At 35.9% G+C, this 138,653-nt stretch overlaps 18 protein-coding genes, 2 long non-coding RNA genes and 1 pseudogene across 67 annotated transcripts in view; 11 read left to right on the forward strand and 10 right to left on the reverse strand.

Moving 5' to 3' along the window:
• The first annotated feature begins 33,716 nt into the window (after positions 1–33,716).
• On the forward strand, positions 33,717–36,292 carry LOC111794482 (proteasome subunit beta type-4). Of its 2 annotated transcripts, none has more exons than XM_087123676.1 (7): positions 33,717–33,880; positions 33,986–34,032; positions 34,243–34,319; positions 34,571–34,700; positions 34,827–34,986; positions 35,072–35,257; positions 35,961–36,292. In XM_087123676.1, exons 1-7 carry the CDS (start codon positions 33,875–33,877, stop codon positions 36,072–36,074), a joined length of 720 nt encoding a protein of 239 aa, XP_086979802.1. In that variant the 5' UTR covers positions 33,717–33,874; the 3' UTR covers positions 36,075–36,292. The 2 variants fall into 2 exon arrangements, with proteins under 2 accessions (XP_086979802.1, XP_023532284.1); XM_023676516.2 differs by having other exon boundaries at positions 33,718–33,880; positions 33,968–34,032.
• A 2,387-nt stretch (positions 36,293–38,679) lies between these two features.
• LOC111794529 (uncharacterized) lies at positions 38,680–39,465 on the forward strand. The gene is made up of 2 exons (XR_002815100.2): positions 38,680–39,032; positions 39,113–39,465. It is a non-coding gene; the product is annotated as an uncharacterized LOC111794529 (long non-coding RNA).
• A 328-nt stretch (positions 39,466–39,793) lies between these two features.
• On the reverse strand, positions 39,794–42,288 carry LOC111794446 (elongation factor 1-alpha). The gene is made up of 3 exons (XM_023676470.2): positions 42,149–42,288; positions 41,100–41,575; positions 39,794–41,007 (listed from the first exon to the last, which is right to left on the reverse strand). The coding sequence occupies exons 2-3, from the start codon at positions 41,559–41,561 to the stop codon at positions 40,120–40,122; spliced, it is 1,350 nt and encodes a 449-aa protein (XP_023532238.1). The 5' UTR covers positions 41,562–41,575; positions 42,149–42,288; the 3' UTR covers positions 39,794–40,119.
• Positions 42,289–43,376: 1,088 nt separating this feature from the next.
• PDIL5-1 (PDI-like 5-1) lies at positions 43,377–45,825 on the reverse strand. Its single transcript, XM_023676551.2, has 4 exons — positions 45,544–45,825; positions 44,400–44,458; positions 44,123–44,298; positions 43,377–43,715 (listed from the first exon to the last, which is right to left on the reverse strand). Exons 1-4 carry the CDS (start codon positions 45,664–45,666, stop codon positions 43,621–43,623), a joined length of 453 nt encoding a protein of 150 aa, XP_023532319.1. The 5' UTR covers positions 45,667–45,825; the 3' UTR covers positions 43,377–43,620.
• A 224-nt stretch (positions 45,826–46,049) lies between these two features.
• On the forward strand, positions 46,050–47,154 carry LOC111794501 (adenylate kinase isoenzyme 6 homolog). The gene is made up of 3 exons (XM_023676542.2): positions 46,050–46,334; positions 46,452–46,597; positions 46,702–47,154. The coding sequence occupies exons 1-3, from the start codon at positions 46,137–46,139 to the stop codon at positions 46,886–46,888; spliced, it is 531 nt and encodes a 176-aa protein (XP_023532310.2). The 5' UTR covers positions 46,050–46,136; the 3' UTR covers positions 46,889–47,154.
• Positions 47,155–47,271: 117 nt separating this feature from the next.
• On the forward strand, positions 47,272–48,643 carry LOC147792676 (3-hydroxyacyl-[acyl-carrier-protein] dehydratase, mitochondrial-like; annotated as a pseudogene). The gene is made up of 3 exons (XR_015421111.1): positions 47,272–47,544; positions 47,716–47,830; positions 47,922–48,643. The product of XR_015421111.1 is annotated as a 3-hydroxyacyl-[acyl-carrier-protein] dehydratase, mitochondrial-like (transcript).
• LOC111794432 (uncharacterized) lies at positions 48,421–51,769 on the reverse strand. Of its 2 annotated transcripts, none has more exons than XM_087123974.1 (6): positions 51,099–51,769; positions 50,703–50,897; positions 50,344–50,583; positions 49,787–50,058; positions 49,242–49,493; positions 48,421–49,003 (listed from the first exon to the last, which is right to left on the reverse strand). In XM_087123974.1, the coding sequence occupies exons 1-6, from the start codon at positions 51,448–51,450 to the stop codon at positions 48,713–48,715; spliced, it is 1,602 nt and encodes a 533-aa protein (XP_086980100.1). In that variant the 5' UTR covers positions 51,451–51,769; the 3' UTR covers positions 48,421–48,712. The 2 variants fall into 2 exon arrangements, with proteins under 2 accessions (XP_086980100.1, XP_023532213.2); XM_023676445.2 differs by having other exon boundaries at positions 49,841–50,058; positions 51,099–51,768.
• A 1,849-nt stretch (positions 51,770–53,618) lies between these two features.
• Positions 53,619–56,293, reverse strand: LOC111794438 (E3 ubiquitin-protein ligase RSL1). The gene is made up of 3 exons (XM_023676453.2): positions 55,520–56,293; positions 54,049–54,815; positions 53,619–53,972 (listed from the first exon to the last, which is right to left on the reverse strand). The coding sequence occupies exons 1-3, from the start codon at positions 56,075–56,077 to the stop codon at positions 53,864–53,866; spliced, it is 1,434 nt and encodes a 477-aa protein (XP_023532221.2). The 5' UTR covers positions 56,078–56,293; the 3' UTR covers positions 53,619–53,863.
• Positions 56,294–57,110: 817 nt separating this feature from the next.
• Positions 57,111–60,780, reverse strand: LOC111794431 (E3 ubiquitin-protein ligase RSL1-like). Its single transcript, XM_023676444.2, has 3 exons — positions 60,022–60,780; positions 58,039–58,805; positions 57,111–57,799 (listed from the first exon to the last, which is right to left on the reverse strand). The coding sequence occupies exons 1-3, from the start codon at positions 60,682–60,684 to the stop codon at positions 57,580–57,582; spliced, it is 1,650 nt and encodes a 549-aa protein (XP_023532212.2). The 5' UTR covers positions 60,685–60,780; the 3' UTR covers positions 57,111–57,579.
• A 3,823-nt stretch (positions 60,781–64,603) lies between these two features.
• LOC111794499 (LOB domain-containing protein 1-like) lies at positions 64,604–66,327 on the reverse strand. Its single transcript, XM_023676539.2, has 3 exons — positions 66,245–66,327; positions 65,841–66,062; positions 64,604–65,195 (listed from the first exon to the last, which is right to left on the reverse strand). The coding sequence occupies exons 1-3, from the start codon at positions 66,260–66,262 to the stop codon at positions 64,851–64,853; spliced, it is 585 nt and encodes a 194-aa protein (XP_023532307.2). The 5' UTR covers positions 66,263–66,327; the 3' UTR covers positions 64,604–64,850.
• A 3,657-nt stretch (positions 66,328–69,984) lies between these two features.
• On the reverse strand, positions 69,985–72,929 carry LOC111794473 (tetraspanin-3). Its single transcript, XM_023676507.2, has 2 exons — positions 72,161–72,929; positions 69,985–70,516 (listed from the first exon to the last, which is right to left on the reverse strand). Exons 1-2 carry the CDS (start codon positions 72,671–72,673, stop codon positions 70,172–70,174), a joined length of 858 nt encoding a protein of 285 aa, XP_023532275.2. The 5' UTR covers positions 72,674–72,929; the 3' UTR covers positions 69,985–70,171.
• Positions 72,930–78,322: 5,393 nt separating this feature from the next.
• LOC111794427 (interactor of constitutive active ROPs 3) lies at positions 78,323–82,521 on the forward strand. 6 transcript variants are annotated; one of them, XM_087124151.1, is made up of 4 exons: positions 78,323–78,516; positions 79,027–79,118; positions 80,421–80,583; positions 80,915–82,521. In XM_087124151.1, exons 2-4 carry the CDS (start codon positions 79,099–79,101, stop codon positions 82,409–82,411), a joined length of 1,680 nt encoding a protein of 559 aa, XP_086980277.1. In that variant the 5' UTR covers positions 78,323–78,516; positions 79,027–79,098; the 3' UTR covers positions 82,412–82,521. The 6 variants fall into 6 exon arrangements, with proteins under 6 accessions (XP_086980277.1, XP_023532207.2, XP_086980276.1 ...); XM_023676439.2 differs by having other exon boundaries at positions 78,327–78,516; positions 80,418–80,583; XM_087124150.1 differs by lacking the exon at positions 78,323–78,516 and adding an exon at positions 78,534–78,578 and having other exon boundaries at positions 80,418–80,583.
• A 485-nt stretch (positions 82,522–83,006) lies between these two features.
• Positions 83,007–87,181, forward strand: LOC111794483 (tRNA-splicing endonuclease subunit Sen2-1). 2 transcript variants are annotated; one of them, XM_087124154.1, is made up of 2 exons: positions 83,007–83,949; positions 85,727–87,181. In XM_087124154.1, exon 1 carries the CDS (start codon positions 83,226–83,228, stop codon positions 83,946–83,948), a length of 723 nt encoding a protein of 240 aa, XP_086980280.1. In that variant the 5' UTR covers positions 83,007–83,225; the 3' UTR covers position 83,949; positions 85,727–87,181. The 2 variants fall into 2 exon arrangements, with proteins under 2 accessions (XP_086980280.1, XP_023532286.1); XM_023676518.2 differs by having other exon boundaries at positions 83,008–83,942.
• Positions 87,182–87,472: 291 nt separating this feature from the next.
• Positions 87,473–91,392, forward strand: LOC111794536 (uncharacterized). The gene is made up of 2 exons (XR_002815109.2): positions 87,473–87,740; positions 90,972–91,392. It is a non-coding gene; the product is annotated as an uncharacterized LOC111794536 (long non-coding RNA).
• LOC111794488 (dof zinc finger protein DOF3.2) lies at positions 89,103–90,247 on the reverse strand. 2 transcript variants are annotated; one of them, XM_087123655.1, is made up of 3 exons: positions 90,035–90,247; positions 89,775–89,950; positions 89,103–89,696 (listed from the first exon to the last, which is right to left on the reverse strand). In XM_087123655.1, the coding sequence occupies exons 1-3, from the start codon at positions 90,056–90,058 to the stop codon at positions 89,285–89,287; spliced, it is 612 nt and encodes a 203-aa protein (XP_086979781.1). In that variant the 5' UTR covers positions 90,059–90,247; the 3' UTR covers positions 89,103–89,284. The 2 variants fall into 2 exon arrangements, with proteins under 2 accessions (XP_086979781.1, XP_023532294.2); XM_023676526.2 differs by having other exon boundaries at positions 89,103–89,950; positions 90,035–90,237.
• A 2,666-nt stretch (positions 91,393–94,058) lies between the features above and the next one.
• LOC111794485 (Cysteine proteinases superfamily protein) lies at positions 94,059–96,371 on the reverse strand. The gene is made up of 2 exons (XM_023676520.2): positions 96,170–96,371; positions 94,059–94,950 (listed from the first exon to the last, which is right to left on the reverse strand). Exon 2 carries the CDS (start codon positions 94,927–94,929, stop codon positions 94,213–94,215), a length of 717 nt encoding a protein of 238 aa, XP_023532288.1. The 5' UTR covers positions 94,930–94,950; positions 96,170–96,371; the 3' UTR covers positions 94,059–94,212.
• A 1,545-nt stretch (positions 96,372–97,916) lies between these two features.
• Positions 97,917–106,957, forward strand: LOC111794406 (V-type proton ATPase subunit a1). Of its 2 annotated transcripts, XM_023676390.2 has the most exons (19): positions 97,917–98,027; positions 98,119–98,417; positions 99,089–99,133; positions 99,552–99,674; positions 100,106–100,213; positions 100,400–100,510; positions 100,580–100,753; positions 101,193–101,330; positions 101,661–101,768; positions 101,877–101,984; positions 102,131–102,279; positions 103,207–103,360; positions 104,223–104,383; positions 104,504–104,710; positions 104,809–104,992; positions 105,072–105,155; positions 105,313–105,506; positions 105,654–105,713; positions 106,252–106,957. In XM_023676390.2, the coding sequence occupies exons 2-19, from the start codon at positions 98,274–98,276 to the stop codon at positions 106,451–106,453; spliced, it is 2,454 nt and encodes an 817-aa protein (XP_023532158.1). In that variant the 5' UTR covers positions 97,917–98,027; positions 98,119–98,273; the 3' UTR covers positions 106,454–106,957. The 2 variants fall into 2 exon arrangements, with proteins under 2 accessions (XP_023532158.1, XP_023532159.2); XM_023676391.2 differs by lacking the exons at positions 97,917–98,027; positions 98,119–98,417 and adding an exon at positions 98,583–98,819.
• Positions 106,958–109,460: 2,503 nt separating this feature from the next.
• On the forward strand, positions 109,461–113,230 carry LOC111794466 (antitermination NusB domain-containing protein). The gene is made up of 8 exons (XM_023676499.2): positions 109,461–109,644; positions 110,173–110,427; positions 110,620–110,696; positions 110,835–110,969; positions 111,549–111,603; positions 111,739–111,826; positions 112,594–112,692; positions 112,805–113,230. The coding sequence occupies exons 1-8, from the start codon at positions 109,583–109,585 to the stop codon at positions 112,937–112,939; spliced, it is 906 nt and encodes a 301-aa protein (XP_023532267.2). The 5' UTR covers positions 109,461–109,582; the 3' UTR covers positions 112,940–113,230.
• A 144-nt stretch (positions 113,231–113,374) lies between these two features.
• On the reverse strand, positions 113,375–117,799 carry UNE17 (Subtilisin-like serine endopeptidase family protein). Its single transcript, XM_087123923.1, has 10 exons — positions 117,794–117,799; positions 117,255–117,346; positions 117,079–117,176; positions 116,789–116,965; positions 116,006–116,682; positions 115,849–115,919; positions 115,434–115,682; positions 115,232–115,346; positions 114,216–114,444; positions 113,375–114,132 (listed from the first exon to the last, which is right to left on the reverse strand). The coding sequence occupies exons 1-10, from the start codon at positions 117,797–117,799 to the stop codon at positions 113,564–113,566; spliced, it is 2,283 nt and encodes a 760-aa protein (XP_086980049.1). The 3' UTR covers positions 113,375–113,563.
• Positions 117,800–121,105: 3,306 nt separating this feature from the next.
• Positions 121,106–128,243, forward strand: LOC111794524 (DNA repair protein RAD51 homolog 2). 36 transcript variants are annotated; one of them, XR_015421239.1, is made up of 7 exons: positions 121,106–121,302; positions 121,659–121,771; positions 121,976–122,082; positions 122,407–124,138; positions 124,285–125,032; positions 125,112–125,234; positions 126,405–128,243. XR_015421239.1 is itself a non-coding variant. In XM_087124307.1 (5 exons), exons 1-5 carry the CDS (start codon positions 121,183–121,185, stop codon positions 124,072–124,074), a joined length of 393 nt encoding a protein of 130 aa, XP_086980433.1. In that variant the 5' UTR covers positions 121,106–121,182; the 3' UTR covers positions 124,075–124,559. The 36 variants fall into 36 exon arrangements, 5 of the variants coding, with proteins under 5 accessions (XP_086980433.1, XP_086980432.1, XP_086980430.1 ...); XR_015421219.1 differs by lacking the exons at positions 125,112–125,234; positions 126,405–128,243 and having other exon boundaries at positions 121,880–122,082; positions 122,407–122,470; positions 122,553–122,608; positions 124,035–124,138; positions 124,285–124,559; XR_015421228.1 differs by lacking the exons at positions 125,112–125,234; positions 126,405–128,243 and having other exon boundaries at positions 121,880–122,058; positions 122,407–122,470; positions 122,553–122,608; positions 124,035–124,138; positions 124,285–124,559.
• Positions 128,244–136,638: 8,395 nt separating this feature from the next.
• The window catches only part of LOC111794434 (ethylene-responsive transcription factor RAP2-7), a 3,840-nt gene continuing 1,825 nt past the window's right edge, over positions 136,639–138,653 (forward strand). For both annotated transcript variants that reach the window (XM_023676448.2, XM_023676449.2), the window contains exons 1-5: positions 136,639–137,695; positions 137,923–137,948; positions 138,113–138,143; positions 138,239–138,326; positions 138,452–138,597. In XM_023676448.2, the coding sequence (XP_023532216.2) occupies positions 137,172–137,695; positions 137,923–137,948; positions 138,113–138,143; positions 138,239–138,326; positions 138,452–138,597 (815 nt within the window). In that variant the 5' untranslated portion in view covers positions 136,639–137,171. The remainder of the gene's footprint in view (positions 137,696–137,922; positions 137,949–138,112; positions 138,144–138,238; positions 138,327–138,451; positions 138,598–138,653) is intronic.

Here is a 138,653-nt window from a genome sequence, read left to right on the forward strand (position 1 = left end):
GTTATTTTTAATTATTAATATAATAATTTAGTTAATTGCTTGCTTTAAAATGCCAAAACCAACCCACTTTAGTGTTTTAATTAATTATGCATTATGAATGTATGTTTTAATTAAATAGAAAATGTATATGCATAAAGTATGTCATATAGATTTAAAATCCCACCATAGGCTAAGCATGTTTCATGCATTCCAAGTATGTTATAAGTGTTATAATGTATAGTATGCATGTTTAGAGTTCCATGAGTGATAGATATAAATTGTTATATTATTGCATGGAATGGATGATTATATAATTATTATATAAAGCATGTTATAGGTTATTTTCAACGTCATAAAACGAGATAGACGTTAAAATCTATAATAAAGATAAGTGCATGCTCACTTAGGGTTAAGAACCGAGCACGATCAATTTTAATAGTTAAAATAGGTCGATGTCTTACAAAATTGCAGTTACGAGAAAGCTCACCTGGCACGATCTTGTCTAAGGCTGGAGGTACTTAAGTTGACGGTTTACGGAACACCTACTACCTGGAGATCGGACCAGTACTTGAGATTAGTTAGCCCAGTTTTATGAGCATGCTTAAGTGATTTAAGTTATATTTAATTAGCCGGAATATACTTAAGTAATGAGTATACCCAACCATCTAAATTACTTAGTGGGAGGAAAAAGGTGTATAAGATACATCGTTTTCTTTTCACGCTCTTTGTAAAATTCACACAGTGAGATTCATGCTCGGCCTCGTGTCGCCCTGGGAGCGTCCTCCATTCGGAAGGTATTTGCTTGAGTCAATAACAAGGTGAATAGAGAAAGTATTTATAGTAAGTGGGAGAAGGAAGTATATCAAATACGTCCTATGGTCTCCACCACTAGGTTGCACCGTGAGATTCCCATGTTCCACCTGCATGTTGCCCTAGAGCAACTACCCATTCGGAGGGTCGTAACATGGGAGTCGAAACAACGCAAACTCCAGCAATGGATAGGATTTCTTAGGTCCGTTCCCAACTTTGGCTTTTTTTCATTCGATGGCATTGTTGGGACCGATCTATGAGGTCTGAAAATGGCGGGTCACACTTACGAAGAAATACTAAGAGTTGGTATATTCTTGACCAAAATAGCGATAACAAAGAACACTATAGGAACAAGAGTTATTCTGGGATTAGTGTTTAAGTCAAGAATGTCTTGGTTTAGTGAATGAGTGATTGTCTGCCCCTCGGTAGCAGTTGCTCTAACTCACTAAAGTATCGTTGCAAATTAATAATGATTTGGATACATTATTACATTTGCTAAAACTGATTGGATTAAACACGATTAAGTCAAATCACTAATAGAATTTTCTTTATATCACAACATAACAAACTCAATAGTACAATTACTCGCTTCTGAGAAATTAAACGACGACAATTACACAACTTGGAAATCAAACCTAAACACAATACTAGTCATTGATGATTTAAAGTTTGTTTTAACTGAGGAGTGTCCTCCAAACCCCAGCTCAAATGCAAACCGAACAGTTCGGAATGTGTATGACAGATGGATAAAGGCAAATGACAAAGCCCGAGTGTACACTCTAGCCAGCATATCTGATGTTTTGGCTAAGAAACACGATGTTATGGGTACTGCTAAAGAGATTATGGAATCTCTAAAAGGGATGTTTGGACAACCGTCCTTCTCCCTTAGACATGAAGCCATAAAATACATTTACAACTTCCGTATGAAAGAAGGGACCTCAATTAGAGAACATGTCCTGGACATGATGGTCCATTTCAATGTGGCAGAAGAAAATGAAGCTGTCATTGATGAGAAGAGTCAAGTCAGTTTTATCATCATGTCTCTTCCGAAGAGCTTCTTCCAGTTCCGCACCAATGTTGATAAGCGCCAACAATGCTGGATTTTGCAAAGCTAGAGGTCCTTCTAGAATCCTTGTCAAAACGTTCACAGAGAAAGCTAACTTAACGGATTGATTCCAACCAAGAGCTGGTTAGAAGATGAATGACTCTTAGATCGAACTTGGAATCTATGATGGTCACTCTTAGATACCAAGACAATTCACTCCAGAATTAGCTTGATCAAAACTAATTCAATGAATCGGTTTAAACATCAAACCTAAAGCAAGGTTTGAAAAAGAATAACACCAAAAGGGTATCAAGAAAACACAAAGGTTTTTTCTGTATTCAACAAAATCCCCAAACATGAATATTACATGCCTTTAAATAGGCCCAAAAGATAACCCGAACATAATAAGGTTCAGCCACCAACTACAAATCACTAATAAATGCTATTAAATACAAATTGAAGCAAATAAGGCATTAATAAATTTCCTTAATTGGTAATTCAACTACCAAAGGCAAGTCTTCTAATTACTTTCCATAAATTTCCTTAATTTGTAATTCAACTACCAAAGGCAAGTCTTCTAATTACTTTCCAATAGCAGCCACTCCATTATTTTCTTGATTTGATTCTTGAATCTTCTTTGTATTGCTTCTTGTAATTGCTCGTTCGGGTACATGGAAGTGATCAGTTGTTGGATTCATATCAAATGTGGTAATGAACAAAATAGAATATAACTTGACTGTTCTTCTCAATGAGCTACAGACTTATCAGTCCCTCTTAACGAACAAGGGACAAACAGGAGAAGCAAATGTTGCTATCTCCAAGAAATTACTACGAGGATCGTCCTCCAAAAATAAGTCTGGACCTTCAACTTCTAAAAGTGTTTTGATGAAGAAGAAGGGTAAAGGGAAAAATAAGATTCCTACTGACCGCAAACACAAGGTTCAAAAAGCAGATAAAGGAAAATGTTTCCATTGCAACGAAAACGGGCGAAACTGCCCAAAATACCTTGCAGAGAAGAAAGCCGAAAAGACACAACAAGGTAAATATGATTTACTCATTGTAGAAATATGTTTAGTAGAGTATGACAACTCAACTTGGATACTAGATTCAGGGGCAACTAATCATATTTGTTCTTTTTACCAGGAAACTAGCTCCTGGAGAATGCTTGCGGACGGCGAAATAACACTCAGGGTTGGAACAGGAGAGGTTGTCTCAGCAAGATCAGTAGGAAATTTAAAGTTGTTTTTTTGGAGATAGATTCATTATATTAGATAATGTACTTTTTGTTCCTGAAATGAAAAGAAATCTAATATCTATCTCTTGTTTATTAGAACAATTGTATAAAGTATCTTTTGAAATCAATTAAGTGTTCATTTGCAAAAGAGGTATTCATATTTGTTCTGCAAAACTAGAAAACAACTTATATATGTTAAAACTGAGTGAAACAAAAGCTATTTTAAATACCAAGATGTTTAAAACAGTTGAAACTCAAAATAAACGACAAAAGATTTCTCCTAATACCTATCTTTGGCACTTAAGACTAGACCACATTTATATCAATAGGATTGAGAGATTGGTTAAAAGAGGACTTCTAAATGAGTTAGAAGACAACTCTTTACCTCCATGTGAGTCTTGTCTTGAGGGTAAAATGACTAAACGATCATTTTCCGAAAAAGGTTATAGAGCCAAAGAAACCTTAGAACTCGTGCATACAGATCTCTGTGGTCCAATGAATGTCAAAGCACGAGGAGGGTATGAATATTTCATCAGTTTCATTGATGATTATTCAAGGTATGGCTATCTTTACCTAATGCGTCACAAGTTCGAAGCTCTTGAAAAATTTAGAGAGTATAAGACTAAGGTTGAGAATCTATTAGGTAAAACTATTAAAACACTTCGATCAGATCGAGGAGGAGAGTACATGGACTTAAGATTTCAGGACTATATGATAGAACATGGAATAAGGTCTCAACTCTCAGCCCCTGGTATGCCTCAACAAAATGGTGTATCAGAAATGAGAAATAGAACTCTATTAGACATGGTTCAGTCTATGATGAGTTTCGCTCAATTACCCAATCCATTTTGGGGATATGCAGTGGAGACTACTACATACATTTTGAACATGATTCCTACTAAGAGTGTTTCAGAAACACCTTATGAGTTATGGAAAGGGCGTAAAGGTAGTTTACGTCACTTCAAAATTTGGGGATGTCCAGCACATGTGTGGTTGCAAAACCCCAAGAGATTAGAACGTCGTTCAAAATTATGTCTATTCGTAAGATACCCCAAAGAGACGAAAGGTGGTTTGTTTTGACCCTCAAGAAAATAGAGTGTTTGTATCAACAAATGCTACATTCTTAGAGGAAGACCACGTAAGAAATCATCAACCTCGTAGCAAACTAGTATTAAGTGAGATTTCTAAAGAAGCTACTGATAAAACAACAAGAGTTGTTGATCAAGCTGGTCCTTCAATCAGAGTTGTTGATGGAGCTGACACTTTTGGTCAATCACATTCTTCTCAAGAGTTGAGAATGCCTCGACGTAGTGGGAGGGTTATAACTCAACCCGATCGTTACTTGGGTTTGGCAGAAACTCAAGTCATCATACCTGATGATAGCGTTGAGGATCCATTGACTTATAAACAGGCAATGAATGATGAAGATAGAGATCAGTGGATTAAAGCCATGAATCTTGAAATGGAGTCAATGTACTTCAATTCAGTCTGGGAACTTGTAGATCAACCAAATGGGGTAAAACCTATTGGTTGCAAATGGATCTATAAGAGGAAACGAGACCAAATCGGTAAGGTACAGACCTTGAAAGCTCGACTAGTAGCAAAGGGTTATACCTAAAGAGAGGGGGTGGACTATGAAAAAACCTTCTCTCCTGTTGCTATGCTTAAATCAATTAGAATACTCTTGTCTATTGCTACATTTTATGATTATGAAATTTGGCAAATGGATGTTAAGACAGCCTTTCTAAACGGCAATCTTGAAGAGAGTATCTATATGGCTCAACCAGAGGGGTTCATTGAACAGGATCACGAGCAAAGGGTTTGCAAGCTTAAAAGATCCATTTATGGGTTGAAGCAAGCATCTCGATCCTGGAATATAAAGTTTGTGATAAGATAAGGAAATCACTACAAGGGGAGTAAGATTCGGATTACCTTGTTGATCGAATATCTCAAGACAAGAACATTGTTTGAGATTCGAATCACTCCACAAGCAGGATCGATCATATCTAGCTTGAATGCTTCTTGTTGATCAAATATCTCAAGGCAAGAACACTTGACTGAGATTCGAATCACTCCACAAGCAAAATTGATCATGTCGAGCTTGAATGATTCTACATGCAATCTAAACTACATAGAATTGCAAAGAAACTTAGCCATTGGCTAAAGAAAAGCACAAATGCTTCTTTTACTATATTTTCCAAGTCTGCCTTACAAATACAACATACATGGCTTTATATAGCCCCAAAATGAAACTATTAAAGGCATTCCAATAGTTGTAACATTCATACTTAATGACCATAATTAACCATTATGTAAATGTAACCTAAAGTAAATAAAATGACTTAAAATACAATAACTCTAAATTACTCTAAATTGTAACCCACCCAAAATTTATAACAATCAAACTTTATTCTTCTTCAAAGTGGCGTGAATTGAAACATCTTTTGATAATTTTGACAACCTTTTCTTCACATCTTCATTGAAGTATATTGTATGATTGATGTCTTTTGGTTCATATCAGTTTGATACTACGATCAAATCTTATGGCTTTAAACAGAATGTTGACGAACCTTGTGTTTATAAAAGGATAGTCAACTCTACAGTAGCTTTCCTGGTGTTGTACGTTGACGATATCCTACTCATTGGAAATGATGTGGGATTTCTGACTGACATTAATCATTGGCTAGTGACACAATTCCAAATGAAAGATTTGGGAGAGGCTCAGTTTGTTCTTGGAATCCAAATTGTTCGGAATCGCAAGAACAAAACACTAGCATTATCTCAGGCATCGTACATCGAGAAAATGTTGATTCGATATAAGATGCAGGACTCCAAGAAAGGATTATTACCTTTCAGGCATGGAGTTCATTTGTAGAAGGAACAAAGTCCTAAGACACCTTAAGAAGTTGAGGATATGAGACACATTCCCTATGCATCAGCGGTCGGTAGTCTGATGTATGCCATGCTATGTACCCGACCCGACATATGCTATGCTATGGGAATTGTCAGCAGATATCAGTCCAATCCGGGACGTGCTCATTGGACTGCCGTTAAGAATATCCTCAAGTATCTTAGGAGAATGATGGACTATATGCTAATGTACGGTGCTAAGGATCTGATCCTTACAGGGTACACTGACTCAGATTTTCAGACCGATGTAGATTCGAGGAAATCGACATCAGGATCTGTCTTCACTCTAAACGGAGGAGCAATAATATGGAGAAGCATAAAGCAAGGTTGCATTGCTGATTCCACCATGGAGGCTGAGTATGTTGCTACTTGTGAAGCAGCGAAAGAATCTGTATGGCTTAGGAAGTTCTTAACTGATTTGGAAGTCGTTCCAAATATGCATCTTCCCGTCACTCTTTATTGTGATAACAGTGGAGCAGTTGCAAATTCAAAAGAACCAAGAAGCCATAAGTGAAGAAAACATATTGAGCGCAAATATCATCTCATAAGGGAGATTGTGCAATGAGGAAATGTGATCGTTACACAGATAGCTTCAAAGCACAACATTGCTGATCCATTTACAAAGCCCCTCAAGGCTAAAGTGTTTGAAGGGCACCTAGTGAGTCTAGGACTACGAGTTATGTAATCTAGGGCAAGTGGGAGAAAAGGCATGAGTATGTGATGCCCTAGTTCATTGTATTTCTCTCTACTCAACGTTAAAAAACCCCACTAGAGTTCTAGTCCAAGTGGGAGTTTGATGGGTTTTATGTCCTAAAACTCATAGTTTGTAAATAAAAACATATTCTATTTTCAATAAAGTTATTATTGTTGTTTATTCAGTAAAGATTGTTATTGAATAAAGTGAACTTTACGATCATTAATCTAAATCCAATAAATTAAGAACACTCTGGCTATAGTATGATTACTTGAACTATATGTAGAGACATAAGAGTGGATCAAGTTCAAGTATATATAGTCAAAATGATCTATAGTATAAGGATAAGGCTGAGTACCTTATTCTGGGGACACTATGGATGCGACCCACTTTCTTATATGATATAAACAATGTGATCACTAAATTGTACATGTGGAGACATGTGACTGGGGGCGTCCTATGCAATGAGTATTGCATAAGATCAGACCATGAAGAAAACCACTCTCACTTTATAATGTCGTTTACTGTTGAGACTGATTTTCTTTTCATTCGATAACCTAGGTAACTCGGTTTTAATCTTGAGCTAACCATGAACTCTTGTTTATTCGGAATTATCCTTAGATTTACATGGGTGAGAGTGGCTCTAGTTCGCCGACTCAATAGACCTCCCATTTTAGGGGTAAGACTGGGTGAATGGCTGGGGACGTGGGGTGCAAGATGGAACTCACTCCTACCCACTTTTAGGAATAGAAGAGAGGTAGTTCCCTTAAGCACTGACTCTAGGTCTTGAACAAGGGGCCCCACCCTCTCATTAGCCTGAGAGGGATTCGGTTTACTGGTTGGACCGCAAACCAATTGTTCATTAGAGGATCAGTGAGATATAAGGAACAAGAAGTAACTTTAGGGATAAAACGGTAAATTGACCCAGCTCTAGTTACGACAACCTGTGAAGGATCGACTTACTAATCATGGTTATATCAAACGGACAGAAATATTTCTATAGTGAGGGGAGTGCAACTACTAGGCTACAGTGGAGTGTTCTAGTAGTTACCGAAAGTTGGTTAACAAGGTTAATGAGTTTAACCGGTTAATCCTGGATCGTTGGAGCCCATGATCTATAGGTCCATTAGGTCCCTCTGCTAGCTCATATCGAACTAAACCATAGAACAGTGTGACGAGTGAGTTCGAAGTGTTCGAATTCAAATTAGGGAATATGCGCTACATATATACGATATATTTAAGCGCATTTTTGTATTATTTACGAATTAAACAAAAAGAGAGAATCTGAGATATTCAAATAAGATTTAAATATCTTAATAAATTATGTGTCGGAATTCATTGGGAATTGCATTTGAATTAATATTAAATATTAATTAAATAGTTTAATTAATCATTAAATGTTACTTTAATTTGAAATTAATTATTCAAATTAATTGTTGAATTAAAATGAAGAAAGTCAAAATGTTGACTTCATTTAATGGAAAATTCCATGTTAGTGGAATTTTGAGGTGTCAAAATTTGGTTTAACCAAACTTGCATGCTTGCCAAATAAACCCCACAAGTTTGAGTGGAATTTTGAGTGTCAAAATTTGGTTAACTCAAACATGCATGCTTGCCACATAATCCCAAACATTTGAGTGAAATTTTAAGTGTCAAAATTTGGTGATCTCAAATTTGCATGAACATGCAAACATGACTCTTTAAATAGAGTGATCATGGTACATAGAAGGTCTTCTTCTCCTTGGTAAAAAACCTTGAGAAAAATCTCTCACAAACACTATCTTCACATATACAAAATCCCTCCCAAGTTTAGTCACTCACCGGATTTCACAATCCTGTTCTAAGGCCGGAGGATAGTGGAGAAGACACTAGTGGTGGTTCGAAACCAGTTCGTGAGGAAAAAGGAGTTTGAACTACAAAAGGTTAGTATCTAAACTCATTAAGTTTTAATACCTATGAACATGCTACTATAATTGATGTTCTAAAAGTGCCTAAGATCCTAATTGCTTCCGCATGTGTTATATTAACACCATCACATGCCTGGGACAACTCTTCCAAATATGGCTACCTATAGGACCAATCCCACCGAGACTAAGGAGATTCAGAGACAAGTGGAAGAAGTCATGGATATAGGCTATGTTAGAGAAAGCATGAGTCCTTGAAAGATAAAGGCTGTGATTTTGGTACCCAAGAAAGATGGCACATGGAGGATGTGTGTTGATTGTCGAGCTATCAACAAGATAACAGTAAAGTATCGACATCCTATTCCTAGATTGAATGACATGTTAGATGAATTATATGGTGCTAATCTGTTTTCAAAAATAGATCTGAAAAGTGGTTATCATCAAATTCGAATGAATGTGGGAGATGAGTGGAAAATGGCTTTCAAAACAAAGTTTGGGCTTTATGAGTGGCTCATTATGCCGTTTGGCTTTACAAATGCACCAAGTACTTTATGAGACTAATGAATCATGTTTTGAGAGATTATATTGGAAAATTTGTTGTGTTAAACTTTGATGATATTCTTGTTTACTCAACAAGCTTGAATGATCATATTTTGCACGTTAAGAAAATTTTGTTTAAACTTAGATAAGATAAGCTTTATGCCAACTTCAAAAAATGCAGTTTTTATCTAGACCAAGTGATAAGGCAACCCTAATCCTCAGCCCAACGATCCAAGCTTATGTTGAAGCAAGAACCCTTGAATCAAAGTAATTAACACCTCCTTATACGAAATTTGGATCAACCAAGAGATAAGGCTAGAATTAGATTACCTCTTACGATCAAAAATCTAGAAGCAAGATTTGGAAACCTTGTTCTAAATTGAGTCACTCCACAATCTAACTTGATCAAGGCTTGATTGAATGGCTCGGGTGCAATTCTACCACAAAAATTGCTTGAAACTTAGAAATGGAAAATATGATGCTCGAATTTCTAAGGGAAACGTCTCAATTTGAGATCTGAATTACATTCATCCACGAATCTGAATTTTACATAACATATTATGGGTATTTAAGACGTTTATGGACGGGATTTATTTGAGATGTTTGTGGACGAAATTTATTCCCGATCCCCTTTAATCTCCACAAAGAATAAGTCAAATTGACCATTTGACTTTTACATAATTTATGAAATTAAACATAGTTTTTTTTAACAAATGTTGATGTGCTTGAGTGGCTAATGCATTAGGTTTGAAATCAATTGAGCTCTCCGTGCGTAGGTTCGAATTCTGGCAATAGGTCCATTTGTAACACCGTGATTCTTATCATCTTCCCCCCCCCCCCCTTCAAAAGGATTCGTCCTCGAATCGTAGGTTCGGTCCATTTGTAACACCGTGATTCTTATCATCTTCCCCCCCCCCCCCTTCAGAAGGATTCGTCCTCGAATCAGCAAAATCATCACCTTCTTTCTGTCACCAATGAAGTGTATTAACTACTTTCTTAAAGAATAAGTCAGCAGTATGCTTTGCATCATCCATAAATCTATATGCCACATGCTTCATCTTCGGCCAACAAAAGTTTATACAACATCTTATAAACTTTATTAATCCTAAGATGTCCCATTAAGGCACCACCATATGCTTCTCTCAAAAACAAATCTTTTATAGAGAGCATTTAGGAATACAAAGCATACTCCTAGTACTTAAAAATTTATGAAACACTTTATAATCATCCACCACTTTTTTTGCAAGACAAGATGCATAAATTGTTCTAAAGTCTTGCTCATCTCTATATAATTTAATAAAATGCACAACTCCAAGAATTTTTGCAATAAGAGAGGTAAAGAGATCATACCTTTTAGATAACACATGAGCTACTGTATTATCCTTACCTTGCTTATACTTGATGACATACGAAAATGTTTCAATAAATTCCACCCACTTTGCATGTCTACGATTCAGTTTCTTTTGACCCTTCACATACTTCAAGCTTTCATGATCAAAATAGATCACAAATTCTCTAGGCCATAAGTAGTGTGGCCACACATGCAATATATGAACTAAAACAAATAATACTTTATCATAGGTAATATATTTCAATGTTGGCCATTTAGTTTTTTACTAAAATATATTAAGTGCTTTCTATCTTGAATTAAAACAATACTTATGCCCAAATCACATACATCACATTCAATTTCAATAGTTTTATCAAAGCTAGCCAAAACAAATAATGGTTTGCTTAATTTCTTCCTAAGAAAATTGGATGCATTCTCTTGCATTTCTCCCCATTTAAAAACAACATTATTTTTCATTAAGTTATTCAATAGTGCAGCTATGGTACTAAAATCGTTTATAAATCTTTTATAGAAGCTAGGTAACCCATACAAACTTCTGATTTTACGTGCACTTTTTGGTGTTAGCAAATCTCTAATGACTTTAACTCTCTTTTTATCTCTTTCTACTCTATTTTTACCAACTATAAAGCCAAAAACTTTTTTCATGCAAAAGCTACACTTATTAAATTTAAATTTCTCTTTTCTATGTGTAATCAAAACTAACTTAACATGTTCCACATGTTCGAACAAAATCTTCAAATAAATTATAATATCATCAATATAAACAACATGCCTTTTCAGATATTTTCCCAAAACAATATATATTAAGCGCATAGGTGTACTAGGAGCATTAGTTAACCTAGAAAGCATAACAAGTCATTCATACAATCCAAACTTAATATTGAAAGTTGTTTTCCATCCATCTCCTACGTGCATTCTAATTTGATGATATCCAGATTTCAAAATAATTTTTATAAATAGATACGAATTGATAAGATAAGGAATCACTACAAGGTGAGTAAGATTCGGATTATCTTGTTGATCGAATATCTCAAGACAAGAACATTGTTTGAGATTCAAATCACTCCACAAGCAAGATCGATCATGTCTAGCTTGAATGATTCTTGTTGATCAAATATCTCAACGCAAGAACACTTATTTGTGATTCGAATCACTCCACAAGCAAGATTGATCATGTCGAGCTTGAATGATTCTACATGCAACCTAAACTACATAGAATTGCAAAGAAACTTAGTCATTGGCTAAAGAAAGCACAAATGCTCCTTTTACTATATTTTTTAAGCCTGCTTACAAACACAACATACATGGCTTTATATAGCCTCAAAATGAAACTATTAAAGGCATACCAAAAGTTGTAACATTCATACTTAATGACCATAATTAGCTATTATGTAAATATAACCTGAAGTAAATAAAAAGTCTTAAAATACAATAACTCTAAATTATTCTAAATTGTAACCCACCAAAAATTTACAACAATCAAACTTCATTCTTCTTCAATGTAGCATGAATTGAAACATCTTTTGATAATTTTGACAACCTTTTCTTCACATCTTCATTGAGGTATATTGTATGATTGATGTCTCTTGGTTCATATCATTCTCCACTTCTTCAAGAGGATTTGTCCTCGAATCTATTTGTGAAACTTTGCTGCAAAAAAATAAGTTATGGAAATACGAAGGACCTCACAACACTCTCTCACGAGTATACACTCAAGGAATTTTAGGACACTCAGTTACACAGATGAAGCTCTCATTCTCACCTCTCAAAATTTTAAATAGAGCAAATATTGAATTTTGAACTCTGGGTTGATTAAAAACTAAAAAGATGAAAATAAATAAAAATCAAATTGAGAAGAAACGCAAAGGAAATATATATCCGATCTTGAGCCTGAAGCTCTGATACCAAATGATAAGATAAGGAATCACTACAAGGGGAGTAAGATTCGGATTACCTTGTTGATCGAATATCTCAAGACAAGAACATTGTTTGAGATTCGAATCACTCCACAAGCAAGATCGATCATGTCTAGCTTGAATGATTCTTGTTGATCAAATATCTCAAGGCAAGAACACTTGTTTGAGATTCGAATCACTCCACAAGCAAGATTGATCATGTCGAGCTTGAATGATTCTACATGCAACCTAAACTACATAGAATTGCAAAGAAACTTAGCCATTGGCTAAAGAAGAGCACAAATGCTTCTCTTACTATATATTTTCCAAGTCTGCATACAAATACAACATACAAGGCTTTATATAGCCTAAAAAATGAAACTATTAAAGGCATTCCAAGAGTTGTAACATTCATACTTTATGGCCATAATTAGCCATTATGTAAATATAACCAAAATTAAATAAAAAATCTTAAAATACAATAACTCTAAATTACTCTGAATTGTAATCCACCCAAAATTTATAACAATCAAACTTCATTCTTCTTCAATGTGGCATGACTTGAAACATCTTTTGAAAATTTTGACAACCTTTTCTTCACATCTTCATTGAAGTATATTGTATGATTGATGTCTTTTGGTTCATATCACAGTGGGGGAGGCACCACCACCGCTTAATCCACTAAGCAGATAGGAATCAAGTATCATATCAAAATCCAGTCGTTTATCCAAAGAACAATTGGAGGATTTTTTCTTATTCACCGAGGGAAAGCAGCAGTTCCACCAACAGCGCCAGTCGCAGTTGACCCATCATTATCTCATGTCGCGTCCCTCTTGAATCAAGAGGTTGAAACATACCTTATATGAGCCCCAGAACAAATAATGGAATGGTAATCCAATGATGACTATACTAGAAAAAATTGGCTGCTTAAGACCGAAATTTCTCTAATGCTTAACAGGGCACCATAAAAAAAATACTAAATAAAATGGCCGTACAGAGCCTGAGCCTATTCTCATCAACCTAAGAAGAATCGATCGAATCGATCTAATATTTCAAAAATTTGTTTATCGCCAATGCTTGCTAAATGAATTTTATACTGAATTTATATTATTTATTAATCTTACCTTTAACCTCAGACCTCACATCTGATTTCCTCTCCTTATCAGTCTCACAATTCCATTGCCTCTTCCCGATCCCCCGAAAAAAGGCAGATGCTCCTATAGGTAAGAACAACTTCACTTTGAATGTTCGACGCTCCCTTCGAACTGATATCCAAAGATTCCCTATAATAGGATGGTTTGAAATGATGGTTTATTACAAGTTCTGGTGGCATGAATAGGATGCGCATTTGAATGAGCTGGAACATGGATAACGTAGTCGTTCGAGCCGGTCGAGAGTACGAGATTACTGACTGAAGACTGATCAATTGAGATGGGTGGAAGCCCTGCTATTGAAGTAATGCATCCAACAGTGTTCTATCTCATGGGTCCTCTCATGCTAGAATGGGCTCAACAATCCACTTTGTTCTCCCGTGAATCACTGAAATTAGAATACATGACTGATGTTACTTCGATCTGATACCTCTCGATTCAGAGAGGAAATGCGCATTTGTCTTATTTTGAGTCTCCCCATCTTGATCTCTACTAATTGATATGGGGCTGGGTGAAGAGAAGTGTTATGGGAGAAAGGAGAAAAAGGTCGATACAGCTAGTAACTAAAGGCTTGACTCAAACATATGGTCTCGATTACGAGGAAGCCCTTATTTAGCCCACCCTGGTAGCCAAGATTCAGTCTGTTTTTCTCTTGCTCTCTGTTGCAGCGAATCGAGATTGGCATCTGTTCCAATTAGATGTTCCAAATGCCTTCCTGAACGGGGACCTACAGGAAGAAGTTTACATGAGTTCTCCCCCGATTGTGTAAGGGGGAGGAGAACAAGAGAGGTCAACTGTAGTAGAAGCCAAACGACGGGGCCGAGAATTTGTGATCGATCCAAAGAACTACTGCCAGATATGATTTTGCTTCCCCTTCGTACTACCAATATTCTTGCCTGGCTTTCTTTCGGCTTAAGAAGGCGGCGGTGAGAATGAGGATCACTTTGAAACTTGTTGAGAATGGGCGTTTTAGGGTCTAAAAGCTGTCCAACGTGTTGCGGATCCTTCGGCCCTGAGAGGGTCTTTTGGCCGCCGTGTGAAGCTTAGCTTGCTTTAGTAGCCACGTGATGATTTGACGTTTGTGGTAGGTGTAGGAGCTGGGTAAAGTAGTAGCCAAGCTCTGGTGGTGATGCAAGTGCACGGTGAGCATAGTAGCCCCCTCGGGCATGCTCTTTGTACAACAATGCGAAGAGCTAGTAAGGGGCGGAATTGAATATCACATGTAGTGTAGAATAGGATCTGAGGCTCTTTACTAGGATTGGAACAAGCGAGGAACGAGTGACCACAAGCTCCGCTTAAGCGCTCGATATGCAGTTAGCTCAAAACATGTTCATCATGTGGTCGAGCGAAGCGCACTTGCACCAGTCTTTATGAAGGGTGAAGGTGAAGCAACCTAGCACCACTTTAGATAGGAGCAGAATAGATGACTTGCAACTGAAAGTCAGTTCTTCAGATCGATAGATATATCGTACCACGTAATGGAGATCAGATCTTGGTCTGGATTCGGTGGTTGGCAAAATTCAGGACCTAACGATGGTTGTTCGGTTAGTCACATAAACGGGAGTAGACGATTCCCTCCTCTCTCCCTTTTCAGGGAATGGCTGCAAACACAAGCAAGTCATTGAATGAGTGGGGGCTCCGAAAGCACATGTGGGATAAGCAGGTGTTTCAGGAGACGGTCTAGAAAGGGTCTGGTCTAGAAAGAAAAGAGAACTCTCAACAAGCTGAAACTAATCAAGATCAATTGGAAGTCCCGAAATTTCTTGAGAAAGTTCATGCCACAACGATCCATATGGAAGGGAAATTTTGTTGATGCATTCTCCAACTCCGGATGAGTTTGAGGCCTTCGGTGCCTTTTTTTGAAGACTTTTTGTTGCGCCCCTCTCTCTATCGGTCTCGCTGCTTCTCCCCTATCTCTAAAGAGCGAGGGTGGCAGCCTTGATTGGGTGCCCCTCTAAGATCCCTAGAAAACTTGGGCTCGGGGGGGCCTTTGCCTGAATTTCTTGAAGAGCACGAGGTCACCTCTTATCAATAAAAAGGAACGCTAGAAAAAACATTGTTCACTCCCACCAAGAAAAAATAGCGGTCAGTGATGAGGGGGCTGATTGTGGTAGTCATTGCGAACTCATTCCATTTTTGGAGGATTTGTTCCCTGTTCTTGCAGCTAAGAAACCTCAAGCTCCGCCCCCACTTACTCAACCTCTAAAAAAAAAAAAAAAAAAAAAAAAAAAAAAAAAAGTCTTCCCCTTTCTCTAATAATCGGTCAGCTCCAGAATCGGCGGAATTGCCCAATCCTATCTTTCCAAGAAGTCAGTTCGGAGCGGGAGCAACTAATAGAGCAAATTCTGACTAAACTCGATCACTTGGCAAGGGGGGTGTAGGAGGTCTTTTTGAGCGCATCTTTTTCATATCGATCAAGTGGGCTTCGTTTCATTTTTCGAAAAGTCTGTCATACTATTCCACTTTAGCTAAGCTAATGATGAAAGAGGATCTAGATTTTTCTGCCGATGATGATGATGTCCACTCCTAGCTTGATGCACTTAACGAAAGGGAACTCTCACGATGAAGAACGAATTTCCTTTGTTGTAATTAAGCAGCATCCTTTAAGTAGGTGCACTGGACTGCCGATGAATAATAGGTACCCCCACTCCAGGCAGAGTTAGTGAGTCGTATAATAGGCGACCAGTTCACGCAGTTCGGGGGGTACTTGAGTCAGCCACCGACGACCGGCTGCGTCTTGATCCCTATCCAATTTTTGGGCCAATTCCCCCTTCGTACTACCAAAAAATGAGATTCTTGTTGAATCCAAGTTTGCTGCTCCAACCATTACCAAACTAATACCTATTATGTTTAATACTTCAGGTGCTTCTGTTGCGTATAATGTAAATCTCGTAGCGGATTAATTCCAACGAGCCTTTCAAACTAGTACTTTTTGTAATCAACTCTATAGCTTCTTCAATAAACGCTCGTTCTTCGATCAAGTTTTGAGTGACTTTCTAATCAGATCGTTCCTGCGTTTTGGATATTCATTCTCATTCAAAGCTTTAAACAAAGGTGCTATTAAGATACTGGGCCCCTATCGTATCTCGTACACATTCTGACGATTGGCCGAGCAAATCAGTCAACATCAAAGTGGATTTGTTGTGTGAAGGGTGCGTTATAACCCGTGGCCGCTTACCTGGTGGGGGCGTGATAAGATAAGGAATCAACTACAAGGGGAATAAGATTCGGATTACCTTGTTGATCAAATATCTCAAGGCAAGAGTATTGTTTGAGATTCGAATCACTCCACAAGCAAGATCGATCATGTCTAGCTTGAATGATTCTTGTTGATCAAACATCTCAACGCAAGAATATTGTTTGAGATTCGAATCACTCTACAAGCAAGATTGATCATATCAAGCTTGAATGATTCTACATGCAACCTAAACTACATAGAATTGCAAAGAAACTTAGCCATTGGCTAAAGAAAAGCACAAATGCTTCTTTTACTACATTTTCCAAGTCTACTCACAAATACAACATACATGGCTTTATATAACCTCAAAATGAAACTATTAAAGGCATTCCAAGAGTTGTAACATTCATACTTAATGGCCATAATTAACCATTATGTAATTGTAACCTAAAGTAAATAAAAACTCTTAAACTACATTAATGAAATACAATAACTCTAAATTCTAATCCACCCAAAATTTATCACATGAAACTTCATTCTGCTTCAATGTGGCATGAATTGAAATATCTTTTGATAATTTCAACAATATTTTTTTCACATCTTCATTGAAGCATATTGCATGATTGATGTCTCTTGGTCCATATCAGGGCGGCTCCTCCGTTGTGGGTAAATGGGAAACCCGACCCTACACACCCGAGGAAAGGTTGCACGGCAGTAGTCAGGGCGTTAAGACCGGAGCTTTTTGTAGTGCTAGCAGTAATGCAAGTGAATGAATCTCATCCCCTATCAAGTTCAGTGCTTACGCCCCTTTAGAGATAGGGAGAGGGGCGAGCAAAAGAGCTCGTTCTTCCATTTTGAGATCTTTAGATTTGTAAGATCATGATAGAGTCCCCTTTACTTGATATTAAATTCTTAAAGCTCCCGCCGCCCTACAACTAGTATAGTATAGCAGAGCTGTCAACTTCAAAGCTGACCTAATTATTAGAGAAAGGGACGCGCTAGCCTAGTGCTAGAATAATATACAATACAAGGTTAGGGGGCTGAAAAGCTTATGTTTGTTGTCTACTTCGTGAGCCTTCACAACCCCGTTCTATACTTTCCTTCTTCCGTTCATCCACGAGGCTGTAAAAAGAGAGAGGGGTGGCTATCTAGTGGGAGTCGTTTCGGTTGTATGCCACGAGGTCCTTATGGACAAGGGGACAAAGTGAATCATCGCATGGGCACAAGCAGCCCTCTACCATCCATCCCATTGCATTCCATCGTCTCGTATTGCTTAACTAAGTCGTATCAGACCAGATACATCTATTGAGTGAGAGAAAGGGAGGAAACTCTAACTATTCTTTATTTTGATATTGATAGGGATCCCCATTCATTCCTAGATTCCCGTCACTACGGATTGATTGTCCCTACTTTACATGGTTGTGGTCTAAGGCACGCAATTGCTAGAGCACGGGGGAATTCAGAGTAATGATTTCAGCAAGAGCAGCCGGACGGACTACTAGAGTCGAGTTGAGTCAAAAGGTATGGTATAACAGCCTTTCTGAGCGAGCCTCTGGGATCTCTTATAAACCCCCATGATGTGGTAAAGGGAGGATATTAAGGGAAGCAGTGAGTGGAGATTCCCCTGCAGAGAGCTGGATGAGGGGAGACCTTCACGTCCAGTTCGGAGGGCGGGGATATCCCCACCCTACTATCATTATGCCTTTGCAATCTTACTTGGTTTAATTCTAATTGTGACTTTTTCTCGTATGTGGGACTCTCTAATATGAACCAAACGACATCAATCATACAATATATTTCAATGAAGATAAGAACAAAATGCTATTGAAATTGTCAAAAAGATATTTCAATTCATACCACATCGAATAAGAATGAAGTTTCATTGTTATAAATTTTGGGTGGATAACAATTTAGAGTAATTTAGAGTTATTGTATTTCATTAATGTATTTTAAGACATTTTATTTACTTTAGGTTACATTTACATCATGGTTAATTATGACCATAAATGATATGAACCACGACCAAGGAATTTTCATATCTCAAGGTTCAATTACAAGGACGATAACCAAGAAGCTACAACAAACCTTGTACACTTATATTCAAGCTATGGTGAGCTCATCAAAGGAAATTCTAGAAGACGTTGGAGACCTTCTTTATACGTTGTGCAAAGTTGAGACTGATTTTCTTTTCATTCGATAACTTAGGTAGCTCGGTTTTAATCTTGAGCTAACCAACTCCTGTTTATTCGGAATTATCCTTAGATTTGCATGAGTGAGAGTGGCTCTAGTACGCCAGCTCAATAGGCCTCCCATTTCAGGGGTAAGACTGGGTGAATGGCTGGGGACGTGGGGTGCAAGATGGAATTCACTCCTACCCACTTTTAGGGATAGAAGAGAGGTGGTTCCCCTAAGCACTGACTCCAGGTCTTGAACAAGGGGCCCCACCTTCTCATTGCCCTAAGAGGGATTCGATTTACTGGTTGGACAACAAACTAATTGTTCATTAGAGGATCAGTGAGACATAAGAAACAAGAAGTAACTTCAGGGGTAAACGGTAAATTGACCCAACTCTAGTTATGAACAACCTGTGAAGGATCGACTTACTAATCATGGTTATATCAAATGGACAGAGATATATCTATAGTGAGGGGAGTGCAACTACTAGGCTATAGTGGAGTGTCCTAGTAGTTGACGAATGTTGGTTAACCAGGTTAATGAGTTTAACCGGTTAATCTTGGATCGTTAGAGCCCATGATCTATAGGTCCATTAGGTCCCTCTGCTAGCTCATATCGGACTAAACCATAGAATGGTGTGACGAGTGAGTTCGAAATGTTCGAATTCAGATTAGGGAATATGCGCTACATATATACGACATATTAAACCGCATTTTTGTTTTATTTACAAATTAAACAAAAAGAGAGAATCTGAGATATTTAAATAAGATTTAAATATCTTAATCAATTATGTGTCGGAATTGATTGGGATTGACATTTGAATTAATATTAAATAGTTTAATTAATCATTTAATGTTACTTTAATTTGAAATTAATTATTCAAATTAATTGTTGAATTAAAATGAAGAAAGAATCCATGTTAGTGAAATTTTGAGGTGTCAAAATTTGGTTAACTCAAACATGCATGCTTGCCACATAATCCCAAACATTTAAGTGGAATTTTGAGTGTCAAAATTTGGTGATCTCAAATTTGCATGAACATGCAAACTTGACTCTTTAAATAGAGTGATCATGGTACATGGAAGGTCTTCTTCTTCTTGGTGAAAAACCTTGAGAAAAACCTCTCACAAACACTCTCTTCATATATACAAAATTTCTCCCAAGTTTAGTCACTCACCGGATTCCACAATCCCATTCTAAGGCCGGAGGATAGTGGAGAAGACACTAGTAGTGGTTCGAAACTGGTTCGTGAGGAAAAAGGAGTTTGAACTACAAAAGGTTAGTATTCAAACTCATTAAGTTTTGATACTTATGAACATGCTAGTTATTTACTATAATTGATGTTCTAAAAGTGCCTAAGATCCAAATTGCTTCCGCATGTGTTATATTAACACCATCATTGATGCGAGGGAGAGACCCTAGAAGAAGGTATCATAATTTACAAAAACGAGTTCCTTATGATGATAGAATTGATCGTAACGTGGGGAGCATCAAATTAAAACTTCCCAAGTTTTATGGCAAAACCGATCTAGAGGAGTACCTTGAATGGGAGAAAACGGTGGAGTCGGTGTTCAACTTTCATAATTTTAGTGATGAAAAGAAGGTATTGTTATGCATTGCTCAATTCACACAATATGCTCAAATTTGGTGGGATAAATTGATGTCAAGTAGGAGAAGAAATCTTGAAGCACCAATTGATTCATGGTACAAGTTCAAAGAGTCCATGCAGAAGCATTTTGTTACACAATATTTTAAAACGAGACATGGCGCAAAAGCTTCAAGCATTGAAACAAGGACGCAAGTCTGTGGAAGATTATTACAAGGAGATGGATACATTGATGGATCGACTTGATCTCGATGAGGACATGGAGGCTCTCATGGCGCGGTTTCTTAATGGTTTAAACACAGAGATTGTAGACAAGACTGATTTACAGCCTTATTCTAATATTGAGGAGTTGTTGCACATTGCAATTAAGATCGAGAGGCAAATCCAAAGAAGGTCTCAACGGTATTCTTCTAAAACTTTTTCCAATTCTACTTCTACATGGAAAAAGGATAGTAAGAACATTGATTATAAGCATAGAAATCTAGATATTACTGAGAAGCCTCAAGCTAAATTTGAGAAAGGGGAGAGTTCTAGAACAGGGAAAGAAAAAGTAGAAAAGTCTAATGTTCGAAATAGAGATTTAAAGTGTTGGAGATGTCAAGGGGTAGGACACTATAGTAGAGATTGCCCAAATGCATGAATTATGACCATCAAGGAGAAAAATTGTTACAAATGAAGAGGCACATGACGACATAAATGAGGAAAATGATGAGAGTGAGGAGTTTAGTGAAGAGGACCCTACACATATATCTATGGTTACTCGACGAGCTCTAAACACCCACATTAAGGAGGACAGCCTAGACCAACGAGAGAACTTAATTCAAACTCGGTGTCTTGTTCAATCTATACCTTGTAGTGTTGTTATTGATAGCGGTAGTGGCACCAATGTTGTGAGTTTCATTTTGGTCAAAAGACTTAATTTAAAGACACAACCACATCCAAGACCCTACAAGCTTCAATGGTTGAGTGATCATGGGAAAGTACAGGTAACTCAACAAGCTCTTGTTTCTTTTACTATTAGAAAATATGTTGATGATGTTTTATGTGATGTTGTATCCATGCATGTTGGAGATTTACAACTGGGGGGCCCTTGGCAATTTGATCGTCGGGTAATGTATGATGGGTATGCAAATCGATACTCTTTTACTCACAATGGTAGAAAAACTACTCTTGTTCCATTGTCTCCAAAAGATATATTTATTGATCATTGCAAACTTGAAAAGAAAAGGCAAGAGGCTGATGCAAAAGCAGAGATTGAAAAAGAATCAAGTGAAAAAAAGCTTGAGTGAAAAGCAAGAGAGTAGCACTTAGCCTAGAGAAAAAAAAAGAGAGAAAAGCCAAATCAGTAAGCTTGTATGTTAGATCAAGTGAGGCGAGGAATGTTTTGCTCTCTAACCAGACTATTCTTGTATTTATGTGCAAGGGGTCTTGTTACTTTACTAACATGCTTAACCCTTCTTTGCCTAGTGATTTTGTTGTGCTTTTGCAAGAGTTTGAAGATTTATTTTCAGAGGAGATGCCTAGTAGTTTGCCACCACTTAGAGGGATTGAACACAAGATTGACTTCATTCCTGGCGCGCCCATTCCAAACCGACCAGCATATAGGACTAATCCAAAGGAGGCCAAAGAGATATAAGGGCAAGTAAGTGAACTCTTTGCTAAAGGGTATGTACGTGAAAGTTTGAGTCTTTGTTCTGTTCTAGTTATTCTAGTACCTAAGAAAGATGGTGCTTGTCGTATGTGTGTTGATTGTAGGGCCATAAACAAGATAACTATAAAGTATAGGCATCCAATAACTAGATTATATAATATGCTTGATGAGTTGCATGCATGTAGTCTTTTTACTAAGATTGATTTAAAATCGAGTTATCATCAAATTCGCATGCATATTGGGGATGAGTGGAAAACAGCTTTTAAAACCAAGTATGGTCTTTATGAATGGTTGGTTATGCCTTTTGGATTAACTAATGCATCCAGTACATTCATGAGACTAATGAACCATATCTTACGAGAATACTTAGGTAAGTTTGTAGTTGTTTATTTTGATAACATCCTTGTTTACTCTAAATCTTTAGACGATCATATTACTCATGTATGCAATATGATATAAACCAAGAGACATCAATTATACAATATACTTCAATGAAGATTTGAAGAAAATATTGTTGAAATTATCAAAAGATGTTTCAATTCATGCCACATTGAAGAAGAATGAAGTTTGATTGTTACAAATTTTGGGTGGGTTACCGTTTAGAGTAATTTAGAGTTATTGTATTTTAAGACATTTTATTTACTTTAGGTTACATTTACATAATGGCTAATTATGGTCATTAAGTATGAATGTTACAACTTTTGGAATGCCTTTAATAGTTTCATTTTGAGGTTATATAAAGTCATGTATGTTGTATTTGTAAGGTAGACTTGGAAAATGTAGTAAAAGAAGCATTTGTGCTCTTCTTTAGCCAATGGCTTTATATTCGATCTTGAGCCTGAAGCTCTGATACTAAAATGATATGGAAATCAACCCAAGGGAAAGTATGGAACGGATTACCTTGATGATCAAGATCAAGAGTAAAGAAAACTCGTTTCTAAACTAGTGATTCGAATCACTCCACAAGAGATTTGATCAATACCACTTGAATGACTCTACATGCAAGTTCTAAACACAAGAATTTGCAAAAAAAGTTCAGCTCTCAACAAAGCTAAAATAGAAATTTTATTCTTAATTCCAAAATCTGATGTCTAATCAAAGAAAAGAAGCTTTATATAGCGTTTACAAACCTTAACCTATGTGATACATAACTCCAAAATTAGATGGGCTATTAAATGAGAAATACCCATAACCTCCATATTAAATTGGCTAGTTAAGGGTGGAATATAGTAACCTATGTGGGTTACAATATAACCTTAACTCCTATATTTAAAACTAGCTTAAATATGAAAACAAATAGTTAAACTATAATTAAATAATGCAAATAATAAAATGTGCTTATTAGTCATCCTTGGACTATTTGATAAATTCAGCGGAGTTCATTAAATGCAACTTAAAGTGCATTTAATTCATCTCTGTCTTGAAGCTCAACTTTGCATAACATATAATGAAGGTCTCCAACGTCTTCTAGAATTTTCTTTGATGAGCTCACCATAGCTTGAATATAACTGTATAAGGTTTGTTGTAGCTTCTTGGCTCTCGTCCTTGTAATTGGACCTTGAGGTATGGAAATTCCTTGGTCGTTGTTCATATCATTCTCCCCCTCTTGAGAAGGATTCGTCCTCGAATCCATGCCATCACCTACATCAAAAGGACTCAAATCAACAACATTAAAAGTTGCACTAACACCGTACTTACCTGGTAAATCAATTTTATAAGCATTATCGTTGATGTGCTCAAGAACTTGAAAAGGTCCATCTCCTCGTGGTAAAAGCTTAGATTTTCTTTGAGTAGGAAATCTTTCTTTTCGGAAATGCACCCAAACCCAATCTCCTGGCTTGAAGATGACAATCTTACGTCCTTTATTAATTCGGGTGGCAACCTTGGAATTTTGTTTCTCAATTTGTTCTTTTACTTGCTTGTGCAGTTTATGAACAAACTCAACCTTGGCATTTGCATCAAAATTCACAAATTCTTTTGACGGTATAGGTAACAAGTCAATGGGGGTTAAAGGATTAAAGCCACAAACAATTTCAAAAAGTGTGCATTTAGTAGTGCTATGAACAACCCTATTATATGCAAATTCTATAAATGGCAAACAATCCTCCCAAGTCTTAAGATTCTTATCAATAATAGCCCTAAGCATAGTAGTCATGGTTCTGTCAACAACTTCAGTTTGTCCATCCGTTTGAGGATGACAAGTAGTTGAATATACGAGCTTAGTTCCTAACTTACCCCATAAAACACGCCAAAAGTGACTTAAAAATTTGACATCACGATCACTAACGATGCTTTTAGGAATGTCATGCAATCGTACAACTTCCCTAAAGAATAGGTCTGCAATATGTTTTGCATCATCAGTTTTGTGACAAGGAATAAAATGAGTCATTTTACTAAATCGATCAACCACAACAAAGATGCTATCATAACCTTTCCTAGTCCTAGGTAAACCTAAAACAAAATCCATTGATATATCAATCCAATACCATTAGGAACTGGTAATAGGGAGTATAAACCATGTGGTTGAAGCCTAGACTTAGCTTGTTTACATGCTATGCAACGAGCACAAACTTTATGAACATCATGTCACATTTTAGGCCAAAAAAAATGTTCAGAGAGCATATCATAAGTTTTAGAAACTCATGAGCTTCCCTCACAAGTAGCTCACGTATGGAACAAGATGGTATGCAAAGTTTGCCTTTTTGGAACAAAAATCCATCTAACAACAAGTAATTATCCACAATGAGTCCTTCTTCACAAGATTCAACAAAAGAAGCAAAGAGCATGGCATGTTGATACAAATCCTTTATGTGTTCAAAACCCAACAACCTAGCATTCAAAGTATTGAGGACGACATACCTTCGTGATAAAGCATCGGCAACAATGTTCTCCTTACCTTGTTTATATCTTATGACATAAGGGAATGTTTCAATAAATTCTAACCACTTAGCATGTGTCTGTTGAGTTTATTTTGTACTCTCAAATGCTTTAAACTTTCATGATCCGTATGAATAATGAACTCCTTAGGCCAAAGATAATGTTGCCAGGTTTGCAATGCACGAACCAAAGCATAAAGCTCTTTGTCATAAGTTGGATACCTCAAAGATGCACCAGTCAACTTCTCACTAAAGAACATTAAAGGTCTTTGATTTTGCATTAATACAGCACTTATCCCTACTCCACTAGCATCACATTCAATTTCAAAAATAGACTCAAAATTAGGTAATGCAAGCAAAGGAGCAGAACTCAATTTTTCTTTAAAAGTATTAAAAGCAAGTTCTTGATCTTTTTCCCATATAAAGGATACATTTTTCTTAACAACTTCATTCAAGGGTGAAGCAATTGTACTAAAATTCTTAATGAACCTATGGTAGAAACTTGCAAGACCATGAAAACTTCTTACCTCACTTACATTTTTAGGTGTAGGCCACTCTTATATAGCCTTCACTTTCTCCTCATCAACCTCAACACCATTAGATGAAACTACAAACCCAAGAAAGTTAACTTTTTCCATGCAAAAGCTACATTTCTTTAAATTTACATACAAACATTCATTTCTTAAAGTAGTCAAAACATTGCGTACATGGGTAATATGATCATCTAAAGATTTAGAGTAAACAAGGATGTCATCAAAATAAACAACCACAAACTTACCTAAGTATTCTCGTAAGACATGGTTCATTAGTCTCATGAATGTACTAGGTGCATTAGTTAATCCAAAAGGCATAACCAACCATTCATAAAGACCATACTTGGTTTTAAAAGCTGTTTTCCACTCATCCCCAATATGCATGCGAATTTGATGATAACCCGATTTTAAATCAATCTTAGTAAAAAGACTACATCCATGCAATTCATCAAGCATATCATCTAATCTAGGAATTGGATGCCTATACTTTATAGTTATCTTGTTTATAGCCCTACAATCAACACACATACGCCAAGAACCATCTTTCTTAGGTACAAGAATAACTGGAACAGAACAAGGACTCAAACTTTCGCGTACATACCCTTTAGCAAGAAGTTCACTTACTTGCCTTTGTATCTCTTCAGCCTCCTTTGGATTAGTCCTATATGCTGGTCGGTTTGGAATGGGCGCACCAGGAATGAAGTCAATCTTGTGTTCAATCCCTCTAAGTGGTGGCAAACTACTAGGCATCTCCTCTGAAAATAAATCTTCAAACTCTTGCAAAAGCACAACAAAATCACTAGGCAAAGAAGGGTTAAGCATGTTAGTAAAGTAACAAGACCCCTTGAACATAAGTACAAGAATAGTCTGGTTAGAGAGCAAAACATTCCTAGCCTCACTTGATCTAACATACAAGCTTACCGATTTGGCTTTTCTCTCTTTTTTTTTCTCTAGGCTGAGTGTTACTCTCTTGCTTTTCACTCAAGCTCATTTTTTCACTTGATTCTTTTTCAATCTCTGCTTTTGCATGAGCCTCTTGCCTTTTCTTTTCAAGTTTGCAATGATCAATAAATACATCTTTTGGAGACAATGGAACAAGAGTAGATTTTCTACCATTGTGAGTAAAAGAGTATCGATTTGCATACCCATCATACATTACCCGACGATCAAATTGCCAAGGCCTCCCCAGTTGTAAATCTCCAACATGCATGGATACAACATCACATAAAACATCATCAACATATTTTCTAATAGTAAAAGAAACAAGAGCTTGTTGAGTTACGTGTACTTTCCCATGATCACTCAACCATTGAAGCTTGTAGGGTCTTGGATGTGATTGTGTCTTTAAATTAAGTCTTTTGACCAAAATGAAACTCACAATATTGGTGCAACTACCGCTATCAATAACAACACTACAAGGTATAGATTGAACAAGACACCGAGTTTGAATTAAGTTCTCTCGTTGGTCTAGGCTGTCCTCCTTAATGTGGGTGTTTAGAGCTCGTCGAGTAACCATAGATATATGTGTAGGGTCCTCTTCCCTAAACTCCTCACTCTCATCATTTTCCTCATTTATGTCGTCATGTGCCTCTTCATTTGTAACAATTTTTCTCCTTGATGGTCATAATTCTTGCATTTGGGCAATCTCTACTATAGTGTCCTACCCCTTAACATCTCCAACACTTTAAATCCCTATTTCGAACATTAGACTTTTCTACTTTTTCTTTCCCTGTTCTAGAACTCTCCCCTTTCTCAAATTTAGCTTGAGGCTTCTCAGTAATCTCTGGATTTCTATGCTTATAATCAATGTTCTTACTATCCTTTTTCCATGTAGAAGTAGAATTGGGAAAAGTTTTAGAAGAATACCGTTGAGACCTTCTTTGGATTTGCCTCTCGATCTTAATTGCAATGTGCAACAACTCCTCAATATTAGAATAAGGCTGTAAATCAGTCTTGTCTGCAATCTCTGTGTTTAACCCATTAAGAAACTGCGCCATGAGAGCCTCCATGTCCTCATCGAGATCAAGTCGATCCATCAATGTATCCATCTCCTTGTAATAATCTTCCACAGACTTGCGTCCTTGTTTCAATGCTTGAAGCTTTTGCGCCATGTCCCGTTGAAAATATTGTGGAACAAAACGCTTCCTCATGGACTCTTTGAACTCGTACCATAAATCAATTGGTGCTTCAAGGTTTCTTCTCCTACTTGACATCAATTTATCCCACCAAATTTGAGCAAATTGTTTGAATTGAGCAATGCATAACAGTACCTTCTTTTTATCACTAAAATTATGACAGTTGAACACCGACTCCACCGTTTTCTCCCATTGAAGGTACTCCTCTGGATCGGTTTTGCCATAAAACTTGGGAAGTTTTAATTTGATGCTCTCCACGTTACGATCAATTCTATCATCATAAGGAACTCGTTGTTGTAAATTATGATACCTTCTTCCATGGTCTCTCCCTCGCATCAAGCCATGACCAACCGCATGTGGATTATCCTCGTGGTGATCAGAATTGTCGCCCTCATATGTATCGGTTGAGGGCGTAGGTTGTGGAATCCTCTGTCGTGCTTGATTTTGAATCTCCAATCTTCCTATTCAATCAGTCAACTCTTCTATTCCTCGAATTAGTCTTTCCATGGTTCGTTGTTGTGCTTCTCTCAATCGTGCATCAGTAATGTTAGTATTGTCGTCTGGATTTTCTATGCTACAAAAGAAAGGTAAAAGAAAAAAAAAAGGATCTCACAAGCGCTCCCTCACGTGTATTCACTCGTAAATGAGTTCACCCGTGTTTAGCACTCAACACTCGAATCAATGTGTCACTCCCTTACAAACTCACCCTCACAATTGAGCACACACAAATCACACTCCAAAAAAAACAAATTGGGATGTGAGACAAGCTATGTTATAGAGCTAAGTGCAATTCAAAGTGAATAGACACCACACTCAACACATAAACAAGGATATTAAAGGAGCAATCCTGATATGAATCCAACAACTGATCACGTGCATGTACCCGAAGGACCGATTACAAGAAGCAAGGTTAACAAGATTCAAGAGGCCTATACATTGCATCTTCAAAAGCTAGCTAGTGTACAGGTTGAAACAAAGACTTTTGAGCCCAAAAATCTTTATAGCATTAGCATATCAAATCAAGAAGATAATGGAGTGGCTGATATTGGAAAGTAATTAGAAGACTTGCCTTTGGTAGTTGAATTACCAAGTAAGGAAATTTATGGAAAGTAATTAGAAGACTTGTCTTTGGTAGTTGAATTACCAATTAAGGAAATTTATTAATGCCTTATTTGCTTCAATTTGTATTTAATAGCATTTGTAGTTGGTGGCTGAACTTTATTATGTTAGGGTTATCTTTTAGACCTATTTAAAGGCATGTAATACTCATGTTTCGGGGATAATGGTTGAATACAGAAAAAACCTTTGTGTTTTCTTGATACCCTTTTGGTGTTATTCTTTTTCAAACCTTGCTTTAGGTTTGATGTTTAAACCGATCATTGAATTAGTTTTGATCAAGCTAATTCTGGAGTGAATTGTCTTGGTATTTAAGAGTGACCATCATAGATTCCAAGTTCGATCTAAGAGTCATTCATCTTCTAACCAGCTCTTGGTTGGAATCAATCCGTTAAGTTAGCTTTCTCTGTGAACGTTTTGCAAGGATTCTAGAAGAACCTCTAGCTTTGCAAATTCCAGCAGGGTAGGCGCTTATCAAATCCGAATAACGACAAAGAAACGAATTAAAGAAAGAAAATGATTAAGGACTAATTTAGACGTAGTAACATATGAGAGTTACATATAATAATCAAGAGGAAAAAAAAAAGACATTTAACATCAATATGCTTTCTTTCTTTCAATGGTTTTTTTTTTTTTTTTTTTTTTTTCCTTATTGGCAAAATCTAATCAATTTACCAACAAGAAAATTGATTTAGAAGATCTTAAAGAAGAGTAAAGTGTTGATAAGATCCAGATCTAACCCTTTAAAGAACATAAAAAATGTATTTTTTTTTTTTTTTTTTTTGTTATATATTTTTGTGATAGAATATGAACATTCTACACAAACTGAGAAAAAAAAAATAAGAGAATTAATAGAGATAAGCGCAATGAAACATATATCCGATCTTGAGCCTGAAGCTCTGATACCAAAATGATATGGAAATCAACCCAAGGGAAAGTATGGAACGGATTACCTTGATGATCAAGATCAAGAGTAAAGAAAACTCGTTTCTAAACTCGTGATTCGAATCACTCCACAAGAGGTTTGATCAATACCACTTGAATGACTCTACATGCAAGTTCTAAACACAAGAATTTGCAAAGAAAGTTTAGCTCTCAACAAAGCTAAAATAGAAATTCTATTCTTAATTCCAAAATCTGATGTCTAATCAAAGAAAAGAAGCTTTATATAGCATTTACAAACCTTAACCTATGTGATACATAACTCCAAAATTAAATGGGCTAGTAAATGAGAAATACCCATAACCTCCATATTAAAATGGCTAGTTAAGGGTGGACTATAGTAACCTATGTGGGTTACAATATAACCTTAACTCCTATATTTAAAACTGCTTAAATATGAAAACAAATAGTTAAACTATAATTAAATAATGCAAATAATAAAATGTGCTTATTAGTCATCCTTGGACTATTTGATAAATTCAGCGGAGTTCATTAAATGCAACTTAAAGTGCATTTAATTCATCTTTGTCTTGAAGCTCAACTTTGCATAACATATAAGGGAGTCCAACGTCTTCTAGAATTTTCTTTGATGAGCTCACCATAGCTTGAATATAACTGTATAAGGTTTGTTGTAGCTTCTTGGCTCTCGTCCTTGTAATTGGACCTTGAGGTATGGAAATTCCTTGGTCGTTGTTCATATCACATTCCTAAAAGCATCGTTAGTGATCGTGATGTAAAATTTTTAAGCCACTTTTGGCGTGTTTTATGGGGTAAGTTAGGAACTAAGCTAGTATATTCAACTACTTGTCATCCTCAAACGGATGGACAAATTACCGTTGTTAACAGAACCATGACTACAATGCTTAGGGCTATTATTGATAAGAATCTTAAGACCTGGGAGGATTGTTTGCCATTTATAGAATTTGCATATAATAGGGTTGTTCATAGCACTACTAAATACACCTTATGCCTTGCGTCTTCAAGCCAGGAGATTGGGTTTGGGTGCATTTCCGAAAAAGAAAGATTTCCTACTCCAAGAAAATCTAAGCTTTTACAATGAGATGGACCTTTTCAAGTTCTTGAGTGTATCAACGACAATGCTTATAAAATTGATTTACCTGGTAAGTATGGTGTTAGTGCAACTTTTAATGTTGTTGATCAGGTGATGGCTGGAATTCGAGGACGAATCCTTCTCAAGAAGGGGAGAATGATATGAACCACGACTAAGGAATTTCCATACCTCAAGGTCCAATTACAAGAACGAGAGCCAAGATGCTACAACAAACCTTCAAGCTATGGTGAGCTCATCAAAGGAAATTTTAGAAGACGTTGGAGACCTCCCTTATATGTTATGCAAAGTTGAGCTTCAAGAAAAAGGTGCATTAATGAACTCACTGAATTTATGGAAAGTCCACTAATAAGCACATTTCATTCAATGCACTATTTAATTATAATTTAAATATTTGTTTGTCATATTTAAGCCAGTTTTTAATATAGAAGTTATGATTATATTGTAACCCACCTAGGTTACCATATTCCACCCTTAACTAGCCATTTTAATGTGGATGTTATGGGTATTTTCATTTACTAGCCAATTTAATTTGGGAGTTATGTGTCACATAGGTTAAGGTTGTAAAGGCTATATAAAACCTTCTTTTCTTTGATTAGGGACATCACATTTTGGAATTAAGTATAGAATTTCTATTTTATCTTTGTTGAGAGCTAAGTTTTTTCTTTGCAAATTCTTGTGTTTAGAACTTGCATGCTAGAGTCATTCAAGTGGTATTGATCAAATCTCTTGTGGAGTAATTCGAACACGAGTTTAGAAACGAGTTTTCTTTACTCTTGATCTTGATCATCAAGGTAATCCGTTACATACTTTCCCTTGAGTTGATTTCCATATCAATAAAGTATGAATGTTACAACTCTTGGAATCATTTAATGGTTACATTTTGAGGCTATATAAAGTCATGTATGTTGTATTTGTAAGTAGACTTGGAAAATGCAGTAAAAAAAAACATTTGTGCTTTCTTTAGCCAATGGCTAAGTTTCTTTGCAATTCAATGTAGTTTAGGTTGCATGTAGAATCATTCAATTTTGACATGATCTATCCTGCTTATGGAGTGATTCAAATCTCAAACAAGTGTTCTTGTGTTGAGATATTTGATCAACAAGAATCATTCAAGCTAGACATGATCGATCTTGCTTGTGGAGTGATTCGAATCTCAAACAATGTTCTTGCCTTGAGATATTCGATCAACAAGGTAATCTGAATCTTACTCCTCTTGTAGTGATTTCCACATATCATTTGGTATTAGAGCCTTAGGCTCAAGATCGGATATATGTTTCCTTTGTGTTTCTTCTCAATTTAATTTTTATTTATTTTTATCTTTTTAGTTTTTAATCGACTTAGAGTTTAAAATTCAATCTCTGCTCTATTTAAATATTTTGAGAGGTGAGAATGAGAGCTTCATTTGTGTAAATGAGTGCAAACAAAGTGACCTAAAATCCCTTGAGGGTATACACGTCAGAGAGTGTTGTGAGGTTCTTTGTATTTCCATAAGTTATTTTTGTAGCAAAGTTTAGCAAATAAGATTCGAGGACGAATCCTCTCGAAGAAGTGGAGAATGATATGAACCAAGAGACATCAATCATACAATATATTTCAATGAAGATGTCACCGACACTGGTAAGGATACTTTATTTGTCCTCGAATAAAGTAAGTTATCCCCTGGTTCTGGAAGGCACATGAGTCCAAACGCTATGTTGAATGTGCCACCGACACTACACTATGTAGGTACCTATGCAGGTGAGGCGTCGATCGGTCCTAGAAACAACGGTAGCAGCGCGAGGAGTTAACGACCAAACGTGCTGCAACTTAGGGATCACCAGGCCACTCCTGCCCCCGCAAGCAAAGAGGTTTCATTCAAGATACCAAGCGACCAAATGAAAGTGAACAACCTCGAGAAACTCTTCTAGAGAGCGTACCCTTTGTTTCGACTCTTTCTCTCTTCTAAAAAAAGGCAAAAGAAATAATATCTAATTTTTCTTCTATGGACCTCTTGGACCTCGGACCAATGAGGTGATGATGCATGTGTGCACATTCACTTCTCAAAAGTGGGTTCCAAACCTGGGTGGCACTATGTAACTCAATCCATGAGAGGTCGTTTGGTGGCTTTTTTTTTTTTTTTTTTTTTTCTCTAAAAATTCACGAGGTTCTGCCAGGAAGAGTTTGTCCATCAATAAATGGGGTATACCTTTTTCGGGGGGCAGCGGTCAACCATCCACATGCATTAAACTATACGTCTCACTAAGACTTTCTGACTCAGCCATCTCGTACTCACAGGAAGAAACTTTTGAAAAAGGTGGTTTCCGTTTTCTCGTCCCGAAGACGACGTTTTTCTTCCCTTAAAGAGTCGACAGCGCGCGATAGATTGCGATTCTTCGTCTGATCTTCAGGGTAAGAGTGAGTCTTTGACAGATTTCGAGCAACCCCTAATCTTTGAACAGGATCTACTACTGCGGGTAGATAAAGGGATTTCCCTTTTGCAAGCAGTGTGATTTGGGAGCGACTTTCTAGTAGGGCGAGTGTCTAAAGCCCAAGATATTCATATACATAAAATTAATCATTTGAAGTTTTCTCCCTATCAAAACTTGTTAAATAGTAATAATAATAACTCATATACCATAATAAAATTTTCTTACGAATTTATACATAGAAAACTATTTTTTTTTTTTTTTCTTCTAAATTTATAAGAATAAATTAGCATATAAATTAATTTAAATATTTTTTTAAGTATAAAACTAAAATCTAGCATTTAAAATTATAGAAATTAAAATAAAATAAAACTTAAATGTTATATTATTTAAATAAAAAGGTTAAATAATCTAATTATATTAGCAATTTAAAGTATTAAATTATAAATTTCATCTTATCCAGCTATAAAAACTTTATAAAATAAAATAAAAACTCAAAACGGTGCGTTTAGGGCAGAGCTGGGGAAAGAGGGAGGGATATGAAAATCATTTCTTGAGCGAAGGGAAAAGAAGATCTCTACTAAAGCAGTGGAAAGACTCAAACCTCATTGCGACGTTCGACATCGATTCTGTTCTTAATCCGTTTGGCTGAAACTTAATCCAAATCCGATAATGAGTGTAAGTTCATCGGCTCAAATCGATGTTCCCTATTCTTCTTTACATTCCGATTCTAACATTTATCGATCTCCCGATTTTTTATTGCAGCCCGTTGATTCCAACCAGGCGAACCATGGTATTCTCTGCCCCGAAGCTCCAATTCAACGAACACAGTACGTTTTCTTTCTCTCTGTTTGCGTTCGTGGATACTTTTTGGTTAGACATTAAGTTTTATGTTCTAGAATTGGGAGTTTTGGGGTTTTAATGACCTAAGATTTTCCAATTGGGAGTTGAGCGGTGAATGAATGGCGAAGTCTTGGTTTTGGAATCAGCTTAGCATTTGAACTCCTGGTTGTTTGTTTATAACTTCTGTTGTTGAATAGGTATCCCTATGTGACTGGGACATCCGTGGTTGCCATCAAATACAAAGATGGGATTTTAATGGTTTCCGATTTGGGAGGTCAGTGGAAAATCTTACCCATTCTTTTTCTTCAATATCCAATTAATTGTCTATTATATTGTATCTATGTCTTTCTACAATGGTTCAAAAGAAAGTTGTTGATGATTGTCAGCTTGTTTATCACTTTTTACTTGTTGATAGCAAAACACTTCTGGAAGTGATGTTTCTTTCTTTAAGTGATTCTGAATCTCGGATGTATGCGTTGGCAAATTATAATGGAATTGTGTTTGTATATGATATTTTAACTACAGGCTCCTATGGTTCCACATTGCGGTATAAGAGTGTGGAGCGAATCAAAGCTATTGGAAAACATTCTCTACTTGGTGCAAGTGGAGAAATTAGTGATTTTCAGGAGTTGTTGCGAAATCTCGATGAGCTCATGTAAGCCTAAGATGGTTTGCTTTACTCTCACGGTTCTTTATATATGTTCATTGGGAATGCATGGTGTTCTGGATTGGAAATCACAGAGGTTGAGCGAAATCTCCTATTGTATTGTGAATGGTGCAGCTTGTATGACAACATGTGGGATGATGGTAATGCTCTCGGGCCCAAGGAGATCCATAGCTACTTGACTCGAGTGATGTATAACAGGCGGAACAAGTTCAACCCACTTTGGAACTCACTTGTTCTTGGTGGAGTAAAAAATGGGCAAAAGTATCTCGGCACGGTAGATCTTTTGTTCTCTTACCTCTCATTCAATTAATTTTAAGTTTAGATGCTTCATCAGCTAACAATTTACCATTTGCATGCAGGTTAATATGATAGGTGTAACTTTTGAAGATGACCATGTTACTACTGGTTTTGGCAACCACCTTGCACGGCCAATTCTTCGTGATGAGTGGCATGAGAACCTGACTTATGAAGAAGGTGTGAAATTGCTGGAGAAATGTATGAGGGTACTCTTATACCGTGATAGGTCGGCTGTCAACAAGCTCCAGGTTTGAATCATTTTAGAGCTACATTTATCACTTTCATTTTTATGTATATTTGTGAGTGTCCAGCCGGCTTATATGCATATCCACTAGTCTCACTGGATAACCATCCAACATTTGGTTGTGAAACCCATAAGATTTCAATATCATAGGGAGTTTGCAACTATGGCATTTGAACCTATCCTTGTTCCTAATGATCACTTAACCAACCCAGTGGTATGCTTGTTTTTTTTTTTTTTTTTTTTTTTTTTTTGCTGCTTCATGGGGTATTTGGCCAGAGAGGAATAATAGGTTTTTTTTAGAAGGGTGGAGAGATCATTGGAGGAGGTTTCCTTATGGGTGTCCATCCATCATGCTTTTGTTTTTTTTTAAATCATTGGCCTGGTTTGATTCTTTTGGATTGGAATCCGTTCTTGTAGTTAGTTCTTGAACTCCTTTTGTGGTCTTTTTGTGTACCTTTGTACGAAATTTTTTTCAAATAGGAATGCCTTAAGAATGAAGCTCAGCAAGATTATGCGCATGCCCAAAAACTCTAGCTTGGTTTCTTAAATATGTATATATTAATGAACCCAGCCTAGCCCATGTTGATTCACTGATTATAGCTACATCCACCACGATCTCTCTAGTTTCTGGAACCTGTGTTTTGATCACTGGTTATAGTCTTCAATGGCTGGCGTTATTCTCTCATCATCTAATTTGGCATTTGCAGATAGCAAAAATAACTGAAGAAGGCGTGACAATCTCCCAACCTTACTCCTTAAAAACATTCTGGAACTACGCTGCTTTTGAGAATCCCACTTCTGGCGCTGAAGGATCATGGTAGATTGAAGCTACCTCGTTTATTTCAGGTTCCATTTTCATGAATCGCTGTTCGGATCAAGAGTTGTGAAACAATTGACATATCAAAAGTTAGATGCGTCTTAGATACTTATTATTGGATTGTATGGAATGTCTACTTGGAACTATCTGTTTATATCCAACTCAGTGCATGTTGACTTCATTTTCTTGACTTTTTTATAATCACAATCAGTTGCTTTTTCATTATTAGTCTCAGCCTACTTTATTGCTTGACATGCTTTGATTTGAATGAAGTAAAGTCGATCATTCGACCAAGACAGTTAGAATTAACAGATTTAGATATTAATGATTTAGTACACAAACTAATTTTCAACGGGTAAACTGGGAGATCCCGCATCTGTTGGAAACATTCTTTACAAGGGTGTGGAAACTTCTTCCTAGCGTTTTAAAAACCTGAGGGGTAGCCCTAAAGTGAAAGTCCAAAGAGGACAATATCTGCTAGCGGTGGACTTGGATTGTTACAAATGATATCAAAGCCAAACACCGGGCGGTGTGCCAGCGAGAACCTTGAACCTCTAAGAGGGGTGGACACCAAACAGTGTGTTAGCAAGAGCGCTGGGCTCTGTAGGGGGTGGATTGTGAGATCCCACATCGATCGGAGAAAGGAACGAGTGCCAGCGAGGACCCTGGACTCTGAAGGGAAGTAGATTAGGACCCTGGACTCTAAAGGGAAGTAGATTAGGACCCTGGACTCTGAAGGGAAGTAGATTAGGACCCTGGACTCTGAAGGGAAGTAGATTAGGACCCTGGACTCTGAAGGGAAGTAGATTGTGAATCTCATATCGGTTGGAGAGGGAAATGAAACATGGGTGTGGAAACCTCTCCCTAGTTAAAAACCTTGATGGAAAGTTCGAAAGGAAAAACGACAATATTCAAAAACAATATTCGCTAGCGGTGGGCGTGGGTTGTTACATAAACTATCCACCCTTGTAACGGAACATTTTAACTGACAGCAATCTTTGATATTTTGAATTTGTTAGTATCCTCACCCTGCAAGAAAGAAACAAAGAACAAAGACACCCATGCATTCATCAGCGATACTATACTTCACTGCTTCCTCATCATTCAAGTTGCCTTCACATTTGGAAATCAACCATTTACAAACTATCTGTATCAGCAAGTGATCTAAAGTTTCTAAAGCACAAAAACATTCCATGAACAGTCTCAAATTACCATAAACAAGAGAATGACACAAACCAAAACGTTACCTTCAATCTCTTTTCTTCTCATTCGATATTCAAATGGTCGGTTTGCTTAGCAGAAGATATGATGCCGACACCAGAACCCCACTAAGAACGGGTGACGGCGCCATCTCCCCTGCGAAGTAAACCTTCCATTGCTTTTGTTGCAGAACTTTTTTGCTTCTAATTTGTATAGGGAAAAGCTTCCCATTCCATCCAGATTAGATCCAACTGCTTCTTGTGATGTTTGATGCATATTTATAGTTGAAATACATTATTGATGCTAGAAAAGTCAGCTTAAAATTCATTGTTATTGTAAAATCTGTTTCTTTTTTGTGGTTGGAGATTTGACATCACTTTAAATGCCAGCTGCTTGGTTATGATAATATTTTCATTATCATGTCCGAGGCCCGTCCTCGTATGACAGCAAAAGGACAACTTCAAGACAACATTTTATTATCTTCTTAACTTACACGTTTGAATTGTACATTTGTTGTTGGTGGTGTTTATGTTTTCTTGTTCTTTAGTGGTAAAAAAAGTTCACAAAAACTGTATCTATTTTCAGGTCTTTGCTTTGTTTTGTTTTCTGTTTTTGTTTTTGTTTTGATTGAAAGATATTTTTCTCTCTTGTTTAGTCATTTTCTACCTCGAAAATGGATGGTTCGTAGCATTTTTTAATAGGGTTCATTTTTGGTAAGTATGTTACATTCCAAAATATTATTAATGGTATACACGTATGTGATTTAATAGAAAATATAAATCAATGTATCGAAAAGAAAAAAAAAACTATGACATTGCGATGTATAATTAGTTGAGTTATAATGAAACGAACACGTTCAAATAAGGGGTATATAAATGAATCGATATCATATCTTTGATCTTGAGGATAGAATGGTTAAAGAAACACTCAAAAGAATAAATAGTTAATATCTATACTAATTAGGTGCACTTTATTATTTTTTTTATTTTTATTTTTTTTTTTCTCAATCACAAAAACTTAAAAGAAAATATTTTAGCTTATAACAATTTTTTTTTTATTATTATTATTAGAAATATGAAAATGATAACAAAAACATGCTAAAATTAGTCGTCTCTCGTATAGGAAATGAAAGATAATAAAAGAAAAAAAAAATTAGTATAAAAAAATAAACTTAAGACATAAATTGGGTTGTTTTATTTAAAAAAGAAATTGGGTGCACGAAGATCGGTGCTACTTCAATAAATTCCACGTCATCGGCCATTTAATTACAGCGACAGGCGGTTGGTTTTGGCGAAACATTCAGCTTTAAATGTCCTTTTTTTTAACCCTTTCTTTGTTTTTAATAGATTAATAATAGCTAAATTTGTTTTTTTTTTTTTAAAAAATTAATTTATGTAATGATTAAATAATTAAATGTTAATTAGTATATATATATTTAATTATATTTATTAAAAGTAGAAAATAAAAAATGATTATTAATTGGAAATAAAGCTTTGTTGGTATTCTTTTCAGACGGAGGGGGGGAAGTCTGAAAAAGCCCAAAAAAAAAAACCGTAAAGAAAGAAAATAAAAACCCATTCCTCAGTTTTGCGTTCTTTCTAATCTCTCCTTTTCCCTCCCGAGAATTACAGATCTTCTTCGTCTTCTTCTTCTTCTTCGTCGCCGTCGTACTGTGGAGAGAAATGCCGTCCAAGCTCCTCTCTCCAGGTCTTCCTCTCTGTCTTTCCGGCTTCTCTCTCTCTCATCGTTCTCTCTCTACAGAGTATGTTTCTTTAACCTCTCTTTTCTCTCTCTCTCTCTCTCTGTTTTGTGCGAGTAAACTCTGTTTTGTTTTTGTGGTAGGATGGAAGATCATGATCGAAGGAGGGAAGCCATGAGAAGGCGAAGAAGATCATCGAGTGCCGCCGATACAGGAGGAATCGGCTTCACCAGATACATCATCCAAGCTATTGGAGATGGAGATCTTCATGATTTGTGTGAAAAAACCAAATTAACTTCGGCTGCAAAAGCCGCTTAAGATTACGAAAACACTGTCCATGATTCCACAATCTCAACTTTTTTGTGTTTGGTTTCGGATCTGTATTTTCATATTTTGTCAAAATCCTGATTTGGAGCTTCATGTATTGTTCTTCTCCTATGTTTCCAACTTTACTGGATGATGGTTCAATGTAATCCTCTTCTAATTTTACTTTCCATCTTTTTTGGAGTTTGGAGTTTGGAGTTGGTTTTGGCTCTAAATTGTCGAAATGTTCATAGGTTCATGGTTCGAATCCTTGCAAAAAAATCAAGAACATGTTTGTCATCTAGTAACAAAGCAAAGTAAAATCATTTAGGAAGAGAGGGAAAAGGAGAAAAGGACGTGAGAGAGGATAGGCCGGATATGACACTCTAAAATGTCTGTACTAAATGAGACCACGTTTCACATGCCTTTCAGTTTAAACAAGGTTACGTCCCCGTTGATATCAACATTAATCTGTTGTAATAAACCAAGATCTTCCAAGTAGAATCAAGACGAAAATCCACTGTAAAAATATGCAACGATATTAGCTATAATGATAATAGTATGCAGGGGTATGTCCAAAATGCTTTGGACGAACCAAACCATGTCGAACTCGGGCAGGACGGACCAGGAAAGTAGAGGACCAAACAAACGACACAAAAAAGAGACACTATAAGAGGACATAGCTGCGCCACCGTCTATCAAGCACCCAATTCTGAGATTGGGTACCTGATAACCAATGCCAACAACTATGATCACCATACAAAACAGCACCAACAGAAACCGGGTCTTTATTATTCGGACATTTGAAAACCTCAGACGAGAAGGTCTGAGGTTTCATAAGCACGGTTCACTTTCCAGCCTTCTTGGCTGCAGATTTGGTAACCTTGGCACCACTTGGATCCTTCTTCTCGACCGACTTGATGACACCGACAGCAACCGTCTGTCTCATGTCCCTCACGGCAAATCGTCCAAGAGGAGGGTATGAAGAGAATGTTTCCACCACCATCGGCTTGGTGGGAACCATCTTTATCATACCAGCATCACCGTTCTTCAAGAACTTAGGCTCCTTCTCAAGTTCCTTACCAGATCGCCTGTCAATCTTGGTTAGAATCTCAGAAAACTTCACGGCAATGTGAGAGGTGTGGCAATCAAGCACTGGAGCATAGCCATTGCCAATCTGTCCTGGATGGTTCATGATGATGACTTGAGAAGTGAAGTTGGCAGCCTCCCTGGCAGGGTCATCCTTGGAATTGGAGGCAACGAAACCACGCTTAAGATCCTTGACAGCAACATTCTTCACGTTGAATCCAACATTGTCACCTGGAACGGCCTCTGGGAGAGCTTCATGGTGCATCTCAACAGACTTAACTTCAGTTGTCAATCCAGTAGGGCCAAAACAGACGACCATTCCTGGCTTGAGTACACCGGTCTCAACTCGTCCAACTGGGACAGTTCCAATACCACCAATCTTGTAAACGTCCTGAAGTGGAAGACGGAGTGGCTTGTCTGAAGGCCTCTTGGGCTCCTGGATCAAATCAAGAGCCTCAAGGAGGGTTGGGCCCTTGTACCAATCGAGGTTGGTTGACCTCTCAATCATGTTGTCTCCTTCAAAACCAGAGATGGGGACGAATGGGATTTTATCAGGGTTGTAGCCCACCTTCTTGAGGTAAGAAGAAACTTCCTTGACAATTTCATCATATCTTGCCTTCGAGTACTTGGGAGTGGTGGCATCCATCTACAAAGGGTAAAAGCAAACTGAGTTTAAAACGAAACCAAAATACATTAACATGATCAAATTTAACCATATATGTGAAACAGTAACCTTACCTTGTTGCAGCAGCAGATCATCTGCTTAACACCAAGGGTAAACGCAAGCAAAGCATGCTCACGGGTTTGACCATCCTTGGAAATACCCGCTTCAAAACCACCAGTGGTGGAGTCAATAATGAGAACAGCACAATCGGCCTGTGAGGTACCAGTAATCATGTTCTTAATGAAATCACGATGTCCAGGAGCATCAATAACGGTGCAGTAGTATTTGGTGGTCTCAAACTTCCACAAGGCAATATCGATGGTGATACCACGCTCACGCTCAGCCTTGAGCTTGTCCAAGACCCAGGCATACTTGAAGGACCTCTTGTTCATCTCGGCAGCCTCCTTCTCGAATCTTTCAATCACACGCTTGTCAATACCACCAAGCTTGTAGATCAAGTGTCCGGTGGTGGTGGACTTCCCGGAATCGACGTGGCCAATGACCACAATGTTAATGTGAACCTTCTCTTTCCCCATTTTAAATTTGTGAACTGAAAAAGTTAATAATGATAAACCAAACGATAAGCTTATCGAACAATATCCTTTATACAGGCAAATCAAACGATATATCATCGATAATTTACCATTAAATCCATTGATAGATAAACTTAATCTAGTTCGTAGATCTTCAATGGTATGAAAACCGTAAACAGTGTCATTGCAACTTCCTCTTTTACATTTAAAAAAGGACGTCTCCTCCACAAACTCAACAAATCTTACAAAGAATACATCCAAAACTTAACATAAAAAATGTCAAATCATCACACAAACTTGACATTATTCAACGACGCTAATAACCTCAACGTAATTGCTACAACATACAGCTCGTTCAACGAACACGAAACAGAAGATAAATTTTCCTAGACCGAAACAACCAATTGAAAAGAATCACAAACTGAATCATAGACGACACGATTCAAAATCCCCTTCGTAAAGTGAATACCTAGATAAATTCACCCATCCTTACAAATCCGTAATACAACAATGGATTAAACAACATGCACGCATAAAGAACAAACGAAGGATATAGGAAAATTATCGATCAAGCAAAGATATAATCAAACCTGAAACAGCGAAAATAAAAAAAAAATCGAGAAGCCGGATTGAAGAAGCTCCTGCTGAATCAAAACGAGGTTTACAAAAAAAATAAAGTGGAGGTAAAGAATGGTGGAGCTCTTTGACTATATATAGCAGAACTGTTGGCGCATATCTGACTAGGGTTTATTCCTCAGCCGTCAGATATTGAGCGATCTGATCCAACGGTATTAATCTTCCCTTCTTAAAGTAGACTGGACACCGGCCAAATGCGTGGACCGATTTCAATAATTCTCATTTATTTGCTTTAAAATTACATATTCACTTCCTTGGAGAGTTTTCGTATGATTTTTAATTCTTTTTTTTTTTTAAAAGATGATTTATCCTGAATAATTTAGATTCTTTTTTAAAATATAATATTTTAAAATTAAATTAATTTTAAATTAAAATTTAGTAAATAATTAGCTTTGCCTCAACCAAAAGGAACATGCATATATACAAAAGGAAGTAACGAGCAGGGTAAAATATTAAATATAATTAAATTATTACCTGAAAATAATTTTTAATAGTTTTCTTTTTTTTTTTTAATGACATGGGAATATAATAATAATGGAAAGTCCAAAAAGGTTTTATTTATTTATTTATTTATTTGTACTATAAGGTTATTATAGTAATAATGATACACAAATAATTAGGCCAAAAAAGAGTCTGGCAGAGAGAGAGTGCACTGAAGATGGATATGTTGAGGTTTGGGTTTCGGAAAGTAGCGACACCATGAGCACATTCTGGCATTTACCTGCTACCTGCCTACCCGGTCCACTCCCAAAATTCCAATTCATTACGTCATTTTACAAAAAGCATTTACATAGGTTAAAAACAAAAAAAACAAAATCAATATATTTATGGTAATTTTGATTTATAATTTAACACTCCTCTCCCAATGGGATCTCTTGAAAACCAATGGCGGACATTGGAATCCAAACGCGCACTCTCTTTCCCGGGTATGGTCCAAGTTAATTTAACAAGGCTTGGACACCTCAAAACAAGCATTCAAACTTTTGACCTCTCAAACAAGAGCACACAATTGAGCTATGATCAAATCGATAACATAAAATTCAACGTAACCACTTTTCCAAATGGTAACAAATGAACTGTCTATATATAATGCAAGGTATAATATATAATAAACCTATCGGTACAAAATTCTTTAATATCTTTCACATATTCCAACCAAAAGGCAGTAGTCTAAACACAAGAGGCAGAAAACAATGTTCACTGAGATTACGGTCAAAATCTATCCATCCAAATTTAAGCATTCTTCTAAGAACATTGCAAGAAGCTTCAAGTGTTTATAGTCTAACACAGCATGGAAAGGAATCTATCTGATTGTCAAAATCAAATATGTTTATCAAATCTTCGAGGGAAATGGGTAAGAAAGAACTCCTGTGAATAAGTTAAAAGTTTTCCCTACCAATATAATCGCTGTTCTGTATCTTTTTCTTCACAATTCTTTAGCACTGTCCTGCTGTGCTTTTTCTACTGCTTTCTCAGCTTCTTCAAGAACAAAGCTTTTGAGAGATTCTACGTCTCTTGGCCCTGGGTCATCATAAAATTATAGCTGCTATATCAGGGTTCATCCGGATCCAAGAATATAATGAAATGAGGCATTTCATTCTGATTTCTGATATTGGTAAACAAAAATCATCTATAGCAGAACCACAAGGTGAATGAACAGACATGTCGATATGAACAAATATATCGTAACTTGCTAATCATCAAATTTTGATGGCTGGAAATTGGCAACGTTTAATAAGACTTTGAACTAAGCTCAACATGATTCATTAGACCAATGAGTTTATCTTTTTTAATTGATGTGTGCTTACGTGTGAAGAATGCGGAAAGACGACAAGGCTTCATTAAATAAATTGCCAAAGTAGAAGCAAAATCGGAACACATATAGAACATAGACAATAAGGGTAACAAAAAGGGGAGGAAAAATTCACCTTTATACTTTGCAACTTCTTCCCCTTCATAGAAAAGCTTGAATGTAGGATATGAATGGATATCAACTTTAGAACAGACTGATTTGTGAGAACCACAATCAACTTCTCCGACCTCGATTTCATCCTCGCCTTCCATTGTCTTGCCCAGGTCCTCCCATAATGATCCTAAATTCTTGCTGAAATTTGCAATTTAAGTTACAGGTAATTAATTACGCAATATGAAATCGATTACCGACAGGATAAAAACCAGGAAACTACGATAAGAAAGAATGCCAACCAATGCTTGCACCAAGGAACACAGAACTTCACAAACCATGCGGTATCTTTTTCCTTTACCTGAAAAGTACATATTTCTACGATGAGGAATGTACTAAAAAGTTCAGTGAAATCATATCTTAGTCGGAATCCACAATTTCAAATATTGGTTCTGTTATTTTGAATCCTTGATTAATCAATGTTGGATGATATAAGAAGAAAAATGAAAATCCATCAAGGTATAACATATAAACCGAAGGGAAGATAACCAACCATGCATCATCTAGGCCAAAGATCAAAGCTTTAAGCCTAAGATGAAAGCTGATTTAACCAATCTTCAATGAAAAGTTATAATAGACGATACCGTATCAATAACTAGGTGAGAGTTCCATCGGCCTGCGAACTCAAAATGACATGACATCCATAGTTTCCAAGTCAACTCGATTATTCTCGAGAGACAACTATTTTATCCACCTGGATTTGATTGCCAAGGTAATTCAGAGTACATTAAATCCTAATTAGGCGGTCGTCATGACATGAAAGCATACCCTCTATGCACTTTACTATTAACCATTTATGAGCCTTCCTAACAAGTTTCACCAATGTCACTAAATCTGGGAACAACAAACTTAATCTGTCCAATCATAGTCCTGCTTAACAACCTACAGTAATCAAATTTGTTCAATCCCCACGAGCAAGTAATTTGATCTCAACTGTTGGCCCCCGTTTGCCCGAAATCCGACCAAAAACCAAGACCAGAAGTTAGTTTCTACTGCATTTGTCATTGGCTGTTCACAATAATATTCAGAATAAAGTTCGACAATTCTAGACAATAGTATCAAATTTTCTTCTTCTTTTTTATTCGAACGGCCGCAGTTCGTTCTTGCGGATCCCAATCTGCGACATCCCAGCTGACAGTAGCCATACCAATCCCAGACGAATCGCTCCAATCCAACGAACTCATAGAGTAACTCGAATACAAAAACAACTGGATTCAACCACGCATCATCGATTTTATAGGAAGATCAATTAAAATTATAAAAACATGCTGCATCGTCAAATAAGATTCAAAAATCAAGAGAATCATTCCCTCGCAGACAAAATTTTCCACTTAGAGAATAAAGAAATGGACCTCGATGAGTAAAATTAGGGTTTGCAAACGGTACCTTGTCGGAGAAGGTGTCCGCAGTTAGGGTTATAACTTCAGATTTGCAGAGAGAAGCTGTGTTTAGAACGATAAGAAAAATTAACAAGAAAGACAAAATTGCAGATGAAATATGGAATTTCATGGTTGAATGTGGTCTCTGGATCTTCTCTAGTGCTGTGGATTCAATGGAAGAAAAGATCAGGATTGGTGGCCGGAGCTCGCAATATGCAATTGAAACAACGATCCCGGTCGATCTGGCCAGCGTCGTTGGGGCCCGATATTGAATACCTTGAATTTTTAATTTATTTTATCAAATTTAATTTATGAATTTTTTAAATTTGTTAAATTCACTCATCTAAATCTTGCTAATAGATTTAATTATTTATTATTATTATTATTTTCTCGGACGTACGTGGGCCGAAAGCCCAGTGAACTAGATATGGTGACGTGGCACTTTTTGATTGGTTACATAATTATCTTACACAGAACGTCGAAGCAGAGGATCAAGCTAGAGAAATAAGAGAACAGAAAGGAAGAACCCTAGAAAACTAAAAAGCAAGCGCACCGTTAACAGACGAATTACAATAAAAGGTGGACGACGGAATTACTCCGATGGCGCAAGATCGGAAGAGGCAAAGGCCGAACATATTGATCACTGGAACTCCGGGAACCGGTAAGACAACAACGTCATCTGCTTTAGCAGACGCCGCTCAGCTCCGTCATGTCGCTATCGGAGACCTTGTGAAGGAGAAGAATCTACATGATGGCTGGGATGACGAACTCCAGTGTTATATCATTAACGAAGATCTGGTTAGTTTTTTCTTTTCCTGCTTTTCTTGTTCTTTGATTTGTTTTAGTAACTGCTGGTTCATCCTCCTGTTGTTGGCTGAAGATTGATGCTAACCCGAAGGTGTATAAATTACTCAGGTTTGCGATGAGTTGGAGGATTTGATGGAAGAAGGCGGAATCATTGTGGACCATCACGGCTGTGATTTTTTTCCTGAGCGGTGGTTTGATCGCGTGGTTGTGCTTCAGACTGAAAACTCCATCTTATATGACCGCTTGACGAAGAGGTAACAAAATTAAAGCGTTCATGTGTATGATTATTCTGTTTGTGTATTTTGTCTGTCCGTTTTGGCTCTCTTCTCAGACGTTTGTGGGATTCTGTCTGGTTCAGGGGATACGAAGGACCCAAGCTTTCGAACAATATTGAATGCGAAATCTTTCAGATATTGCTCGAGGAGGCGAATGAAAGCTATCAGGAGAACATAGTGGTGGCTCTAAGGAGTGACACTGTAGACGATGTAGCTCGAAATGTTGAAACTCTGGCGGATTGGGTTAAGAATTGGCATCCTGTAAGCTAAGCAGATAACAAAAGAAAAGAAGAGAATATTACTTTTGTACCAGTTTTCTTGATTCTAAAGTATCTGGTCAGTTAAGAAAGTTGCCTTTGCTGCTTGATTGAATTAGTTTTTCTCTTAGCCATCATATCTTTTAGAGCTGTATATCTCCCAATTCCCCATTGTTTGGAATATTAGAACACTGCATCATTTTGTTTAGGTTTTACCCTGTTTGTACCAATGTTATCATTGAAACAATGGAGATATTATCTAAGTTTTTTTTTTGAGGATTTTGTTAGGTACAAGGCCTTGCATTCCCATTGAAGTTTTGTTCTTCTGCATATAATTTTTTAATTGACATATGCTGAAGGCGCAACATATTTGAGTGATACTTACTGGCCTTTACAAGTATGCTAAGTAGTAGAGGTTTATTCTCTACTTATAATTCTTCTTTGTAATGCTTCTCTTCTTCAACTTCGAATGTGCTCAAAATGGGAGATATCTTGAGCCATACTAGAATATTCACCAGTGAAGATGTGTTGGAATACTCCAAGGTGAGTCACGGCTCAAATCCTCTGCATTTTGATTCTGAATTAGCCCGACATGCTGGATTCGACAATCGTCTTGTTCACGGGATGCTTGTTGCTTCAATGTTCCCTCATATCATTTCCTCCCATTTTGTAAGTTTAGCAAGCCAGTGAGTTTCTTTTAAGACCATAGAATTTTAAGGGGACTGAGAAATGGCACCTGAATCTTTCTTACAACTTATAACTGTTTTGCGCTCTGTTTAAGCTGTTTTAATGTATGGTCTAGATGCTCTGATTTATGGTATATGTTGAGGATGATTGTAGCGGGGAGCTATTTACGTGTCGCAAAGCTTGAATTTAAAGTTACCAGTCTATGTTGGAGAGAAGATCATTGGCCAGGTATGGCAATCGGCCTTAGAGAAAATAAGAAGAGATATCTGTAAGCTTGTTCATTGCAGAACTCTAACTTCGCAGATTCAAATTTGAAGTTGTCATTTCCTTGAGTTAGGTACTTGCTGAATTTGTTTCAGGGGGAAATTTAAGACGGAATGCTTGAGGAATGGCGACGAACTCGTTCTTGAGGGTGAGGAAAGGGCCATCTTACCTTCGACAAACTCGTTCATTTCTGAGACAGATAGAAGATGATGGTCAAAGATAAGTCTCGACCGCTACCTTCGACTCAGGTTGAAGGGTTTTGCCAGCCTAAGATGGGGTCGAAGGAACTTTTTCCATCTGAACTCATTCAGTTTCTTGTCATCTAGATTTCATCATCTTCTTTGACTATCTGTCCCCAGTTATTGATGCTGTTGAGGCTGATGAAACTGGGCGTGGAAGACGACTTCCAGGAGAGTCGGTCCGACTTCCATTATTTTTACTTCATCTCCTATTCATTGGATTGTATCTTTTAAGAAATTAGCCAGGAGCCTTTTGATCTTGAAACTGATTAATATCATCAATGGAGAGTAACAAAATGAAACAGATTCGTTTCACAGAGAAAAGTTTTGCTTGTGTACTCACTGAGACCACAACTTACGGAGCAGAATGAATTGGATCTTTATTCGATTGTTTGTGTTCAACAAGACATCCAAAGCAGCACAAAAATGTAAATGAAGTTTAAAAATCAAAATTCTGCTTTGTTTGTACTTCTATTGCAAGGAGTAACTTGCACCTTTGACAGGTTCACTAGAATTTTGCTATAAAAGCAATGGGGCAAAAAAGAAAAAGAAAAAGAAAAAGAAAAAGAAAAAGAAAACTGTAACTTTCTGTATCCCTTTATACCTGCTAGAGAAGCAACAGAACAATTGTATGGTATTTACATTATCTATAGTGAACTACAGCAGCTATGTCTCTCGTAATCTGCAGTAGGATCACTGTCGGTTTGAGCTTCGAGATCTTCTGTGTCGCAATCGAAGGAAGTCTGATCGAGATGAGAATTGTTCAGTTGGCCCTGTGGGGTTCCAAAGAGGGTTGTGAATATCTGTCTATGGCATTCATCACAAAAGTAGATATAGGTAAAATGGCCTTCATATGGGAGCTTATGAACTGCAGCTCCTTGTAGGATTCGATGCACGTAATCAGTTATGGATGGTGGAACAACCATATCATCCATCCCCTGTTTGAATGAACATATGAGATCAAGAGGGAAAGGGGAAAATCAGATTACAATTGACAGCTCCAATTAGAATTTGAAAAGATTTGAAAAGGTAGGAGTTGTATTGCTTAGACGTCATTCAGCAGCCAGTTCAGGGGAAGCAGAGGCCACTATAATCGGTAGTGGGCATTGATATCATCTTAGTAAAGGGGAAAGGTTAAATTTTGACGAATATGAACATGAGCAATCAAAATCTAACCTGCCATATGTGTATAGGACCGAGGAAGCCTGTGAATTCCTCTTGGACATCACCTAGCAATGACTTGAGCCAATAAATCAAGGATCTTACTCGTCGTTTCTCTAATCTGAGGTCGTGAAGCCTGAAACCCCAATCTGACACAAGTAATGCAGCTTCCTCCATGAAAGGTTTTGGATTACCTTGCCTGATTGATTCTTCTACATCCCTTTGCCAGAACTCTTCATGGAGAGGATCCTCCACTAAAGCTCTATCCTGAAAAAATAATGTTAAGATCTCAAGTGATGCTTTACACTGTATAAGTTTTCTACGCAGTCTCAGGATCTAAATGGCTTGGACCAATCACTATGAAGTTTTGTGCAAAGAGCCTGACAATAGGTGCCTAGAACTACACATTACACATGAAAATATTACAAAACATGAATTGGGTATCCGCGGGCAATAGTTGTCTTCAGTCATAACATGATAAACATGAGAACATTCTTAGCATATCAATATCATAGGTGTGTAATCATCAATTAACGGGGAAGAACAGTAGGAAACCTTACAATAGAAGGATTGTGAAGATAAACCGACTGTGATTGTGGATAATAATGTCTCACCCTTTTTCCTAGTGACAATGCCAGCCACTTATCAATCTGATCATGCTTCCCAGACAGGAAGCTGTTACGGTAAAACAGAGGAAGAATGGTAGGAAACCTTCGAGCTAGGAAGTACATAAATTTCCGCTTTCTACTCCATTTCTCCCACGTCCGACGTCTTTCCTCCTTGTTCATACTTGGATCATAGGGATTAACCATTGGAGCAAACATAGCTGCACCTGCAGCACGATGCCAATGAGCATCAGAGATTCTATCACCAATGTGTCATTACAACTCTGAATATGTACTTGGGTATTCGCATCATCCAATATCCCTATCTCCATCTCTTCCTCTCACTCGCACAGTTGGCTTAAAATCCCTCCCTGGCATACTATTTCAATGGTCTACTGAATGTAAACTAGATTCTTACAAGCCCTTGTTTGTCTTAGTAATGTTACATTTCTACATTGAGATCTAAGCACTAAACTGTAAACTGAAGAACAATGGAATTAACTAATTCGTACCTGCAAGTTTATCAGGAATGTATCTAAGAGCAGCCCAAGCATGCATGCTCCCTGTCGAGTACCCTATTACCCAAAATCTGTCATTGACACCCAAAGCATTTGCTAAATACGACATGTCCATTGCTGAAGATTCAAGGTTTCTTTGAGGATGAGGATCACTCTCTCCAAAGCCCGGGAGATCATATGTCAACAAGCGAATGCCAAACTCTTCCAACAGTGAAGTCTTAAGCCCAGGCATTCCTAAGGATAAGAATACCGTGAAAATACGTTCAAATTTACAGATAGAAAAGGTTGCAGAAAGATATACAGGAATAGTTTAACGTAATAATGTCTTGAAATTTTAACCCCTCCGATACAACCTGCAAGCCGAGAAGAGAGGAAAGAATGAGGAGCTATCATTGAAAATCTAGCTCTGTCCGCAGGAACACCTTGCTCCTCGTATGCCAAGAATCTACCGTCGGGAAGCATTACTCGCCTGGCGCTCGGAGGATGTATGTATACCTTTTTAATTTGCGAGATGGAAATATCATCGCGTTGAGCATCTAAACTTAAAACTGTAGATAAACAAACCAGATCATTAAAGAGACTCTTCAGAGGAAATTCTTCAGGGAGGTACAAAAAATTCTTCAGTCGGTTAGAAGCGCGAAAACGATTCAAGTAACCAAGTATTGAAATGAAGTAAAATTCGAAGAACACAGTTGAAATTAATTCGCTTAAAAAACACAGATACAGCACAAGCGAATCCAGAATTTCACCTGCCAAAACAACAACGGAAACGGACAGTATGACCATCCAGACATGAAACGGATCCTTATCCTCGGGCAAGTAATCATTGAAGAATCGCAATTTAGCACAAACCTTCTCACAAGGCCCTCTAACTCTCTTCTCAATGTACGAGCCCTTCCCAAACGTCTTCACAAGATACGACTCCTTATCTCCCAAACTCTGCACCACAATATCCCTACACCCCTTCCCAAACTCCACAGCCATTTCCCCAGCCGCCTTAATAAACTCCATAGCTTGATCTCCAAAATTCTCCGGCTCACCAAAACCACCTCCCACTCCATGGCGAGCAGCATACGACGGCGGCGGCACTGTCGAAGTCATTCCGTCGGTCTCAGAACCAGATCACCACACTGTAAGATCGCGGAGGGCGTGAAAGGAATCAAAACGCAGCATAAAATTCAGCGTTCTGGAAGTGGAATTAAATTCAAATAAAGAGGGGAAACAGAAACAAAGTGATTGCGAAAAGGCTTCAATGAGACGCAAAGTGAAAAAGAAGAGAGAGAGAGAGAAGTAGAAGAATTTAGGGTTCGTAGAAGAAAAACGTTGACAAAGAAAAGGAAGCGAAAAGGCAATGGTGATGGCTGTGGTGGTGGGTGGGGACGAACACGAACACGAACACGAAGACGGAGACGAATTCAATTATTTTTTAAACTCGTTTATTATAATAATAAAAAAAATTTATTATTATTATTTTATTAAAAAAAAAAAAAAAAGAGACAGAGAGGTTTTGGGATTGCTCGAACAATGTCTCTGGTTTCCGTGCCCATTTATATTTATTTTATTATTATTCTTTTTCTAATTCTTATGTTTTATTTTCTTTTCTTTTTTTTCAAAATTTTTACAATATTTTATTATATTATAATATGTGGATAATGCTACAAAAAAAAAAATAGTATTTAGAAATGCTACAAAAAAAAAAATTATAGGCAGTGATAAATAATTGTTATAAATTTTAAAATAATTCTAGTAACTATAAAAATCAATTATAAAATGAAGTAAATAAAGTAGGATTAATTTTGAATTAGAGAAAATTATTTATTGTGAATTAGGTGTAATGACTATCTTTTTATCTAAATTATTTGAAATAAAAATTTAAATCATTAAAATTTTAGAAAAATAAGAGAGAGTAGATGTGAAATATACATATAGGAAGAAAAGATAAATTAATAAATAATTTGTTTTTAAAAAAAATTGTAATTTGGAAAAGTTTAAGAATATGACAAAATTCCTACCAAAAGAAAACTTTATTAAATTAATCAAATAATATTACTAAAAATCTACTTTATTTCTAAATTATGCACAATATTGAAATAGAAAGAAATCTAATTAAATTATATATATATATATATATATATATATATATATATATATATATATATATATATATATATAAAATTTAAAATTTTAAAAAGCAATTTTTTTGGGAAGCTAAAAGGAATATATATATTATTATTTATTATTATTATTATTATTTTTTTTTTTTTGGAGAAACTAAAAATATTAAATATTAAGGAATAAGGAATATATGTTGTTGTTTCTCCATTGTAGGCAGTGCGAAGGTTGGTGCAGATCCGGTGAAAGAAACCGAAAGTGGTGGTGGCGGACAAAACCGCCGCCCGTTTTTTTTTTCACGGAATTGCTCTAAATAGGATACAAAAAGTACCCATGAAGAAAATATAAAATAATTAAATATTGATAATAAAATAAAATATACTCTAAATATATTCCATAAATAATATATCTCAACACGATTCGGGTCGTCCCCAAATCCGAACCTTTTAATTACTAATTTTTCAAAATTTAATAATTTAGTCATTAAATGTTATTTCATATTTGATTTAATGTCATATACTTTCTAAGTAAATAACAATTTCATCTCTAAAATTTAATATACAAAAATTTTATTAACTTAATCTCTTTAATTTAAAATTTATTAATATTTCTTTAGATTTAATGTTTTTCACCGATGTAAACCAAATATGCCTATAAATTGTAAAGAAAAAACCACACAATTGAAACTTTTACCATAAACATTAGATTCTTACTCTTTCAAGTAAAGACTAAATTGTTATAAATGATGGAGAAAAAGACTTAAATGTTCAACCACTTAATTTATGACATTAGAAGAAAAAGTGTAACCGTCCAAACTTACCCTTAGTAAATATTCGTCACCCTCATAATTTGAAAATGCAGCTGTTAAAGCAATGTGCCAATGAGAACGTTGGGCCCAAAAGGAGTAAATTGTAAGACTGGGAACAAAACATTTTTTTTTATAAAGGGTAGAAACCTCTTCCTAATAAAAACACGTTTTAAAATTGTGAAGCTGATGGTGATACGTAGACAAGAGCTAGTAATATCTGATAGCGATGGGTTTTGACCATTCAAAATGGTATTAGAATCAAACATCCAGAGCTGTGTCAACGAGAACGTTGGACCCCAAAGAGATGTAGACTGTGAGATCCCACATTGATTGAAGAGAAAACAAAACATTCTTTACAAAAGTGTGAAAACTGACCATATCGATTAAGAATGAGTTTGGGCAGTTACAAAATCGACTTAATTTACCTACATAGTTCAAGAATATATTATTGCCTTATAAGAATGTAATTATTAAGCTTAGCACAGCCAATCAATGTAGTAATTAATAGTAAAAAGATATGATGATCACTTAAGATTAGAGAGAAACCTATAATCCGCCCTGAATTCCTCAAGCAATCTCCCCAACATCCATCCATTACTGTTCATCATTTAAGATAAGATGTTCATCCCACATCGGACACAAACATGTTGGCTGCCTGTTCTTCCACTCAGCTCCACAGGAATAGCAGAATTCATGTCCACATCTGAAGAACATCAGCAAATAACGAGGTGACTTCCTTCTGCAAGCAGAAATGCAAGAGGAGAAAGAAGAAAGCAAACCTGCAAACGATGTGGAAGCATCCTTCTGCAAGCTCAACCAAATGGCCACATCTCAGACATGGCTGCCAGAGCTTCTCCTTGGCCAGAGAATTCAGCTTTGCGTCTTCCGTTTGAGTGCCATGGCTTGACTTCCTGTACTCCTCACACGTCATGTCGTTGTGCCAAGTGGCTTTGCATTTGATGCAAAAAAGTCCATGGCATTTCATGCACTTCCTAGCTCCAGATTGCTCTGCATTTCCAAGAATGTCTTTTGTATAATCCAAAACTTCAGTCTTCGACATCAAAGCAGAGCATCTGGGTTGTGGGCAATAAACTTTCTCTGAAAAAGGGATGGAAGATTCTTTGAAGCGTTGATGAATGATTTCAATTACTTTTGGAGGGAAAAGTTTTTCAAAATTCTCAATACCCACTGTCGATTTACAGCCTTCATGAGGACATTTTGCCTCAGATCCATCAAGAAACTTCACTTCAACATGCTTTTTCATGCAAGAGAAGCAGTATCTATGAAGGCAGTCATTAACAGTATACATTTGATCCAATTCGTTATCTACATAACAAATCTTGCAGTTCTCTAGCAAGTTCTGGGTGTTGCTAGTTTCTGCATTTATCTGAGAAGCTGTGGATTGTTCTACTAATTTAAAGGCACTTTTCATCACATTTTGTTCTACCAAAAAGGGTTCACAATAAGAGAATTGCATTCGTAGAAAAGCTACTTTTTCGACTAGACTTGCAATCTTGCTCAGTTTTGGCCGTAATCTGCCTGTAACCTGCATTCGGTAATCAATCACTGATAGCACTAAATGTTTATGCTACGAAATCTAACAATGGACACAATCAGGGATTGGAACAATCCAACAGTGAACAAGAACAGAATTAACGTCTACAGCCAAATGAACACGAACATGAAAGGGCAGAATCAAATATTATAATGTTTATGCCACGAAATCTAACAATGGACACAATCAGGGATTGGAACAATCCAACAGTGAACAAGAACAGAATTAACGTCTACAGCCAAATGAACACGAACATGAAAGGGCAGAATCAAATATTATAATGTTTATGCCACGAAATCTAACAATGGACACAATCAGGGATTGGAACAATCCAACAGTGAACAAGAACAGAATTAACGTCTACAGCCAAATGAACACGAACATGAAAGGGCAGAATCAAATATTATAATGTTTATGCCACGAAATCTAACAACGAACACAATCAGGGATTGGAACAATCCAACAGTGAACAAGAACAGAATTAACATCTACAGCAAAACGAACAAGAACATGACAAGGCAGAATCAAATATTATAATGTTTATGCTATAAAATCTAACAATGAACACAATCAGGGCTCGGAACAATCCAACAATGAACAAGAACAGAATTAACATCTACAGCAAAACGAACAAGAACATGAAACGGCAGAATCAAATATTTCATAATGTTTGCTCGAAATGTACGCTAACTCACATATTGGTGAAGCATATAGTCATCGCAGAAGAAGGAAACTCGTTCCAAGTGAAGGGAAAGAGCCGCCTCAAGCCCTTTGATTAAGGCCATAAGCTCAGCAACCTCGGGACTGACGGCCTCGTTTTCTCGAGCAGCTTCCAATGGCTTCCTCACATGTATCAATAAATCATCTCTCGAATCGAAAACAGCCACCGCAATGATCGTTACGTCTCCGGCGGTCTCTTTGCCGACCAAACCCTTGAAATACAATCTGTAACTTTCAGAATCAAATAAAGGATCGAGGAGAGCAGATACGTCCGTATCAGAGGGCATCCGATAATCGTACCCCATCCCGTCGTCATCGGAGGTCAGATACGTCCATAGGTTAGTCGCATAGCGCATCTCGTTATCGTCGTCGAGAAAGGGCGACGATCGGGATGAAGCCGATGGTGGAGGAGAGTAGGAAGTAGGGGGAGAAAACTGGGTCTGTGAAAGGGCAATGACTTCTTTCAACTGGAGGTCGTAGGCGAGTTCATCGTCATCTAGGCCGGAATCAAGGATTACTGACCCATCCACCATGGATTCCGACGGAGAAGCGCTGCTAAAAAAGATACGGATTCGAAGTGGAATTGGCTGCGCTTACAAGTGAGTCTACAATTACTTGCTTCGTGGAAAGCCTTTGTAGTTTCCTTTCCTTCAACAACTACATTAAAAAAAATAGAAGACTCGGTCTATTATTATTAAAATCAGCGGCAAAATGCAAAACCGTCCGGTAGAAATTAATGACTTATCCATCACGCCTTCTCCAAATTCTCTCAACTGTTTTACCACTTTATTAACAGTGACGGTGTTTTTTATTTATAAATACATATTCTTCTCCTAATTTACTCAATGTGGGACTAAAAATTTGATAAATCCCGTGCCAAAGAAACCATAAGAAATTTCCAGGAAAAGAAAAGAAAGTTTATAAAAACCGATTTATATTTTTCAAAAACTCATTTTTTTAATTTTTTTTCCTCTTTTAAAAATTTCTTGTTTTTTTCTATCAAATTTTCATATCTACATAAATCTTTTTTTTTTTTTCTATTTATTTAACTTTCATATCCAATTTTATCTCTCTTAAAATAAAATATTGAAATTTCCTTTTTCTTATAACATACGTAATAATATTTCTCTAAAACTTTATTTTTATTTTCATGCGTCCACACATTTTTTTCTCTCTAAACATCTCTTCATCTCTCTTATTTTTAAAAAAATAAAAAAAAATTATCAAACATATATAGTTTTTGTTAATAATAATAATAAAAAAAAAAAGAAAAAAAAAAGGGTTTTAAACGGGCCCAAATAAATACAATTCTTAAAAGGTTGACTTGACGACGACAGCGTCGGCTGGAGAACCTGGAAAGAGACGCAAAAAACGACAAATTGGAAAATGACAGAGGCCAGAGCAGTGTCAAGTTTCACACCACCAACTATTTCTAAATTAATATATATATATATAAATTACATATATAAGTGTGTGTATATCTATATATATATATATATATATATATATGTATACATTTAAAAAAAAAAAAAAAAAAAAAAAAAAAAAAAAAAAAAATCACACCGTCATAACACATATTGTCCTCTTTGGACTTTCTCTTGAGGGGAGCCCAACCACACCGCCCGTAGATATTGTCTTATTTGGGCTTTTCCTTTCGGATTTTCCCTCAAGGCTTTAAAACGCGTCTACAAAGATTTCCACCTTTATAAAGGGTGTTTCGATCTGTTCGACCAATGTGAGATATCACTCTACTTTCGAATAATAGAGAATAGAAATGAAGAAGAAGAAAGTGTTACCTTTTAAGTTCAGAATGTGTAAAGCAGCTTCACACCCGGAGGAGAGGAAGCAAATTTGATTGATGATTAAAACCTGTTAAACAAAAAAAGAGAGCTCCCAACAAAGTTCAACTATGTCAATATCTATCTATGAACAGGCAATTTACAGGCACAAAATCAATTCCCCAGTTGGATCAGATCATTTGACTCAAATTGAAGATGAACAAGAAGGATTGTTTTTCTATTCTCTCATTTTTTGATCAAATATAATAATGTTCATCATCTGAATCATAAAACTCTTCTTCTTCTTCTTCTTCTTCTTCTTCTTCTTCTTCTTCATCTAAGTATATACCATCAAGATCCAATTCCCTATTATTATCATTATACCAGATACAATCCTCACTCCAGAGCGGGCAAGAACACGTCGCCTTTTTAACTTTCCATTCCGCTCCACATTTATAGCAAAACTGGTGACCGCATCTGCAATGAAAATACGAGCAAAGAGTTGATTTTGTGGTCAACTCAAAGTTGGATGAAGAAATGAACAAGTGCAAACTAGATTTGGTTTAGACAACTTGCAGGTATTGTAGGCATTCATATTACTATTTTGATTCTTATCCTTCAATCAAATTCAAGTTGGTGGGAAGAAAAATGTACATAATCTGTCAAAACTTCATGCCAACCAAGAATTTCAAGTAAGAGGGGAATAATAAGATTACCTGCAAGTCATGTGATAGCAACCTTCAGCAAGTTCAATCATGTGATTACATTTCACACATTGGCGCCACAGGCACGTCGATGCCAGGGACTTCAATTTCACATCTTCTAATTCCAGATTACTTGACCCTTTATAGTTCCTGCATGAAACGAGATTATGCCAAGGAACCTTGCAGTTGATGCAGAAAAGACCATGACACTTCATGCATTTCCTCAATCCAGATTGGTTGGCACTACCAAGAACATCTTTAGTGTATTCCAAGGCCTCGCCTTTTGTCGTTAGAGCCGAGCATTTCGGATATGGGCAATAAACTTTCTCAGAAACTGGTATGGAAGCCTCTTTAAGATGTTGGCGCATGGTAGCCATATCTTTAGGTGTCAAGAATTTTGTGCAGCTATCAACGTTGAGGTCGATCATACAGCCCTCGTGCGGACACTTTGGCACCAAACCTTGAAGTAATTTCACTTCCATGTGTTGTTTCATACAAGAAAAGCAGTACCGATGCAAGCAGCCATCAACCGCAAACATCCTATTAACATCACAATCCTCCAAACAAATAACACAAGTCTCATTTAGCTTCTTTGGGACAGGATCTTCAGTTTGTGTGATCTGAGGAACTATTGCTTCTCTGGCTAGTTTGAATGCAAATTTGATATCATGTCGAGCCACAAGCCTGGGATAGCAAGAGTCGAAACGTGCTTGAAGATGAGTTATCTGTCTGAATAGAGCGGCAACCTTGCGCTGCTTGGGCAGCCATCTACCAGTTACCTGCACATGGGTTAATGATAAGAGGTTGGATTCTTTATTGTAGTTCTAGACATAAAGTGCAAGTGAAAAGCTTAACCCTGAGCTCAGCTATTCATACCAACCTTTTTGGAATTCTAAATCACATTTCAGGAACCGATGTTGAGGATTGTTGGGAGGGAGTCCTATATTGACTAATTTAGAGAATGATCATTGGTTTATAAGTAAGGAATACATCTCCATTGGTGTGAGGCCTTTTGGAGAAGCTCAAAGCAAAATCATGAGAGCTTATGCTCAAAGTGGACAATATCATACCATGATGGAGAGTCGTGATTCCTAACATGGTATCAGAATCATGCCCTTAACTTAACCATGTCAATAAAATCCTCAAATGTCGAAGAGAGCCTCGATTAAAGGGAGGTTGTTCGGGGGCTTCATAGGCCTTAGGGTAAGGGGAGGTTGTTCGAGGGTTCCATAAGCCCTAGGGGAGGCTCTATAGTGTACATTGTTCAAGGGGAGGATTGTTGAGAATGGTTGGGAGGTGTTGGAAAGAGGGATAGTGAAAGAGATAGGAATAGATGAGAATAGATAGAAGCTGCAGTGCTTTATTAATGTCTACTGACTTGATTACTAGAGGGTTACACAATTACAGTATTTATACCTCATACACTAGACCAGAAATAGTAAATCATGCAAATCTAGATAAATTCAAATCTACTAACAATCTCCTAAAATCTTGGTAGTTTGAATATTTGAATCATATCTCAACTACTTCAAATCATATCTTCATTTTGAATACTTTGAATCATATCTCAACAGGAGGGATTCTCACATTAGCTAATTTAGGGAATGATCATGGGTTTATGGGTAAGGAATATCATTTCCATTGATATGAGACCTTTTGAGGAAGCCCAAAGCAAAGCCAAGAAAGTAAGTAGACATTATCGTACCATTATGGAGAGTCGTAATTCAAGTAATTCAACAATGGAGAATGAGTTTATGATCCCTTTCTATCAACGTAATACTCAACAGAAAGAAACCAGACTATTATGAAAGTAAAACGTAAGGGCGCCATGCCACGTGATGGTTCATATAAACGTCTCTTGATCGACGCACTACTTGTAGATTACAGCTAAAGTTTTAACCAACACGAAATTATATCGGATGCTAATGATAAACAAGTAACTGCAAGAAATTTGTTCAAGAATAAACGACAAACAAAAGTATAGAGAAGGCTTACAAATTGATAAAGCGGATAGTAATCGCAGTAAAAACAAAGTTGCTTCAATTCCAAATCAATAGCTGCGTTCAGCCCTGCAATCAAAGCCTTACACTCAGCCACCATTTTGCTCCTTTCGTTTCCTACAAGACGTCGTTTCACCTCGAAGACTAATTCATTCTTTGGATTACAAATCGCAACACCTATTCCAATCCCTACCTCACTTACAAGACCCTTGAAATAGAGGCTAGAAACGCCCTGATTCTCCTCGCTCTTCGAGGATCCCTCCCCGAAGGATTTCTCAATACTATATCCGCGCTCACTCAAGTCACCATCGGGAATATTTAGAATCTCCCCGGAATCGTGAGTCCTGCGAGTGTCGAACGCCGATTGCAGCCATTCTTGGAATATTTGATCGCATTCCCCGAGTTCACTGGAGTGGAGCGTACCGATTGTCGTGATATCATTCCCTTCGAGTTCTTGAAATTCTGGCAGAGGAGTGAAGGAAGAGGCAGAGGAAGCGAGTGATGCGTCGAGAGCTTCTTCGATTGGAAGTTTATAGGAAAATTCATGGTCCGAATCGAGTGCAAGGGCGTCCATGAGATCACGAAGCTGCGCGGAAACTACGGCGTTTAAGTCTTCCCCGTCGGGATTCTGAGAGGTCTGGTCGGCCGGAGTCCACATTGGGCTCTATATTCCCGGGAGGATGACGCAATAAAAATTTGTAAGAACAAAGTAATTATGCTTTTTAAACACACAAGGGAATTGTAATTAGTAAGCATAATAACTAATGAATACGCAAATAGATATACATCGATAGGCCTTAGTCCGTGCAATGATTCATCGTCGGTGAATTACAATTATTCATAAATCTATCAGTGATAAACACGTTAGCGAGTTCGTAGACATCAATAAAAGTCTCGGGAAGAGTTATTTTTTTTTGTTTAACGATCTGCCCACCCTGGAAACGCCTTAGCTGGAGGTATGGTCCAACAGTTGGAAGAGCCCACACGTTGCATGGTGTCCAGTGCACCTACAATGGCCCTTGAAAGTCAGGAGGACCGAGTGCCTCCCACACCCAGTTTGTACTCATAACTGCATTTAGATCTACTGTCTAAATTTATTGTTTAGGGTGTCTACGTTTGTAGTTGTCAATCTGGTCAAAAACAGCAAGCTTAAGTAAAATCGAGTCAAACTCGTATTTTGAACTATGATTTCTATCCCGATGTGACAGTATATAGATAGGAAAAATGTGACTGCAAAATTAAATTTGTGTTTAGTGCCATTGGGTTCGATGCTCGAAGTACTTCACTTTATTACTTAGTAAACTGCGTGTACCTGCACTACGTTGCAACCATCTCATCACCTATCACTCATAGACTTCACAGTTATTGATAGACATTTATCATTAATTTTGATCCGTCCTTATCTTTGTCTCGCAATCTATGTCGATCCTTATACCGAATTTTTTCATTTTTTTTTATTTATTTATTTAGAGATTTGAGTTTTTTGCGAGAAAAAATTATCCATATGAAAATATATATATTATTAAATAATTTCCATTAAAAAAAATGTAGCACATACTAATAAATCCGATATGATTCTAATAAGCAAAAATATAATATATTTTAACATAATTTCTAAAAACTTAAAATTTTATATTACAAAAATAATAATATATATTATTGATTGGACCCTCGGAGAAACTTACTGGGCCGCCCATTCCAAGTAAGGAGTTGGAACTTGGGCTTTTGGTGACGGCCCAATTATCCTTTCAATGGAAGTAAAACGGGCCGGTTCTCAGCCCGATGACCAATTATCCTTTCAAGATATAACGAATATTAGATGTAAAATTAAATTTACCATAATTTATTAACAAAATATAGTACAAATTTTTGCTGTATAATATCATTTTTTTTTCTAATTAATACCGATAATTATTTATTAAAATTGGAACAAATTTTTAAGCTCGATGAATAAAAAAAATAAATATTTAAAAATGGGAAGCAACCGCTCCATTTACTTAGTTGGAGAATTTATTTTTTCCTTATTTTATTTAGATTAAATAACATAAATTCTATTTAATCCGACAGATTTTTACCTAATATTTTTAATATATTTTTCTAATTAATAGACTATTTAAATATAAAATTAAATTTTATATCTAATATAATTTTATATTTATGGTAGAAGTCTTAACAATTTTCGAATTTATTAAATATTAAATTAAAAGTTTAATACAAAATTTAAAAAAATATATATTATTAGAATTTTTTAAAAGGAATATAAAGTTTAAAAATAAAATAAAATATAATTATTTAATTATTGAAAACAAATGTAGTTTAAATCATTTAATATATAAAATAAAATCTCTAGTGTTCTATTTGTTGGAAGATAAAAGTCCAGCTAATTTAGAGAATGATCATGAATTTATAAATAAAGAATATTCGGTATAATGTCTTTTGGTTGGAGAAGGTTAAAGTAAAGCCATGAGAGCTTAGGCTCAAAGTGGAAAATATCATACTATTGTGGATCTCCACCACAGTTGAATTCAAAATTATGCAATTATTTCAATAAATAAATAAAGGCTTCATTACATGTTACATTTAAATAGGAAAAGAAAGAAGTCTTTGTTAAAAAAACAGACAGTATTTTTTCCATAAATAAAACCAACAAAAATCATGGTTTTATTCAAACATGTCATCAACATAAGCGGACAAAAATAATAATAAATAAATAAGCGAATAGAAGCTTTATTTGACTCAAACTTTGACTTTATTTGTTGGACAATCCTAGTACTACAAATTAATTCCTCACGTGGGTTCTTTAACCCATTTCTCGTTTTAAAATTGTGAGACAGACGACTATACATAAAGGGCTTGCTTACAATATTTGCTAGTAGTGAGTTTGGGTGTGTCAGCGAGGACATTGGGCCCTCAAGGTAGTGGATTGTAAGATCCTATATTGGTTGGAGATAGGAATGAAGCATTTCTTATAAGAGTGTGGAAACCTCTCTCTAACAGACACGTTTTAAAAATTGTAAGGCTGACGGTGATACATAACGAGCCAAAGTGGACAATATCTGTTAGTGGTGGATTTTAGCTGTTACAAATGGTATTAGAGTCAAACACCGAACGGCAAACAATATCTACTAGTGGTAGATTTGGGTTGTTACAAATGGTATTAGAGCAAGACACCGAGCAATAAACTAGAGAGGATGTTGGGCTTCTTAAACCTGTTCTTAGTAGACACGTTTTAAAATCGTGAAATAATTAATAAAAGTTTGATTTTAAATTGAAATAATTATTAGTTTATGCCGGGACTAATTTTAAAATAAAAGATAAGTTATAGAAAAAGTTAAATAATAATAATAATATAAGAATAAAGTAAGTACGGAAAGTTGGTTGGAAAGAAAAATGTAAACATGAAAGAAAGAAAGAGAAAGAAATTAAACTTTATTAAAAGCAATTTTTTAGTTTAATACGAATTAAAAAAATATATTTTTTTATTTATTAAAACGTCAAAAATTTAAATGTAAAATAAATAAAAAAATTATATAGAATAAAAAATAAATTATGGTGGGAAGGATTTATAATTTTATTATTATTATTTAATTTTTATTTTTATTAAAAAAAAAGAAGAAAGAAAGGCTGTTGAATTCAAATGGTTTGAAGTGTAGAACACATGAGGCGTAAGCTTTATGTCTTTTTCCATTTTGAATAATAAAATGAATGAGGATTTCGCAAATTGGTGTTGGAATTTAGAATTTTAGCTTCTTTTTTTGTGCCTTTTTCTTTTACTAGTAAAACCAACCCGTACACACTTCACTTCCAAAAATCACGTTTTGTTCAACTATGTCGATGTGGTCAATAAAGAGTTCGAGAAAATCAATATTCTTCCCACGAGGCGGCTGGTGAGGAGGATGGTAAGTGAAGATAACAAGCCGTGCTCGAGATGAGGTAGAAGAAGAAAAGAATGGAAGAGATAATAAGTCATCTCGCAAAATCGTATACAGTATATCATTCTTTCATTAGATAACTACTCGTTGAAGTACCATTTAAAACCAGTTTGAATATCAAACTTTGGAATTAAAACATGTTATTTTAAAATTTTAGTGACCAATGGAAGGCTAAATCTAAATTTCAAAGACAGAATATATATTTGGCTAGAAAATTTTCATATACATCTTTAGAACTATTTTTAGATAAAATAATTACAACTCTTGGTGTATTTGATCCACTTTTAAAAAAATGTTTAATAGATATTTAATTTTTTCTTATATTATTAAATCTTTAAATAGGACTATAAACACAAACTATAATAAATATTACCACCGTCAAACTTTTGAATTATAGAATCATTAGAATTTAATCTAATTTTTCTCGTTCCTTAAGAACTTTAAGATCGAGAGTAACCTTACAATTGCAATATTTATAATTTAAAAATAATTTGTGCTAGATAATACAACTATTATAAAGATTATAGTTTTTCTAATATAGCAAATGCGAGAGCGAAAATTTAAACTTTCAAACTATACTCACTTTGGTGAAGACCCTTTTTTGTAATAGCTTATATTTGATCGACATTTTACTTTATAACGATAATATGAACATTAAACTGAAAATATCTCCATTTAAATGAATATTTTATCTCAAACGAGAGAAGTTTAAGCAATTGGTATACATGGCATCTACTTTTCTTTTTCTTTTTTTTGGCCTAACAGAGGAATTGAGGATAGAGAGCTTTAATTTCCCTCCTTTTGAAGCAGAAATTGGCTCAAGAGTTTGGTGAAAATTCATTGGAACCTTTTATCAAACACCTTAGATGCACAAACCAAAAGATCAGATAATTCATGTCCAGAGAGGTTCCCATATTTGGTTTACATTGCTATAATCATCGAAGTTGGTTTGGGTGATGCTATGGAAGCCGCTGTGAGGGCTGGCATTGAAATCATCAAAACACTGGTGGTGAGACTGAGCTAATTCCCTGCAAACGAAGGCCACCAGATTGGCTTGTTGGCATTCCATGTTGAGAAGCTCAGCCTGAGCCTTCGCTAGCTGCGCTTGAAGATCATTGACTTGCTTTTGGAGTTGGCAAATGGCCCCTGCTGATCCATAAACAGGGTCTCTGATCCTCGCATTTGCTTCGTAAACCATGCTGCTCACTGCATCGGCCCTTTGTGATTCAGGCAGTTCCTGTAATTATCCCCAACAAACAATTTCAGTTCGCAACAAAATGGGGGAATCTAGAGAATTGAAGCCCAATGGAATCAGATCAAACAGAATCAAACAGAATGTTGTATTCAAATTTCCATACTTCAAAAGTTATATTATAAACATACTCTAATATAATGTTCAAGTTAGAGATTGAAATTGAGATACTTATTAGGTTAAGTGGCTGGCTGAAAAGACATCACGAAGAAAGTTTAGGAACAAACAAAATGTTCGATCGAAAAGTCCTATATGCGTCGATTGAACATATAATTTAGGGCTTTAATTCAACAAGATCTTGAGAAAAGTCAATTTCAGAAAAATCCTTTTCCAGTTGCGTAGTTTCTTAATGTGTAAAACCTTTTGCCTCCTTTTTGACAACAACGTTGGAGCCTCCTTTAATGGCTTTTCCGATTACGTTTCACATTAACACACAAATCAACGCGAAAAAAGAAACAAGGAAGTAACAAGGCCCTTAGTTTCAAAGTTTATAACAAATCAACGATTAGTTTCAGCCCTAGTTCATTGATAAGAGCCTCCAAACTAATCGATCGTCAATTCAAAGTTAAACAAAAAAAACAGCAATCATATCAACGAATTCACAGAATATAAAAGGCGGATGAAAAAGACCTGCAAGCATTTAATGATATTACTCGCGCCAAAAACTCGATGAGCGATGGCGAACTTCGCCGGCTCAGTGGGAGGGAAATAGGGCGCCAATACACATCCTCCGGCACATCGCCGCCTCAAAATCCTGCAGGCCGCACAAGGACTGAGAACGAGAGGCGGCGGTGAAGCGGGAGAGGAAGAAGAAGGAGATTGAGATAGTGGAGTAGACGAAACGGTGGTGATTGAATTGTTAGACGAACACGACTCTCCACAATGGTATGATATTGTCCACTTTGAGCATAAGCTCTCATGGCTTTGCTTTGGGCTTCCCCAAAAGGCCTCATACCAATGGAGTTAGCATTCCTCACTTATAAACCCATGATCATTCCCTAAATTAGTCGATGTGGGACTTCCATCATCCAACATGAATCACTTCCTTCCATTATTGACGAACGGAAGCAAAGAGAAGAAGAAGAAGAAGAAGAAGAAGAAGAAGAAGAAGAAGAAGAAGAGATGAGTTGGAGTTGCAGAGGGAAAAACAGAGATATAAATAGAGAAAAGAAGAGAGGAGAAAAAAGGCATGAAATTATGGTCTCTTAAGCCTTTGGATGGCTAGCTGCCTCATTAATTCCAAACACTTAGGTTCGAGCTGCCTCGTTAACGAGCAATATGGCAAGCTAGGTTCGAGTCAGGTTTGAGAGGCTTGGCCGGACTCGAACCCAAATTTTATGTTAAATCTAGAATCTCGAAAGGTATCTCCAAACCTCTCGAGTCCTTCTCGTTTAAAAACTATTGAACGTGACCATTGTTACAGTACAACTACGTCCTAGTAACTATTTAGGGTGTAGGTTCGAGATCTAAACACCGAACATAAATTTAATGTAAAAGTACGTGATTATTTAGGTATAATTAATTAGTTATTTTGGAGAGATATATCATAAATTTAAAACATTATTAATTAAATCAAATTAATTTTATAACTAATAATAATTAACTATTTTATACCTGTCATACAAATTCTTTCTTAATATTTGTTAAATATTTTTTATTTTAGAAATATAATATGCTTAATTAATTGGATTATTTAATATAATTTAATTAAAATTATTTATTTGAGAATAATTATTAAGTTTGGTGTCACGTGTAAAATTAAGTTTTCAACCTGGAATAATTGTGGGAAAAGAATTTTTTATTATTTTAATTAAATAATAAAAGGTCTAAATTTTCAAATTTTATGACTTTTTGTGATTAGAGACGGCATTATCTCTGTCTCCATTTTCCAATTTTGTTGGAGTTAATTAGAACATTAAGACATAAAAGTCCTTTAATTACTCGATTAACATGAACTCTATTTTAATTTGGTTTTTAGGTAAATTCATAAATCAATGTCACAGCTGTTATACGAGTGTCATTATCTCACTGAGATAAATAGATTTTGACCCCACACGCCAAGACAGACAAGAGGCGACCTTCAAATGGCACCCATGCGGTCATGTTTGAGATAAGATTAAGAAGTGTCATGATGCGACCGAGAAGTATGGTGCATCATTCAACACACCAACAATGTGCATTGAAGATAAATCGAGGCATATGCAAAGTTTGAGAGAACGAGGCGACACGAGTGTCAAAGACAAGCTCGAAGAGGGTTGGGTAGAGCCCTAGGCCATAACCCTTTTCATATTAGAGCTCGCAGATATTGTCCTCTTTGGGCTTTCCCTTTCGAGCTTCCTCTCAAGGCTTTAAAACACGTCTACTAGGGGAATGTTTCCACACCCTTGTAAATGGTGTTTTGTTCTCCTCCCCAACCAATGTGGGACATCACATATATATTGACTTATGATGAGTCTATCCCATTTCAAGAACAAATTTTTTACGCGTGGACTTGAGCAACATAAGCCCACCCTTTCTCTTCAATCTGGACCATCGGATCGTGTCCACTCCGTTGGAACTACGAAATTACTCCGACAATATAATAGATATACATGAGTGGTAGACAATTATATCGAATTTGTTTGATATGTGAAACCTATCGGTTGTTAGCTCTCCAATTAGATATAGATGTCTACTGGGTAAGGCGGGGTTGGAGCGAGAATAGGGAATATAATCCATGTTTCTAGTCCCGTTTAGCTAACAGGGGAAATCTCTTGATACTCCCTCCTTATTCCCCGCCCTATTTAGGGTGGGGTCCTCATAGAGCCTCAACTCTGCAGATTATATGGACATCTCTATCTCTTGTTGACGAGTAGTAACCATTGAAAAAGGACCGCTTCTCTCGATACTCATAAGGTTCGTTACCAATTGCAGAAGCTAAATGGAACGTGGGGTAGAACTGACAATGTGAGATCCCACACTAGTTGGAGAGGGGAACGAAACATTCCTTATAAGCGTGTGAAAACTTCTCCCTAGCAGACTCATTTTAACACCTCAAGGGGAAACCCACAAGAGAAAGTTCAAAGAGAACATTATTTGCAAGCGGTGAGCTTGAGCTGTTATAAATAGTATTAGAATCCACTAAGCTGTGTGTCAGCAAGGACGCTAGACCCCAAGGGAGGTAGATTGTGAGATCCCACATCGGTTAGAGAGGGGAACGAAACATTCCTTATAAGTGTACGTAAACCTCTTCCTAGTAGATGCATTTTAAAACCGTGAAGCTAACGGCAATACGTAACAGGTGAAAGCGAACAATAATGAAGTTGTATTAGTGTGGCGGCATTCTCATGGAGTTGAATTATAGTTGTGGTCAAAGCAAAACATTCCCTCCAACACAAGCAACAAGGAAAAGTATGGAACATTAATGTTACAAAGGGGAGATGACGTCGACATTGTAATGCTTAAAAAAAGCATTTGGTAAGGGTGGCGAAGACCCATGTGCTAATTCTTCACACTTTTGACTCAAATTTTCAAACTTATGAACAATACCAAAAAAAAAAAAAAAAATTCAAATTTCTAGCGTTCGTGATAATTAGCTTTCATTAGCTGTCGAGCCTGCTGATTAGCTTACACCGTATAAGTTATATGGTAGATAGTTATATATATATATACATAGTAGATGACTATATCAGGTCAAGCTACGATCAATATTTCTTCCTTGTATTTATCTAAATCGATCGAGTGTGTGTTGTGGTGCTGTGAGACCCACATTGATTTGGGAGGAGAACGAAGCATTCTTTATAAAGGGTGTGGAAACATCTTTCTAGCAGACACGTTTTAAAAATCTTAAGAGGAAGTTCGAAATGGAAAACCCAAAAAAGAAGATGTGCCTATGAGGAGGTTGAAACTTGAAGGGAGATGGACACGAGGCGGTGTGCCAGCAAAGACAATGGACCCCAAAGGAGTGGATTGGAGGGTCCTACATCGATTGGAGAAGAGAACGAGTATGCCCCGAATAGGGATGATCAGACGTTTTAGAAACATTGAAGACCGTAAATTGTGTAGTATGAGTCACTAATGATTGAAAAGGACCAAAATTAGGCAATCTAGGAAGCAAATTGTTCTTGGTTGTCCATTCATGATTAAAGGAGAAAATATGTGTCATTATCGAACAACTTTTAGGCTTTAAGCTAAACCTTGAGGATTGGGTATAGAAGAAAAAACCAATGGTCTTCTTCTTTTTGGAAGTGTGCCAACTCAATCTCCTCTATTATCCACTTCATTCCGATATGAAATAAAACCAACCAATAAGATTCGAATAACTCCACACGTGAGTTCGATCATGTCAAGTTTGAATGATTCTACATGCAACTTAAACTACACATAACTACAAAGAAACTTGCTCATTTTACTGCATTTTTCAAGTTTCTGATACAAATACAACACACATGATTTTATATAGCTTTGAAATGAAAACTCTTAACCTTTCACGAATCTTTCTAAGAGCGATAACCATGGTTCATGCAGCGTTATTAAAATGTATATCAAAATCATTATTTGTGCTCGTGGATCATACGAAGAAAAAAAAAGAGAGACAAAAAACGCGAGATAGGATGAAGAAAGGCTAAAAATAATTGAAAATCACTACCTATACCAACAAGATGCACCTTCCTTAATGGTAGCTCAATTATAAGAACTTTATGTTTACGTATTCTTTACTTATAACAATTCTATATTGAGTGACCTTTTAGGAATTTATAGCACCACCCGCTTTAATAAAAGTGGAGACTATAGGTTCAAGATAAAAACGAAGATGATATAATAACAACCGTACATTTCAATCACTTAAAAGATGCCATAAACAAAATATACCTATGGACCTAAAAACATCACACTAACAAACATCACTAGAGGCTAAAAAAGAAAACCAAAGCCTCAAAATGTATACTTTAGACAATCATATATCCCATACAATGATTCAGCTAAGAATGAATCCAGCTCGGTCGTGCCTTTTCCATCCGGGCTTCCCCGGAGGGTTCTTCATTATCGATGCGTCGATTGTTCCTGAATGCTGCAATGCCAATGACATAAGCAATCACCAGAATGATCAAGACAACAATGTTGATCACAGAGACCTTCCTCCAGCTCCTCTTGACGCTGGCCAGCACGCCTGCTTTACACGAGTTGCAGTCGTAACAGAGCAGCGTTTGATCGGAGTTCCATTTCGTGCAGTCGGGATTGACAAGCACCATCCCTTCAAAACCAGTCCAGACAGTCTCGTTTTGATAGACAAAGCCACAATCTGTAGGAGGCTTACAGCAACCAGACTGAACAAACAAAATTTAAAAGGTTTAGACTCTAGAAAGAACAGATTTATTACTCTTGCTAGTTGCAAAAAACAAGCATTAGGTGCAAAAGTTAATATTAAAAGTCAAGGTTTCTATAAACAGCAGAATCAATTCACGAGGAAGATGCTAAATTATTGAATATTATAATATTCCCTCCACCTCTTACAGATAAAGTTTCGGAGTTACTTTATGTCGTATTCCACATTGGTTAGAGAAGGGAACAAAGCATTCCTTATAAAAGTGTGGAAACCTCTCCCTAGTAGACGTGTTTCAAACCGTGGGGCTAACGGTGGAACGTAATGGGCTAAAACCGATAATATCTATTAGCGGTGGGCTTAGGCGTTTACAAATGGTATCAGAGTCAGACACTGAGCAGTCATCTAACTGATAAAGTTTCAGAGTTACTTCATGTGAGATCCCACGTTAGTTGGAGAGAGGAACAAATAATTCTTTATAAGGGCGTGGAAACCTCTCCCTAGTAGACGTGTTTTAAAACTGCGAGGCTGGCAGCGGTACGTAACAAACTAAAGCGGTGTGCCAACGAGGACGCTGGCCCCTAAGTGGGGTGGATTGTGAGATCCCACGTCAATTGGAGAGGAGAACGAAACATTCCTTATAAGGGTACAAAAACCTCTTCCTAGTAGACGCGTTTTAAAACCGTGAGGTTGACGGGCTAAAGCAAACAATATCTACTAACGGTGGGCTTAGGCTCGAGCTATTACACTTCACCGGATGGCTTTGTCTTCTACTCTAATCCAATATACAAAGCAAAAGAATATGCCCCACTAAAAGAAGAGGATGTTCCAAGGTTAAAGCAACTTCAAAATACAAACAACTTCCAAGTTCAGCAAACACAGATATCACAGAAGAATACAGGAAAGCAACAAGGTGACCTTTCAAAGGAAGAGAAAAGCCTCACCACCAATGCTAGAATATACAAAAAGTTCAGGGAAAAAGCTTTTCACCCCAAATCCTAAATGGGTTTTCTAATTTTGTTTCATCTTTTTCTCGAAACAAGCACGGCGGGCAACCGCCAGCCATATGGGTTGCAACAGCAGGAAGTAGTCTATAGGAAACATGTAGGCTGATCTTCCCCAAGAGCACACATCGACGGGAACGTTTGGCTCCTCGACGTCGACTCTTCGCCACTTGGGGCTATAGCATGTTCTAAGGATTTGACTGTTTGCCCATTAAAGCGGTTTGTGAGCTGGGTTCAAAACATCATGAGACAGTTCGGTCCATATCCGGTGTGGGGGTTAGAGTATTAAGAGGACCGAGAAGGATGAACCTCTGTCACCGGTTACGTGTTCTAAATGATTCAGTCGTGTCCTAATCTTGGGGAACTACTGGGAGATCTATAGATAATGGAAGTTCAAAGCCTCCACCACAGAGACAGATGTACAAGAACAATAAACTCTTTCAATTAGGCCAACCCCACTGAGTTGAGCTTTAGCATTTAATATTAGAAACCTTAAATCAATCAAAGCTATCTAAAAGTGCCTTTCCAATCCTATTCTATTCCTCTGTTTCAACTTTTTTCAGATCCAAAAAGGTACAAACAAATCAAAAAACAGGGGAAATCAAATGAAGAACATCAAACAAACAAAATCTTCAAAACAATACCTCAATAGGGCTGAGCTTCCTGAGATTAAACATTTCAACAGTCTCAGGAACACCTCCAACAGTTCTTCCCATCTTCCGACAAACCCTAGAATCCCTAATACACGAACTAATTTTCCCCCAATAGCTCTCTTCCGCAACTCGATCCTTCAACCAACCGGAATAATCTTGAAGATAGTAATCCAAATACGCCCTACTCGGAACCGTCCGGCCGGATCCTTTATCAGTGACGGCATAAGCGAAGACAATAAACACAATCAGAGCAACGATAACAAAGAACATCACGAATAGGTATAACCACATCAAAAAAGTGTTCCGGTAACACGCGCCGGCGAATCCAGCCAGAGAAACGACCATGATAGCAACTCCGATTATGATCAACGGCCACTGGAGGAATCGGAGACACTCTGTACTGTTGGCTTGAGTACTTAGCCATATCCCGCCGGCGAGGATCGGGATTGAGAGGACGAAAGTGAGGAAGTTAAGTAATCCAATCAAATGGTTGCTGGTTCTCATACTTCAAATCTCACTGCCGGAGTTGGTAGTTACGGCGGGGTTTGTGGCTGTTGGGACGGTGGTTGTGGTGCAGGTTGTGGAAATGGAGAAAGCTGAATCAGTGAAGAAGGAAGGAGGAGGAGCAGGTGGAAGGAAGATGGGCGAAGGATGTGTGGGGGCTAATAAAGAAGGCGCCATAATGCAGTTATGAGGTCAATGAGAGTGTGACTGTACTGTAATGTGTTGTCGTGCATGGACCGAGCCGACATGTCGGCCAGCGCTAGTTTCGCCCGAAAAAGCTGGGCTCCGGGGGGCGCGGCAGAGAGAGAAAATGCGACTAAAGAACGCTGTTTCGTCCATTTTCCAACTTTTTCTAGTTTTTATATTATAAATATTTATTTAATCCAAGCTTGACTCTCGATGCTTTTGAGCTTTTCTAAACTATCTCGTACCAATCGAGATGTATTCTTTACTTATTGATGATCATTCCCTAAATTAATCAATCTGGGGCTCCCTCCCAACAATCTTTTCCTCGAACAAAATACACTATAGAGCCTTCCTTGAGGCCTATGAAACCCTCGAACAGTCTCTCATTAATCGAGGCTCGACTTTTTCTCTAGAGTCCTCGAACAAAGTAAATCCTTTGTTCGACATTTGAATAACTTTTGATTACATCTTCGACGCTCACATGACTAAGTTCACTGCATGACTCTGATACTATATTAGGGTAAGATAGAGATATTAATAATAAAACATCCAATTAATATTGTATTAACTATTGCATAAATGATTAATGTTTTGTCTATTATAGTATCAATGTCAGTATTTTTTTTAAGATTAATTAATAGTATATTTAATCCATTAACAATAATAATATGCAAAAAAAAATTATATTTAATCTTGAATTACAATTTTACCCCTTGTTAACACTCTTGGTCGGTAGTTAATTGTTCCATTAATTAATTAAAAACTATAAGTGCTTTTCATTAGTAATTAATGAAATAAATGCAATTTAAAAAGTATTTAGCTAAAATGTTGGATATAAACTGAACTTTAAAAATATCTTACAATTCTGATTTTAAATTTTATGAAATAACTTTTTATATTTTATTAGGAAAAAAAAATAAAATAAAATTAAGAGGTGGAACCCAAATTAGTAATTTTAAGTTGATGTGATTCGTTTGGCAATAATGCAAGAGGTTGAAATGCTTGACTGCCACGTATGAAACTCCACGTGTACCTGTTGGCTTAATTATGACAGAATTTTATTAATGAATAATATTTTTTTTCAAAATAAATAAATAAATAAATAAGACAGTTACAAAATTGAGTTCAATTATGGTTTCAACGACCATTAGAACACAATAAATCATCTTTCATAAAGATGCTCTTTAATTGAAAGGACCGTTTCATTACGACACGTCACTACACATATTTTCAATAAATAACCATTTTCTTTTTATCCTAAATTATATATATATATATATATAAATCTAGACAAATATCCTGGCTAGTAAGGCAGAGGAACCACAATAAACGAGACGATAGAAATTACACAAGAATATGATAAAGGAGCGGGAGCTGAAAAAGGTAAGCTCATTTTTATTTATTAGTAGCGTATCAATTGCGGAAAACAAAAACTAGACTTTCAAAAAGCTAACCTTAGAAACGATATTTGTTTTTTTAAAGGGCACTCCTACGGGATTCATAAACTACAGGCTAGCGCGCAACGACTTTTTCACTGTTGTTGCTTGCAGCTTATCGGCTCAAAAATCTTTCTTTTGCCTCCATATCTCCATTTGTAAATAATCTATTTTTGTCTTTGATCTCCATATGTGGTCGCTTCCGGGGCGCATTTGTGGTATTTTCTACAACTTAACATAAAAAAATTTGATCGTTAGTGAAACTTTAAACGTAATTGACATACAAGAAGATCATGTTCAAGAAATAATCTATATAATCTAGGGTATATGGTTAAAATTACGTGTCTTATATTGGTCACCAATGTTAGTCGCTTATAATTATTATAACTGATTTAATTTAAATTGTTCATGTGAAAACATGCAAGTGAGAATATTATATGCAATGAGTTAATATAAAATTAATATTTTAAAGATAAAGTAGATGAGAATGTTTACTTAATGCACTGCACCTAAATGATGTGAAAGTTATCGTATTTATAATCAAATAAATTAGAAGGATATGAAAAAGAGTAATAAATAGAAATAACAAAAAAAATGAAAAGATACCAATGGAAAGATATTTGCCTTATAATAAAATATTAAATTTAATATATATGGTAAATTATAATTTAGTACTAAATATTCTTAACACCTTACCGCAAACTGAGTGTCGGATTTGAACGAACGTGAAGCTTGGATTTGAAAAATTCAAAGAGAGGTTGAGAAACACTTTTCGTGAAAATGTCAACAACCTGGTTTAGAGGAGGCGTAGAGAAACACTCTTGATCATCGAAAACTGCGGAGGGATCGCTGCTCAGCGGTGATGCTGCCTTGGCTTCAGCGAGAATATGTCTAACCCATGAAGAGGGATCGTCGCTCAGCGACGATGCTGCCTTGGCTCCAGTGATAATATTTCTAACCTAAGAAGTAGAAGGGGGAAACCTAGAGCAAGAGACAAAGACAATGTTGAAGCCGGTAGAGTCGCCATGTTGGGCGAAGGAGCCAATTTTGGCGAGAAGGGCGGCGGCGACTTGGTTGGCGAAGAGGCCAGGGCGCCTAGATTCCAAAGGTAAATCTTTGTAGAATGTCAATAGGTTTAGGTTAAGGTTTTTGTGAAGGATGAAGGGAAGATTGGAAAGAAAATGAAAGAGACTATGTTGGTTGAGGGAAAATTGATTGTGTTGTAGAAGGTGAGGTTGTATGTACAAAGTATGACGAAGGGTGATTTGGAGGTCAAAAGGGTGGAGCCGAAGAGTAATCAATTGGCTCCGCTTGCGGCAGCCATGGCGATTGCCCCTACAGCGTCAAAGCTAGCAATGGTGGTGGAGAAAAACAGTGGAAGATTCAAAAGCCATTGAAAATAAAGGATCAAGGTTGTTAAACCGAAAAGGCTTGATACCATGAGAATGTTTGCTTAATCCACCGCACCTGAAAGTTATATAATTTATAATCAAATAAATTAGAAGGATATAGAAAGAATAATAAATGGAAAAATACCTATATATCTAGTATTAAATATTTATGGACATAATTTATTTTCTAATATATAATAATGCGAGTCAATGTCTTGGTGAAGTGATATAGAGTTAATAAATAAACATTAATTAATTATTATTATTATTATTATTTTGTCTTGATTAACCACTTGGTGTATAATAAAAATCAAAATATTAAATTATAGGTTAATTGACGAAAATGTTAGGTAGTGGTTCGCGTTCACACTTCACATCGAATTTCTTTTTTAAATTAAAAGAAATAAACATTTACTTTAATAATGATTAAAAAAAAAAAAAAAGAATATCCACGTAACATGAATAAAACAATTCAATTAACTACTTAAGTTATGAATGGAATTTTTTTTTTCTGTTAATCTAAAAATATTATCGACAATTTAATTTTGTTTACCATAGGTTAAAAAGTTATTTAAATTATTAATTAAATTAACATAAATATAGTTTTATTCGACTAAGATAACTTTGTATTAATTAATTAAATAGTGATCTTTCTTTGAATAATTAATTATTTCATGTCCTTCAATTACCTCAAATAATTCTAATTTTTTTAAACGAAGACACGTGGGCGTTTAGTGTCAACCATTAATATAATTTGTAATAATTTGTTATGGTTGTTGATTTCCTATGATTTGAAAAATATTGCATGAAGATTTCAATATTATAAGGATAAAATGGACTTTTGACGTGACTGTAGTTATAAACAGCTCGTGAATTATATCAATAGATATAACCTATCGCACGTTATATAAGAGTTCAACTATCATCAATGAACAAAGCCTAGTGGCTTCAAAATTTACACATTGTAAAATGATCATAGATATTGACAGCCAAAATGAACATAATCTTAGTGGCCCCAAACCAAATTTCATGGCGGTTTGTCGGGACTACTACTCACAAACCAGGTGGTTTCACTTTAGTTATTATTATTTTTTTTCTTCGCAAATTTTTATGAAAAATAAAATATATATCAATAAATTTTGGATTATAATTCAACTTTATTAATATAATCTATTGAAGGAAGATCGAGATCGCTGAAGATCCATTCGGAAAAAATGAAGGAGGAAACCAGAAGAGGTTTCTCCATATGATTTAAATGACCCGAGAACATAAATTCTAATCTTTATCCTTGCCCCCGACCCATCTCGTTTTATGTGTAAATATAAATATATCTATATATTGAAAACGGAAAGTATTGATTTTAAAAATCATTCAAAATGATTTTTTTTAAATTATATAAAAATTGAGAAAAAAATCCACATGAAAAATCTCGACCAGGTGTCCTACAAAAAGTAAAATAGAAAATTTCGTGGGAAAGCATAATAATTTCGATCCCCACAAGGTAGACTTATCCTTAACTTTTTCATAAATATTTTAAAATTAAATAATTTAAAATAATTTTTATATAATTTAGGTTCAGAAAAAAATAAATAAATATAGGTTTTATTAGCAAAAGGAAAATAAAATGGCACCTCAATTACTAAGCTATTTATTTATAAAACCCAATAAAATATCCATAAATTTAAAATAAAAATAAAAATAAAAATAAAAATAAAAAACCAGAATATATTTTAATATTGAATGTAGTCTAGTTGGGGAGCAGTTTTCCGTCTTGAATAAAAACCTCACACGTGCGAACCCAATTAATTTTTAAATATCTGTAAATTTGGTGGCCATGCTTGGATAACAAAATAAATAAATATTTTTATTTATTTATTTATTTTTAGGTTGTGACGAAAGGGATTGGACAACAACCATTGACTTTACAGTGCATTTTTCAAAAAATAATTTGTCCAATAAATAATTTAAAATCGGATGATTTTACAGCTGTCCCGTGCTCCCAATTTGTACTGTTTTGGGACAGACACATAGCTGCCTACGTAGTACCCAAATAAACAATTTATTAACGTTTTCCTTTTCTAAATTATTCTTAATTATTTTTTATTTTATTTTTAAATAATACATTAAACCAATATTATGCAATTTAAATATGTTCGCCCACATTTTGAATAAACCAATATTATCTTTAATCAATTACATAATTATTTCTAATTTACTTCATTTTACTAATTTAAATACTTAAACCTCATTTTAGCAAAAAAATAACATTAAGCTAAAAAAAATATTTTTTGAACTACAAATTTAGTTATAAAATATCTGTTGGGAGAGGGACAAGACATGTCTTCTAAGGGTGTGAAAACTTCTCCGTAACAGACATATTTTATAATCGAGGGTGACGGTGATATCTAACGAAAAAGATGATAATATCTACTAGTAGTGGGCTTGAGCTAACCAATAGTTTTAGAGTCAGACATCTGTGTGCCAGTACTGAATGTGAGGCCCCCAATATTGAAACAGATTAACTTGTCTCAAATAGACACATTTTAAAACTATGGAGCTGCTAATGATACAGTGCGAACCAACAAAGAGCTGCTGGTGGTCAAGTATGATTAGTATGCCTTGGCCAATGTTTCCTCAAACCTTTTAAATGGCTCACTTCATATAAATACTATTAAACCGTATCTCTGCTCTGCCTCGGACTTCGAGAGCTTGAAACTTGCAGGCTTTTGTTCCTTTCAACGCTTTAATTACATCCAAAATCGCTTCCATTTCGTCGTTCATCACCTTCTTCATCTACAAAAATGGCTGCTTGAGCACACATTTCCACCAGGTTTGCCCTTTTCTTCTGTTCTTTAAACCTAATTTATACCCTTTTCATGTTTCTGCAGCTCGGTATGAACTGTTTAATGCCACATTCCTCTTGATTCTGAACCTACTTTTTAGGGTTTTTAAATTCTAGGGCTTACAGATTGTTCTTCATTTGGTGAATAATGGACAAAACAAGAAGTTTAGGGCAGTTTTTTTTGTTTGTTTTCTTTCTCATCCGTTTCAAAAACTCTTCTTTTCATGTGGGGTTTTCAAATTTCAAACCCTCTTAGCATTTAATTATTCTTGCCCTTTGCCTCTGGGAAGTTACTAAAAGGCACCTCTTAGGCTTGGATTTACCCCTTTTTTCTCATCTGGGGGAAGGGTTATTTGTGGAACTTTACACTCTTGTAGGCCCTTGAAACCATTATAGAGGGGCTGAGGTGTGGTTTCTTTTGGTTGTGATATCTAAGTTTGTTTCTCCATGAACGAGCTTTGACCCTCTTGTTTCCTCTATGAACTTGATCTGTTGCAGAGTTGCTTGGCTTGTGGGTGAGGGAACTGTTGTTCAAATCCGTTTTTTTGGTGTTTTTTCAGAAGGGAAGTGATGCAGACTTCTAAATCCAGGTGATTTTTAGTGCTTTTTTTATATGTTGTTTGGTCATTTTCTGGAAATGGGTGTTGCTGTTTGAAGTTGAATGTGTATTTGATTCATGAATGGGACAAAGGGATGCTGTTTGTGGTTCAGTTGTTCTTCATTATTAGTCTCATTGTGCTCGTCGAACAACAAGTGAAGTCGATATCATTTCTCGATGTTTTTATGTGTAATCTACGTTCGATGAGCGATGGAGATATGCTTTTGCTCTGCTGGACATGGCTTGTCCTGATGATGATCCAGCATCTTTGCTTCTTTTTGAACGAGTGCCTATGACTTCCACCAATCTGTCAAATGGATCAATGTGAGATTCCACGTTGGATGGAGAGGGGAACGAAACATTTATTATAAGGGTGTGGAAACCTCTCCCTACGTGTCTTAAAACCCTGAGGGAAGCCCAAAGAGGACAATGTCTACTAGCGGTGGACTTAGACTGTTATAAATGGTATCAGAGCCAGACACCAGACGGTGTTCCAACGAGGATGCTGGGCCTCCAAGGGGGTGGATTGTGAGATTCCACATCGGTTGGAGAGGGGAACGAAGTATTCCTTATAAGGGTGTGAAAACCTCTCTAAAAGACGTGTTTTAAAACCTTGAGTGGAAGCCCAGAAGGGAAAGTCCAAAGAGGACAATATTTGGACTGTTACAAATGGTATTAGCGCTAGGCACCAGGCGGTGTGCCAGCGAGGATATTGGGCCCTCGAGTGAGTGGATTGTGAGATCTCACATCGGTTGGAAAGGGGAACGGAGCATTCCTTATAAGGTTGTGGAAACCTCTCCTTAAGAGATGCGTTTTAAAATCTTGAGGGGAAGCTCAGAAGGGAAAACCCAAAGAGGACAATATCTGCTAGCGGTGGGTTTGAGCTGTTACAAATGGTATCGGAGCTAGGCATTGAGCGGAGTGCCCGCGAGGACGCTGAGCACCCAAGGGGTGGATTGTGAGATCCCACATTGGTTAGAGAGGGGAACGAAACATTCTTTTAAGGGGTGGAAACCTCCCTAATATACACGTTTTAAAATCTTGAGAGGAAGCTCAGAAGGAAAAGTCCAAAGAGGATAATATTTGCTAACGGTGGGCTTGTGCTGTTACAAATGGTATCAGAGCTATGCACGGGGCGGTATGCCAACGAGGATACTAACCCACCTTATTTATGAGTCTATGAACACCATTTCTTAACAAACTTATCAGCTAATTGCTAATTGCCATGGTCTTTAAAAGTCTCATGTGATAAGCAAAACTAGTGCTAATGATTGATGTATTTTGATTCCAGAAGTTCATTGGAGGCACCCAAGAAGGTCTCTTTAAAAGCTGCTCGTCAGGTTAAACCAGCAGCATTGAAGTGCGACTCGTCGTCTTCGTCCAATCAAACGGGAAAGATATTGAAAGAAAGGAGCCCGAAGGTCGTTGGCAGGTCGCCCAGGACTCCACTATCAGAGGTACACTATTTAATGCAAGTGGGTTATTACAAATGCTAGTGGTGGGCTTGGGTTATTACAAATAGTATCAGAGCCAGTCACCGAACGGTGTTCCAACGAGGGCGTTGGGCCCCTAGGTAGGGTGGATTGTGAGATCCCACATTGGTTGGAGACGGGAACGAAGCATTCCTTACAAGGGTGTGGAAACCTCTCCCTAGTAAACGGGTTTTAAAAACCTTGAGGGGAAGCCCGAAAGGAAAAATTCAAAGAGGACAATATCTGCTAACGGTGGGTTTGGGCTGTTACGTAATCTGAGTTCGAGTCTCAAATCTTTGTTCTCTTTCTTGTTCAGAAGAAGTACCAAATCAGAATATCCGAGTTGGAGTCTCAGATTTCCATCCTTCAGAAGGATCTTAAAAAGGCCAAGGAGCAGCTACATTCGTCTAAGTCACGGAAAGACCGAGCCCGAGTAGATACGGAGGTGTCCAGCGCAACATCAATTGTCAAGGAGCATCAGCCATCATCTTCCGAACAAGGTCATACTAACGAGCTTCAGAACGTGGCACGAGAAGACGATCAATCGCTGCACTCTGCACCTGAGGTCACTGAGAAGTCGGAATCCGTGGACTCCGTTGCCTTAGCAATGGCGAACGTTACGCAGCAGCTTAAACTCAAACTTCTCGTAGTCGATAAATCCAAAGCTTTTCAGACAAAACATGTCGAATCAGTGAACGAGAAGCACGGTAAATTGAAACAAGTACTGTCGGAAACCATCTCGATTATGGCAACCATGAAAAGCCAACTGCAAGATTGTGAAGTATCAGAAACTCAAGTTCAAGCACTCATACATGAAGCTACAGCTCAATTGGATATTGCAAAAGAAATGGCTGAGTTGCTCGGTTCTGATTCGACAAAAGCCTTCGAAGATTGGAACTCGGTTACTTTAGAGCTGGACGAGTCCCGGGAACACGTAAGCTTACTGGAGACGCTTGTTCGTAAGCTAGAACCCGCCCTTGCAAATTTTTGCTCGTTGCAGTCGGAGGTTGAGCAACAAGCTGCCGGGGCAGAATACCGGGGTAGACGAGATCTTCATACCCTCGAACCGAAACCCGCCGTGGTGAAGCCTGATACAAATCTAAGGGAGGTTGAACTCAAGAAGGAATTAGAGAAATCGAGAGTTGAAATAGACGAGTTCAAGGCGAAGTTACGCGACAGGGAAACCGAGTTAAGGAGCATCACGGAAGAGAATTTGGAGTTGAGTTGTAAGCTCGAGAAGAGCCTATCGAGCCACCGAGTATACGGACTAGAGAAAGAGCTGGATGACTTGAAGAACTGCATTGCAGATTTAAAGACCAATCTGTTAGACAAAGAGACAGAGTTTCAGAGTATATCAGAAGAGAATGAAATGCTGATATCTGAAATCAGTAAAAGGGACACGATCGAGACCAAAGTGAAGGACGAAACAACGACCGAACTCGTTACGTACACGACCATAGAGAAGCTCGGGATTACAGCGGAAGATGCCGATCGAAGCACGGGCAGCAGGAAATCTGTAGGGGTGGCTGAACTCGAGGCAGCACAAGCAGCCAATGCAGAAATGGAGATGGAGCTGAGAAGGGTGAAGGTGCAGTCGGAGCAATGGAGGAAGGCGGCGGAGGCGGCTGCAGCGATGATTGGAAGCAATGGAGAGCTCGTGGGCAGAGCGGGATCGATGGACAGCAGCTACAACGCCATTACTGGTAAGATCGGGGCGCTGTACTCGGAGGATTCGGATGACGATCTAGTGAAAAAGAAAAATGTGAATGTACTAAGAAAGATAGGGGTGCTTTGGAAGAAACCGCAGAAATAGAAATGGGATTTTGTAGGAGTTTTCTTCATTTTGTAGAGAGCTTTCTTCCAAATTTGAGGATTCAGAATGCTATGAATAACTCATATGGTGATAGTTCTTTGTTCGTTTAAGTCGAGCCCAAGCCCACCGCTACCAAATGTTGTTTTTTTTTTTTTACTTTTCCTCTTGGGCTTACTCTCAAGGTTTTAAAACGCGTCTATTAGGGAGAAGTTTCCATACCTTTATAAGAAATGTCCAACGTCCTAGCTGGCACACCGTCCAATCTAGTTATTGTCCATTAATCTTGCTCTGCCCATGTGTTCTCTGTTGCTTCCAATTATGGCCGCAATCGTCTCTCCCTAATAGCTGCAATCGTCTCTCCCTAATAGACGCGTTTTAAAATTTTGATGGAAAACTTAGAAGAGAAAGGTCAAAGAGGACAATATTTGCTAGTGGTGAACTTGAGCGGTTGCAAATGGTATCAGAGCCCGACATCAGGTAGTATGCCAGCGAGGATGTTGGCCCCTAAGCACTATCCCACGTTGGTTGGAGAAGGAACAAAACATTCTTTAGATTAACTTAAAAGTTTATATAAATAAATAGATATTATTCCATTAAGAAGAACAAAAATGGTTACTCCATTGTTCATTTCTTGCTCCGCTAATCTTCTTCCTTCTCTAGGTCTTAGGTGTTCTTTCAATCTTCATCGATCTCTCTTATCTCTTCTAAACGGATAAAATCGAACGAAACCAGTTCTTGTTATTTGACATTCGAAGGCATAGATTCAATCTTAAACCCTCGATTTCGCCGTTTCAACTCTCTCAGGGCGGCGTAAATGGGGCCGAGATGGAAAGGGAAGGGTTCAGAAGCCAAAGCTCTAGCAGATCCCATGTCGAAGATTGTACTTCAGCTCCAGTCTTCTCTAACACAATCTGACGCTCAAGGATTACTATCTAGTTGTAGTGTACTTTATCAAGCGGATGAAGAACAAGCCGAACTTCTTAATCGCGCTTGTTTCGGTCGACCAATTGTTTCCGCCGAGAAGGATAAGCAATGGTTTCAATTCGGCATGGAGGAGGCTTTTTACTTGTCTTATCATTTGAATTGCCTTAAAATTGTCGATGGACAGGATTGTGAAAAGAATTTCGATGAACTCTGGCATTATATGAAGTCGCAAAAGGCTACATTCCCTGAGTTTTACAAGGCTTATCAAAATCTTCGGATGAAGAATTGGGTTGTGAGACCTGGATCTCAATACGGAGTTGATTTTGTTGCTTACCGTCACCATCCGGCTCTCGTCCACTCTGAATTTGCTGTGCTTGTGTTGTCCGAAGGAGAAGGAAGTAATGAAAATGGGAGATTGAGAGTTTGGTCTGATTTTCTTTGCACAATTCGGCTTTGTGGAAGCGTTGCAAAAACTCTGCTAGTTCTTACTGTCAATAGCAACGGAAACCGTTCTGTTTCTCCTTCGTGTTTGGACAGTTACTCCATTGAAGAGCGCACAGTTACGAGATGGAGTCCAGAACAGTGCCGCGAAAATCCTGCAACGAAGGTATAATGTACGCTGTTTATTTGTTATTTGGATAATTTCTAGTTGTTCTTCACGTACAACGAACATGGACTAGCTAGGGGTATAATCACAATCATGTTCTTCCTATTAATTTCAACTCGAAATTGCTCAAATACACGTCTCTTTCAGGAATTACTACAATTACACTACTAAACACTGTTGAATGATAGGAGTTTGAAAGCTGAATTATTGTTTAACTCAAGTTTAAGCTGATTAGGTGGAGTATATGTAATCTTTTGTTTATATTCTTATCATTTGAATAAGTATCTAGCTGGGTTGTGAGTTTTCGATCCATACTTTCCTCCACGAAAATTCATCTTATTGATCTTTAGCTTTTCCTTAATGTACTAATGGGAATGTCAGAAACAAATAATTGAATGATTAAGACAATGTTGCTTGCCAGCGACATGTTCTTCCAGCTCTTCTTGGTCCTTCTATGCAGGAATTGTAGACATAATAGAGTTAGTTCTCTTGAAAATTGCTCCACCAGTTCAAATGTCTCATTATACATGTCGAGGATTGTTGAGAGGGTTTCTTATGCTCAAAGTAGACAATATTATACCATTGTGGTGGTTCGCGTTTCCTACATGGTATGAGAGCCATGCCCATAACTTAGCCATGTTAATAAAATCCTCAAATGTCGAATAAAGAATTGCAAGCCTCGAAGGTGTCGTTAAGAGTGACTAAAGTGTTGAACAAAGAGTGTACTTTGTTCGAGAGCTCCAAAGGAGTCGAGCCTCGATTAAGGGGAGATTGTTCGAGGGCTACATAGACCTTATGGGAGGCTCTATGGTGTACTTTGTTCAAGGGAAAGATTGTTGAGGATTGTTGGGAGGGAGTCTCACATTGGCTAATTTGGAGAATGAGGCCTTTTGGGGAAGCCCAAAGCAAAGCCATGAGAGCTTATGCTCAAAGTAGCCAATATCATACTATTGTGGAAAGTCGTGACTCCTAATAATATAGGCTTAGTGATAAGATAAGGAATCAACTACAAGGGGAATAAGATTCGGATTACCTTGTTGATCGAATATCTCAAGGCAAGAACATTGTTTGAGATTCGAATCACTCCACAAGCAAGATCGATCATGTCTAGCTTGAATGACTCTTGTTGATCAAATATCTCAAACACTTGTTTGAGATTCGAATCACTCCACAAGCAAGATTGATCATGTCGAGCTTGAATGATTCTACATGCAATCTAAACTACATAGAATTGCAAAGAAACTTAGCCATTGGCTAAAGAAAAGCACAAATGCTTCTTTCTATATTTTCCAAGTCTACCTTACAAATACAACATACATGGCTTTATATAGCCTCAAAATGAAACTATTAAAGTCATTCTAAGAGTTGTAACATTCATACTTACTGGCCATAATTAGCCATTATGTAATTGTAATCTAAAGTAAATAAAAACTCTTCATTGTGACATGAATTGAAATACTTTTGATGATTTCAACAATATTTTCTTCACATCTTCATTGAAATATATTGTATGATTGATGTCTCTTGGTTCATATCACTTAGCTTCTCTCTCGAATCAATTGCAGCAAGCATTTACTTCTTGCAACAAAGTTTGACTTGCAAGTATGATAGTTCTCTTTTGTATATGAGCTTTGAACGTAATTGCATGACTAGAAATGTATTGCCTAGAAAGTTAGACGTAATTAAAGATACATAGTTCTGTAAGTATCATATAATTGGATGAAAAAAGGAACATCCCACTTTCTGAAATAGGCGTCTGACATTTGCTAATGCTTTATATGCAGTCAATGTAGATGAAGAATTGTGTGTGGAAACGGAAGCCGTAAATGTTGAGAAAGAAGGTATATGGTGCGAGGTACGAGGAACACCGAGAAGGAACTACTGAGAAACGATGTTGTCTGTTTCAATGGAGGCTATTCCAGCTATGTTAGTGTAATAGCACAATCCTACTGCTAACCGATATTGTCCGCTTTGGCTCGTTACATATCGTCGTCAGCCTCATGGTTTTATAACGCGTCTACTAGGGAGAGGTTTTCACACTCTTATTAGAAAACGTGTCTACTAGGGAGAGGTTTTCACACCCTTATTAGAAAACGTGGCTACTAGGGAGAGGTTTTCACACCCTTATTAGAAAACGCGTCTATTAGGGAGAGGTTTTCACACCTTTATTAGAAAACGCGTCTATTAGGGAGAGGTTTTCACACCTTTATTAGAAAACGCGTCTACTAGGGAGAGACTTTCACACCCTTCTTAGAAAACGTGTCTATTAGGGGAGAGGTTTTCACACCTTTATTAGAAAACACGTCTATTAGGGAGAGGTTTTCACACCTTTATTAGAAAACACGTCTACTAGGGAGAGGTTTTAACACCCTTATTAGAAAATGCGTATACTATGGAGAGATTTTCACACCCTTATTAGAAAACGCGTCTACTAGGGAGAAGTTTTCACACTCTCATTAGAAATATTTCGTTTCCCTCTCTAACTGATGTGAGATCTCACAATCCACTCCCTTGGGGGGCTAGCGTCCTCAGCCTAGTGTCTAGTCCTAGTACCATTTGTAACAGCCAAAACCCACCGCTAGCAGATATTGTCGTCTTTTGGCTTTGTCTTCTAGGCTTTCTCTCAAGATTTTAAAACGCGTCTATTAGTGAAATGTTTCTATACCCTTATAAGGAATGTTTCGTTTCTTCTTCAATTAACGTGAGATCTCACAGTTATATTGCCATGGAAGACCGTACGAAGGACAAGGAACTACTTCCATGTGAAGGAGAAGAAGAAGGCTAGGATGATCATCTCCATTGTTACATCTGTCTGGAAGTTATAGTTGTGTAATGGATTGAGGATTAGATGGAAGAGTGCAGAAACAGCGAAGAAAAGCACATCTGGATCTTATCTTTTTGCTGATTTGAATAGTAGAAAGAAACAAGAGTAGTTTAGTGGGTCATAGCCAAAATAGAAGCTACTCGACAAAATGATAAGGGCTAATCTTAGGTTGTTGTAGTAGAGATGACAAATGTATTGAAGTCCGAGCTTGTGATCATTTTTGTGTGTGATAATGGTGGATTTACACCATAATAGCATATGGTATGTTTAGGGTGAAAAAAATGAAAGATATATCCATATAATTAGGTGAACTGATGGTGGATTTGAGACAAAACATGATTATGGTAAGAATGTATAAACTCTCAAATCCAACATGTTTCTGTTTTTGACTGATTGATTACCCATTTTCCAACGATGATTATTCAACCATTTTTTGAATAACAAGTTTGGTGGCCAAACCCTACTCATTGAGGATTTAGCAAGTGGACTATTTTAGAGTTATTTTCCATTGTTGTTTAGTGGTCCCCAATATTTACACAACTTGTCGTTCATTGTTACGGTCTAAATACATTACCAGTAGATATTGTCTAGTCTGTATTTGTCATCTCTATATTACGTAAAATTATAAATTTGGTTATTATAATTAATATATATATTATAAGGACCCACTACAATTTAAGATTGTAATTAAAAGAGAGGTGCGAAACCCGATATCTGGTAGCGGGCCCTTCCATTTGTTTTATCGGATACCAACATCCAAAACTCTGCCATCTTATTAGCGCTAATGCAGGGCTCGATAGAGACTCGGAGGATCCTTTCTCGGTTCAATCTGAATTGGTAAAAAAGCTTCAATCCTCAGCCCGCTCGGAACTTGGAAGATTCCGTAATTTTGTCTTTCAGCAGATACAGCAGCAGTAGCAGCAGTAGCAGCAGCCCCTCTCCCATGGCTATGTCGCTGTCCCCCCAAGATTTCTGTAAGTCATTGTTATTGCTTACAATGTGTTTGACAAAATGCCCCATTGAAAATCACATACAATATCATGCACGCGTAATTTTCAAACTGAATCTGTTGACTATTTTGAATTTTCTCACGCCTAAATCTTATCCCTTAGGGGAAAAATCTACCCCAAATTCGGTGCTTATTCTTACTGAAATTGTAACCCCATTGGATAGAGAAGGGACCCGAATTAACCCCCTTCCCCATGTGAATTATTATAAAATTATTGTGCCCCCTCTGTTTTGGATTTTAATATTGGGGGGGCTGGATTTGGGAATATAGAGATCAACTAGCTGCAATCATGGCGGAATATCTTGAAAACAGCACTTGTTTAAATTTGCTAAGCTCTGTTGTAGCCACCCGTTCAGTACTTACTTGGTGTTCAGACTATTACCCACCCTATGAAATGTCATCTTCAATTTGGATACAGTTTCAAGGCGTTTGAATTAGTGCCATTTCTCTCTTCTTTTTAGCTTAATTTCTGTTGGGTTCTACCTTTAAGGCTTGATGAGTTCTGTTGATTCTGCTTAGATTGTAGTGTTGGAAGGTGTTGTTATGCCCTTGATGAGAGCTTATCAATGAGATGGTTGTAAATTGAAGTTTTTAGTTACTAGTTCGAGTAAGCTGCATAATTTGAGAAACTTAGGATAGCTTGAAATAACTGTGTTACATTTTAGAATTGTACCAAACACTCCCTAAGCTTTCATAATTTTTTTTAAAGAAATGCTTATGGCAAGGGTGGTTAAGGATCGACTAGTTAAGGGGATAATCATGAGTTTATAAGTAAGGAACACATCTTCATTGGTAAGAAACCTTTTGAGAAAACCAAAAGCAAAGTCACGGGAGCTTATGTTCAAAGTGGATAATATCATACTATTGTGGAGATTTCGTGATTCCTGGTATCGGAGTCATGCCCTTAATTTAGTCATTTCAATAAAATCCTCAATTGTCAAACAAAAAAGTTGTGAGCCTCGAAGATGTAATGAAAAAGTTATTCAAGTATCAAACAAATAGTGTACTTTATTCGAGAGCTCCAGAGATAGGAGTCAAGACTCAATTAAAAAAAGACTATTTGAGGGCTCCATAAGCCATAGGGGAAGCTCTATGGTATACTCTGTGTTTGAGAGTAGGATTGTTGAGGATTGTTTTGGCTAATTAAAGGGATAATTATGGGTTTATAGGTAAGGAACACATCTTCATTGTGGGTTTATGTTCAAAGTGGACAATATCATACTATTGTGTAGGTTCGTGATTCCTAACAAGGAATCGGTTCCATTTCTTCTTTTAAACAATGTTACTAACCCATGAGCCGTGTGAAACTGTATTAGTTGGAAAAGGATTAGAAAAGAAATTTCCTTGACTTATCAGGTAATGAACAGATAAACAAGTGAAAAGAGAGCTTATCCAAGTTTGAATTTGCTTTCTGTAACCAGAACACTGATAGCTAGATCAAAGGTTTGGTATGATGAAAATATTACAGGGGATTCGCACACTACCACAAAACAAACCCACTCCTAGACCTTACATTAGAGGACTGTTGAGAAGCCCATGCCAAGACGAAGCAATTCCATTTCCATTGAAACTCCAGCTTTCTCTTCCAGAATCAAGATCACCCATGTAATTTCCATCCCCATTGTTGAACTGCCATGGAAATCCCCAAGAAACCATATTTTGATCTCCACTGGGTAGCAACTCTTGCTTCATTGCTGTAGCAGTCTCTGTAGACGCATGTTCAACCTCCCCAGAGCTTCCATTACCAAATCCACTGTACATATTATGATAGTTGTTGTGGGTATCAAAAAGACCCATACTTCCATTTGATTGATTTAGAAGCTTAGCATAGCTAGAATTGGCAGCCTGATCATATGATCTCTTTGAAGATGGAGATGGAGAGGAAGAAGATGAAGTAGAAGGTGAAGGTCTTTTGTTCTTCCTGCAAGAGCCACCCACAGGAACATTTCTTAGAGTTCCCCCTTTAGTCCAATACCTTCTACAGGACTTGCAAAAGTACCTTGGCTGGGAGAGACTGTAGTTATTGTAGTAGCAGAACTTGGTGTTGGTAGAATCACATCTTGGGCATCTCAGGACTTGCTCTGGCTGTGGCCTCATTGCCTTTCTGTTTTCTTGCTGCACTTTTGGACATGAAATCATGCCCACCATGTCCTCCAGTGGTTGGGCTTGAGCTTCCTGAAGTAAAATTAAACAAACAAATCAAGAGTTGAAATTAATGGATATCTTGAGAACTTGAACAAAAACCATTCTAATCCTTACCTGTTGGCCGCTTGAATGATCCATTCATAAAACCAGCGAATGGATGAAGGTTGGAAGACTGAGTTCTGTATTTGCTACAGAGAGAGAGAGAGAGAGGTTTGTTGAGAAAGGGGTAACGCAGGGAGATAAATAGATGGGTGGAAGGTAGGGAACACTCTATCGAGAGTGTCAGACGGGTCCTACATTGGCTACTTTAGAGAATGATCATGGATTTATAGAATACATATTCATTGGAATGAGACCTTTTGGAAAGTCTAAAGCAAAGCGAGAGAGATTATGTTCAAAGTGTACAGTGGAGAGAGATTATGTTCAAAGTGTACAGTGGTTCGCAACACGGACAGTCTCAGGAAAGAGGAAAGAGGAATAGAGAGAGATCCGTAAGTTAAGAATAACTCTCTCCTTATCTTTGTATTGTATGTACATGGCAAGGCAAGGCAGCTAACCTGATCTCATCAGTCTCGATGTCATCTGGTCTGCAAACGGTCTCAAACGGTTCTGCCGTGGAATTGTCTTTTTCGCAAGTAGAATATTAAATCTTAATTAGGTAACCATTATGATTTAAATTCATATGTTTATACTATTATTATTAATATATATATATATATACATATATAAATAATTATTTTTTTAGAATATTAAATTTTTACGTTACCCTGCTGTACTAGTAATAAAAATATCAGTATTGTTATTTTTATTTTTAGGAGGGTGTCCTACCTTAGCTAATTTAGAGCATGATCATGAATTTATAAAAGGGCACTATCTATGAAGCCTTTATGGGAAATCAAAAGTAATATCATGAGAGTTTATGTTCAAAGTGGACAATATCATACAATTATAGAGATTCGTGATTTCTAAAATGATATTAGAGTCAAACCCTTAACTTAGTCATGTCAATAGAATTCTCAAATGTCTAACGAAGAAGTTGTGAATCTCGAAGGTGTAGTAGAAAAGTGACTCACGTGTCGAACAAATGGTGTACTTTGTTCGATGGATCCAGAGAAAGGAGTCGAGTTTCAATTAAGGAGAGGTTGTTCGAGGGCTCCGTAGACTTTAAGGGAGGCTCTATGATGTAGTTTATTCGATGGGAGGATTGTTGGGAAGGAGTTCCACATCGACTAATTAAGAGGATGATTATGGATTTGTAAGTAAGGAATGTATCTCTGTTTATAGTGATATGAGGTCTTTTAAAAAAAATGAAAAGCAAAGCGGTGAGATATTAGTTTTATAATTATATGTAAGGATTATTAAACAGACAGACGCTTTCAATTATGAAATTGGTCCCACCCTTTACACTATGTTGTCTTTGATTTTCAATATTAAAGAAATAAATAAATAAATAAAGTCATTGGTTTGGTTTTTGTCGTGTCTTTAGTGAGATTGTGATTTGAATATGATACAAATTTGATGCTTATCATGGAATTCATGTTTGTTTCTTTCAAATATTCCAAATAACCTTAGTCTAAAGCTCGTTTCACGATACAACTTATCCAAATCTACCACTCGTTGTGCGTTGTGCGACACCATTTTTATGAACATTACACCATTGAATGATGAATTCATATCTCCTTTGTTCGGTAAAAATAGCATTATGATTCTTTTATTACATTACAGATGAATGAAAAATCCTTGTCTCCTAGGTTCGGGTTGACACTATGTTGGTGAGCCTTACTTTCCTTTCACATTACCCTATGTTATATTCATATCTCTCCAATATAGTTCAATTGAGTTTAGTAGTTGTGTAGAAAGAGATCTAAACTTTTACATCAAGAGACTGCTTAAGAATAGAATAATTGTGTTTGGTGTTACATGGAAATGACAACAAAATTTCATATGAATAAATAAATTGTTCGTTTATTGCCATCAAAATTTAATGAATAAAATTTGTATTTTTTTTCTCCTCTTACGTTTCATTATAAAGGTAGTTTAAGCTCAATCCATCTCGGAAAATACATCTGGACCCTTATCCTTTCTAAATTTCCTTACTATGAAAAGTCCGTTTGGAATTACAATCAATAGGTAAAGTACCCAAGTGATTTTGAGAATTTACACGTGTATTAATTTCTCTCGTTCGTAACTAAATGGGCTTTCAATTAACTTATCAACTACAAGAGCCAAATCAAATGAGATCAACTCCATATATCTTAATTGTGTTATCTCCTTTTTCGAACCAAAATAAAATTCTTGATCAACTATCCTCTCATATAGATTTGAAACAATAATTTAGGTAAATAATTGGAGAAATTAGTGTGATCGTGACATGATTGGTGATGGATTGGTGATGGTAGGTGTGGAAAAATGATAGAAAGGAGAGTGTTTGGAGGGTGTAATGTGGAAGTGGAACCATTCTTTTTATGCTCATCAAAACAATAAACCTAAAATGTTAGGGTTTCATAGGCCTAATCATGAGATAATTAAGTGGGACACACTTTCAATATTAATTAATCAACTTAAATTAATTCTTTTGGGCTTCATTTAACATATGCTATAAATAAATAATTCAAATATAAAAAAAAATGTATAGAGTTTTTAGTTCTATGAATATGGCTTTTTATTTTTTCAAAAGAGGGAAAATATCAAATCATTCTCTAATATCAATATTTATATTTGTTCATATTTTAGGTAAATTGTTTGAAAAATATTCTTCAACTAAGATTTAGTCGTCTGAAAATTCTGATTAATTCCGAAAAAAATTAAATTATCGATTTATTTGAATTTAAATAAATTTTATACATAAATTTACTATAATTTTATGTACCAAATTTTAATTCAATTCTTTAAAAAATTAATAATAAATATTTTAAATTTATTAAAAACAGAATTTATTCAAACAATCCAGACAAACACAAAATTTTATAATTAGATAGAGTTAACGGTTATTTCTATTGAAAAAATTTACCCATAGAGTTAACGGTTATTTCTGTTGAAAAAATTTACCCATAGAGTTAACGGTTATTTCTGTTAATATTTCAATCAAACCTATTTTTTTTTTTTTTAATTCTAAATAGTAGGTCAATTTTTTTTTTAAATAGAATGGATAGAGATAATTGTAGCATATTATCATTTTAAGTATCCCCACCCCAATTTTTTGTAAAAATAAAAAATATTTATATAATAATAACAAGAGGTTGATATAACAATAAACATGATTAACACGTAAGTTAAGACAAACAAAATTGGTTTTGAAAAACGGTAAGCAAAACAATTGGATAAAAACAAATTGTATTTTAATTTTTATAAATAAATTTATATTGAATTGGATAAAATTTAATTCCAAATAAATAGATATTTAAAAATATAGTGAGTAAAATAATAATTTCAACGTCTAGACAAAGCATTCAATACAATCATTGAAGTTGGATTCGAAGCAAACTTATCTTCTCATAATATTTTATTTTATTTTTTTAAAAGAAAAAGAAAAAAAAAAGGAAAATAATATGATGAGCGACAAGAAGTAAATGGAGTTGTGGGCCAAGGAGAAGAAGTGGGCCCATGGGCCTGGACGATTAGTCATTGTAGTGGTTGGTTGGTCAAAGAAAATAAACACTCACACCCACACATTATTTTCTAATAAAAAGTAATAATTAAAAAAATGTGGTAAAACAAAAAAGGGAAAGTATCCATTCAAAAACATAAATATTCGCATTTTTATTTATTTTTTTTTCAAATATTTATCTAATTTTCTAGTTATTTGACTCAAATATTTAATATTTGAATAAATATTATTCACGTTGGCCTAGATCATTGTAGATTTTGATTGAACATTTTTCTTGATTAATAAAAGGGAATTGGCTCTAATCAAATCTATGGTTCAAGTAGTAATCGAGTAATGCACTTTGCGCAAACACGTTTCAAACAAAATTGTCGTGTCGAGTTGCACACCTAGGTGGGTGCTCCTCTAATGATGGTCTTCTACCATCGCATCATTGTTCGAAAGGGTCAAATTCAGGTTTGAAAGTGATTTTGAAAATGTTTAAATCACTCTCACCCTAATCAAAATCATTACAAAACATGTTTGAAAGGAAACTTCTATCAAATTCACCCCAAAAATGGGGTTTAGCTGAATTTTCGACGCATTTCAAAATTGAGTCAATGAGGGGAACAAACATTGTCCATTAGCTACACAACTGCAGCCCTAAAGGGGGAATGAATGAACCATATGGAAAATTAACAACGGCGAGTTATTTAGAAGCCGGTTGGTATTCCTTAAGAGCCATGAAACTTCGTATTAGCCCTAAGATTTCACTACGCATATCAGCAACCAAAGATGGGGTAACCTCCTTCGCCACTGCAGAAAACCACAAAAAACCATCTCCACAACCAACCTCTTTCCTCTCCTGCTCATACCACCTGCATATACTTCTTGATATGGCTGTAACATACAAACCACAATCATGTCCATTTACTTGCTGAGGAGACTCACTGCATTCCACATAACTGGGTTCGGATGTCGAATTCGTACCACCCATGAATCTAGCCACAGCTCTGTAGAGTCGCTTGGCGGAGGAATTATTCACCCCTTTGCAGCTATCATGATGAACAAATACGTTTGCTTCTCTGTAAAATACAAGAACACTCCAGTGGTTTCCACCTTCAGCTTTACTAACATCATTGTTGTCATTGACTGGGAAGATTACCAGATTCCTGTTGAGTAGATTGAGTGGTTGTAAGAAATCCTTGAGACCGTCGGTGTCGGGGCAGTTCATTATCCAGAAAGCAATTGAAGGTGGAGATAGAAGGATGTCCTCGGAAGGATGGCATGTGCATAGATAGCTAAAATAGAACTCGATGATTCGATCATTCAGATAACATGGACCATTAAGGATGTCCAAGTCTGATTTTCTGAGTACAACATCATTGTAGCTTAAGATCTTCTCATCTCCTTCAGACTTGCTCATTTCAGACCAGGTAATCAATCCCTATGAACAAGGGGAAAGAGAACATTAATACCAATTTTATACAACCTTTTTCTTGGAAAGGATTCTTCACAATTGAGTAATGAACTTATGTGAAATAAAATAGGATAAAGATCCACCAGAAAAGTTCCACATAATTATGCCATGCTGACCTTCCTTGAGTTAAACCAATTTATAAACAATCTTTTTCTTGGAAAGGTTTCCTCACAATTGAGTAATGAACTTATGTGAAACAAAATAGGATAAAGATCCACCAGAAACGTTCCAAATAATATGCCATGCTGACCTTCCTTGAGTTAGTTATGCTTTGTTCATCGTCAATATCTGCCAAGTTCTTGACATCTTTCATGAAAGCTCTCAGTAATTGTATTTACATTCACCAGAAAAAATAAGGTTCAGGCCTAAGGGGTGGAAGTTGATGGATTTCCCTCTTTGAATGCCTTCAACTCTTTTGGGTATCATATGAAAGAGCCTATAATCAATCTCTCCAAGAACTCAGAGAAGAAATCTTTCTTTACTCAAAATCAAGATAGCTTCTAATATTCTAATTCAAAAGCCTAAACCCTCCATTTGTAGGATTTGTCAACTAAAAGATTATAACATTTCAACCAATACCACTTGAGCCAACTCCTTTTCAACAATTGCATGGGTGAGAAATTCAACTATCTATGTCTAAGACTTGGATATTTGAGACAGTACGAAGAGCTCGATCCACTATGCTATGGTGGCAAATCAAACCTACTAAATTAGTCATAACATTAAAGAGAATTCATAATAATTAAAAGATTAAAAAATAACTGCTGTCCTTTGAACCGGATGGAAAGTGTAGTAAGTAACGGATTAATAGTCGAGAATTTTTCAGTTACTCCCTCCCTCTGTAATTTTCTTGTCTTCAGTTTTACTTGAATTCTTTAAACTCGATCAACCACCAAGCATAAACAATCGAGTTCAAAATAGTATCTAAGTTGGATTAGGGATCTTGGACACACATAATTGCTGCGACAATATCAGCCCAAACTGATTGATTTTACCAGGATTAATAAAATTTCGGAACCTTCTCAACAATCAAGAAATTGAAGATGCCAATAGAAATGATCCAACATCGCCACATAAATAATATACAAATTTTATGTTCTTCTGGAGAAATTGAAAATAAAGAACAACTGGATTGAATAAGAAGTAGATTAAAATCTTGCAAAGATAAGTAAGGAACAAAACTTACTGAGAGAACAACGAAGATTTCTGAATCAGAAACCGATCTGGAAATTTTGTTCTTGTTCCAGTGAAGAAGTTCCGACGGGAATTGCAGTGCAGGAGATTTCAGTGAAGTTTAGCGTTAGAAATTTCAGTTTTTATAGTACGTCCACTCCCAAAGCTCTGAAGAAAAATTGGGGAAAAACCGCGCGCTTACAAAACTCACAATTTTGGATAATAATTCATTTGAGAAAATATATATGATAATTAGATTTTAAGTATTGTTTAAAACCTAGTTTTTTTTAAAAAAAAAAAAATTAAAATTATTAAATATTTCGAAAATTAAAAAAATTTATCTAATAACTAATACGTTATTTGGTAAATTAATTCATTTTTAAATAGTTTGGATTTTATTTGTTTCAGACATATTTTTTAACTTTAAAAATTTTATTAATACTTTTTAAATTTAACAAAAATAATAAAAAAAAATATTCTTACACTTAATACTATATTTAATCGTAAAATTTAAAAGTAACAGTAATATTCTTAACAAATATATATATATATATATATATATATATATATATATATATATATATTACACTAAATATTGTAGAGGAAAATTGTTTATCTACACTCTATAGATCATCTCTCCAACTTTTTAATTTTTTTTTTTTAAAGTTAAGTATTAATTTTTCTTTTGAAAGTTCGTGAGAATATTTGAGACGTGGTACTAATAGTTTTGTCCATATACTGCCGTTCTATTTTTAAGTTTTTTAACCTATTTAAATGTGTTTTTGAAATTTTTATTTAAGGGTATTTATTATTAATAAAAATTTTGAAAATTTAAGACTATTTATAAAACAAATTTTTTTAAGTTAAAAAAAATATTTTTGAAAGCCTTTTAATAGTAGAATATTTTTTAAATAAATATTAACCGTTTCTATCTAAAACTAACAGTAAAGTTTTAAAGTATTTATATTAATTTAGTGGATTTATTTTTGTTCTTAACTCCATATTTTTTAAATCATATATTTCGGTATAATTTGAAAATATATTTTTTAATTTTTATCGTGAACTAAATATTAGCTTAAATCAACCCCTTTCAAGTTTATACACATATATAAAATTATAAAAATTCAATATTAATATTTGTAGATACTACTTTCTAATTTTTTTTAAATTTAAGTTAAAATTAAAAAATTAAAAAAAAAATGTAGTTTCTTTTAAACGATTTTTTATTTTTGCAATTTGGTTGAGATTTCGAATAATGACTAAAATAAAAATAATAGTAAATAAATTACAAAAAAAAAAAAAAAAAAAAAATCAAATTAAATATTTTAAAAGTTAACCCCAAATATCTATTAATTTTGTTAAAGATGAGAGGTTGAGAATAAAAAGATAAAAAAGCAATAATGGAATATGAAAATGCTATAAAGTTATATAAAGTTCACTTTAAAAATAAATAAAAAATAAAAAATTGAGCTCAGCTTACTCCTAGGACATATTAGAGCCTCAGATTTATAAAATGTGTCAGAGAGAAGTTTCTACACACTTACAAGTAATGCTTAAGATCTATCATGTGAAGATTCAAAGTTTTTTTTTCAAAACCAAAATCACCACCAGCAGATATTATTTGTTTTAGCTGTTGCCATGAGTCTCACATTTATAGAACGTGTTATGTTAGGGAGATGTTTGTATATGGTTATAAGAAATGATTGTTTATTTATTATAAATAAAATAATGAGAAAAAGGTCGATTTAAAAAAAATAAAAAATAAAAAATAAAAAATAAAACAAGGAAACGAATTTATAGTTATGTATTGTATTCTATACGTCGCAGCTTAGACGGATCAATGAATGGAATTACATGGAAGCATTGCTTCGGTTGGCGACCATATTCGTTTACGATTTGATTTGACGTTAAGAAAGCGTTTATTTCAATTTACACAAATTTTTCTTCGTTTTGCAATGGCAGTTGCAAGCGGAAAACTGAAGAATTGACGCACCAGAAATCTCACTCTCCTTCCCCGCGCGGACCAAGGGACTGCGGAACCGAGCTTCAGATCTGAGAGAGAACAGATCTCAAACCGCCGGCGACGGTTTCTGTTTCGTTTCCGGGAAGAAACAATCATGGAAGACTTTTTAGACAATATACCGCCTATGGATCTGATGCGTTCTGAGAAGATGACTTTTGTTCAGCTTATCATCCCTGTCGAGTCCGCTCATCGAGCCATTTCTTACCTTGGCGAGCTTGGCATCCTTCAATTTAAAGATGTATGTTTCCAATTCGTCGTATTCTGCTGTTCTAATCTATAAATGACGTCATTTTGTTTGATATCCAATTTTGCTGTTCTAATCTGTAACTGACGTCATTTTGTTTCATATCAAATTTTGCTGTTCTAATCTATAACTGACGTCATTTTGTTTCATATCAAAATTTGCGTGGTGTTGCGTTTGTGTTTTCGCATTCTCTTCACTGCAATTGTTGAAAATTTTGCGTGGTCATCATGATTCAAGCCTGTTCATTATGTTTTATCATTGTTTCCGGGGAGGGATTACCGGTTTGCCGTTGAATTCTCAGTTCTTACTTGGTCAGATGATTATAAAACTCTAATGTCAGTTAGTAGGTTTGCTTGGTTGCTTCAGAGTCGATGCAAATCCAGTCAATGTGTGAGAGTATGTTCAATTTTATGCAATTTGTTTACTGGTTTCATGATTTCTGAATTGCACCACAAGTCACCAGTTGGCTGGATTTATGCCTTGACATATAGAATGCGTAATGGGGAGGTTTTGTGCATTTGACTATTTTAGAATCTAATGGATCAAGCGTCGGGGGCCAAATTGTAGTGCTTGATAATTACTGTTTGATGAAATGTTTTAGAGGTAACATGGAATATGCTGGGGACCGTACTTTAATTATGTTTCTTTCTTTTCCTCCCTGGCAGTTAAACGAGGCCAAAAGTCCTTTCCAGAGAACCTTTGTTAACCAGGTAACTACTATACTTTGTGAAGAGCAACGTATGGCACATGAGTGTTTTCTATCGTTCATAACTGAATGTTGGCAGATTTGATAAGTTTTCTGCAACGTCCACTTCCAAACTTTACTGAGTACTGCTTTCTGTGCATGACTTATTTACAGATTTGATAGGTTCTTCGTGGATTCCATTGAACTTTCTTTTTAGTTAATGATTTTCCTTCTTGAATTCAACCCCCCTCCTATCAACTGTTGGAGAACAATCCCTATGTTGGAAGCCACCTATTAATGGTTTATAACATATTATTAATTTAGGTGCCACTCGAGTTATTTTAACCTTTTGATTTTCAACTTTCCTTTTTATGTTCAACATGTCTACGCGTGATTGCATCTCATAAATACTAGTTGTTTTATTGTTTGGGAGATTTTCACAGGTAAAGCGATGTGCAGAGATGTCAAGGAAGCTGAGATTTTTCAAAGATCAAATCAGTAAAGCTGGTGTACTGGCATCTACTCGACCAATCCTTCAAGAACACATTGAGCTAGAGGAGTTAGAGGTAGATTTCAAGCATTACCCTTTTCCTCTTCAATAAATGCTTTATTAGTTTGAGGTTACGTAAGGTGCCCATAGGTGTCTACTGCTTTACTGCAAAGCTGGATCAGCAATAAAATATTGATAGAGGACTCAAAATTCAATGAAAGTTTGTGCTCCTTCTGTAGACTTTGTTTATGGAAAATGATCTATAATGTTGGGGTTTTTCGTTGATTAGGCCTTTTCCTTGCCTCCTGAGTTGGTGAACTCCTCCCCTCTTTATTCTTTCATTCTTCTTAAGCGTTTTGATTCCGCTTGTACATTGTTTGCAAACCCGTATCTCATTTCAAAGTATATAGCCTTACTGACACGAATAAATGGAAACGGTCTCTTTAGCTTGTTAGGACTGCTTTCTTTCAGCATTTAATTTCAATTTCCTTGTTTTATTATTGTCAGATACGACTAGCCGATCATGAGCATGAACTGATTGAAATGAATTCCAACAGTGAGAAACTTCGACAGTCATATAATGAACTCTTAGAATTCAAGATGGTATTGCAAAAGGTAAATTACTCGACATCTTTATCCTCCCCTTCATTTTTTTCATGAATATGAACTTGGTTTTGGTAATGAACTACTGTGATCTTATAATATTTTTATCCCTAGAACTTAAATTAGTTGAGACCAGCTATTGATCTTTTTCACTTTTTTTTTGGGCAGCTTTAATATTTTTTTATCTGGAAATTTCAGGCAAGTGTATTTCTGGTGTCCAGTAATAGCCATTCAGTCTCAGAAGAAAGGGAGTTGAATGAAAATGTTTTCATGAATGATAACTATGTTGATGATGGATTACCACTTGAGGTAGATTTGTCTTACTTCAATCAATGCAACTCCTATGCGAGGCAATCTGATACCTGCATTATTTTGTAGGAAATGAGACCTGGACCGTCCAGTCAATCTGGTTTGAGATTTATTTGTGGTATTATTTGTAAATCCAAAGTTCTTAGATTTGAAAGGATGCTGTTTCGTGCAACAAGGGGCAATATGCTTTTCAATCAGGCACCAGCAGATATACAGATCATGGATCCCATATCGACGGAAATGGTTTCTCCGTACTCTTGCCTTGTTTTGGTTTTAAGATTTAGGCATATTGTGCAACCCCTTTTTTCTTTTTATGCATGTTCCCATCTGCTTTATTGTGGCTAGTTATCATGAAATGATGTGTTTTGTTGAACTTTTGTTTCCTTAAGAATTGTTTATTAACCAGATGCCTCTTGCATCATTTACTCTGAAATGTCTTCTGTTTTGAGAATTCTCTGAAGGAATCAGGGAACAAAATTGCATGCAATAAGTTTCATCAGCATACTTTACAAAGAAAACTAGGTCCATACCAATGAGAAATTTGTTTTCCTAGTCTTCATGTGGAGAAAGTGAATTATTTGAAAACAAATGTTTCTAATTCCCAGCTCGTTTATCAACTATTTTTTGGAATAAATATTTTCACTTAGGAATTTTATTTATGCCTATGTGCTTATCATTGCAGGTTGAGAAAACAGTATTTGTAGTGTTTTTCTCTGGGGAGCAAGCCAGAAATAAAGTTCTGAAGATCTGTGAGGCTTTTGGAGCAAATTGCTATCCTGTTCCTGAAGATATAACCAAACAGAGGAAGATAACTAGAGAAGTGAGTTGCTTTTTTGAAAGGTTGTTGAGAAAAAATTGCATAGTTGATCTATATTTCGTCTTTCTTAATTTGGAGAAAAATATATGTTTCTGGTTCTAATAAAACAATAGCGAACTTCATTCTGCCGTCCCTTTATTTGAATAGGCAATGCATCAATGACAAACTATTTGAAAGGAATTAAATCTTGGCCTACTTTCAATGGCATTGGCTCTAAGTATTTGAAACACATTAATTAATATAACTTAATTCTGCAACTTTCTGCACATTTTTTTTATTTATTTCATCACAAAAGTATTGTTGACCCCTCAATTTGTATGCTTTTGGCTGCAGGTTTCATCTCGCCTCATTGAACTTGAAGCCACTTTAGATGCTGGGATCCGTCACCGAAATGAGGCTCTTGCATCGATGGGGTTTCACTTGATTAAATGGATGAATATGGTAAGATGTAATAGAGTGACTTTTCTCCCTTGATTTGAAACTTCTTTCAATTTTGGAAGTCTGCATATTAATAAGCTTCTAATTAATGGGCCTCCCATTTTTTCTCAGGTAAGAAGGGAAAAGGCTGTATATGATACACTGAACATGTTGAATTTTGATGTCACTAAAAAATGTCTTGTTGGAGAAGGCTGGTGCCCAATCTTTGCAAAATCTCAGGTAGCTTGTTACACGAATACCTTAAAAAATATTTTGTGATATTGGTTAACCTAACTTTGCAGTTGAACATATTGTTTGTTGTCCTATTTCGTGGAACCTTTCTCTAGTTAACGGTACAAAAAAATTTATTCTTAATAATTTGGTAGATTCAAGAGGCACTTCAACGAGCAACATTTGATAGCAGTTCACAAGTGGGCATAATATTTCATGTGATGGATACGGTTGAATCCCCTCCTACATATTTTAGAACAAACCGTTTGACAAATGCTTTTCAGGAAATTGTTGATGCCTATGGGTAAGTTTCTTATCAAGATTTGAAATATTAAGGCTGTGTCTAATAATGATTTTGCTTTCACTTTTCTGTTTTTAAATATACACTTGTTTACTCTTGATGTCTTTCCCATCTTTTTTTCATCTTTCTTAAAAATACGCTTGAATTAGAAGCCAAATTTTGAAGACTTCTAAAAACAATGCTTTTTATTTTTAAAATTTAGCATAGATTTTGGGAAGGTTTTCTTATAAAAAAGATCATTTGTTAACGTTCTTAAAATGTAGATAACAAAACAAAAAAATATAGAAGTGGGAGTAGTATTACAAGCAAAAACAAAATAGTTATAGAATGAAACCTAGATTAGTTTGTTTATAAGTTTAATAACTAATAAGCTTTTCGCGTTCTGCAAGCAAAGCAGAATGAATAAGTGAAATATATCAGCATTGACAGGTACTGTGGTTTGAATCTATGAAAATTACAACGAAAATATCCACATCTTCGGAAATCTTGGGAAAAGTCGCAAAGGATTGTGAACTGGAATAAAAAATACGACATTAAGGTAGGTTCTAGACCGTCGTTGAAATCCAAATTACAATACTATTTAGGATGACATCTAGTTAGAGGAGTGATTTGATGAGGCGTATTAGGAAATGGCCTCTGTGAGCAGTAAGTGCGATGATGTGCCAGTGTTTGTATCGGTGCAAGTATTAGGCTGTTGTATCGTTCTCCTTTATGGTCCTTGGTGCATCTACGTGGCTTGTAACTACTAAATTTGTGGTACATATTGTTTTTTGATAAATTATATACTTTGTCTTCAATGCCGACATATACTTACTAATTAGAATTGCAGTTTGTGGGCATGGTCTCACAGATACATTTCTCGTCATATCTATTATACATCTAGTTCTACTAATTGTAGTTTGAGTGTAACATTCTAATTTGCGTTTGCAGTGTTGCTAGATATCAAGAAGCAAATCCTGCAGTTTACACTGTTATTACATTTCCGTTCCTATTCGCAGTGATGTTTGGGGATTGGGGTCATGGAATATGCTTGTTGCTTGGAGCTTTATTTCTTATAGCTCGTGAGAGTAAGCTCAATAATCAGGTAAACAATCTTTTTCTTCAAGTAAGCTCAATAATCAGGTAAACAATCTTTTTCTTCAAGTAAGCTCAATTCCTTTTATTATTATTATTTTTTTTTTTTTGCAGAAAATGTTGACTGAAAATTGTGTTTCGTTTTTAAACACGATACTTTTTGAATTTCATTTTCTCTCTCATGGAAAGAAAATAGTTGCCTTTCGAACCCAACATTCTTAAAGAAAAGTTTTTTTCAAATAAAATTTCTTTGTCCTCATTGTTAGTTATTTCGGTGTAGATGAAAGAAATCCGTAGAATCAATTAACATACCCTGCCGATTATCTCTTGCTTATCTTGAAAAAAAAAAAAGGAAAAGAGAACACCTGTGGAGCTGATGCTGTAACGAACACTCACCCGGGGAGTTCTTAAAGGGTGTGACCAACCTTCCTCCACTATTATCGCCAACCAAGATGAAGTGTTGCTTACATATCAGTTAAGAGAGCTGCATGCTTAAGAAAATCATTGCTTCTGATTCCAATCCAATAAAACTGTTGACGAAGTTGACAAAAAAGGTCTTTACTACCATGTCCTATCCACAAATGGATTTTTTCACCTTTGGTTGACACTCATCTTTGAGAGGAACATCTACAGAAACTAACCTTTTGGGATGACAACGGTTTGAATTTGACGATTACTTAATAATTATCTGAGAACTGTTTAACTGAAATAGGTACTTTTCTGGAACGTTATTAGTTTGCTTCAGCAATCTACCTGGTTCTTAATAGATATCAAATCATCTCCGGTCTCTGGACTACCTATTTTGTAATTAGGTATCCTATGTGTGGTCACTGGTCTCACATTACCTAATATACATAACTCATTGTTACCAGAAATTAGGAAGCTTTATGGAGATGCTATTTGGTGGACGCTATGTTCTTCTTTTGATGTCCCTCTTTTCAATTTATTGTGGGTTGATCTACAATGAGTTCTTCTCTGTTCCGTATCATATATTTGGTGCATCTGCTTACAAGTGTCGAGATAATTCATGCAGGTGATTCTTTGTTTCCTTGTATAATTTTTATGGTTAAGGAGGCAATCTAGTATCTGTTTATTCTGAAGGTTGTTAATTGTTTTTCACTTGTTGATTTTGAATTTTGTTGATTATTGGCAGTGATGCACACACTGTTGGGTTAGTTAAATACCGTGATGCCTACCCGTTTGGTGTTGACCCGAGTTGGCGTGGAAGTCGTTCAGAACTTCCTTTTCTGAACTCTCTTAAAATGAAGTTGTCTATCTTGTTGGGTATTGCCCAAATGAACTTAGGGATCATATTGAGTTATTTTAACGCACGTTTTATTGGAAGCTCAATTGATATCAGGTCTCTACTTTCTCCTTCAGTTCATCACGTTTGTCCTTCCTTCAAAATGAATTTCTGTCGCACTTTAAAAAGAAATTATCTGTATGCTATATTATCAGGTACCAGTTTGTACCACAAGTGATCTTTCTTAACAGCCTTTTTGGATATCTTTCTCTTCTCATTGTCATCAAGTGGTGCACTGGATCTCAAGCTGACCTCTACCATGTGATGATTTACATGTTTTTGAGCCCATTTGATGATCTTGGAGAGAACGAATTGTTTTGGGGCCAAAGACCACTTCAAGTATGATCTCTAGCTCTGGTTTCTGATGTTGCTGACAAGGTAAGCTTAATGTTAACCTTTGTAATGCTCACTATTGCAGGTTATCTTGTTGATATTGGCTATAGTTGCAGTGCCTTGGATGCTTTTTCCTAAGCCCTTTATCTTGAAAAAGATTCATACAGAGGTATGCTGGATCTTACAGCTTTTAGTACTCTCCTGTGGTATCTCAGACAGCCTTTTTGAATTGATTTAAAATGTCGTCTTCTGATTAGTTAAGCTGCTATTTGTTTCCTTTCGAGTTAGATTTTTCTGCTAGTTACTTACCTAATGATACATTCCAGAGATTTCAAGGTCGTACTTATGGGGTGCTTGGATCCTCTGAGGTAGATCTTGAGATGGAACCTAATTCGGCAAAGGAACACCAAGAGGATTTCAATTTTAGCGAGATCTTTGTTCACCAAATGATTCACTCCATAGAATTTGTCTTGGGTGCAGTTTCAAATACAGCATCATATCTTCGACTTTGGGCTTTAAGGTACTCCATGGTGTTGTCGCTATTTCTTGGGAACCTCCAGCCATCTCATAATTATACAACTATGTAGCTGAGTTTCAAAATTTTAGTTAAATTAAATAATAATGTGAATAGATGATAGCTGAGCCTTATATTTGTTGTTTTGTACAGCTTGGCGCACTCAGAACTGTCAACAGTTTTCTATGAGAAAGTTCTTCTCCTAGCTTGGGGGTAAGTTTAAAATTTCCTTATTATAATTCTTCATAGTCACCACCTCAAACATGCATAATGAAGGAAATACAACGGTTCTTAAACTCGTAAAATACATGGCACATAGTTATCTCCTCTTAAGCACAAAGAGTAGAACAATATGACTAGAAAAGCATTCAAAACTTGATCGAAAAACCAACGTTTGTTCAAGAAGCTATAGAGTCAATTGCAAAAAGTATTAGTTTGAAAGTCTGGTTGGAATTGAGTTCCTCTAGAGTACTAATAGGACTAGTTTGATAATGGTAGGGAGTCGACCCAGATCTTTTTTTTTTTTTTTGGTAGTAGAAGGGTATAAAAAAAACGAGCTCCAAAAGATCTTGTACAATTCCATTGCCAGCCAAGTGATCGAGTTTAGTTAAAATTTGCACCGATGTAAGTTGTGGAAAAAGGAGAGCAAGAAAGAGTAGCAAAATGAAAGGGGGTTAGGGTGGGCAAAATTATTGTATTTATGGAATGTCTGTCATGTTGTGGTACTGATACTGTTCTGGCAATTCAATAGGTATGACAGCTTTGTCATCCGGATGATTGGTTTAGCTGTTTTCTCCTTTGCCACTGCTTTCATACTTCTTATGATGGAGACCCTTAGTGCCTTCCTTCATGCCTTGCGTCTTCATTGGGTTGAGTTTCAAAATAAATTCTACCATGGTGATGGCCACAAGTTCAAACCATTTTCCTTCGCCTCCAACGAGGATGAAGATTAAGCGACCCACTGCAGTTCTTCGTAAGAGCAAGAGCTAGGAGGCCGAGCGATGGACCTAAAAAAAACTAACATTATAGAAAGAAAAAGAACAAAAAAAAGACCATTTTGTTTGGCAGAGTATCAGTAATACTTTGATCTGACTGTTGCGATCCCCAATTTTGACTTAGAAACATGAAATCCTGGCTCATTCCTTGGATCTGCTCACCTGAAAAGCGTTCAGCTTGCAACCATGGCAATCATTCTTCGAGATATATATAGATTTTTTCCCTTTTTTTTTTTCTTTTTCTCTCTTTCCTTTCATATTTTTATATCAAAAGTTAAGTCTTAGTTCAGTTGATGTAAAGAGGAGGAGGTGTGGGTATCTTCCATCATACATCTTGTAATTTGGGTTCTTGTGTAGGAATTTACATGAACATGAACGCACAAAAGCTTGTGTGAATTTTTTCAGGTACTTGTGCCTTTATATTTCTTTCTATTTCCATAATGTAATTGTTTATTGCTCTCCGAGTTTCCACAAATGTTGTAAGATTTTATCATTTGCAGCCATCAATGTATCGATTTCAATAAGAAGATTAAACCATCGACCTTGGAATTGTGATTATTATATTCCACTTACTTCAAATTGACCTAATGTGGTTATGTTTATTATTCCAGCACATTTTAATTTCATATCCGAGGAAGGAGATTATCTATGATAAGTGAACGTAGTGATGTCCACGAGGTGGGATTGGGGAGCCTTTATCGGCCCCGTGTCTATTTCGTTTAGCTAATTAAGAGAAATTTCTCTCCACTCAGATTTCTGGTTGAAATAGAATTTTTTCCTCCACTCAAATTTCTTGTTGAAATAGAGTTTTTTCATTTTCGTGTTTAGCTAATTAAGAGAAATTTCTCTCCACTCAAATTTCTTGTTGAAATAGAGTTTTTTCATCTCGTTTAAGCCAGGTCTCCAACCTTCCAAGTTAAATAGACATCTCTAGGTGAAACATTTCTAGGTGAATGGATTAAGTTTAGTATTAAATTTGTATAAAAAGAATGTGCGAACATGCTATTTTAACCGATAAAATTTAATACCTTAATCTAAAAGGAGTATATATTTCACACGTCATTTCAGTTTAATTCATATGATATTCTCCTGTCCATTGCAAAGCCATAACGTGGGATTGGACAAGAAATTCGGAACGGTTTTAGTATCCTTCTATATCATTGTATGATGATTTGAAATATTATTTGATGAGATGTCACAATTTGATTGACAGTTTTTATACCATTAGACGTGCGATAGAAGAATTGTAAAACTATTTTTTGTTCTTGTATTAAGTGATTATAGAGAATAAACATATTATTAAATCTATATCCAATAATTATTAAGAAACAACTATATTGTGACAGAACTCATTGAATAATTTGTTTGTTATTAGATTAAAAAAGTCAACTATTATTTTCTAACTTCATATTTACTCGTTACTAACTTCAACCCAACTTAACTTAATATGAAATATATAAAAGGATTTACTAAATAATTTATTTTAAAAATCAATAAAACTATTAAAATAAATTTGATTAACTCAACTTCCAAGTCAATTTTAATTAGAGTGTATATTGAACCCAATCATCAAACCAGTAGAACCAACCCAATCTAAATTATAAGAGCTGGGTTAATTTTCTAAAACCAAATAAATTTGATTTAAATTTCGATTTCATTGGACAAAATCTTGAATTGACCCAAAACGAACCAAAAGACCTTGCGTATTACGCTGGAATCTCTTATATTAATTTATTATTTTATTTTGGTTGGAATCTCTTATTATTAATTTATCATTTTATTTGGTTGAGAAAAGCAAATATAATTTTTTATGATAAAAAAAAAAACTCAATATTCCATATTATTTATATTATTATGAGTATTCATATATTTTATACTATTTTTAAATATATTATTTATAATAAAAATAAATTAAGAAACAACGCTTGTGTTATTATTATTATTCAAAAAATTCACAATAATTTTTATACGTACGAGTTTAAAATTAAGTTTGACTTAGGATAACTACGTACAAGTCTTTCTTTAAAATTAAATTAAATTTATTGATGGAAGTCAAACCAACACCGTCCTTGCCGCCCACATATTCATATTTCAACCCAATAATCAAGTCTCCATTTTAAAAGGTTCTAAAATGAAAATAAAATAGTGTACACAATTATATATATATATATAAATAATATTTTTGTTGGGTGTTAATTTTTATTATTAGTTAATTTATTTATATTAAATTAAATTATTAAAATATTTTTAATTAATTTAATTTTAATTTAATTTTCATTCATTAAAAGAAATATAGATATTTATTAAAGCTCCTAAAATTAAGACATAATTAAGAACTTTTAATCGTTTAACCTTCTTTTTTCCTATAAATACATTCCTCGAACCCAACCTCACTACACATTCTTTTGCTTCTTCTTCTTCTTATTCATTATCTTACAAAATTATGAGAAATTCAATGCTGCCACAAAAAAGAGGCAATGTCGTCAAAGCTCAAATTTTCAAGAGCGTTTATAATTTGATGCTGTCTTTAATGAATTCCATGTCGGAATTAGCATATGGGAAGAAGCTCGTTTCATAAAGGAGTCAGTCTGTGAGCTAGATTCCAAACGCTCGTTCTTAATTATGTAATTTGTAGATGATGATGTTATTAATGGAATAAGTATAATGAGAATAAAATAAATTAAAATTGTTCCTTTATTTTTCTTTTAATTTTTAAACTATATGAATCTGCCTCAAATTATATATATATATATTTATTTATTTATTATCTAAAAAAAAATATATATATATATATAAAATGACTAAAATGTCCTTAATAATTTTATATTAAAATAGAACTTATTAATTTATAATAATGTTTAATGTAATTTAATATTAAGTAAAAATAAAATTATTTTTAAAAAACTTCACCCGACCCGCCTTATCTTCACCCGACCCGCCTCCCCCTTATCTTTTTCCCTCCAACTCTCTGTTTCATCTTCTCCACCTTCTTTCTAACCCCTCGTTCCCGGCTTAAACCCTCCACGTTCAGCAGAGGTCAACCGGAATTGGATCAGCCATATGGTTTGAAATTCTCCTGCGCCCAGCATGGTGGAACTTGTATCAATGGTGGTTTTGCCCACAAGACTGGATAATGTTATTGCTACCAGGTATATCCTTTGCCTTTGGTCACTAACCATTTGAATTCTGAAATGAAGAGGATAGCTTGTGCTTTGATTCTTCATTTCATACTGATTACTTGCTCTGTATGCTTGTAAGCGTAACATTTGCTTTAAAGTTTAAACGCCATCGTTGAATCTTTCTTTTGTAGTCTAAAATTAGGTTAGAACAGATGGCGGTTATATGCAATGTATGGACTATGTTAGAATTCACTATTGGAACTAGAAGCGAAGCTAATATGTTTGATGATAGGTTATGATAAATTTAATGGATAATTTATGCTCTTTTGACGAACTAGACATTAGGTAAGAGTGAATTATGATGCCAAAGAATTGTATTCTTGTTGTTTTGTTTAGTTTTCCTAAAGAAAGTAAAATGGATCAAAGAAAAGTGTGATTTGGGCTTCTTAAATTTTTCAAAAGTAAAGATCTATGCTCCATGATTTCTACATATTTCCAACAAACTAGACTTAACTTCGTATGCTTAATTTTTGTTCTTGCTCTGTCTCTGTGCTTCAGGCCTAATTTTCATTTCTCCTCCCACGTTTCTGGAATATGCCGTTTCCCATTCCCCACTAGTGCAATTGTTCCCTATGTAAAAGAATCCGTGCCACGCCTCTGCCCTCAAGCCTCGCTTCGCGCTTCTACTTCTTTCTCCAAAAATTCTGTGGGTAAAGAAAGCAGTTCTGTTTTAGTTTCTTCCATTGAACCAATACCAAAGATTGACAAGAGTGGGAGATTTTGTAGCCCCAGAGCTGCTAGAGAGCTTGCTTTGTAAGATCCACAACTTCCTGCTCACTTATTATTTCCTTTATACATATATATATATATATATATTTATTTATGGATATCTCTTCTGTCTGCCTATTCAGAAAGTTGGTCTAGTCATTAGGTATATGCTCTAAGAATTTGTTTAATTTGAAGACTTGTAATCAATTCTAATCCTGCTAGATTGTTCAATCACAGCTCAATTATTTATGCATCTTGTTTAGAAGGCTCTGATCCAGTTCGACTCTTTGAGAAGCGGTTGAATGCTCGTCTAGGTAATCTTTGGTCGAGATGTGGTGCTCTGCTGCTCCATATACAATTTGATGCTTTTTTATTGTTCTGGAGAAATAGAAGTCACGTCTTTAACTCAAAAATGACACCAACTTCTTACTTTATCCATTCATACAATTCAGAACCGGGATATGAATTTGACAAGACATCATTGATGGAATACAATCATATGAGCTTTGGTGGGCCGCCAGTTACTGTGGAAACAGCTGAAGAAGCAGATGAGCTTCTACGTAAGGATGAAAAGGATTCTGCAATCGGTAAATAGTTTTGTGGCTTTTGTATGTATATTATTTGTCCTTATTTCACTCATGACCTTGTTCTAAAAGCACAATTGGGCATATTATATGCTTCTCTGCTTTCAATTAGAGATGCCTTTTCTTCATAACATGTACGAAAAGAATTTGAGGGAAAAATCCATCTTCTTCAATTCAAAGTGATATCATGACTCGTGAGATCTGTTGGTATCGTTTTCTTTTAGATGGAGTTTGTAAACAAGCAGTAGAGAACAAAAACTTTTTGACAAACATCTTGAACGCTAACTCTTGGAGACTAACCTAGATTTGGTTCTAAAATCAATAACACATTGCTTGAACTCTTCAAGAAATATGCAAGCGAAAGTTTTACTTCTATTTGTATATCGATCTGGCGATGTTTATCTCTTTATGCACCACATAAATTGTTGTGGCATATCGTAATTACTAACAAACTACTGTCTATAGCTTCTCCTTCTATATGTTTTCATTACAGTTGTAAATACAGTCCTGTCGAACCTCAAAGTCCCATTTCATTGCTTTTAGTGATAGCTAAGTTCTGTTTCCTGCATGACTGTATCTCAGAGGCAGAAGTCCTTGCGGCCCCTCCAAAGGTTGTCTACAGCAAACTGATCTTACGGTAAATGTGGTTTCTATTTCCCTGCTTTTGGCAGAGGATGATCTGATGAAAATTTAGTATGAATTTCATGTATTTTATCAATGTTATTATTTATTGGGTAATATAAGGTCAGTCGTCGTCTTCATGGTTTTTCAGGTTTACACGAAAACTTTTGGTTGCAGTTGTGGACAGATGGGACAGTCACGTGCTTAAAATTGATAAAGTCATTCCTTCAACTTGGAAGGTTCGTAAAGAGCTTTATGCTACTTTTGTTTTCTGATTTTTCTCTTCTCTTCTAGTTGGGACTATAAGTTGAACCATTTGCTGTGGAGCTATAATACTTTTGGTCAATAAGGACCATATAAATAATAAGACTTAAAAGGGAATGAGTTCAAAGTCATGGTAGCTTCCTCCCTAAAATTTAATATCTCATGAGTTATTTGGTAACCAAACGTAGTAGGATGAGATAGTTGTCTTGTGAGAATAATCAAGGTGTGTGCAAGCTAGTCTGAACACTCACAAACATATATTTATATATTATATACACAAAATTCCTCCCATATTGATCTTTGCCTCTTAGTCATAGCATATGCATGCTTTTTGCACGACTTATAGAAATTTGAAAATCTGTATATGATGATGGAAAGGGTGGAACCACAAATCTAACTGCAACATATTTCAACGATGGGTATTGTTGAATCTCTCACGTGAGTGTTGGAAACCCTGAGCTTTGATGGTCAACGATTTGAGCTTAGTGGTAAATGTCTTAGGACTCGGCAAATAGTTAATGGTTTCAAAATGTATTGGATCACCATTCCAGAATATTATATCTTGCGGGTTCTTGACAACAGCCTTTATGTTCTTATGATCCAGACATTGGTGTTGCATGAGTAGGCCAAGATCATGCGCTTGGACTTGACTTCTTGAATTTAAATTGCGGATTTTAAAAACTTTCTTTAAAATTTATAATGCTGACGTAGATTATACATCTCATGCCTTCATATATTTCAGGACAAGCCAGCAGGACGGATTCTGGAACTTTCTATTCTTCACCTGGCTATGTCTGAAATAACGGTGGTTGGAACAAGGCATCAGATTGTGATTAACGAGGTAAATACATCTAAAGCTTCTTACTACAAGGTCACAGTTATCCTCTCTTGTATCTGTTGATAGATGTCTGCATCAATCCCGTTTTTTAAAATTTTCCTGGCGATTGATGAAGGCCGTCGATCTTGCAAAACGATTCTGCGACGGAGCAGCACCTCGAATTATTAACGGGTGCCTTAGGACCTTTGTGAAGGACATCCAAGAAACTGATTCTACTCATGCTCGTGTGAAGGAAGTAGTCAGTACATGACTCTAAACTCTTGGGGTGGCTCAGGACCTTTGTAAGGATATCAAAAATTTTGACTCAACTCGTGCTCTAGAGAAGCAAGAAGTGACTCTGAAAGTGGTGAGTCGTTAAGATGCTGTTGGCCGGATGGATAAGGAATTAGAGGGCACTTCCCTTCCATGGAAATGGAGTACTACGGAGTTTTAGATGTGTAATTCTTCTAGGGAGATAGTTCCTACAAAAGACTTCGGTTAAGTGTATCAACTTTACCTCCTAAGTTTTAATTTTATCAAATGAAAATCTGGACTTAGAACATGTATTGTAATCTTTACCTCAGGGTTAAGGTCGACTCCCTGATAAGGAATTTGTTAGATTTTGATGCAAAAAAGGACCAATTAGCAACAGAAATCCACCCAGGCCCTCCAAAACAATGAACAACTTAATTCCAAACAAACCCATAAATATTTGTCCTGCTTCCCTTTTATTCTTGATATTGATACATGGCTATTACACAGGAAGGATAGCCTTTCCCGACTTCATAGTTACCAAACTACTAAGGCAGTTGCAATTATTACAGAGGATGTATAAAATAAACATTGTTATGTAGCGGAGACTTGCTGTGTTAAGGAACAGTGATTCGGTCGCACACTAGCTAGCGCTGCTAACACGAACAACCAGAGGACTTGTGACCCTATGGAACCCATCTGACCATTCAATCTCCCCAAAATCATACCTCCCACGAGCTTTCTTGAGCGGGGTTATGGTGATGTAGTAAGAAACGTGCTGCCTAAACCAAGAGAAAAGAAGAATCCGAGGCCATACCAATACTTGCACTCCATTGGGAGGATTCAGCTTAAGAAAGTAGATGGCATTTTTGTTTGCTGCTACATTACGAACAGTCCTTTTGATTGTGGTTGTGGATTTGAGGTTTGCAAGTGTAATGGAAGGGTAATTGAGATTGGCAATGGAGGTGGATAGAAATGGTGGACAACAAACAAGTGTTTGTGGAGAAGGGTTCACAATCATCCTGATTTGCTGCTCTGTGTACCCAATATTGCAGAGAAAAATAATGTAATCATTGGCTGTCATGTCGTACACTAGTCCTGGATTTACTGCCTTCAATGGGTTCACTTGGCCACCTCCAATGTCGAATGGATCGGATGGTTTCGTGGATCCACCTGCTAGGATGGTGTTGCGAGTGGAGTCTCTCTTGGTGGCTGAATTATGAGCCACGAGTTAGTTAATAGACTGGTTGTTTGAAAGTTCAGAGACTAAAATGAAAAGGACGGGAATGGTTAACCTGTGGTGATGAGGGCAGATCTAATGGCTGCAGGAGACCAGCTTGGATGCAGAGATTTGATGAGGGCAACGACTCCAGAGATGTGAGGGCATGACATTGAAGTCCCTGATTGGAAATTCCATTTGACTTGCCTTTGGCTTTCTCCTTCTGTCGATGTTGGCCGCACTGTTGGAGCAGTTTCTGGAGGCCATGCCGCCAATATGTTCACTCCTGGGGCACTTATGTCTGGCTGCACCATACATAATACCCTCGTTAGTGTTGAAAATGACCATCATACACCGTTAATACGTCTGTCGGTGTTAGTTTTCTATTATCGATAGATCACTTGACAAAGAATTTTCATGTTTATCGTTGATAGACTATTTCTGTCTATTAATGATAGATGTTGTGAGATTCTACATCGGTTGAAGAGAGAAACAAACAGACATTTTTTACAAGGGTGTGGAAACCTCTCCCTAGTAAACGCATTTTGAAAACCGAAACCTCTCCCTAGTAAACGCATTTTAAAAACCTTGAGGGGAAACTTAAAAGGGAAAGTCCAAAGAGGATAATATATTTATAAGGGTGTGGAAACCTCTCTCTAATAAACGCATTTTTAAAACTTCGAAAGAAGTCCGAAAGGAAAATCCCAAAAAGGACAACATATGCTAGCCTCCAGACAATAGAGGTGTATTGTTATTAGTAACTCATTGTTATTTGCTATTATCTTTTTTGTTATTGATACCAAGTTATCACCGACTTATTATTTTTAATTTATTAATATATGACATATCAACGATAGACCAAATAATCATATACCAACCACTTAAAAGTAAGAAAGAAAGAAACACTCATATCATTGATATACCGTTTTTAATCATATTGATACGATATATCAAACATATAAATATCAATCAAGATTCATTAGGTCTCGTGCTTTATAGACGACCGTCATATTTGCACTTTCTTAAACTCGTGTCAAATTGCCATTTGCACAACTGTCTATAAAATTTGTGGAACTGGATCAAATTTTGTACCTTAAGAATGTCAGGCGAAAGTGAGCTCGGTCCTCTAGACGAGAAGTATGCCACACTCGGAGCCACCGACTTCCCAATCACGCTTCTTGCAGCCCTGATCTCTACTACTGGCAGCCTTCGAAACAAACACAAGTACAATAAGAATTAGAATGGATGGTTTGGTAAATAAGTGAAAGAAGGAAAAAGAAGAAGTAAATGAGACCTGGGCAGTTCAGCAAGAAAGTTTCTAATTTGAGTTGCGTGAGTAATGTCAATTCGAACGGTGGGGAGGAGATCAAGGTCAGGGAGCTGCAGCGTGGGCGGGGCACCAAATATCAAAGCCGAGGCATTGATGGCGTTCAGAGCTTCTTGTGCATCCCCCATCGAAACTGGGCCTACCGTGGAGAAACAAACCACCACTTTCCCTGCCCCAGATTTCCTACCTTTCCTTATACTTCGCCGCTCGCAAACTCTGAATTTTACACCCAACCAAACAAAATATCAAAACAAACTATTGTATTATTATTAAAGAGGGGATGTTTTGACACTGAGTTATATATGTCTAATCTCTGTTTAAGACATCGACAGGAGATTCAATTTAAAATGACGTGAGCTTCTCTAATGATATCCAAACTCACCCGTCTATAAAATAGTTGATCGCATTCGCTAGTTTTGCGTTAATTATGTTTGTAGTGATCAAGCTCTCACCCTGATGAAGAGAATGAACATAATAATCAACCAAAAGATAAATAAGGTCATAATAATATTTTGTTCGAGAGAGAGAAGAGAGGTAACCATAATAGAGATCCTGTTTTGGATGAGTATTTGAGTGGGAAAGGTTCGATCCATAGTTGAAGCAGCAACACAAATGCTCCACGGAGACACATTTTGAACGAGTGAACGATAAGGTCCATCGTTACCAGCTGAGAACACAACACTCACTCCCTTCTGCATGCCATGGAACGACCCAATCGCACTACTAGACTCAAAAAATGGAGCCAACGGCGGCGACCCTCCGAACGACGCCGAGATAACGTCGACTCCGTCGCATAAAGCGTCGTCAAACGCAGCCATCACGTCTGCGTCCGTGCACTTCCCTTCGTAGTCCTTTCCCCAGCACACCTTGTACACAGCCAGCCTAGCTCTTGGCGCTCCTCCTCGAGCAATGCCTTTGCCGAGTGACGACCCCGTGAAGCTCACGTCCTCTACAATTCCACCCACGGCCGTTGAAGCTGTATGAGTTCCGTGCCCCAAAAAGTCTCGAGGCGATTCAAACTCAGGGTTCCCGCTTGTGTTGAGTCCTCCGTATTCGGCCTCGAAACCTTTGAGATAGTAACGAGCGCCAATTAGCTTGCGATTGCAAGCTAATGAAGGGTTGAATCTATACGCTTTCACGCATTTGCCCTTCCAGCTGCATGGAACCGGGGACATCCACCGATCATCCTCGAAACTTTCCGATTCAGGCCATATGCCTAACAATCAAATTTGATCATATATCATAGAGAATAAATTTGTAATTTAACTTACATAGACACGAGACATATGATTAACGAATATAATGCAAATTAATCCAAAGACCTGAATCGAAGATGCCAACAACAACGTCGTCGCCATCGGCCAGCTTACTCGAACGTGGTGTATCAAACGTCCTACTACCGCTATACGAAGGAATGGGAAGCCCCAAGAAGTCCCAACTTCTTGTTGTGTGGAGCTCCATAGTTTTACTCTTGAATATGGATATCACTCCTTCCATCTCTGCATGGCAATATTGCATGCATTCCTTTCAATATCAAACTCATAAACTAATACCCATTTCATATTAACTTAAATTTCATCGAATTCTTAACCAAATTCGATCAATTAATTACTCGATAACGTCATTGCTTGGCTTGCATTAAGCTTCGCGGAGAACCCAGAAAAGCTACGCTTGTAGCTATACAACATGGCTCGTTTACCATCTTCTTCACTGCATGGAAACCATTTTATTTATTATACACCTCTAACGTTAATAAGAATCACACGTGCATACATATAGATAATCGACCTTGAAAATACTTTAGAGAGCAAACGAAGATGAGATTCGGAGGTCAAAGTTGCATCCTCGAGACGGGTGTGCCCTAAATACACTATATACACCTACATTAAACACGTAAAAATACGAATATAAGCTTAGTGAAGGGGGAGAAAATTAGATTAAGTGGAGGATATTGAGTGTTATACATGTGAAGAGATTGATGTTAAGTGAAGAAGAAAGAGAGAAAGGAAGAGGCAAAAATAATTAGGGAACATTATGATTGTGTGTGGCTATGTGGTTTGTTTGAACAAGGTGATGAATGGATGGTTGGGGTTTAAATAATTGAAGCCAAGGATGGCGTTGGGTTGGGTTGGCTTGGGCGTGGTGGTGCTTGTGTTGTAAGGCTCTTTGGGTATTAACTTCATGTGGCTATGGCTAAGGCTATGGCTAAGCTAAGGTAGCAGCACCAACACTGACAGGACTGCATTTTTCAATTATGGTATTTTGGGTTTAAAGCTAGGTAGCTACCACCACAACACCATATTTGATCAGTCAACTCCATTTCCAACCTCCATTTGGCTGTGTTGTAGCCTCGTATGCTCTAGATGAGCCTGTAGTTACGGTCTGTTTTAGCCCGTTATGTATCGTTGTCAACTTTACGGTTTTAAAATGCGTCTGTTAAGGAGAAGTTTCCATACCCTTGTAATAAAGAATGTTTCGTTTTACTTTTCAACCGACGTGGGATTTCACGTTCCACCCTAACCTCACGGTTTTAAAACGTGACTGTTAGGGAAAGATTTCCATACCCTTATAATAAAGAATGATGGGTTGTGTTGTAGTCTTGTATGTCTCTACCTACATAATGAATGAGTTTGTGTAGTAGCCCAAGCCCACCGCTGGTAGATATTGTCTACTTTGGCTCGTTACGTATCGTTGTCAGCCTCACGATTTTAAAACGTGTCTGTTTGGGAGAAGTTTCCACACCCTTAGAATAAAGAATGTTTCGTTTCCCTATTCAACGGATGTGAGATTTCACAATCTACCCTAGCCTCACGGTTTTAAGACGCGACTGTTAGGGAAAGGTCTCACACCCTTATAATAAAGAATGACGGGTTGTGTTGTAGCCTTGTATGGCTCTGCCTACGGAATGAATGAGTTTGTGTAATAGTTTAAGTCCATCGCTAGTAGATATTGTCTGCTTTAATTTGTTACGTTTCGTCATTAGCCTCACGGTTTTAAAACGCATCTGTTTGGGAGAAGTTTCTACACCCTTGTAATAAAGAATGTTTTGTTCCCCTCTTCAACCAATGTGAGATTTCACAATCTACCTCAGCCTCACGGTTTTAAAATGCGACTGTTAAGGGAAAGGTTTCGCACCCTTGTAATAAAGAATGATGGGTTTTGTTGTAGCCTTGCATGTCTCTACCTACACAATAAATGAGTTTGTGTTACAACCCAAGTCCACCGCTAATAAATATTGTCCGTTTTGGCTCGTTACGTATCGTCGTCAGCCTCACGATTTTAAAACGCATTTGTTAGGGAGAGGTTTCTACACCGTTATAATAAGAATGCTTCGTTCGTTCTCAAACCGATATGAGATTTCATAATCCACCCCCCTTTAGGGCACACTGTTGACCGATATTATTCGCTTTGGTCCGTTACGTATCACTGTCAGCCTCACAGTTTTAAAACGTATCTGTTAGGGAGAGATTTTCACATCCTTATAAGGTTTTCACATTGACGTGGGATCTCACAGCTTGCTTCCATAGTTTTATTTTATGTATCCACATGCCCATTTAAGTTTTAAGATCTAAATGCTAGTCGAGGTATGCACCAACTGATTTAAATTATAGAGACTAAATACTAACCGGGGTACACATCAACTAATAACCATTACAAAAGCAGTCGAACACTCATAATTTTGAACTATTTTAAGTATGACCAAGGGTCGGTAGCATGTCCCGTTTTCTTTAGATAAAAGACCATCCAACTTGGATTGTAACATCATCAATCACCCGTGTTAAATATCATCCTCTGTTACATAACCATTACACCGAGTAAATTTGAAAGTACGAGATTTCACGAAAAAAAATACGTTTATACGGATACGATTGGTTTGAAGTAAGGTTAAAAGTGAAAATGAAAAGGAGTATGATTGCTTTGCGTAATGGGAAGCATATAATGAGCAATGATGAGAAGGGGACGACGGCACTCAACATTGTCTAGTGAAGCTCAACATCATGAGATTAATATATTTCTTCTTCCACTTCAATTTGGATATCTTTATAGAGAGCCTATAGCTCTCTTTACTTCCTTCTTTGCTTTCACCTGCGGTGAAGTTTGATTTAAGATTTTGTAAGCCCTAACTCGATATAGGGTTTTATTTATATTCATTTTCAACGAGCATTTACGTTTCTGTCTATTTGATCTCTAAACTTTATAGATATAGGGGTTTCAAAACGTGTCTAAGGTTCCACACCCTTATAAGGAATGTTTCACTCTCCTCGTTCATCTCTCACGGTTTTAAAACGCGTCTAGGGTTCCATCATTCCCCTCGTTTCGTCTAAGATTCCACACCCTTATAAAGAATGCTTCGTTCTCCTCATGGTTTTAAAACGTGTCTAGGGTTGCACACTCTTATAGGAATGTTTCGATCCCCTCTCACGGTTTTAAAACGCATCTAGGGTTCCACTGTTCCCCTCGTTCTCCTTTCATGGTTTTGAAACGCGTCTAGGGTTCCACTATTCCCCTCGTTCCGTCTAGGATTCCACACCCTTATAAGGAATGGTTTGATCCTCTCTCACGGTTTTAAAACGCATCTAGGGTTCCACTGTTCCCCTCGTTGCCCTCTCACGGTTTTAAAACACGTCAGGGTTCCACTGTTCCCCTTGTTCCCCTCTCATGGTTTTAAAACGCATCTAGGGTTTCACTATTCCCCTCGTTCCCCTCTCACGGTTTTAAAACGCATCTAGGGTTCCACTATTCCCCTTGTTCCGTCTAGGATTTCACACAATTGTAAGGAATGTTTTATTCTCCTTAAAACGCATCTAGGGTTCCACACCCTTATAAGGAATGTTTTGTTCCCCTCATTCCCCTCTCACAGTTTTAAAACACGTATAGGGTTCCACCGTTTCCCTCACTCCATTTAGGGTTCCACACTCTTATAAGGAATGTTTTGTTCCTCTCGTTCCCCTCCCCAACAGGGTTCCACCGTCTCCCTCACTCCGTCTAGGGTTTCACACTCTTATAAGGAATGCTTCGTTCCTCTCGTTCCCCTCTCCAACCAATGTGGGATCTCACAATTTTAAAACGCGTCTACTGGGGAGAGGTTTCCACACCCTTATAAGAAACCCCCTTGCGGCCAACGTCTTCATTGACACACCGTCCAGTGTCTGTCTCTAATACCATTTGTAACAACCCAAAGTCTCATGGTTTTAAAATGCGTCAACTAGGGAGATGTTTCTACACTTATAAAAGAAATGTTTCGCTTTTTCTCTCCAACTAATGTGGGATCTCATATAGTGTCTCATACACACTCAACTTATACCACTTCCGAACTTATTAGATATAAAATTAAAATTTTAAAATTTTATTGGATATAAAATTCAAATAAATCGGCTGATATTTAAAATATTTGAATATTTCTTATACTCGTTAAAAATTTAATTTATTGTTATAAATTAACATTAATACTAATTTTCATATGATTTAAAGAATTTTTGAATGATTAATGTATGTTATTTAGTGTGATTTTAGAACCATAAAATTTATTAAAAAAAGAATTACATTTGAGAAATAAAGAATTGAAAAAAAAAAAAAAAAAAAAAAAAAAAAAGGGATAAAATTAAAAATCTATGCCACTATGTTTCTTCCAGTTTTTTTGCCGCCATTTCAACTGCTTACCAGATCAAACCATTCTAGGGTTTCGCATTTGGCGGGGAATGAAAAGTGGACCGAGATGCCATGGTTTGACAGAGAGATTGAAGGAGATAGAATGACGAACAAATTAATGAATCAGATGGGATTACACAAATCGATAACTAATATTTTCGCAGAGCGAATTATTAACACAGCCAAGGTAATGATTGAACTTCGTGTATCTTCTTCATTAATTCCTTGATTTATTCGTCCACTTCGTGTTTAATACGCCATAGGAACCGATGTGAAGCTTTCAATTATGTAGTTTAAGCTAACTTCGTTTTTCAGTTTCTCGATTGACCGCTAATTGGAATTTCTTTACGTAGAAATTGAACAATGGCAATGGTTCTTAATTTAGACTTGGTTCATAATGTCATGTATTGAACGGGAGTTTCTCTTTTGAAATATTTTTCCAGGCTTGTTCTCTGTTCTTGGTTGGATTAGTTTTCAGCCCTGTAGCCGGTTTTAGCCTATAGAAAATTAAATTGCAGTATTGGTTTATTTAATTTGTTTCAGGAAGCTTTATACTTAACTGAATTTGAGTTGATGGAGTTATTGGACGCGGGATTGTTGGAAGTTGCATCAGCAGTTGCGCACATTATTGAAATTGCTTCTCTCCTTATCAGACGGTAAGAAATCAGTTGCTTCTATTTATTGATTGTCAAGCGCATTATACTTGTCTAAGAGGATTTTTTTTTGTTTATGCTTTCCACATCCCTGACTTCTGTTGCTTTTAGAGGTGATGATCTAGTTGCATCAATTGGTGCTTTCTCTAATGGATCAAAGACTTCAAAACGAGCATTTAACTGGCCATCTTTCTACATGTTTAAAAGGTTTAGACGAGGCCTTATTTGGTGGAATCCCATTTGGTGTCTTGACAGAGCTTGTTGGTCCAGCTTGAATTGGCAAAACGCAAGTGTGATTCTTTCCTAGTTTTCGGGTTTGTTAATTATCTTTATGTTATATCAGAAAATTTTAGTTGATTGGATTGGAGTATCAATTGAATATATGGTTGCATAAGTTGAAGCATGTTCAACTACTTTCTGCTGACATGCGACTTTTTCTGGTTGTTGAATTTCAGTTTTGCTTGAAACTCTCTTTATTGGCTGCTCTGCCACCGAGCTATGGAATATATATTGATGTAGAATCTAAGTTTAGTTCCAGAAGGGCTTTTAATTATACCATGCTACTGGTTGTTTACTCATTATATTTGTGTAATGGGCGCATGACTTTTTTGGTTTTTCAACTCCGTCTCTCTCGGCAGGATGATTGAAATTGACATGAGAAGCTTTCCTGTTGTATTGCAAATGAAGGACATGGCACAAGAGGTATCAAACTGATATATATTCTTTTCCTTTCAAATTTTAATTTAAAATGCATAAGATGGAACATTCTTAATTTTCACTCCAGATGGCTGGTAGGATTCTTGTTTTGCCACCTGCATCACTTTCTGAATTCACTGAGAGGTTTGGATCAAAGTCAAATAAATGTCATTTGGCCTAGACATGTCAATGATTTGAGAAAATGAAATGCTAAGGATAACACATTTTATCTACAAAATTTAGCAGAATATTTAGACGTATGTAATGCAGTTCGAGGTATGTACATATTAGCTCAATTGCAATGATTTACCTGCAATGGCATTGAATATTCAAATAGAACACAATTCAAGTGCTTGTTAGGACTGGGATTTCGTGGACTATCCATATATAGCCTATAGATAATCATCAATCATTAGTTAGAATAATGAAGATTGTAAACGGAGAAGAAAAATGAATGCTGCACTTACTCATATATTTTTAGAGTTTATTCCCAACCAATGTCTGATGTCAAGTACCAGAGCGTTTATCTGATCACCTTCTGTATAGACAGGCATAAGTTTGCAACTCAAATGTGACTGGAGATTAAATGAAATGCAGTTATATGCATTCGTTTAAGTTATAGCAATGGATCTGAATAAGTCTGTATCATATAGTGCTTTTGCGAGAGATTGACTGTGCACACTTGACTTGCATCTCTCAAACTCGATTCAGTTATCTAATAAAATTGCTGTGAATTCTGCATGTGGAGGCTCTTCTCTTTTCCCATTAACCTACAAACCCATGAAAGATTTTCAATATCTGTATTGTTATAGCACTATGGTTCATTGACTCATTCTGTGACAATTTATTTGGTGCTTGAAGCAAAATTTGGTTGGAACACTTTTCACTGATTATTGCCCTTTGGCTGATATAATGCTGAAATGGCTCTGATGTCAACGGATCTTTATGTTTAATGATATCTTCTCGGCTTGTTTAAGTTTTAAGCGAGATAGGGGCAGTCGAAACTAGAGAAAGTGCTTCTAACAATGTTTCATAACTCATCATTTCCATCATCCCTCATAGGTCAGAGGTTCATCAAGATTGCAAAATCTCCAATGTCTCCACCCCTAACTTTCCCTTTTATCATAACCTCATCCAGAATTTCATTGTGGAGTGACAATTGAAAAGAACCAAGTGGAGCTGAGATCAATGAGAGTCACCGTCAAGGTTTCTGTTACTCCCTAGGAAGAACGGTAGCAACATAAACAGCGCCTTCTCTTCAATTAAAAATCTAGATGGACATAAGTTAGAAGCTCAAGTACTCTCAAAACACTTTACTCTTTGTTTTCTCCAAAACATTTTGAACTGATAGTTGCAAATTCAATATCATTGCCTCCATGATGTTAATAACTTATCTCCCAGCTTCATTGTCTGAAATTTACCAAGGATGCTACGAGAAGTTGATGTTTTTAGTGTATTATATTCTACTATTAAGCCTAAGATATACTCCGTACTAGGTTTCTCTTTAGCTTTGTTGTTTTTTGGTTGTTTGGCTTTATGACATAAATGCAGGACACGGTGATATTAACAGCTATTATTTGGAAAATGAGCAACGTGAATGGGACTGCTAAAAATCTCAGGCTTGTCATGCATATACGAGACTTGTGCTGAATTGGTGGTTTCCTGTTGTTAATGGTCGGTTAATGAGGAAATAGTTCATTAATTTCGAATTATGATTTGGATTCTCATTTCATGTTCAATTTTAACATTTGAAATTACAGTGAATATTTTTCCTATTTCATGAGAATCCATGATTATTCTACCATTTTCTTTTTTATCAGGTTATATTAAGCGGATAGCTTAGAACTAACCAACCGAACATGGAAGATGGAAAAGATATCAAAGCTGCGGATGATTTTTGTGGAGTGGAATTGTTTGCCTAATTTCTTAGTGATAAAAATGTTTGGAAAGTACGGGTAGGACGTTGTGTTGATTCATTATAATGCTGGAACTAGGTTGCCACCAATTTGATCGTGCTCCAGCCAGCTCCTAATTGATACAATGATGTCTTATGACATTTACCTATATCGAGTGAAGTTCTACAGGTTATGGAATATGTTTTGATTTTTTTTTTTTTTTTTTTTTTAATATATCTGTGAGTGTCTAAGTCCACTTGCACGCAACTCGACTAATCTACGAGACAACTGCCCAACCCTACTACATTTGGTTGTAAAAAAAATGGTATCTACCATAAATTGAACTAGTTCTCTCTAAGTTTTCTGGTCCTTGCAACTCTTGATGGTTATAGCCACAAACATTTTGAGATTGAACCTTGCATGCTTAACAAAAATTCTGTTGATGCATGGACGATTGTGGTAGACTATAGTTTCAAAGATTGCAAAACACTAGATTTCGGAACTCTTGGAACACAATGGCTATTAAAACAAAGGAATTGTGGTATGTTCTAAATATGGAGAATAAAAATTTCTATGGACTAACATATTTTATGGTCACGTGAATGTTTCATTATTCCAAACTTTCAAGTACAGCAAGCTGTGGAAGGAAAAAAGAAAAAGAGTTAACCTGAAGGTTTGTTATCAATTTTATATCCTGTCCTAAGACTTGGTCTACTTCAGATTTGGAGTTGATTTATGTTTCTACATTTCAGGGTTTTCTATCAAGGAAGATGGCTTGCTGGAAACCAGAGCAGGTTCTCTAGAACCTTTTTGTGGGCATTTTTGCAAGTGGATGGTTGAAAGAAAGCAATCTCGATGCTGTCAAATTAAGGAAGGTGGTTTTGCTAAAACACTTCTCATTTTAAAATTGCAGATATGTTTCCCAGTAACTTATGCTCTTTCTAGTAGATTCTCCATTCCCATTAGTTTATTTTAGTGTAGATGATTTTACTAATCCTACCCACTTTGTATTTTATATTTTAAAACCTGATCGAGATCCACCAATTATCTTGAACTTTGAGAAACAAAGAATAAATAATGCAGCAACTTATCGAATCCTTCGACAGAGAAAAGGAATATTGGCCCTGCAATTGTCACAAACGAAGAACAAACTAAGGAACATAAAAGAAACAAATCAAAGAAAAGAAAAGAAAAGCTGTAGAAACATAGAAACATGAAGCCAGCCAGTTAGAAACAGATGTTTTCACCTTGAAATTGTCCTTTACTCTACAAATAAAATCCTGATTTTACCTTCTGTAATTCCTGTCTTTGTTGGTTGTCAAATTTACCACGTGTTAGTTATATTATTGGCTGTCTCTTGACCATACTTTGCTTTGGACATAATATCAAAAAGAAAACAAAATGTGCTTTATATGATGATAAGATTCATGTTGGGTGGAGTGACAATGCCATCAAAACACAAACCTTTTAGTTCAACCCAAAACCTTCAAATGGAAGAATGAAACACAAATATTAACCAAAAGCCCTACCTGCTGTTCCCTGTATCATTGCTTTTTAAAAACTATGATAAGATTCATCTCTCGGAATAAAATCATATTTAGATTGAATTCTGGAAACCCTTCAAAAGGAAGAGTGAGGTAAAATTCTCAGCCAATTACTTCCCTGTCCCACATACCTACCTACTAAAGATGTAGAACAGTTTGTATCTTTTTCTTTTAGTTCTTCATGATTTTGTTTTCTTTTCTTTGGGTAATAAACCAATAGAAGGTTAAAGAAAGGGGGGTGGGGGGAAAGCAATGCATAGAAGAAAAGGACTGGAAAGTAGAAACTGGGGTGATTTTGTTTTAGCCCAAGTAGACATAAAAGTACTTGAAATCTTCCTCCACTGCTTTATTTTAACAAGAAAAAGGTTGGTTTGTAGCTGTGGGGAGTCCAAACGTTGGACATTTTCTGTTCCTCAAACTTTTTTAAGGATTCATTCTCTTTTCTGCCTTTTTTTTCTTCCCATTTGGACTCATTATCCTTTCTCTTTCTCTCTCTTGCAGATTGTGTTCTATTTGACATGTGACCCATTGACCCCGCCAGCAACTGAGGTATTTTTTATGCTTTAAAAAGAATTGCAAATTGGTATTCAAATTTGGTACTTCTTTTTTTGTTTTTCCAATGAATGTCTGAACATGTTTAGCTTTTAAGTACAGAAATGATCCGATGCTGTTTGCAATAAATTAATGAGGCATTTAGTCACTAATACATTGGACTTACCTTTTCTTTATTATTAACTTTCAGACATCTTAATCTCCTCGAAATGTTTTGTCGCTTTATATTATATTGTTATAAATATACGATGCTCCTTTTATATTTTATTCTATTTTATTCTATTTTATTTGTGGTATCATGTTCAGTGCACTCACGCATTTTATTTTGATAGCTATAATGTTCGTTCTTTGAGAAAATATCAAGTTTATCTTTCAACTTTTTCTAATTTTAAATTATAAAGATTGGCTTTTAAATTTGAACCTAGTATTTTTTTTTTTTTTTTAATTCACTATCTAATGTATTACACGTACAAGATTTTGTATGCTTTAAAAATGTTTAAATTATTTGCTTGATATTTGTCGCTAACTCTTGACTTTATCCATAGGAATTGAATTGATGGATTTGTTATGATATACAGTTGTGATTCATGTGAAGGTTATCTCTACAATATGCTTTTCTAGAAAATTCAAATAAAAAAATCCTGAAAAGATTTGAGCCATAAGATTAGTAATTTTGAGTTATTTTATTGGATAATCTCTTGATTTTGGTAATGGCCAGTTGTTGTTCTTAATTTATTTAATATTCCTCTTGTTTTTTTTTTCGAGGTTTCTTTATTTTAATTGCTTCTCTCGTGGTTGAGAGGCATCATTATTTGGATTTTTTTTTTTTAATTATTAGTACAAAGGTTTCTCAATAATTTGTGACTAGGATGGTTTTATTATCTATTTCTTTAATACTTGAATGATTTTTTTGAATCGGGGAAGTGTACCGGTACTAATTTTCTACTGAAATAGAATCGTTACTATATGCATGACATGACATTTCTATTTGGAAACGTTCATTTAGAATAATTTTATGAAACGAATGCAACTACTCTAATGTAGGTTTTATGGCCTTTGATGTGATGTTGTCGTCACCCGTACTGGGATGTCCTTGCCTTTATCTAAAATATAAGAGTAACACAGAACAAATATTTCGGAAGTAACTTCACTATTGGATCCATGGAATGCAAAACATGAATGAGACCTATCTTTAAAACAATATTCTCTTAAGTGGCCGCAAGCTAGATGTGTAGTATCTCTCTACACACGACCCACATGTGCGAGCATGAGTCCACTAGGTGGGCTCGCACACCCTCCAGGGTTGCTGGTTGGGCTAGCTCCTCTAGGCTCGCCCAACTCCTTCGATGATTTTCGATTGCATTTCTCTCTCTTCCCAAAACTTTTCGGTCTTCCTTTTCGATGCTCCTCCGTTCGAGATTCGACCATCGTGACTTCATGTCAACATGCCTTACACCCCCATGATGTTGTAATCCCTCGTATGCATCTACAAACATGAATTTTTTTTAACGTCTCAATTCTCTATAACCACGTATTCATCGACAGTGAAGAAAAATGCAACTGAGCGATGTGAAACACGAGCGACTTATCATTTGTGTACTCGTACCACAATGTGTGTATTGTTCGTCATAGCATGTTAAATCGAGTTCCTTAGTCACCTCACTTCGATAAGGAAAATTGTTTCCTCTCAAATAGTAAGGGATGCTTTGGTGATGAAATTAGTGCGTGGGGGGCCTTTGTAAGGACATATGGGTACTTCAATTGTCAAATATATTCCCTTCTTGAAAGTTAGGTTCAGCAAGCTCAACAAATCCTCTAAAAACTACCCGTTTTGTTGGTGCAAGCCTTGTATGTGATTTTACGCATGATCATTTCTTAAATTAGTCGATGTGAAACTTTTATCATTCAACAGATATCACAACACAACGCAAGCTCTCGACATAAAAATCTTCATTTCAGTGCAATTTTTTAATTTCCAAAAGTCGTTCCGTATGAAAATTGTTACACTTTGTAAACAAAAAGTTAATGTATCATTAAATTATTAACATATTAGGATACACATCGTGTCACTCCGAACAAATAGACTTTATTGTTAAACAGGACAAATACTATCTGTAATGCCGGGTTTTATGTGTTAAAGTAACATTTGAGTAACGCATTCATAAATATATAGTAATGAAATTCCTGACTTTGTTGTTAAACAGGTCAACTTTTATCTGTAAAAGCCGGGTTTTATGTGTTAAAGTAACATTTGAGTAACGCATTCATAAATATAGTAACAAAATCACTGATTTTGTTGCTAAACAAGTCAACTTTTATCTATAAAAGTCGGGTTTTATATGTTAAAAGTAACATTTTAAGCCATATTTTATGTGTTAAAGTAACATTTGAGCAACGCATTCATAAATATGGTAATGAAATTACGCAACAACTTAAAATATTAATAATAAAAAATTATTTAAAATATTAGATAATCATTTAATGTAAATAATATTTTTATTTTGTAATCTATTTATTTATATATAAAAAGAAAGAAATAAATAAATAAATAAAAGCGGTAGAGATAAATGGGACAATTCCAAGCAATAATTAAATACTTCCGAAAATAAATACTAAGAAACATGTGGGGAGGTCAACAACGTAATTTCACACTATAAAAAGGAAGATTAAGAAAAGTAGTACTAAATATGTTGAAGATAAAAAAATATTATAAAAATAGAAAAGTTTATGAAAACCCAACGTTTAAAATATTATAAAAATGACTTTGTACGAATGGATGCAACACGTCCACGTCGACAACTTTCCAATGTGCCTGCCGACAACACTTCTCCCCCCCCTTATAAAATAAATGGTTCCAATATTTTTAATTTAATTAAGACTCCTATATTTTTTTAATTTAAAATATATTTTTTAGGATAATTTGTGAAATTTAATTAAATATTGAATTTATTGATTTTTTTTTATTTTTTATTTTAATGTGTCAAGATATGATATGTTTTAATTATTTGAATGAAGGAGGATAGAATCGGAAATTTAATACGTTTTAAATTATGATTTTTTTTTTTATATTAATAAAATAATTCGGGTAATGGGTCGCGTGTGCTTCACGTATATTTGAAGGCAGTGAGTGCGTCTGGGTCAGTATGATCATAGTGCGGTTTGAAACAAAGTTTGATTTGTTGATATCTAGTTGGGCCAATTTGCAAGCTGAATTTAATTCATTATTTATTTATTTATTTATTTATTTATTTATTTTATTACTATAATTTATGATTCCTTTATCGGTAGACCTCCTTGATTTTGGCTACATTTCTAGTGTATTTGTTTATAAATTTTATTTATTTATTTTTAAATAATAATAAAATTAATTGGACGTTAATGAAAGTACCAATAAAAAATTTATATAAAAATATTTATATTAGAAAAATAATAATTCATGAACAAATGAAATTAATTAATCGATCGGACAGAAGTGAACTATAAATTTTTATAAGCGTTGTTGTCAAAATCTAGACGGAGTAACATTGTTGACCTTCACGTGACAACAATGATAAAATTTGTTTGAAGAACGAAGAATGTGATCTACGAGAGGTATGCATATCGGTGAGGTATTACTGTGGTGCTTGTCAGTGAAGTATGCATGACACGTGCTATTTTGAGAAATCAATGGTAGAGTTCGCTTCTTGCCGAGAAAGAAGACGTGATTGGGCTTCGACCCAATTTCATATCTTCCTTTTTTCTCCATGGCACGGTCTTTCTGTGTTGTCCCAATTTTATCTTATGTTGGTATTTTTTTTTTTCCTTTGGTTCTTGAAAATTGATTATCGGGAGTTACATTTAATACATTAAGGTGTACTTTAGATTATTGTTAAGTTGAGCTCGGGAGTTAAATTCTCAAGCTCAACTTGATTCTTGCAACTATACTTCATTTAATTAGGGCTCATAGGGCTCGTAGGGCTCGACCTTTTAAACTTCAATAAAGCCACATTTATGTTATGAATGGTTATAATTTTGATATTAAGTTTGTGTAGAAATAATTGAGCTATAACCACGGGGTATTGATTGTTTTAGTTCTCAGAAGATTTTAATTTAACCATTAAAATTTATTTCATGCAACTAAAATAGTCTGGTTGGCTTTCACCGGTGACTTCGATTTGATTTTTTACTTTCCCCACAAAAACGCTTATCGTTGTCATTATTTGGACATTTTAACACACTTGACTTTCATGTGACAACAACGATAAACTTTGTTTGAACGAGGAAAAACCCGACCTACAAAACTACTCAACAGTGTATTTATACAACACCCTAAAGTGTTTTTGTCTATCTCTTTCCAAATTAGGTTAAAAATGAACCGGCTCGAGTTGAACTAGAATACTACAACCCAAGTGCATGCATGGTACGTGCCCCATTTAGATGCCAACTATAGGGTCGGCCTTGTCTACAAGGCCGACGCCATGCAATTAGGCTTCATCCCAATTCTTTCGATTTTAATTTTCTATGTCAAGACTCTTTGTCATAGATGTTATCACACGTTATTTAATTGGATGCTATTATCTACAATGATATTAATTTTTATTTGTTCAATTATTAAATTTATATTAATGGCATAACTTTGATTTTAATTCGATATTAATCTATAATATATAGTTTCATCCATCTCTATTATTGCATTTTATTATTTTTGTGGAAATGAGTTATTAATAAAATTTAAAATTATTAAGGATAATAAAATTTTAAATTAAGATATAATTTTTAATTTTAAAAAATAGTTTCGAGGCAATGGTGAGATTTAAGCAAATTATAGTTAAATTAGTGTTTAATTATAGAGATTAGTTAAAGTTTTTAAAGTAATGTGGTCCAAATTTAAATTAAACTCAAATTATAAATACTATAATGATAATTAAGCCTAATTTATATAATTGCACCAAAAAAAACCTAATTTAAATAATTGAAAACCGAAAAAGAAAAATAATAATATTATAACTAATTTAGATTTTTATTCTAAACAACGTATCACAACGTATCTAATAAGGTATTATTATATTTAATGACATTAATTAATTGGTTTAAATAATATATCCTATAGTTTTAGGTTTTATTTATTTATTACTTTAGTTTTAAAAAGTAGAATTGGAAATTAAATTCTCATATATTATTCATTAAATTATGTTTAAATCGTCGTATTTAATTAATTTTTTTTTAACAATTGTGAGAATTATTTCTATTTAATCGTTATTATATTATATTAAATAATAGCTTAAAAGTAATTAGTGAGATTTGGCCCAGTAAATAGAGATTAATTAAAACTAACATTATAGATAATAATGCATGATTTTAACATAAATTACTCAAATTGGAAGTATTCTGACGTGGCACGTCGTTATTGGCAGGTGAAAAGATTTACGAGTACAGCTAGAAGTGGGGATACTAAGATTACCTGCAACCGGCTAGGGAAGATAGGAAGGTTGTAATTGGTAATGGTTGAGGTAGCGTGGGGTTACTATAATTAGAATAATAGGTTTTGTAAAAATGTTTTAAGGCTGAGGATTACCCAATGGGGAAGGAGCTAATTTATCTGTCTCTATTTTTACTTTTTACTTTTTTATTTTCCTTTCCCATTTTTGGTTTCTCACCGCCACGTGTACGTCATCTATTTTTCTGTTTTTTTTTAATTGATCATTGAATTAAGGGGAAAATTTGTAGATTAACCTGGGGGGTCCCGCAGCTAATTAAACTTCCGATTACTTTTATGAACGTAAATATCAAAAGAAAATATTTAAAGTCGTCTAAAAATACCATTAAATATATCGTTAATTTATTTTTTTTTTAAATAAAATTTTTAAAAAGATCCTATTATCACAAACAAATCAAGAGCAGCTCTCGAATTTTTTAATTTTGATATTTACGTTCCTTATAAAGGCGTGGAAACCTCTCGTAGATGCATTTTAAAATCATGAGCCTGACGACTTTATGTAATGGGCCAAAGTGGCTAGTGATGGACTTGGGTTGTACCAAATGATATTAGAGCTGGACATTGGACGTGTGCCAGTGAGAACATTGGGTTTGTGGATTGTGAGATCTCACATCAATTGGAGATGGAAACAAAACATTCTTTAAACGGTGTGGAAATCTTTGTCTAGTAGACACGTTTTAAAATCGTGAGGCTGACGACGATACATAATGGGTCAAAGCGGACAATATCTACTAACGGTGAACTTGGGTTGTACCAAATGATATTAAAGCCAGACATCGGGTTGTGTCACTGAGAACGCTGGGCTCCCAAAGAGGGTGGATTGTGAGATCCCACATCAGTTGGAGAGGGAAACAAAACATTTTTTATAAGGGTGTGGAAACCTCTCTCTAGTAGACGCGTTTTAAAATCGTGAGGCTGACGACGATACGTAACATGCCAAAGTGGACAATATCTGCTAGCGGTGAACTTGGGTTATACCAAATGGTATTAGAACTAGACATCAGACTATGTGCCTGTGAGAACGTTGGGCACCCAAGGGGGGTGGATTGTAAGATCTCACATCGGTTGGAGAGGAAAACAAAACATTCTTTATAAGGGTGTGGAAACCTCGTAGATGTGTTTTAAAATCACGAGACAAAATATCTAATAGGGTTAAACTTGAGCTATTACACAAACTTACAGAAAACAAACATGTCGTTATACAATAACATTGTTAAATAAACATGTGAAGAAGTAAAATAAAAAAATAAGCAAGGAATCAGGTTGAACATAGGGAAAAGGGAGAGAAGAGAAGAGAAGTAGATCAAAATGTGTGTACTTTAGACAATTTGATATTTCCTAAAGATTTTGATGTTTCCTATGATAACTTATTTTAATGTACACTCCAACATGTTACACCTATGTCTCAAAACCCTATATACTTTAATCAAATCAAATTTTAAAAAATAATAACCCTAACAGAGGTTGGTCAACATTTGCGGCAACGCAACTCAATATTTGAACCCCAAAAACGTGAATGACGTGTCAACCTACGAAACTATAACAACCTATACCTACCCCTCCTACTCTTATTTGTTCGTGTTTAATCATTTAGAGTTCAGGGTTTAGACGTTAAACATAGAGAAATAAAATATTTAATTTAGCTTTTAGAATATAAAATTAGATATTAACATTTTATTTCAGTATTTTGTCCGGAGAAATTCAAGTTAAGGAATCACATTAATAAATGGTTAAATTACTGAATAACTCAAAACTCGAGATTGTAATACCTTTTTATTTTATTTCAAATTTTAAAGTTAGTGTTTTAAATTTTTTTTTTTAATATTTATTGAATTTAAGGTTTTAAAAATGTATTTTTGTTTATAATTTTTTTTAAAAAAATTATTTTAGGTTCTAAGTTTTTAAGAAGTAAATAAATTTTTTTGAAATTTTTTATTTATTATTATATTGTCTTATATTTATTTACTTATTATCGCGTAAATTAACTTATGTGGTTTAAATATGTGGTCGTGTCAATGCTTATTTTTAACTTATAATATAAATAACAAAAAATATTATTTTTTAAACAAAAATAATAATGAAATAAAGTAGATTTCAATAATAAATATAAAAAAACATAACAAAATAAAAAATATTAATTTCTAAATATTGCAATCTTTACTTTAAAAATACCAACTAAATATAATGTTTAAATTTATGAAATTAAAAGTTTCATTTTAATTTTAATTTTAATTTTAATTTTAAAGATGACTGATTTCTTTTTTTTTTTTTTTTCAATTTTAAATTTGATTTTTTAATTATTTAAAAAATCATAATTATTTATTAATAAAGCAAATATCAAACATTCATAAGTCACAACGCATCTCAACTCCAGTTACGAACGTCAAATATTCTTAATTTTCATAATAATCTTAAAATTAGGGTAGAGACGGATTGTGTTATAACTCTATATACCGATTGATCGAGTTGACCTAACATAAAAAAGTCAAACGACAAATTAACTTGAATTTTCGCTTTTTTAAAAATTCAACTCAACTCAAACCGAAAAAAATATATAAACCAACCTAATCTTTATAGTTTGAGTTGGGTAGTCTGAACTGTTGGGATTATCAGATCTTATAAACTTCCCGACTAAATTCTTGAAATGTTGACTTTTAGAAGTAAGATCGAAATAGATAGTCCAAAATTACTCGAGACTTTCTATAATTAGAAGGGTTGAATATTTGGATTAAACATAAAACTCTTGCACATAAATTTCAAAGATTCTGAAACAAGGTTCAAACTAAATGTGACGTTAAAAAATAATAATAATTACAATTTATGAAAAATTGTAGAGAGATTATAGTAAAGAAAGAATATGAATAAACTAATAGGAGTTGATAAGAAATAAAATTATATACGTTTGAAATAATTAAACTTTAAATATTTTTCAAAAAGTATTTCAAACTACTTTATAACCTTTTAATTTCTGTACTTAATACCTTTAATTGCTATTTACAGCTATGTTTTAACTATTTATAAAACACTTTTCCAACTCATACAATTCTTACACATTTTTGCATTTTACTGGCTGGTTAGGTTAAAGATGAACCCGGACTAAGCTATGATGATATCACGAGTTGAGATTGAATGGTGTGTGTGGTCCTATGGGGAGGTTGTATGTAGAGACTAAGCTAAGATATCACGAGCTGAGATTGAATGGTGTGTGGCCCTATGGAGAGGTTATATGTAGGGTTAGCCTCGACCTTTTACCAAGGCTGAGGGCATGCAATTGGGTTTCTGCGTTTGAATGTTTGGTTCTTTTTTGTTGGCTCGGTTTTGTCTTGTGTTGGGTTTTTTGTTATTAGTCTAACTTTTGTTCTTTTCTAATTTCAAAAGAATCAGTTTTAGCTGCTCGAGAAATTGTATGTGGTCTCCGTGTTGATATGATGAGCAATTTCTATCAATTTGAATACCTTGATTTTAATACTATTTGCGTAAGTTCTATGATCTTGAGATGATTATAAGTTTGATTCTAACGATTATGTTTCATTGAACTAGGTATGATCGTAGACTCAACCTTGATTATTTTGAAATAACTTAGTCATAACTAACCTTCAGAAATTTACTGTATGTATTTATAACGAATGACTTTCATAAACCCAATTGCATGCCTTCAACCTCGGTAAAAGGTCGAGGTTAACCCTACATATAACCTCCCCATAGGGCCACATACTATTTAATCTCAGCTCGTGATATCTTAGCGTGAAATTTGTTTTCATATAAGTATAGTATAACCCTATGGTCAGTCTCGGCTAGGTATGACCCTGTGGTCGGCCTAAAATAAGTATGAACTTTTGGTCAACTCTGACCCTTGTGTTATTTCGTGGATGAGGGAGGGTCGTTTCTTTATGGTTTTAAGGCATGTGTGTCGAGTTCAACAACTTCAGCTGTTCGATATGGACCTTATTAGACCTAGCACACTTGTGGTGGGCAGGACAGATCTCTAATGTTTTGCATAACACTTCTCACACGAGATTTCTTTCCTTGAAATTTCGTCTCTTAATTGTTGCTTTATAGTAACGTGTGATTCTTTTTTTTGTATCATGATAGGCTAAGACGAGTTGTTTCCCGATGTTGTTGAAGTATTACGAAATATCCAAAATATTACGTTACGGTTACCCTCATGCACGCATGTTTTTCATACTTTTTTACTGACCTACCATTTGTGCGTCTACTTTTACGTTACTTTCTCCGAAGACGACAATTATTGTTACAAAAATTTAAATAAAGTGTTGTACGTAATTTTCACGCGACGTTTTCAAATTAATATATTTTATTTTCAAAACTAACAAAGTATCACATTAATTTTCATACCTTAAATGAATTTATAAAATTTTGTGAAAAAAGAAAATGGTTTTTGTAAGTCATGAAAAGAGTATTTTTGTAATAATCATGAAAATAAAATGAACGGTGATAGATGTGTTTTGAATATTATGGAGGGAGGGATCCGCCGTACACATACACACGACTGCTACGTGTTGATTAGTTGGTTAGTTATACAGACGGCTGTTCCCGTCTATGAAACACCACGGAGAAATGCGTTGCAAAACAGAGGATTATTACCTTGGCAATATCAAGAGTCAACCGGTTACCGGGTGAAACCGGTGATTTGGCTTGATGAAAGAGAGAAATAAAATGTTTATATATATATTATTATTCCCTTGCTCTTAGAATGTGTCTGAAATGTTCCTTCATACGTCCCATCCTCTTCTTTCATCTTTCTCCGCCCTGGAATCACTTAGTTGCTAATAATTTCAGATTACTCCGGTGCCGGTATCTTCACCGACGGGATGACTAATGCTAATATCTCTAGAGCTTTTGCTGCTCGATTCTCTCTTTGACTGAGTTTTTTTTTTTTTTTGTTGTTGTCTTTTACTGTTTGGTGACCGGCGAACGGCGGCGTTTCTGGCCGGAAACGGAAGAGACGAAGCTGTAGTTCACTATCTACTTGTACTTTTTTTGTTCGCTTGGTTGTGTTTCTGGTTTTTTTTTTTTTTTTTAAACTTTGTCCATTCAAATTGTTAGTGCGATTTGTTGTTTTAGTCGTTTGGTGGTTTCTGATTACGATTGATTTATACTGTTCGATCAAACACGGTGATCGATGCTTGAATGTTGAATTGGATCGACTGCGAAGGCGCGTGATAGAGAAAACTTATAAGAATTTAGGATTGGGAACTTCGGAGAGACATTAAGAGAAGATGTTTGATCTTAATCTCAATGTCGACTCGGTTGATGCGACTCAGAAGGAGGACTCCGTCGTGTTCTTTGAGAAGCTTCCTCAAGGCTCGGGGAACCATGTGGATGAATCAGGAACTTCCAATTCTTCGATTGTCAATGCGGATACCTCCAGCAATGGCGGCGATGACGACTCGTGCTCCACACGCGCTGGTGGCGAGCTCTTCACGCTCAACTTCGAAATATTGAAGGCTGGAAGCACGAACGATATGGTCACTAAGGAATTTTTTCCATTAGGTGGAGCGGTGAATGCTGAATTCGGGATTCCTCAGGGGCATAAATCGGCCTCTTCTTCGTCATCTTCATCGAGGAAGAACTGGATCGACCTTGCGTGCAATCGAAGCAGTTCAGCAGGGGAGGGGAGAACGGTTCAACCAGTTCAGCCTCAGCCGGTGAAGAAGAGCAGGAGAGGTCCAAGGTCTCGGAGTTCGCAGTACAGAGGCGTCACATTCTACCGGAGGACTGGGCGGTGGGAATCACATATTTGGTGAGTGAATTTGACTTACTAAAAAATTTGTTGAATCGTGTAATTGTTTGCTTTTGCCTCTTTCGTTAAATTCTGATAGTCCGTGCGTTCACTCAATTGACGTATCCTTCCGTTGAATTCAAATGAATTTATTTGCTTGATTGAATTAGATTTCTAATGCACTCCGATGTATGCTTCATTAGTCATCTATTGTCTAAACTTCTTGTTTTTCAACTGTTCGCGTGCAGGGACTGCGGGAAGCAAGTCTATCTCGGTATGACTTTTGACTCGATTACTTAATTTGCTTTGATTTGTGTTATTTATGGAAATATTTGTCATCTACAGCATTTTCCGAGTTTTGTTTTTTAAGGAAATCTTCGTTAACATATTCTGTTTTGGAAAATTCCTGACGAATTTATAATTCTTCGGTTCCTGTAGGTGGATTCGACACGGCACACTCTGCAGCAAGGTAAATTCATATGCGTGGAGGAGAAAGAAAGCCCACACTTATACTATTATGAGCAAAGAATTTGTGTTTGACTTTTTGAAGTTTTCTAAATTTAGAGCATATGATCGAGCTGCTATCAAGTTCAGGGGGGTAGACGCTGATATTAATTTCAATGTTAGCGATTATGAGGAAGACCTGAAACTGGTTAGCTGAAGTGCCGTCTATTTTATCTTTCCTTCAGCGAATTCGTTTCATCGTCAAATTACATGATTTATAAGAATTACTTTTCCTAAGAATTTCCTTTATCCTTCAATAATATTCTCGAGCAGATGGAGAACTTAAGCAAGGAAGAGTTTGTTCACATACTTCGTCGCCAGAGCACTGGTTTCTCAAGGGGGAGCTCAAAATATAGAGGGGTAACACTGCACAAATGTGGCCGATGGGAAGCTAGAATGGGGCAGCTCCTTGGGAAAAAGTGAGCAATCATAATGTGAAATTGAAAAGCATGCTTTACTTTTGATCTTTGGTTAA

Source organism: Cucurbita pepo, chromosome 5, assembly GCF_057944985.1.
Source record: "Cucurbita pepo subsp. pepo isolate OVF chromosome 5, ASM5794498v1, whole genome shotgun sequence".
NCBI lineage: Eukaryota > Viridiplantae > Streptophyta > Magnoliopsida > Cucurbitales > Cucurbitaceae > Cucurbita > Cucurbita pepo.

Excerpts from the sequence above, each read along its gene's own strand:
- LOC111794499 (XM_023676539.2), bottom strand. Across the intron at positions 65,196-65,840 it reads ATATCATTAAATGCTTGCAG|GAACTGCCTGAATCACAAAG; the intron begins GTCTTTTTCATC and ends GGATAATTACAG.
- LOC111794432 (XM_087123974.1), bottom strand. The coding sequence starts at position 51,450 with ATGACTTCGACAGTGCCGCCGCCGTCGTATGCTGCTCGCCATGGAGTG. Across the intron at positions 50,898-51,098 it reads TTCCGTTGTTGTTTTGGCAG|TTTTAAGTTTAGATGCTCAA; the intron begins GTGAAATTCTGG and ends GTTTATCTACAG. Across the intron at positions 49,004-49,241 it reads GTCCTATACACATATGGCAG|GGGATGGATGATATGGTTGT; the intron begins GTTAGATTTTGA and ends TCATTCAAACAG.
- LOC111794431 (XM_023676444.2), bottom strand. The coding sequence starts at position 60,684 with ATGTGGACTCCGGCCGACCAGACCTCTCAGAATCCCGACGGGGAAGAC. Across the intron at positions 58,806-60,021 it reads ACTATCCGCTTTATCAATTT|GTAACTGGTAGATGGCTGCC; the intron begins GTAAGCCTTCTC and ends ACCCATGTGCAG. Across the intron at positions 57,800-58,038 it reads TGCTATCACATGACTTGCAG|ATGCGGTCACCAGTTTTGCT; the intron begins GTAATCTTATTA and ends TTTTCATTGCAG.
- LOC111794501 (XM_023676542.2), top strand. The coding sequence starts at position 46,137 with ATGGCGCAAGATCGGAAGAGGCAAAGGCCGAACATATTGATCACTGGA. Across the intron at positions 46,335-46,451 it reads ATATCATTAACGAAGATCTG|GTTTGCGATGAGTTGGAGGA; the intron begins GTTAGTTTTTTC and ends TAAATTACTCAG. Across the intron at positions 46,598-46,701 it reads TATGACCGCTTGACGAAGAG|GGGATACGAAGGACCCAAGC; the intron begins GTAACAAAATTA and ends TGTCTGGTTCAG.
- LOC111794406 (XM_023676390.2), top strand. The coding sequence starts at position 98,274 with ATGGAAGACTTTTTAGACAATATACCGCCTATGGATCTGATGCGTTCT. Across the intron at positions 98,418-99,088 it reads GCATCCTTCAATTTAAAGAT|TTAAACGAGGCCAAAAGTCC; the intron begins GTATGTTTCCAA and ends CCTCCCTGGCAG. Across the intron at positions 99,134-99,551 it reads AGAGAACCTTTGTTAACCAG|GTAAAGCGATGTGCAGAGAT; the intron begins GTAACTACTATA and ends AGATTTTCACAG.
- LOC111794446 (XM_023676470.2), bottom strand. The coding sequence starts at position 41,561 with ATGGGGAAAGAGAAGGTTCACATTAACATTGTGGTCATTGGCCACGTC. Across the intron at positions 41,008-41,099 it reads TGATCTGCTGCTGCAACAAG|ATGGATGCCACCACTCCCAA; the intron begins GTAAGGTTACTG and ends TACCCTTTGTAG.
- LOC111794427 (XM_023676439.2), top strand. The coding sequence starts at position 79,099 with ATGCAGACTTCTAAATCCAG. Across the intron at positions 79,119-80,417 it reads ATGCAGACTTCTAAATCCAG|AAGTTCATTGGAGGCACCCA; the intron begins GTGATTTTTAGT and ends TTTTGATTCCAG. Across the intron at positions 80,584-80,914 it reads CCAGGACTCCACTATCAGAG|AAGAAGTACCAAATCAGAAT; the intron begins GTACACTATTTA and ends TTTCTTGTTCAG.
- LOC111794438 (XM_023676453.2), bottom strand. The coding sequence starts at position 56,077 with ATGGTGGATGGGTCAGTAATCCTTGATTCCGGCCTAGATGACGATGAA. Across the intron at positions 54,816-55,519 it reads ACTATATGCTTCACCAATAT|GTTACAGGCAGATTACGGCC; the intron begins GTGAGTTAGCGT and ends TACCGAATGCAG. Across the intron at positions 53,973-54,048 it reads TGCTTCCACATCGTTTGCAG|ATGTGGACATGAATTCTGCT; the intron begins GTTTGCTTTCTT and ends GATGTTCTTCAG.
- LOC111794488 (XM_023676526.2), bottom strand. The coding sequence starts at position 90,058 with ATGGATCATTCAAGCGGCCAACAG. Across the intron at positions 89,951-90,034 it reads ATCATTCAAGCGGCCAACAG|GAAGCTCAAGCCCAACCACT; the intron begins GTAAGGATTAGA and ends ATTTTACTTCAG.
- UNE17 (XM_087123923.1), bottom strand. Across the intron at positions 117,177-117,254 it reads CTCTCTAAAGTATTTTCAAG|TGAAGAAGATGGTAAACGAG; the intron begins GTCGATTATCTA and ends GTTTCCATGCAG. Across the intron at positions 116,683-116,788 it reads TGTTGGCATCTTCGATTCAG|GCATATGGCCTGAATCGGAA; the intron begins GTCTTTGGATTA and ends TTTGATTGTTAG.
- LOC111794466 (XM_023676499.2), top strand. The coding sequence starts at position 109,583 with ATGGTGGAACTTGTATCAATGGTGGTTTTGCCCACAAGACTGGATAAT. Across the intron at positions 110,428-110,619 it reads GCTGCTAGAGAGCTTGCTTT|CTCAATTATTTATGCATCTT; the intron begins GTAAGATCCACA and ends GTTCAATCACAG. Across the intron at positions 111,604-111,738 it reads TACAGCAAACTGATCTTACG|GTTTACACGAAAACTTTTGG; the intron begins GTAAATGTGGTT and ends ATGGTTTTTCAG.
- LOC111794524 (XM_087124304.1), top strand. The coding sequence starts at position 121,183 with ATGCCATGGTTTGACAGAGAGATTGAAGGAGATAGAATGACGAACAAA. Across the intron at positions 121,303-121,658 it reads GAATTATTAACACAGCCAAG|GAAGCTTTATACTTAACTGA; the intron begins GTAATGATTGAA and ends AATTTGTTTCAG. Across the intron at positions 122,059-122,223 it reads CTTGAATTGGCAAAACGCAA|TTTTGCTTGAAACTCTCTTT; the intron begins GTGTGATTCTTT and ends GTTGAATTTCAG.
- LOC111794473 (XM_023676507.2), bottom strand. The coding sequence starts at position 72,673 with ATGAGAACCAGCAACCATTTGATTGGATTACTTAACTTCCTCACTTTC. Across the intron at positions 70,517-72,160 it reads GGAAGCTCAGCCCTATTGAG|TCTGGTTGCTGTAAGCCTCC; the intron begins GTATTGTTTTGA and ends TTGTTTGTTCAG.
- LOC111794485 (XM_023676520.2), bottom strand. The coding sequence starts at position 94,929 with ATGAGCAAGTCTGAAGGAGATGAGAAGATCTTAAGCTACAATGATGTT.
- LOC111794482 (XM_023676516.2), top strand. Across the intron at positions 34,320-34,570 it reads AATGGTTTCCGATTTGGGAG|GCTCCTATGGTTCCACATTG; the intron begins GTCAGTGGAAAA and ends TTTTAACTACAG. Across the intron at positions 35,258-35,960 it reads CGGCTGTCAACAAGCTCCAG|ATAGCAAAAATAACTGAAGA; the intron begins GTTTGAATCATT and ends TGGCATTTGCAG.
- LOC111794483 (XM_023676518.2), top strand. The coding sequence starts at position 83,226 with ATGGGGCCGAGATGGAAAGGGAAGGGTTCAGAAGCCAAAGCTCTAGCA.
- PDIL5-1 (XM_023676551.2), bottom strand. The coding sequence starts at position 45,666 with ATGAAATTCCATATTTCATCTGCAATTTTGTCTTTCTTGTTAATTTTT. Across the intron at positions 44,299-44,399 it reads GTTCCTTGGTGCAAGCATTG|CAAGAATTTAGGATCATTAT; the intron begins GTTGGCATTCTT and ends TGCAAATTTCAG. Across the intron at positions 43,716-44,122 it reads AGAAGTTGCAAAGTATAAAG|GGCCAAGAGACGTAGAATCT; the intron begins GTGAATTTTTCC and ends ATGATGACCCAG.